Below are 144,179 nucleotides of genomic sequence, written 5' to 3' on the forward strand. Positions count from 1 at the left end.
CAGTTGGGAAACTGACATATCTGTTGAAACTTGTCAGCAATTTCAATCCACCTCTCTGTTGTGGGCTCTGGTAAAAACTCTTCAGCTAAGGAGTCCCACAGTGCACGGCATGTGTACTTCGCTATTCCAGATATGGTGGAAATCCCGAGTCTGTACTGGAAATGCAGTGACGAAAGGGATTCTCCAGTTGCAAGAAATCTGTGGGGAATTAAAAAACAATCAATCAGTTTTAAATCACAGCATTACATACCAAAACTCAGCTATAACACTTGGAGATACAAACTACCACCAACAAGATTGCAGTGAAAGTGTGCTCTGATGCGATCACATCTAATAAATGTGGCTTACCTTAAAGTCACCATCAGACGCTCTGCGGGTGAAACAGAGAAGCGGCAATAGGTGTCCGCTTTTCTTATGAGGTGTGCAATGCGCTCCACCAAGTAATCAAAATTCTCCATTTTCATCCGAACATATCCAAAAAATTTATCCGGGTTTCGTCGAAGGTCCATGCAGAGTGTAGAATAGACCCCACGCGTCATTCTCTTGGCTGTGATGGGGTGGATCCACAAACGTCGTCTACGATGCCTGATGCGCTGCTGTCTCGCTCTCTCCTTCTCCAGAACAATCACCCTCAAACGATTCGCCTCCGCTATAAAATCCGCCAAATTCTTCAAAATATTTCCAATCACAACATCCATCTTCGCCAGTAACTTGCTCTTCTCTCCAACCTGCACTTTCTCCTCGACAACCTGTCAAAGAAGGGCTGTAGGAACACTCTATATATAGTTTTCCAGTAGCCAATCCCGTTCGGAAGGCCACAAGGGTCAATTTAAAAAACCGGATCCGGCGTAATCCGTCGAAAAACGGATAGAAAAACGGATGAACCGGATGAGACAGATCCGGTTTTGTCTGTCAAGAACAAGACGGATCCGGCAGAAAACCTGATCCGGCACATCAGATTTTACAAAACATTTGCCGGATCCGGCGTTCCGGCACGACGCCGGATCGCGCCTGACGCCGAAAACCTGATGTGTGAAAGTAGCCTTAGGGGTGTGTTGGGGTTAGGTTTATGGTTAGGGTTGGGATTAGGGTTAGGGATGTGTTGGGGTTAGGGTGTGGTTAGGGGTGTGTTGGGGTTAGGGTTGGAGTTAGAATTGAGGGGTTTCCACTGTTTAGGCACATCAGGGGGTCTCCAAACGCGACATGGTGCAACCTTTGATTCCAGACAATTTTGCGTTCAAAAAGTCAAACGGTGCTCACTCCCTTCCAAGCCCCGACGTGTGCCCAAACAGTGTATGGGGTATCAGCGTACTCAGGAAAAATTGCACAACAACTTTTGGGGTCTAATTTCTCCTGTTACCCTTGGGAAAATAAAAAAATGGGGGCTAAAAAATTATTTTTGTGGAAAAAAAATGTTTTTTTCATTTTCAAATCTCTGCATTATAAACTTCTACATAAGTTCCTTGGAAGGTCTAGTTTCCAAAATGGGGTAACTTGTGGGGGGTTTCCACTGTTTAGGCACATCAGGGGCTCTGCAAACGTAATGACGACTGCAGACTATTCCATCAAAGTCTGCACTTCAAAACGTCACTACTTCCATTCCGAGCCCTGACGTGTGCCCAAACAATGGTTCCCCCACACATATGGGGTATCAGCGTACTCAGGACAAACTGGACAACAACTTTTGGGGTCCAATTTATCCTGTTACCCTTGTGAAAAAAAAAATTGCGGGCTAAAAATCATTTTTTTGGAGGGAAAAAAATGATTTTTTATTTTCACGGCTCTGTGTTATAAACTTCTGTGAAGCACTTGGGGGTTCAAGGTGCTCACCACACATCTAGATAAGTTCCCTGGGGGTTCTAGTTTCCAAAATGGGGTCATTTGTGGGGGGTTTCTACTGTTTAGGCACACAGGGGCTCAGCAAATGTAACATGACACCCGCAGACCATTCCATCAAAGTCAGCATTTCAAAATGTCACTACTTCCCTGCTGAGGCCCAACGTGTGCCCAAACAGTGGTTTCCCCCCACATATGGGGTACCAGCGTACTCAAGACAAACTGGACAACAACTTTTGGGGTCCAATTTCTCCTGTTACCCTTGTGAAAATAAAAAATTGCGAGCTAAAAATTCATTTTTTGAGGGAAAAAAAAAGATTTTTTATTTTCATGGCTCTGCGTTACAATCTTCTGTGAAGCACTTCGGGGTTCAAGGTGCTCACCACACATCTAGGCAAGTTCCTTATGGGATCTAGTTTCCAAAATGGGGTCACTTGTGGGGGTTTCCACAGTTTAGGAACATCAAGGGCTCTGCAAATGTAGCATGATGCCCGCAGACCATTCCATCAAAGTCAGCATACCAAAACGTCACTACTTCCCTTCCGAGCCCTGACGTGTGCCCATACAGTGGTCATCCCCCACATATGGGGTATCAGCGTACTCAGGACAAACTAGACAACAACTTTTGGGGTCCAATTTCTCCTGTTACCCTTGTGAAAAAAAAAATTGCGGGCTAAAAATCATTTTTTTAGGGAAAAAAATGATTTTTTATTTTCACGGCTCTGCGTTATAAACTTCTGTGAAGCACTTGGGGGTTCAAGGTGCTCACCATACATCTAGATAAGTTCCTTGGGGGGTCTAGTTTCCAAAATGGGGTCACTTGTTGGGGGGTTTCTACTGTTTAGGCACACAGGGGCTCAGCAAATGTAACATGACGCCCGCAGACCATTCCATCAAAGTCACCATTTCAAAATGTCACTACTTCCCTTCCGAGCCCCGACGTGTGCCCAAACAGTGGTCCCCCCCCACATATGGGGTACCAGCGTACTCAGGACAAACTGGAAAACAACTTTTGGGGTCCAATTTATCCTGTTACCCTTGTGAAAATAAAAAATTGCAGACTAAAAAATTTTTTTTTAGGAAAAAAAAAAGGTTTTTTATTTTCACTGCTCTGCATTATAAACTTCTGTGAATCACCTGGGGGTTCGAAGTGCTCACTATGCATCTAGATAAGTTCCCTAGGGGGTCTAGTTTCCAAAATGGGGTCATTTGTGGGGGAGCTCCAAAGTTTAGGCACACAGGGGATCTCCAAACACGACATGGTGTCCGCTAACGATTGGAGCTAATTTTCATTTCAAAAAGTCAAATGGCGCTCATTCCCTTCTGCGCCCTGCTGTGCACCCAAACAGTGCCCCCCCTTACATATGGGATACCAGCGTACTCAGGACAATCTGGACAACAACTTTTGTGGTCCAACTTCTCCTGGTACCCTTGTGAAAATAAAAAATAGCATGCTAAAAAATCATTTTTGAGGAAAAAAAAATGATTTTTTATTTTCACTGCTCTATGTTATAAACTTTTGTGAGGCACTTGGGGGTTCAAAGTGCTCACTACACATCTAGATAAGTTCCTTAAGGGGTCTAGTTTCCAAAATGGTGTCACTTGTGGGGGAGCTCCAATGTTTAGGCACACAGGGGCTCTCCAAACGCGACATTGTGTCCGATAACGATTGGAGCTAATTTTCCATTCAAAAAGTCAAATGGTGCTCCTTGCCTTCCGGGCCCTGCCGTGCGCCCAAACAGTGGTTTATGACCACATATGAGGTATTGGTGTGCTCAGGAGAAATTGCCCAACAAATTTTAGGATCCATTTTATCCTGTTGCCCACGTGAAAATGAAAAAACTGAGGCTAAAAGATAATTTTTGTGAAAAAAAAGTACTTTTTTTTTTTTACGGATCAATTTGAGAAGCACCTGGGGGTTCAAAGTGATCACTATGCATCTAGATAAGTTCCTTGGGGGGTCTAGTTCCAAAATGGGGTCACTTGTGGGGGAGCTCCAGTGTTTAGGCACACAGCGACTCTCCAAACGCGACATGGCAAGCGCTAAATATTCCAGCATATTTTCCATTCAAAAAGTCAAATGGCGCTCCTTCCCTTCTGAGCCCTGCCGTGCGCTCAAACAGTGGTTTATGACCACATATGAGGTATCGGTGTACTCAGGGGAAATTGCCCAACAAATTTTAGTATCCATTTTATCCTGTTGCCCATGTGAAAATGAAAAAATTGATGCTGAAAGCAAATTTGTGTTGGAAAAATTAAAATGTCCATTTTTTCCTTCCACATTGCCTTAGCTGCTGTGAAACACCTGAAGGGTTAATAATCTTCTTAAATGTGGTTTTGAGTAGCTTGAGGGGTGCAGTTTTTAGAATGGTGTCACTTTTGGGTATTTTCTGCCATATAGACCCCTCAAAGTGACTTCAAATGTGAGGTGGTCCCTAAAAAAAATGGTTTTGTAAATTTTGTTGTAAAAATGAGAAATCACTGGTCAACTTTTAACCCTTATAACTTCCTAACAAAAAAATATTTTGCTTCCAAAATTGTGCTGATGTAAAGTAGACATGTGGGAAATGTTATTTAGTAACTATTTTGTGTCACATAACTCTCTAGTTTAACAGAATAAAAATTCAAAATTTGAAAATTGCGAAATTTTCAAAATTTTCACCAAATTTCTGATTTTTTCACAAATAAACGCAGAAATTATCGACCTAAATTTACCACTAACATGAAGCCCAATATGTCATGAAAAAACTATCTCAGAATCGCTAGGATGCGTTGAAGCGTTCCAGAGTTATTACCTCATAAAGGGACACTGGTCAGAATTGCAAAAAATGGCCAGGTCATTAAGGTCAAAATAGGCTGGGTCATGAAGGGGTTAAAGGGAACCTGTCACGTCGTTTTGGCTCTGAAAGCTGCGGCCACTGCCTTTCAGGGCTTATCTACAGCATTCTATAAGCCTGCAGATAAGCCCACGCTCTAACCAGAAACAGAAGAAAAACAAGTTTTATTATACTCACCGTGGGGCAGGGTTGTACACGGTGGGTGTCGTGATCCGGTGCCTCCCATCTTCATGCGATGACGTCATCTTCCTTACTTCTACCTCGGCACAGGCACACTGCTCTGCCCTGTTGAAGGCAGAGTAAAGTACTGCTGTGCGCAGGAGCGGGACATCTCTGACATTTCCTGGCGCCTGCGCAATGCAGTACTTTGCTGTGCCCTCAACAGGGCAAAGAAGTACGCTTGCGCAGGAGCTGCGACACGAAGCAAGGAAGAGGACGTTATCGCATGGAGATGGGAGGCGGTGGACCCGGACCTGCGACGCCCATCAGACCGAACCGCACCCGGGTGAGTATAATAAAACTTGTTTGTCTTCTCCTTCAGGATAGATCTGGGGCTTATCTACAGCATCATAGAATACTGTAGATAAGCCCTGATAGCCGTAGGCCGCAGCTTACAGGGCCAAAACCATGTGACAGGTTCCCTTTAACCCTCACTTAGCCAGAGTAGGTCCCAGTTACACGCTGCGGTCAGGAGGGCAGGAATATTAGGGTCTGGTTGGTTCCTCACCCCCCCATATAGCACCATTAATTCCCCTGCTTTACTGATGTCATTGCTGATACTATCAGGGCACACTATCTACATTCCCTATCGGGATGTCTGTGGAGTGTGAGAGAAAACAGAGAACATACAAACTGCTTGCAGGTGTTGTCCTTGTTGTGATTTGAATCCAGGACCTCAGTTCTGCAATGGTAACCACTGAGCCACTGCATGCTAGCCACTGAGCCACTTTGCTGCCCCAAAATCTACTTGTGTACAAACTGAACAGTCTCATCTAATACTGTACATATGAGGCTAGCGTATTAGGATCAGGAGACCCGCAGCTGGTAAGGACCACGTGGGCTATATAGGATGAAGGTTAGCGGCTTGGAATCCGGCATCAGACGGAGTTTGGAGACTCACGATTGTTGACTTGTATCACACAGCAGAAAAAAGCTTATGTTACATTGTCCCTTATAAGGGTACTGTCACATTTAGCGATGTACCAGCGATCCCGACCAGCGATATGACGCGGTCAGGATCGCTGGTACATCGCTAAGTGGTCGCTAGTGAGCTGCCACACAGCGACATCGCAGGGGTCGGGGGTCGCTACTTACCTGTCACACCAGGTGATCCTGCGTCCTCCCGCCCGGCTCCACGCGTCGCTCGTCGTCACAGCAGGAAGCTGACTACGAGAAACAGTCCAGGACGTTCTCGCGCGATCAGCGATAACCAGTGGGGGAGCGGGTTGTAGGTAAGTATCAGACACAGAGATATCGCTAGCAATATCGCTATAACGTCACTAGTTATAGTGATATTGCTAGCGATATCTCTTAGTGTGACATGCCCTTTACACATACATACATATCTACATGAGGCACAATTGTAAAAGGGGTCGTACAGAATTTGGGAAACATTCTCTTTGGAGCTCATCTGTAATATCTGACACAACCTGTAGACTAAGGAGGCACTGTTTTTAAAGGCAAGCTACCATGATTTTTAATCTTTTCCATCCTGTATACTTCTCACAGTGGCCTCTGTCCGCCTTGTCTCCTTTGGTTTGGATGCCGTATTCCTCCATCGATCACCTTCTGCAAGCGCTGGAAGAGAATAAAAGTCGGCTACACCAAGAGGTAAGAGCCGCAGTCACCGTCACACATGCGTGTGGTATTCGGGGGGCTTGGTATATGCTCCAATTATAGGACTTGTCCCCCATTAGTCGCTGCACATTCTGCCGCCACTTACCGGATGCCACGATAGGCCCCATTCTAAGTCTGTGCTGCCTGGTGCTACTGGGATGATTGACATGTAAGGACGAGAACCGGAAAAGCCAAAGCCTGTCCTCCGCATGCGCCTGGACTCCCTGACCGTTAATAGCGCGCTTTCACATCACATGACCGTGGTGACTAATGGTGATGTCATGCATGGTGACATAATGCCACACTCATAAAACTGTGATGTATTAGAGCCATGGCAGCCGGGCTCGGACTATGTGTGTGCCATTAATGTCTTCCTCCATTTCCTTTACAGCTGCAGGAGAAGCTCAGTGGCAAACTCAACTACTACTTTCAGAACTTGGGAGACTCCACGTCGCATCTGCTCATGCGCCGGAGAAGCTAGCGCCGCTCTGTGCTTCATGGTTTTCCCCTTTATACCTGTGTGTAGTCATTTTTTGTATAATAAAATTTAATATTTTCTATGTTTTTGCAATCCGGAGTCACTGGTTTCTCGGTAATGGGCCGTGTCCTCAGCGTTAGATACCGTATAAACCGAGATTTTCAGCCCATTTTTTTTGTGCTGAAAGTCCCCCTCTCGGCTTATACACGAGTCATATACTTGGGGTTCGGCGGAGGAGGGGGAGCGGGGGTGTCACAGATCATACTCACCCCTCGTGGCACTCTCTGTAGCCCCCTCGCTTTTCCACTGTCTGCCTTCAGAGGTCATGTGGTACCGCTCATTTACCTCATGAATATGCGCATATTCATGAGTGGTAATGAGCGGTATCACGTGACCGCTGAAGGCAGGAAGGGAGACAGTGGAGAAGCGAGGCTGCAGAGACGTTCCAGGACGGGTGAGTATAGCGATATTCACCTGTCCTCGTTCCCACACTGCTCACCGCCATCTGCTGCTTCCTGTGTCAGTGACGTTTAGGCAGCAGGAGGCGTGGTGACGTGCTTAGTGTGTGCCGTGCCCTCTGCTGGCTGAACAGTCACTGACAGAGGACATGCAGATGGTGGTGAGCAGCGATGGACCGGGGGACAGGTGAATATCTCATGTGCTAAGTCCTGAGCAGGAGAGGTGAGTATGGCATTTTTTTTTTTTTTGGCAGCAGCAGCATATGCGGGCATAATATATGGGGCATATTCTATGGAGCAGCATATGGGGGCATATTCTGTGGGGCAGCATATGGGGGCATATTCTATGGGGCAGAATCTATGGAGCATCTTATGGGGCCATAAACTTTATGGAGCATCTTATGGGGCCATAACCTATATGGGGCATATTATTCTATAGAGCATCCTATGGGCCCATTATTAACCTTTGTGCAGCATTATATGGGGTGTATTTTGTATGGAGCATTATATGGGGCTCCTGATTCAATATGGATATTCAAAAAATTGAACCTAATGATGATGTCTCAATTAATTTTACTTTTATTGGTATCTATTTTTATTTTTGTAATTTACCAGTAGCTGCTGCATTTTCCACCCTAGGCTTATACACGAGACAATAAGTTTTCCCAGTTTTTTGTGGCAAAATTAGGGTGGTCAGCTATACAGGAGTATATACGGTAAGTTACATCAAGGTTATGGGTTATAGCAATTAAAACGCTAGCAGACTGCCCTTCCCACTAAGCCCTGCCCACTTTTTAGAAGTGTGTGATAACAGTGGGTCCAGTTGGGGTAGAGTAAGTAATGTATTCTTGTAGCTGTTTGCAAGCAGTAAATCTAAACATATCATTCTTGCATGAACACAACTGCCACGATATAAACACGAGCGGCTCGTGGTACTCGTCTTCAAGCATCTCGTGTCCAGATGTCATTGGTAGGGTCGACGATGAGCTGAGCTGCTGCAGCAGCAGCGTTGGAGGGGCTGCCATGGTGGGCATGAGCTTTCATCCCTTGAGCTGTTCTCTTTTTAAAGGGGTTGCCCAGGACTGTGATATCGACAGACTCTCCTTAGAATAGGTCATCCGTGTGTGTAATCAATGGGGGGTGCGGCACCGCACCGGCACCTGCGGCTATCAGGTGTTGGCTGGAACTTGTCAGTCCCTGCGCTGCACAGCTCCGCCGACAGACGTGCAGTATGCGACCGTGGACACAGCTTCAGTGACGCCGCTGTGCTGTGGGTGTCGGTGACTGAGCAGCTCCAGCCGACACCAGGGAAGACCTAACAGCCAAGATGGCGGGTGTAACCAGTGCTAAACATGGGTTATTAATGTTAACCCCTTATTGACCACGCCAATTTTGAGCTTAATGACCACGCCAATTTTTACATTTCTAACCACTGTCCCTTTTGAGGAGCTCTGGAGCTTCAATGGATCCCGCAGATTCTGAGATTGTTTTTGTGTGACATATTGTACTTAATGATAGTGTTAAAATTTGTTTGATATGCCTTGCGTTTATTTCTGAAACAAACCAGAAATTTGCCAATACATTTAGAAATTTTGCAATTATCCAAATTTGATTTTTTGTGCCCATACATCTGTAAAAAATGACCGGAATCATGTTCCCTGGATAGTTTCTAATGCTGAGGGCGCTACCCACTTATTTGTTAGGGCCTTTAACCCCTTACCTACAATGGACGTAATATTCCGTCCATGTGACCCTGGACCTAATTACCATGGACGGAATATTACGTCCCAGCGATCAGCGGCGCCCACTTGGTGAGCGCCGCTGATCGCGGCCGGGTGTCAGCTGATTATCACAGCTGACTCCCGGCACAATGTGTTCGGGGGCGGTCACGGACCGCCCCCGACACGTTAACCCCTTGTACACCGCGATCAAACGCGATCGCGGTGTACCGGGGGTTAAAGGGAAGCATCGGCAGGGAGGAGGCTCCCTCCGTGCTTCCCTGAGCCCCCCACAGCAGCGCAATGTGCAGCGCTGCTGCGGGGGGGCTCTTTCCCTACAGGCCCCCGGATCCAAGATGGCGACGGGGGCCTGTAGGTAGCTGACTTCCTCACTGCCTGCAAAGCGCAGGCATGAGGAAGTCTGCAGCACTGCCTGTGACAGATTGCTGATCTGTCACAGTGATCTGTGATGTGACAGATCAGCGATCTGTCACAGGACAGTGATGTCCCACCTGGGACAAGGTAATAAAGTAAAAAAAAAAAGTGTTAAAAATAAATTTTAAAAAAATCGCTAAATAAATTGGTAAAAAAAAAAAAAATATTCCCAAATAAATCCATTTTTTCAAAATAAAGAAAAAAAAAACAATAAAAGTACACATATTTGGTATCGCCGCGTCCGTAGCGACCCACCCTATAAAACTGTCCCATTAGTTAACCCCTTTAGTGAACCCCTTAAAAAATAAAAATAAAAAACGAAGCAAAAAATAATGATTTACTATCATACCACCGAACAAAAAGTGCAATAACGCGCGATCAAAAAGACGCATATAAATATCCATGGTACCGCTGAAAACGTCATCTTGTCCTGCAAAAAACGAGCTGCCATACAGCGTCATCCGCAAAAAAATAAAAAAGTTATAGCTCGCAGAATAAAGCGATACAAAAATAATAATTTTTTATATAAAATTGTTTTCATTGCAAAAAAACGACAAAACATAAAAAAACGACCTAAAAGAGGTATCCCTGTAACCATACTGACCCGAAGAATAAAAATGCTTTATCAATTTTACCGCACGCGGAACGGTGTAAACGCACCCCCCCAAAAGAAATTCATGAAACGCTGGTTTTAGTTCATTCTGCGTCCCAAAAATCGGAATAAAAAGCGATCAAAAAATGTCACGTGCCCGAAAATGGTACCAATAAAAACGTCAACTCGTCCCGCAAAAAATAAGACCTCACATGACTCAGTGGCTCAAAATACGGAAAAATTATAGCTCACAATATGTGGCGATGCAAAAACTATTTTTACAATAAAAAGCGTCTTTTAGCGTGTGACAGCTGCCAGACATAAAAACCCGCTATAAATAGTAAATCAAACCCCCCGTTATCACCCCCTTAGTTAGGGAAAATAATAAAACTAAAAGAAAATGTATTTATTTCCATTTACCCATTAGGGTTAGGGCTAGGGCTAGTGTTAGGGCTAGGGTTAGGGCAAGGGGTGTGTTGGGGTTAGGGTTGGAGTTATAATTGTGGGGTTTCCACTGTTTGGGCACATCAGGTCCTCTCCAAATGCAACATGGCGTCTGATCTCAATTCCAGCCAATTCTGCGTTGAAAAAGTAAAATGGTGGTCCTTCCCTTCCAAGCTCTGCCATGCGCCCAAACAGTGTTTTACCCCCACATATGGGGTATCAGCCTACTCAGGACAAATTACGAAACAACTTTTGGGGTCCAATTTCTCCTGTTAACATTAGTAAAATAAAAAATTGGGGGCAAAAATATCATTTTTGCGGAAAAAATGATTTTTTTATTTTCACGCCCAGGCATTATAAACTTCTGTGAAGCACTTGGGGGTTCAAAGTGCTCACCACACATCTAGATAAGTTCTGTGGGGGGTCTAGTTTCCAAATTGGGGTCACTTGTGGGGAGTTTCAATAGTTTAGGTATATCAGGGGCTCTCCAAACGCACATGACACCCGCAGACCAATCCATCAAAGTCTGCATTCCAAAACGTCACTACTTCCCTTCCGAGCCCCAACGTGTGCCCATACAGTAGTTTTCTCCCACATATGAGGTATCAGCGTACTCAGGACAAATTGGAAAACAACTTTTGGGGTCCAATTTCTCCTGTTACCCTTGGGAAAATAAAAAAATGGGGACTAAAAGATGTTTGTTGAAAAAATACGATATTTTAATTTTCACGCCCGGTCGTTATAAACTTCTGTGAAGCACTGGGGGGTTCAAAGTGCTCACCACACATCTAGATAAGTTCATTATGGGGTCTAGTTTCCAAAATGGGGTCACTTGTGGGGGGTTTCCACTGTTTAGGTACATCAGGGGCTCTCCAAAAGCAACATGACACCCGCAGACCATGCCATCAAAGTCTGCATTCCAAAACGTAACTACTTCCCTTCCGAGCCCTGACGTGTGCCCATACAGTAGTTTTCTCCCACATATGAGGTATCAGCGTACTCAAGACAAATTGGACAACAACTTTTGGGGTCCAATTTCTCCTGTTACCCTTGGGAAAATAAAAAAATTGGAGACAAATTGATCATGTTTGTGGAAAAAATATGATTTTTTTATTTTCATGCCTGGGCATTATAAACTTCTGTGAAGCCCTTGGGGGTTCAAAGTGCTCACCACACATCTAGATAAGTTCCTCAGGGGGTCTAGTTCCCAAAATGGGGTCATTTGTGGGGGGTTTCCACTGTTTAGGTACATTAGGGGCTCTCCAAAGGCAACATGACACCCGCAGACCATTCCATCAAAGTCTGCATTCCAAAACGTCACTACTTCCCTTCCGAGCCCCAACGTGTCCCCATACAGTAGTTTTCTCCCACATATGGGGTGGCAGTGTTCTCAGGACAAATTGGACAACTTTTGGGGTCCAATTTCTCCTGTTACCCTTGGGAAAATAAAAAAATGGGGACTAAAAGATGATGTTTGTGAAAAAAATACGATTTTTTTATTTTCATGCCCGGGCGATATAAACTTCTGTGAAGCACTGGGGGGTTCAAAGTGCTCACCACACATCTAGATAAGTTTCTTGGGGGGGTCTAGTTTCCAAAATGGTGTCATTTGTGGGGGGTTTCTACTGTTTTGGTATATCAGGGGCTTTTCAAACGCGACATGGTGTCCGATCTCAATTCCAGCCAAAAACGTCAAATGGTGCTGCTTCCCTTCCGAGCTCTGCCATGCGCCCAAATAGTGGTTTACCCCCACATGTGGGGTATCAGCACACTCAGGATAAATTGCACAATATCTTTTAGTGTCCTGTTACTCTTGAAAAAATAAGAATTGAGGGTGAAAAGATCATTTTTGTGGAAAAAATATGATTTTTTAATTGTACGGCTGTATGTTATAAACTTCTGTGAAGCCCTTGTGGGTTCAAAGTTCTCACTACATATCTAGATAAGTTCCTTGGGGGGTCTAGTTTCCAAAATGGTGTCATTTGTGGGGGGTTTCCACTGATTAGGTACATCAGGGGTTTTCCAATCGCGACATGGTGTCCAATCTCAATTCTAGCCAAAAACGTCAAATGGCGCTGCTTCCCTTCCGAGCTCTGCTATGCGCCCAAATAGTCATTTACACCCACATATGGGGTATCAGCGTACTCAGGACAAATTGCACAATAACTTTTAGGGTCCTGTTACCCTTGGAAAAATAAAAATTGGGGGTGAAAAGATCATTTTTTGTGGAAAAAATATGATTTTTTAATTGTACCGCTGTATGTTATAAACTTCTGTGAAGCCCTTGTGGGTTCAAAGTTCTCACTACATATCTAGATAAGTTCCTTGGGGGGTCTAGTTTCCAAAATGGGGTCACTTGGGGGGGGTTTCCACTGTTTAGGTACATCAGGGGCTCTCCAAACGCGACATGGCGTCCGATCTGAATTCCAGCCAATTTTGCATTGAAAAAGTCAAACGGCGCTCCTTCCCTACTGAGGTCTGCCAAACAGTGATTCCCCCCCACATTTCAGGTATCAGCGTACTCAGGACAAATTGCACATTAACTTTTGCAGTCCAACTTCTCCTGTTACCCTTGGTAAAATAAAGAAAATTGAACCTGAAGTTTTTTTTTTGTGAAAAAAAGTTAAATGTTCATTTTTTTTTAAATATTCAAAAAATTCCTGTGACGCACCTAAAGGGTTAATAAACTTCTTGAATGTGGTTTTAAGCACCATAAGGGGTGCAGTTTTTAGAATGGTGTCACTTTTGGGTATTTTCTATCATATAGACCCCTCAAAGTGGCTTCAAATGTGATGTGGTCCCTAAAAATAAAATGGTGTTGCAAAAATGAGAAATCGCTGGTCAAATTTTAACCCTTATAACTTCCTAACAAAAAAAAAATTTTGGTTCCAAAATTGTGCTGATGTAAAGTAAACATGTGGGAAATGTTATTTATTAAGTTTTTTGTGTGCCGTATCGCTGTGATTTAAGGGCATAAAAATTCAAAGTTGGAAATTTTCAAAATTTTCGCCAAATTTCCATTTTTTTCACAAATAAACGCAAGTTATTTGAATTAAATTTTACCACTAACATGAAGTACAATATGTCACGAGAAAACAATGTCAGAATCACCGGGATCCATGGAAGCGTTTCAGAGTTATGACCTCATAAAGGGACAGTGGTCAGAATTGTTAAAATTGGCCCGGGAGTTAACATGCAAACCACCCTTGGTAGTGAAGGGGTTAAAGTCATGGACAACCGCTTTAACGGGAAATTGAGGAGTCGGGAGTATCATAGTGTCACCCCCACACTGTGCACCCCCATACCGCCCACTGCCGTAACCTTTCTAACTGGCATTTCCAAGGTGTGTGGAGGCTGCGGCAGTCATCTGCCCCCTAATTACTTGTGGAGGCTCCCGGTGACGCTGCTGACTGATGTGTCACACATGAAACAGTGACCTGGCGACATGGATGTTGGCCAAGATAAATGTCTGCACACGGCGGCTCCTGCCTGTGATGGTGTGGAGCCACCATTCTGTAGAGCCCTCTCGCCCGTGCGGTGCTGCGCATGTCAACTTCCGCATTGATTTTGTAGGAAAAATTATCGCAGCATGGGGACGAAATTTCCTGCAATCACATTCATTTTGCTGGCTACTGAATTTGCCATCGCATTTCCATGCTGACAGGCCACACAGAAATCACTTTTCCTGTCCCTCAGCCAACACCACACCTATTTTCCCAAAGTGGCTTTAATAAAAAAATGTATTTTAACTCTTTTATTGTTAAATTTGTAAACATTTCCATATTACATGTGCCAACCGTGACATGCTTTATATACATTAGGCAACAAGCACCCATCAGAAAGATCCTGTGTCTGTGTGACCAATAAGCAATAATGGTGGAATTTTAAAGAGTTAAGGGCATGTCACACTAAGAGATATCGCTAGCAATATCGCTATAACTTGTGACGTTATAGAGATATTGCTAGCGATATCGCTGTGTGTGATACTTACCTACAACCCGCTGCCCCGCTGGTTATCGCTGATCGCGCGAGAACAGGCTGGACTGTTTCTCGTCGTCAGCTTCCTGCGGCACTTCCTGTGGAGAGACGAGCGACGAGCGTGGAGCCGGGCGGGAGGACGTCAGGATCGCCTAGTGTGACAGGTAAGTAGCGACCCCCGTCCCCAGCGATGTCGCTGGTGAGATCGGCCTGTGTGGCAGCTCACTCGCGACCACTTAGCGATGCACCAGCAATCCTGACCGCGTCATATCGCTGGTCGGGATCGCTGGTGCATCGCTAAGTGTGACAGTACCTTAAGGCTAGCTTCAGACTAGCGTTTCCGGACGCAGCGCAGGGCCTCCGTGCAGCTACGCCCCAGGTCGCGCCTCCTCTGGTCAGCTCCTCCTCGGGTCGCACATCGCTGCATGCGATCTGCACACCCTATCTGTAGCATAGGGTGCGCAGACCATGCGCTAGGATGATTGTGAGTGCGCTGCTACCTTTTGACGGTGCGCTGAGCGTGCCAAAATGCAACATGTTGCATTTTGGCTCGCTCGGTGCAATGTCAAAAGGGCGCAGATCGCATGCAGCGATGTGTGACCCTAGAAGAATTGACCGGAGGGGGCATGGGCGGGGGCGGAGCTGCACAGAGGCCCTGCGCTGCGTCCGGAAAACCATTCTGAAGCTAGCCTAAAACATTTTTCCTTCACATTTAGCAAGCTTCGACGTAATGCTCCTGAACACTGGCTAGGACACTGTTAAATCCCTTCTCTGGCTTCCTCCATCAGCAGTAGGGTTCCTCTCAGACTGCAAAAGATGAGCTCTCCTAGTTTTGCTAAGTTCTGTGTCTCTGAGTGGAGACTCTGAGTGGTCACATGGCAGAATTCGCAACGTGTGCACACATCCTAAATGTGCAGCGAGAGGCAGAAATGCGTGCTCCGGAATGCGTGGACACGCAGCACCTGGGAATAATGGCAACAGCTTACTATAGGTAGAATATGGATCATATGGCAGAGTGGCAAACGGTGGACAGGCAGAAATGTGCGGAGATGCTGCACCTGTGAAATGCGCGCCCAGCACCTGTCAAACGCGCCCAGCACATGTGAAATATGCGCCCAGCACCTGTGAAATATGCGCCCAGCACCAGTGAAATGGGCAGACGCTGCACCTGTGAAAAGCGTGCCCAGCACCTGTGAAATGCGCAGACGCTGCACCTGTGAAATGCGCAGACGCTGCACTGGTGAAATGTGCAGACGCTGCACCGGTGAAATGTGCAGACGCTGCACCGGTGAAATGCGCAGACGCTGCAGCGGTGAAATGCGCAGACGCTGCATCTGTGAAAAGCGCAGACGCTGCACCTGTGAAAAGCACAGCCAGCACCTGTGAAATGCGCAGACGCTGTACCTGTGAAATGCGCAGACGCTGCACATGTGAAAAGCGCAGACGCTGCACCTGTGAAAACCGCGCCCAGCACCTGTGAAATGCGCAGACGCTGCACCGGTGAAATGCGCAGACGCTGCACCTGTGAAAAGCGCAAACGCTGCACCGGTGAAATGTGCAGACACTGCACCTGTGAAAAGCGCGCCCAGTACCTGTGAAATGCGCAGACGCTGCACCGGTGAAATGCGCAGATGCTGCACTGGTGAAATGCGCAGACGCTGCACCTGTGAATAGCGCACCCAGCACCTGTGAAATGCGCAGACGCTGCATCGGTGAAATGCGCAGACGCTGCACCAATGAAATGCGCAGACGCTGCACCGGTGAAATGCGCAGACGCTGCACCAGTGAAATGCACAGACGCTGCACCTGTGAAAAGCGCAGATGCTGCACCTGTGAAAAGCGCGCCCAGCACCTGTGAAATGCGCAGACGCTGCATTGGTGAAAAGCGCGCCCAGCACCTGTGAAATGCGCAGACGCTGCACCTGTGAAAAGCGCGCCCAGAACCTGTGAAATGCGCAGACGCTGCATCAGTGAAAAGCGAGCCCAGCACCTGTGAAATGCGCAGACCCTGCACCTGTGAAAAGCGAGCCCAGCACCTGTGAAATGCGCAGACGCTGCACTGGTGAAATGCGCAGACGCTGCACCGGTGAAATGCGCAGACGCTGCTCCGGTGAAAAGCGAGCCCAGCACCTGTGAAATGCGCAGACGCTGCACCTGTGAAAAGCGTGCCCAGCACCTGTGAAATCCGCAAACGCTGCACCTGTGAAATGCACAGACGCGGCACCTGTGAAAAGCGAGCCCAGCACCTGTGAAATGCGCAGACGCTGCACCTGTGAAATGCGCAGACGCTGTACCTGTGAAAAGCGCGCCCAGCACCTGTGAAATGCGTAGACGCTGCACCTGTGAAAAGCGCACCCAGCGCCTGTGAAATGCGCAGACGCTACACCGGTGAAATGCGCAGGCGCTGCACCTGTGAAAAGCGCAGACGCTGCACCTGTGAAATGCGCAGACGCTGCACCTGTGAAAAGCGCGCCCAGCACTTGTGAAATGCGCAGATGCTGCACCTGTGAAAAGCGCGCCCAGCACCTGTGAAATGCGCAGACGCTGCACCTGTGAAATGCGCAGACGCTGCACTGGTGAAATGTACAGACGCTGCACCGGTGAAATGCGCAGACGCTGCAGCGGTGAAATGCGCAGACGCTGCACCGGTGAAAAGCGCGTCCAGTACCTGTGAAATGCGCAGACGCTGCACCGGTGAAATGCGCAGACGCTGCATCTGTGAAAAGCGCAGACGCTGCACCTGTGAAAAGCACAGCCAGCACCTGTGAAATGCGCATACGCTGTACCTGTGAAATGCGCAGACGCTGCACATGTGAAAAGCGCAGACGCTGCACCTGTGAAAAGCGCGCCCAGCACCTGTGAAATGCGCAGACGCTGCACCTGTGAAAAGCGCAAACGCTGCACCGGTGAAATGTGCAGACACTGCACCTGTGAAAAGCGCGCCCAGCACCTGTGAAATGCGCAGACGCTGCACCGGTGAAATGCGCAGACGCTGCACTGGTGAAATGCGCAGACGCTGCACCTGCGAAAAGCGCAGACGCTGCACCTGTGAAATGCGCAGACGCTGCACCTGTGAAAAGCGCGCCCAGCACCTGTGAAATGCGCAGACGCTGCACCTGTGAAAAGTGCGCCCAGCACCTGTGAAATGCGCAGACGCTGCACCTGTGAAATGCGCAGACGCTGCAGCGGTGAAAAGCGCAGACGCTGCACCTGTGAAAAGCGCGCCCAGCACCTGCGAAAAGCGCAGACGCTGCACCTGTGAAATGCGCAGACGCTGCACCTGTGAAAAGCGCGCCCAGCACCTGTGAAATGCACAGACGCTGTACCTGTGAAATGCGCAGACGCTGCACCTGTGAAAAGCGCAGACGCTGCACCTGTGAAAAGCGCGCCCAGCACCTGTGAAATGCACAGACGCTGTACCTGTGAAATGCGCAGAGGCTGCACCTGTGAAAAGCGCGCCCAGCACCTGTGAAATGCGCAGACGCTGCACCTGTGAAATGCGCAGACGCTGCACCTGTGAAAAGCGCGCCCAGCACCTGTGAAATGCACAGACGCTGTACCTGTGAAATGCGCAGACGCTGCACCTGTGAAATGCGCAGACGCTGCACCTGTGAAAAGCGCGCCCAGCACCTGTGAAATGCGCAGACGCTGCACCGGTGAAATGCGCAGACGCTGCACCTGTGAAAAGCGCAAACGCTGCACCGGTGAAATGTGCAGACACTGCACCTGTGAAAAGCGCGCCCAGTACCTGTGAAATGCGCAGACGCTGCACCGGTGAAATGCGCAGATACTGCACTGGTGAAATGCGCAGATGCTGCACCTGTGAATAGCGCACCCAGCACCTGTGAAATGCGCAGACGCTGCATCGGTGAAATGCGCAGACGCTGCACCAATGAAATGCGCAGACGCTGCACCGGTGAAATGCGCAGATGCTGCACCAGTGAAATGCACAGACGCTGCACCTGTGAAAAGCGCAGATGCTGCACCTGTGAAAAGCGCGCCCAGCACCTGTGAAATGCAGACGCTGTACCTGTGAAATGCGCAGACGCTGCACCTGTGAAAAGCGCAGACGCTGCACCTGTGAAAAGCGCGCCCAGCACCTGTGAAATGCACAGACGCTGTACCTGTGAAATGCGCAGACGCTGCACCTGTGAAAAGCGCAGACGCTGCACCTGTGAAAAGCGCGCCCAGCACCTGTGAAATGCACAGACGCTGTACCTGTGAAATGCGCAGAGGCTGCACCTGTGAAAAGCGCGCCCAGCACCTGTGAAATGCACAGACGCTGTACCTGTGAAATGCGCAGACGCTGCACCTGTGAAATGCGCAGACGCTGCACCTGTGAAAAGCGCGCCCAGCACCTGTGAAATGCGCAGACGCTGCACCGGTGAAATGCGCAGACGCTGCACCTGTGAAAAGCGCAAACGCTGCACCGGTGAAATGTGCAGACACTGCACCTGTGAAAAGCGCGCCCAGTACCTGTGAAATGCGCAGACGCTGCACCGGTGAAATGCGCAGATGCTGCACTGGTGAAATGCGCAGACGCTGCACCTGTGAATAGCGCACCCAGCACCTGTGAAATGCGCAGACGCTGCATCGGTGAAATGCGCAGACGCTGCACCAATGAAATGCGCAGACGCTGCACCAGTGAAATGCACAGACGCTGCACCTGTGAAAAGCGCAGATGCTGCACCTGTGAAAAGCGCGCCCAGCACCTGTGAAATGCGCAGACGCTGCATTGGTGAAAAGCCCGCCCAGCACCTGTGAAATGCGCAGACGCTGCACCTGTGAAAAGCGCGCCCAGAACCTGTGAAATGCGCAGACGCTGCATCAGTGAAAAGCGAGCCCAGCACCTGTGAAATGCGCAGACCCTGCACCTGTGAAAAGCGAGCCCAGCACCTGTGAAATGCGCAGACGCTGCACTGGTGAAATGCGCAGACGCTGCACCGGTGAAATGCGCAGACGCTGCACCGGTGAAAAGCGAGCCCAGCACCTGTGAAATGCGCAGACGCTGCACCTGTGAAAAGCGTGCCCAGCACCTGTGAAATCCGCAAACGCTGCACCTGTGAAATGCACAGACGCGGCACCTGTGAAAAGCGAGCCCAGCACCTGTGAAATGCGCAGACGCTGCACCTGTGAAATGCGCAGACGCTGTACCTGTGAAAAGCGCGCCCAGCACCTGTGAAATGCGTAGACGCTGCACCTGTGAAAAGCGCACCCAGCGCCTGTGAAATGCGCAGACGCTACACCGGTGAAATGCGCAGGCGCTGCACCTGTGAAAAGCGCAGACGCTGCACCGGTGAAATGCGCAGACGCTGCACCGGTGAAAAGCGCGCCCAGCACTTGTGAAATGCGCAGATGCTGCACCTGTGAAAAGAGCGCACAGCACCTGTGAAATGCGCAGACGCTGCACCGGTGAAATGCGCAGACGCTGCACTTGTGAAAAGCGCGCCCAGCACCTGTGAAATGCGCAGACGCTGCACCTGTGAAATGCGCAGACGCTGCACTGGTGAAATGTGCAGACGCTGCACCGGTGAAATGCGCAGACGCTGCAGCGGTGAAATGCGCAGACGCTGCACCGGTGAAAAGCGCGTCCAGTACCTGTGAAATGCGCAGACGCTGCACCGGTGAAATGCACAGACGCTGCATCTGTTAAAAGCGCAGACGCTGCACCTGTGAAAAGCACAGCCAGCACCTGTGAAATGCGCAGACGCTGTACCTGTGAAATGCGCAGACGCTGCACATGTGAAAAGCGCAGACGTTGCACCTGTGAAAAGCGCGCCCAGCACCTGTGAAATGCGCAGACGCTGCACCTGTGAAAAGCGCAAACGCTGCACCGGTGAAATGTGCAGACACTGCACCTGTGAAAAGCGCGCCCAGCACCTGTGAAATGCGCAGACGCTGCACCGGTGAAATGCGCAGACGCTGCACTGGTGAAATGCGCAGACGCTGCACCTGCGAAAAGCGCAGACCCTGCACCTGTGAAATGCGCAGACGCTGCACCTGTGAAAAGCGCGCCCAGCACCTGTGAAATGCGCAGACGCTGCACCTGTGAAAAGTGCGCCCAGCACCTGTGAAATGCGCAGACGCTGCACCTGTGAAATACGCAGACGCTGCAGCGGTGAAAAGCGCAGACGCTGCACCTGTGAAAAGCGCGCCCAGCACCTGCGAAAAGCGCAGACGCTGCACCTGTGAAATGCGCAGACGCTGCACCTGTGAAAAGCGCGCCCAGCACCTGTGAAATGCACAGACGCTGTACCTGTGAAATGCGCAGACGCTGCACCTGTGAAAAGCGCAGACGCTGCACCTGTGAAAAGCGCGCCCAGCACCTGTGAAATGCACAGACGCTGTACCTGTGAAATGCGCAGAGGCTGCACCTGTGAAAAGCGCGCCCAGCACCTGTGAAATGCGCAGACGCTGCACCTGTGAAATGCGCAGACACTGCACCTGTGAAAAGCGCGCCCAGCACCTGTGAAATGCACAGACGCTGTACCTGTGAAATGCGCAGACGCTGCACCTGTGAAAAGCGCGCCCAGCACCTGTGAAATGCACAGACGCTGTACCTGTGAAATGCGCAGACGCTGCACCTGTGAAATGCGCAGACGCTGCACCTGTGAAATGCGCAGACGCTGCACCTGTGAAAAGCGCAGACGCTGCAGCGGTGAAAAGCGCAGACGCTGCACCTGTGAAAAGCGCGCCCAGCACCTGTGAAATGCGCAGACGCTGCACCTGTGAAAAGTGCGCCCAGCACCTGTGAAATGCGCAGACGCTGCAGCGGTGAAAAGCGCAGACGCTGCACCTGTGAAAAGCGCGCCCAGCACCTGCGAAAAGCGCAGACGCTGCACCTGTGAAATGCGCAGACGCTGCACCTGTGAAATGCGCAGACGCTGCACCTGTGAAAAGCGCAGACGCTGCACCTGTGAAATGCGCAGACGCTGCACCTGTGAAAAGCGCAGACGCTGCACCTGTGAAAAGCGCGCCCAGCACCTGTGAAATGCACAGACGCTGTACCTGTGAAATGCGCAGACGCTGCACCTGTGAAATGCACAGACGCTGTACCTGTGAAATGCGGAGGCTGCACCTGTGAAAAGCGCGCCCAGCACCTGTGAAATGCGCAGACGCTGCACCTGTGAAATGCGCAGACGCTGCACCTGTGAAAAGCGCGCCCAGCACCTGTGAAATGCAGACGCTGTACCTGTGAAATGCGCAGACGCTGCACCTGTGAAATGCGCAGACGCTGCACCTGTGAAAAGCGCGCCCAGCACCTGTGAAATGCACAGACGCTGTACCTGTGAAATGCGCAGACGCTGCACCTGTGAAATGCGCAGACGCTGCACCTGTGAAAAGCGCGCCCGGCACCTCTGAAATGCACAGACGCTGTACCTGTGAAATGCGCAGACGCTGCACCTGTGAAATGCGCAGAGGCTGCACCTGTGAAAAGCGCGCCCAGCACCTGTGAAATGCACAGACGCTGTACCTGTGAAATGCGCAGACGCTGCACCTGTGAAATGCGCAGACGCTGCACCTGTGAAATGCGCAGACGCTGCACCTGTGAAAAGCGCAGACGCTGCAGCGGTGAAAAGCGCAGACGCTGCACCTGTGAAAAGCGCGCCCAGCACCTGTGAAATGCGCAGACGCTGCACCTGTGAAAAGTGCGCCCAGCACCTGTGAAATGCGCAGACGCTGCAGCGGTGAAAAGCGCAGACGCTGCACCTGTGAAAAGCGCGCCCAGCACCTGCGAAAAGCGCAGACGCTGCACCTGTGAAATGCGCGGACGCTGCACCTGTGAAATGCGCAGACGCTGCACCTGTGAAATGCGCAGACGCTGCACCTGTGAAAAGCGCAGACGCTGCACCTGTGAAAAGCGCGCCCAGCACCTGTGAAATGCACAGACGCTGTACCTGTGAAATGCGCAGACGCTGCACCTGTGAAAAGCGCGCCCAGCACCTGTGAAATGCACAGACGCTGTACCTGTGAAATGCGCAGAGGCTGCACCTGTGAAAAGCGCGCCCAGCACCTGTGAAATGCGCAGACGCTGCACCTGTGAAATGCGCAGACGCTGCACCTGTGAAAAGCGCGCCCAGCACCTGTGAAATGCAGACGCTGTACCTGTGAAATGCGCAGACGCTGCACCTGTGAAATGCGCAGACGCTGCACCTGTGAAAAGCGCGCCCAGCACCTGTGAAATGCACAGACGCTGTACCTGTGAAATGCGCAGACGCTGCACCTGTGAAATGCGCAGACGCTGCACCTGTGAAAAGCGCGCCCAGCACCTCTGAAATGCACAGACGCTGTACCTGTGAAATGCGCAGACGCTGCACCTGTGAAATGCGCAGAGGCTGCACCTGTGAAAAGCGCGCCCAGCACCTGTGAAATGCACAGACGCTGTACCTGTGAAATGCGCAGACGCTGCACCTGTGAAATGCGCAGACGCTGCACCTGTGAAAAGCGCGCCCAGCACCTGTGAAATGCACAGACGCTGTACCTGTGAAATGCGCAGACGCTGCACCTGTGAAAAGCGCAGACGCTGCACCTGTGAAAAGAGCGCCCAGCACCTGTGAAATGCACAGATGCTGTACCTGTGAAATGCTCAGAGGCTGCACCTGTGAAAAGCGCGCCCAGCACCTGTGAAATGCGCAGACGCTGCACCTGTGAAAAGCGCAGACGCTGCACCTGTGAAAAGCGCAGACGCTGCAGCGGTGAAAAGCGCAGACGCTGCACCTGTGAAAAGCGCAGACGCTGCAGCGGTGAAAAGCGCAGACGCTGCACCTGTGAAAAGCGCAGACGCTGCAGCGGTGAAAAGCGCAGACGCTGCACCTGTGAAATGCGCAGACGCTGCACCTGTGAAAAGCACAGACGCTGTAACTGAAATGCGCAGACGCTGCACCTGTGAAAAGCGCAGACGCTGCACCTGTGAAAAGAGCGCCCAGCACCTGTGAAATGCACAGATGCTGTACCTGTGAAATGCTCAGAGGCTGCACCTGTGAAAAGCGCGCCCAGCACCTGTGAAATGCGCAGACGCTGCACCTGTGAAAAGCGCAGACGCTGCACCTGTGAAAAGAGCGCCCAGCACCTGTGAAATGCACAGATGCTGTACCTGTGAAATGCTCAGAGGCTGCACCTGTGAAAAGCGCGCCCAGCACCTGTGAAATGCGCAGACGCTGCACCTGTGAAAAGCGCAGACGCTGCACCTGTGAAAAGCGCAGACGCTGCAGCGGTGAAAAGCGCAGACGCTGCACCTGTGAAAAGCGCAGACGCTGCAGCGGTGAAAAGCGCAGACGCTGCACCTGTGAAAAGCGCAGACGCTGCAGCGGTGAAAAGCGCAGACGCTGCACCTGTGAAATGCGCAGACGCTGCACCTGTGAAAAGCACAGACGCTGTAACTGAAATGCGCAGACGCTGCACCTGTGAAAAGCGCAGACGCTGCAGCGGTGAAAAGCGCAGACGCTGCACCTGTGAAAAGCGCAGACGCTGCAGCGGTGAAAAGCGCAGACGCTGCAGCGGTGAAAAGCGCAGACGCTGCACCTGTGAAAAGCACAGACGCTGTAACGGTGAAATGCGCAGACGCTGCACCTGTGAAAAGCGCAGACCCTGCACCTGTGAAAAGCGCAAACGCTGCACCTGTGAAAAGCGCAGACGCTGCACCTGTGAAAAGCGCAGACGCTGTAACGGTGAAATGCGCAGACGCTGCACCTGTGAAAAGCGCAGACGCTGCACCTGTGAAAAGCGCAAACGCTGCACCTGTGAAATGCGCAGACGCTGCACCTGTGAAAAGCACAGACGCTGTAACGGTGAAATGCGCAGACGCTGCACCTGTGAAATGCGCAGACGCTGCACCTGTGAAAAGCGCGCCCAGCAGCTGTGAAATGCACAGACGCTGTACCTGTGAAATGCGCAGACGCTGCACCTGTGAAAAGCGCAGACGCTGCAGCGGTGAAAAGCGCAGACGCTGCACCTGTGAAAAGCGCAGACGCTGCAACGGTGAAATGCGCAGACGCTGCACCTACGAAAAGCGCCGCGTCCGGTAAAAATGCGCGCTCATGAATGCGCGCCGCCGCCTTCCACCTTCTGCGCGCTCTTGAATGCGCGAGTTACACCTCCCAGCCTGCCCCAGGATCTGGATGTGAGCGCGCTCATAAATGCACCGCCCTCACTGCCGTGGTAAACCAATCAGCGCTGCAGCCATGATGGACCAATCAGCACTGCAGCTCACAAACACTGCCACCTCACTGACACGCCCACTACAGAACTAAACTGCGAAACAAATACTCGCCAGCGGGACTGCACTTCCTGGTTGTGTTTACCTCATCACTATGACAACCAGGAGGTCGGAGAGTAGCGAAGCAGGAGGAAGTGGTGAGTTTCGTGGCGACCGGTCGCCAGTGATTTTCTTTCAAGGAGACCAGCACAGTAAGTCCGGTCCATGTTGCAGTAGGAGCGTGGTCCTGCCGGTGTGTGGTCACATGATCTCCCGGTACAGACTGTGTATACAGGCCATGTATGCCTCACACTGACAACCGCGGTCACCGGGGGAAGGGAAGCTGGGGCCACCGAGAGCATGGACCGGACAATGCCCCCCAGAAAGTGGAGAAAATGTTACTTACACACGTGTGCAATCTTCTATAACGATCTATGTGACGATATATATGTCTGTATGTGGGGTGTGTACAAGAGATATAAAGATATGTCTGTACATTCATACATAAAACGCTACAAGCACGGGTATATCTATATATACATGTTATAGCAAAGTATCTATATGCTATATATAGATATATATGTACGCACACACGGATATATTTTTCTGCCCACTCATATCTACAATATAATACAGAGAGGTTTCTGTCCCTTTTTACTTCTTGGAATGCTTTAGGGTATGTACACACGTTGCAGACTGCCCTGCGGATTCTTCCGCGCGGATTTGGCTAAATCCGCAGAAAAGTGACCTTCGTTTTACCTGCGGATTTAGTGCAGATTCTGTGTGGATTTCCCCTACATTTTGACACCTGCGGATTCCTATAATGCAGCAGGTGTCAAAAGGCTGCGGAAATGAACCCTCAGCGTTTATGCAGCACAGCGTTTTTTGTTTTGGCTTCGCTTTAATGGTTCTGTAAACCGCAGCAAATTCTGCTACGAATCCACAGGACCAAATCCGCTGAGATCCGCAGTAGAATCCGCAACGTGTGCACAGACCCTTAGGCCTTGTGCAGAGTCTTTGCTGAGTTTTTGGAGCACAAAGTCCCAAATTTTTGAGGTGTTTGAGTTCTGGAGGGGAAATTGCTGAGTTATCACTTAGCTTTGGCTCCAGAAAGGACTGTGTACAGTACATGACTTTATAGAAGAATTCTTATCATTTTTTGTGGGTTCTAGTTTTTATTGGCACCATTTGGCGATACTTATATCTATTTTACTTATATTATCTCTTATTTATACTGGTTCCAGAAAAACTCCCAGCAATTCCCCCATTATCATTGCAATTTTTTGTTTCCAGGTCATTGTGTGTGCGGTTTCGATGATTCTTTTGGCAAATGTTCTGATTTCCTCATATTTCTTGTCCTTATTTTACGCCCTTGTGTAGCACCAACAATTCCACAGCGCTTTACAGACATTATTGGCACATATAAATAGTTATGAGGAATCATGATTATTTTAAACAAATAAATAACTGTTTAGTACTTTGTAGTTTAGTAAGTATGTAGTTTACTTCCCCCTGTAAAGCCTTTACCGAACTTCAGAAAACCTCTGTCCCCTCAAATGTGTTTAAAAAAAGCAAACTGGGCCGTACCCAACCATCTCTCCAACCTGTACCGTCTGCATTTTTCGGCATCCGGGGTCGGGTGACGGCTTATTTCTAGTGCCGAGCTGATGTTTTATTGATACCATTATGAAGTAGATATGATGTTTTGATGACTTGTTATTGCATTTTATTGCAAAGTTGCAGCGGCCAAAAAAATACATAATTCTGGCATTTTTATTTTTTTTCTCGTTATGCCGTTTACTAATTGGATTAATTATTTTTATATTTTGAAAGATCGAGCGATTCTGAACACAGCGATGCCAAATATGTGATATTTTTATAGTTTTATTTTGAATGGGGCAAAAAGGGCTTGATTTTAACTTTTATATATTTTTAAAAACTTTTTTTTTTTACTTTTCACTTGCTTCAAAAGTCTCCTTAGGAGACTTGAAGCTGTGATCGTCTGATCATTTGTGCTACACATAGCAGCGTTTCAGCCCTGCTAATGTGTAGCAAAAACGCTTATCTGCTACGAGCACAGAGCAGATCTGCAATGACAACCACAGAGGTCTCCTGTAGACCCCAGATTGTCTTACCAACCCGTCCGCGTCCCGCAGTGATGTGACGAGCACGCCGATGTTAAATGCTGCTATTTAACATGTCAACAGATGCTGGTGGATCGCAATTCCGGGCCCAGGGCCGAAGCCCACATGGAATGCAGGATCACGACATATGACGTATATATACGTCATAAGTTGTGAAGGAATTAAAGCACCACTCCAACATTTTTATTTTATTTTACCGCTGGGGTGATGTCCCTAATTTTAAGTTCCCTGCAGCTTGTGTCACACTTACCATCAACCATTTTCTTCTGTTATTGGCGCTGCTCTGGTCGTCTTCTGCGGGTTGTGACCTGCCAGATCGCTCCAGTGTTTGCTGGGTGAGTCAGAAGTCAAAGCTCAATGTAAATCTATGGGAGCCAAACGAGGCCGGAACATGACGCTCATAGACTTGCATTGAGAGCTTGTGACGATTACCTCTGACTTCTGGTCAGTCAGAAGTTGCAGTTACAAGATGATGGCGGCAGACCTGAGTGGTGCCGGGAACAACTGAAGACAGTGGGTGGTAAGTATAAGACTAGGGTCAAAGTACTTACATTAGTGGCACCACTCCAGGGCTGAAATACAAAACATGCTGGAGTGGTGGTTAAAACTCTGATGCAGCAATTAGAACACTGAAGATGTTTTTTTAATAGGGGCTTTACCCCTACAACGCTGTGTGTGTAACGTGGGGCGGGGCGGTAGCCATGGGGGAGGTATACAACCCGTATGCCTCGGCATGGTACATGACAGTAGGGGTCCTGGCTGGGTGTGTGGACTTGTGCTGTGAGGTTATTACGTCCGTGCAGGCCACATGTAACCAACTTTGCTGGTTTGTGAGGTCCAGGTTTTTTACAGTTCAATGAGGGAAACCGCCATTTGAAAATGAACTTTTTACTGAAAGGAACTTGGATATATATGAGATGTCAGGTACAATGAGCTCAAAAAGCGCTCCAGACATCCAGGAAGTACGCCTCCACGGAGTACAGCAGCGTCATGGCGCCATATTTCCTCAATGTGGAGATGCTTATTGTATTAGTGCAGGAGCGGCCAGAACTCTGGGACCAACGTAATGCCCATTATGCCAACCGGTCAAGAAAGGAGGCGTCATGGAGGCGCATATGCCGCCAGATGTTCCATGATTTTGGTGATCGGCCACGTGAGGAGCAGCAGAAACTGAGTAAGTACAACCCAAAAACTGTTTAAAAATACCTCACATCAAAAGATGCATATAGAATCGGCCACCCCCCCTTCCTGTGCTCGTACTTTTTTCCTCATGAGGCGGGTAGATTTTGATGTGACCCATGGTTTTACACTGCCATCATTTGGCACAGGCCACAAGCTCCTCATCCTCCTAGCCAACCAAGTTATTAAGTGTAGTTACTTGATACATGAACTATTGTGACCCTGTGTATCTGGGCTGGATGGGCCAATTAGATATGCCTCCCTGGGTAGAAAGCACACCCCAGAAGGCCACATGCCTAGGCTACTGGTAGCAAATTTGACATATCAAATATGTGAAATTGATAATATTTCCTGTCACATTGCAGTGGAAGATGTGATGAGACGGTGACCAATACAGGCGGGAACGTCAGCAGCGGTCCAGGAGTGGTGATGCGGACTACATAAAGAGGAAATCCATAAATTATGACCGCCTCTCCTTCCTCGCCCCTATTCTGGATCTGAGACCGTAAGTAGATACCTCACACCACATTACACAGATACTTTACAGGGCTAAAAATATTGATTTATTTTTGGCTCTGTTCTATTTCATAAAAGAACTCAGTCCAACCTTACGGATAGAGGAACGGGCTCAGATACAGAGCCCATTATTGATCCTGTAGGGGATGAGGTGGCTGGCCCATCTTCTCCCCCTACAAGAAGCATTGGTGAAGAATCCTCGCAGGAAAACCCAGTGTCTGTGCCACAAACCCCACCACCAGGACCGTCTGCTGCTGCACCATCAGCCATACTGGAGGAGCAGGGCAACATGAGCAGCAGCCCAACTGCCCAGATCCGGGGCTCCCCACAGCCTGCTGGACCATCCCGGCGAGGACAAAGAAGGCGCCAGATCCCTGCCCAAGATACCCGGACCAATGTGGACACGGGGTCCTCAACTATCTGGCTAGAGTGAATACAGATGATGGCGAGGAGGCATACTCACGTAGCCTGGCCCTTTATCTTCGTGCCCTTTCCCGTGAGGCGAGGCTCCGTATTCGAGGATGTTTTCAGATCCTGCTTGATGCAATACCCCATATGAGTTGTTTGAATATCTGGAGAGGCGGCAGCTTTCACCCAGAAATCTAATGCGCCTTAGACCACCCACACAGATGCTTGCTCAAGCAGGCTCTGAGGATCCTCAAATGCGTGGGCCTACACCTCACCCCATTCCTCCCCCTACCCAACCTTTACAACACCAGCAACATATGTCTGCCTCTAGCCAGCCCCACCAATATGGCCACTTTTTCCCACCCAGTGTTGGAGGCTGGTCCCAACCTGGTTGGGGACGACACTGCTATATTGGTGGGTATGAGACACGGGCCTACCCGAGCCAACAAGATGCCCCTGTTCCGTATCACTCTGGCCAGTACCAAGCCCAATCCCAGGAGGCCACATCATGGGCAACAGTATGTTCCCACACAGGGTGATGTTGGGCAAAGTAGCCAGCAGCAACCACAGGCTGGTCTTCCGCAATCTCCTTCCCCAAATTACCAAAATTTATAATGTAGCCATTTTGGTATTGCATTATGTTGTATTTTTGTTTTTGTATGTGTAAAAAATTGTTTGTGAAAAAATGTTCACATCTGCAAAAAGGCCAATTTGCCACATTGCCACAGTTCTTAAATGGCAATAATATGTTTTGATTTAAAAAAAACAACAACAAAAAAAACGGGTCAAGTAAACATTTGGCTACTACATTTTACGTCTCTGTCTCAATTCTAAAAAACAGTGTCAGCAAACTAACATACGCTTACCAATGCAATTAAACAGTCATAGAATCAGAAGGGGTAGAAATATATATATTTAGACACACATAAACCACAAAATTATAACATAGATACAGCATGCTCTTGCCAAGACGTTTCCCCCTCAGGTGACATAAAGTAATTTGTGAAAATAACATGCACTTTGAGGCCAGAGAGCGGTCTACGTTGAGGGTTGATAGGTGGTCTCGCCCTACACACATTGGCCAACCCACGCACAACACCACCAGAGGAGGAACAATCATGTATCCTGGTGAAGTTATGAAGAACCACACAGGCTTTAACTACTTCATTAACATTTTGTTCACTCAGCTGAATGGCAGACTGGAGTACCCGCCATTTGGCACAAAGGATGCCAAAGGAACACTCTACCAGTCGCCGAGCATGTGATAGGCGCAAGTTAAAAATTCTGCGCCTGTGGTCACGGTTGCGCCGGGGATATGGCTTCATGACATTGCACGTTAACTGAAAAGCCTCATCTGCCACAAGGACATAAGGGACAGATTCTTGAGTGGAGCCTGGTAGCTGGCGTGGTGGTGGTAGATCCAACTGGTTGGTGCGTAGCCGCCGAGCAATAATGGAAGTGTTGAAGACTCGAGAGTCTCCCGTCCTTCCATAGGCCCCAATGTCAACAATTATAAACTTGTATTGAGGGTCGGCCAGAGCGAACAATACAACAGAAAAGTATTGTTTATAATTGAAGAATTGGGAGCCAGAGTTTGGCGGCTTACGCACCCGGATATGTTTGCCATCAAGGGCACCAATACAATTAGGAAACTGGCATTACTCCTCAAAATCCCTTGATATGCTCAACCAGTCTTCCATCCTGGGCTCGGGCATGACGAGTTGATGTAGTCTTGACCATATTTGACTGCATGTCGACCTGACTACGCCAGAAATGGTAGATCTTCCAATCAGAAACTCATGGTGGAGGGCGGCATAAGACAGGCCAGTGGACAGGAAGCTGAAGAACAACAGAAAAGGAACCTTTTAGAATGCACAAATTAAACAAAAAAAAAGTACATACAAAACTTGTTATGAATTCACATCTAATAACACACACATATATTGTTGCACAATGACTAAGTGATATTCAGTACATCTTACACATAACATTCTGGTCTGTAAGTTTCAACATATCTGGAATAAGATGAGGGCATTAAAATTAGTCTATGATGCAAAAAATACATACTTTGGGCAACACATCATCAACATAGAGAATGTGGTTGTGTAGTACATACCGTAATGTGAGTAGAAGTCGCTCCTCTGCAGATATAGCTTTGCGCATCCTTGTGTCCTGAAAGGTTATCCCAGGGCGCACTGTCTCCAAGAGTCGATCAAATGTTGCAAGGCTCATGCGACAGTATTGGTAGAATTTAGCCGGATGCTCCCGCAGAGAAGAATAGAGGCGGTGAAAATGACCTCTTGTGAGTCGTTGCCTCAAAAGTGGATGGACCCACATGCGTCTCTTCCTCCGCGGATCCACTATCACTGGGTATGGTTGACCAAAGCGGCTTGACAAAAGCCAGTTGAAGAGAACCTGCTCAGTTGTGTTGAATGTCAGACTGTCTGCCATGTTGCACATACAACAGCAACACACCTAGTGAAGGCAAGGTCACAAATTTAACAGAATGGAGGCAGCCACCTGTTCCTGAGGCAATAAATAGGGTGCAGGCTAATGATTTAACTAGTTAGCAGGCCTCAAAACCGTTAAATGGCCATTTTGCAAGCCTGCGAGAAAATCTCGCCATACGGATTACATACGGATCACATACGGATGCTGACATGCGCAAAATACGCGACCACACCTTGCTTACGGATGACATTTTGAGGACTATTTAGGGGTCATTGATCCGTATGTAAACTACGGACCGTATTTTGCGTCGGTTAGTGTGACCCCCGGCCTAACTCTCATTATCCCTACTGTCAAACTAAACACACTATTAATATTACGGACACCTTTAATGCACATCACAATTCACATTATGCATCATATTTCACATTGCACCACATAACATTAAACTTGTTTCTTAAAGGGGGAACGTGGGCAACATGCCCATCTCCTTACATGTGCTTAATTTAGTCTGTGACTTTGAACTGACCAACTCCCTTTAAATCATTCCACACCCATATAACATATTACATCTAATAGTGCAATCTGTGGTCCACTGTTAGAGATTTTGCCCTCCATGTTGGAGGTCTTGAGATCAAAACATAGATAACATCTGCTGCAAGAAAATCAGATAAATATTTAAAATCAGCTAATGAGTAGAGATGAGCGAATATTTCAATGTTTGGTTTGGATTACGATCACCGAATTTGCAATATTCGCTGATTAATTCATAGATTATTCACCGAACATAACCGAACGCCATTCATGTCAATGGTAGGCAAAAATAAACGCATGCACAACACCTTATTATGGCCCCAAATGCTGCCAAAACATCAAATGAGGGACAGACACCAGGAAAGTGGCCTCAATTCACTCACAGTACAAATTGTAGCATGGCACTGCAGCAATCAGCCAAGCATAAGGTATTGGGGTCTAGGACAGCATTGACAACTTTCATTTAATGTCGCAGTAAGACGAGGTGGGTGAGGGATTGGTGTAGGCCTCCTTTGCTTGGAGCTCTAATACCACATGCAACACCTCTACCTGCTTTTATGCTAAGCCACACTAAGGTGGCACAAATATCACTTTTGTAGACTACCATTAGCAGAAAAATGTAAGTATAATAACACAGGTAGTTGAGTCCAAGGAAGTGGAGGCCTGTCGATCTCGGGGACCTACTGCTACAGGCAACATGCATGAAGAAGACCCAACCAGTGTTCACATTTTCAAAAGTTAATAGTATTATAGGCACTGACAGGTCTTCCACTACAACCAATTCAGCAGATGGACATCCAACCAGGAGTGTTCACATTTAACAAATGAGGGCCTTACACCACAAAAGTGGCATCAATTTCAAGAGAGTAGAAATAGTATAATAGGGACCAATAGTTCTTCCACTAAACCCAATCCAGCAAATGGACACCCAACCAGGAGTGTTCACATTTCCAAAAATTACTGGCAGACACCACAAAAGTGGCATCAATTTCACCACAGTATAGATAATATAATAGGGACCGAGAGGTCTTCCACTACACCCAGTCCAGCAGATAAACATCCAGCCAGGACTGTTCAGATTTAAACAAATGAGGGCCTTACACCACAGAAGTGGCATCAATTTTACGAGAGTAGAAATAGTATAATAGGGACCCCGACTGGTCTTCCACTACACCCAGTCCAGCAGATGACCACCCAACCTGTACTTTTTACTTTTTAAAAAATGAGGTCCTCACACCAGCGAAGTGGAATAACTGTCACGAGAATAGAAATAGTATAATTGGGACCGAGACGTCTTCCACTACAGCTAACCCAGGAGATGTAGATCAGCCATGACTGTTGACATTTCCGCAAATTTGTATTATCAGCAGCTGCAGCAGGCACAGAAGTCACACTAAAGATATTACAGAGTGCAGTTACGTGACATTAATGCATAACACTAAAAATATGTAATATCACCTAGTCAGTAAAGTCATCAATTTGGGTGCAAAAGTCTTTGGAGATCCATGACTTATTCATCTTGATTAAAGTTAGGTGGTCTACATTTTCAGGGGACAGCCAGCTGCTCTTATCCATTAGGACACCACCAGCAGCGCTGAACACACATTCTGAGAGAATGCTGGCTGCCGGGCACGATAAAACCTCCAAGGCATGTGGGGCGAGCTTAGGCCACTCATCCATTTTGGAAGAACAAAATGTGTAAGGATCCAAACCCTCCCTGAAGGTATTGATGTTTAGTTCTAGATACTCCTGCACCATCCTCTCCATTCGTTCACCACGTGTAAGGCTTGGACTCTGTTGTGCTGGTGCACGAGTTGGTCTAAAAAAAGTGTCAAAGGACTCACAGAAATTGCTTCTTCCACTTCCACCACTACTGCTGCTGCTACTAATGTTTTGACATTGACGTGTGACTCCAGCTTTAGGGCCACCACCAGGTTCGCACCGTTATTGGACACGGCCTTCCCTGGATGCAGGTTCAGTGGAGACAGCCATTGATCAAACTCAGCCTGGAGAGCTGTCCACATCTCTTCAGCTGTATGACTGCGATCTCCAAGGCATATAAATTTTAATACTGCCAGATTGCCATGAGCCCTGGATGTGCAGTACGGAGGTGGTGGGGATTCACTCTGCACTGTTGGAACATGTGTCTTGTTAAGGCAGAGGTTGAGGGTGCAGGTAAAAGTCCTAGTGGAGAAAGAGGACAAGGCAGAAGCAGTGGAGTAAGTGTTAAATGCAGAGTTTTGTCCTGCAAGCCTTGGGGCTTCCAAGACTTGTGGAGCACCACCTGTCCCCACAGCCACCAGAGTCACCCAGTGCCCAGTCAGTGAGATGTAACGCCCTTGGCCATGCTTACTGATCCAACTGTGTGTTGTGAAATTCACCCTGGAAAAGATATAGTGAAGGAAAGGGCAATTTTGTCTGCAACATGCTGGTGTAGCGAAGGCACAGCTTTCTTAGAAAAGTAATGGCGACTGGGCAATTGGTACTGGGGAACTGTGACAGCCATCAGCTTTCGGAAACCATCTGTATCTACCAGGTGGAAAGGCATGATTTCCGTGGCCAACAGATTGGAGATGGTGAAGTTCAACCTCTTAGCTTTGCCATGCGTAGGAGGAAACAATCTTTTACGTGACCACAACTGCGGAATCGTGGGCTGGCTGCAGTGCTGAGAGAGGGTGGAGTACGGTTTCCGGACAAACTGCTGGACCATGAGAGAGGTGCAGATGTTACTTTGGATTAAGAAACTTGTGGTTTGCTTGTTCTCTGAGATTGGTCAAAAACAGCAGGCTTATCCACTTCCGTTACAGCTGATGGCGGGCTCTCAGTCAGCGTGACTGGAGCAGGTAAAGAACCCGAGGTTCTGTGGTCGAAGACATGCATCTCTATAGTTGGCACGGTAACAGAGGAGGAGGAAGAAGCAGCAGATGTGATTGATGGGGCTGCTGATGGTTGTTAAGGTCAGCTGGTCTGCATTTTTGCACAGTGGGATTCCCACAGTAAAGCATGTTGATTGTGCATGTGAAGGTTCGTACATGTAGTAGTCAAATTATTGCACTTTTTACCTCGACTTAGTTTTTTTTTGCAAAGTTGGCAGATTACGTGAGTTGGCTCAAATTTTGCAGTGTCAAAAAAGGTCCAGACTAGGCAACCCTTGCCACCCCTGCAAGCTGCAGACTCATGGACACTGCTGGTCACAGGCACAGTTGTGGCAGAGGATGCATTGCTCGTCGTGGCTGCATCACTACGTGTCTGCAATGTACGACGCAACGTAACCTCCTCATCTTCCTCAGATGACCTACTCAGCTGTGTGCCTCTATGTTCACACCAACTGGGATCTAACACCACATCATCATCATCATCCTCTGTGTTATCACATTCCTCGCACTTAGTCACCATCTTCCTCTTCCTGCCCTGACAGCACAGTACAGTCCACGTGAGCCGCAGATATGAGTCTCATCAGGATCACCTCCCCCCAGAGGTTAACGTTTGCTGACGAGGTTCAGGATGCTGTTCGGACCCTACTTCGTCCTGCCTCAGATCCAAGCTAAAAAATTTGGGGCATTGGTTGCAGATTTCCTCTTGACTTGAAGCTTTTGAGTACACTTCTGATGACCATAGCATAGAATGTGTGAACAGCTCTTCAGACTCCCCGTCGTTCCGTACAGTCATTTGTATGGTTGGAGAGTTGGGTTGAGTGGGGGGAAACCAGGGGAATTTGGGTGCCACCTCTGTGGACTGTACTGTGATGCTGGGGTGGAGGAAGAGAGCCACTTGAAGCTGTGCTTGCCATCCACTCGAGCACCTGCTCTTTCTGGACATCATCGAGAAGGCGTACCACTGTGCGTCTGCCAAAGAAAGTGCAGTAGCCCATCCAGTAACAGAAGTTGTCAGTTGTCTTTGCATAGGACGTGACATTGGGTCACTAGTGTTTTCACAAACATTACCACCTACCCCACGTACACCTTGGAACACAAAGCCTAATTCCCCTTCCACCACAACCTCGCTTTTTCCCAGTCATGTTGCTCAGATAGTGTGGTAGGTGCACAGTAATAGCAACAAAGAAAAATAGATTTTAAACTCTGCACCACCTCTGCAAACAGCTGAATTTCAGCGATAGTAAATTCCGTTGAAATATAGCTTGCTGTATCATGTTAGTCACAGAAAAATTAATTGTTTGAGTGTGGATGAAGCCTGTATGACAAAGAAGATATGCCACAAACAATTTGAAAGGTCTTCTACTGAATGCCAATAGGAACAGAAGAATTTTTTGATGGTCTCTATATCAGGCCTCTACAGCTTAATTTCAACCCAACAAAATGACAAAGTGTGATACGGCGGGTTGTCTAACTTTTTGCAACTGAAATATTATAATTTTTTTTAATGTGCCTTAGGTCTGCAGACAGTTTCATATCACCACAGCACTAAATGACAAGGTGGGATACAGCAGGCTGTTTCACATTTAGCTAGTGAAAAAATATTAGTTAGAATGCTATACTCATGCATGGATGCATGGAGCACAATAGAAGCAGTGCACAACACATTTGTAGGACATGTGCCCTGCTGGCTTTGTCTGTGGACCTCAGTAATGGCGCAAAGAAAGTGCTGGAAGGTAAATTTAACAGCCACACTAGCTAGCTACACTATCTGACATACAACCATCTAGCTAACTAGCTAAACTCTGGGATACAGCAGGCTTTTTCACATTTAGTTAGTGAAAAAATATTTAGAATGCTATACTTGTGCTATACTTGTACCGGGCAGCACGGTGGCTCAGTGGTTAGTGCTGTAGCCTTGCAGCGCTGGAGTCCTGGGTTCGTATCCCACCAAGGACAACATCTGCAAGGAGTTTGTAGGTTCTCCCTGTGTTTGTGTGGGTTTCCTCCGGGCACTCTGGTTTCCTCCCACACTCCAAAGACATACTGATAGGGAATATAGATTGTGAGCCCCATCGGGGACAGTGATGAAGATGTGTGTGAACTGTAAAGCGCTGTGGAATATGTCAGCGCTATATAAAAATATACAACCGCCTAGCTAACTAGCTAAAATCTTGCTGTTAACAGTGGCATTGTCAGTAGCAGCTTCTGACAAAATGGCGCTAAAACAAGATGTAAGCTATTTACATGGAGTGGGACATGTGATTTCAGCAACCAATGACACATCCCGTTGTGTCAGGACATTGTGTTTCCTGCGCCCTGATTGGCTAGCTGCAATGTGCACACATAAAGTTATGGGGAAAAAAATGACTGTTTACAAGAACGCCGCACCTCTGAGCTCTGCAAACCCCCTCACCTCATTAAACAAATGCCAAATGCTCATGATACACCACCATTATCGTTGCTAAAGTGCTGATAATACTTTTGTGGCAACGCAAATATTTTCCCTCATTTTTACCCAATATTAACGATTTTTTTTCCGATTTTATAAAATTTTGCTCGTGTTTCCGATCACGAATCCAAATGTGCCATATTCATGCTGAATTTTTGTTTGGCGATCTTTTTCAGAACAAATTCGCTCATCGCTACTAATGAGCACATTCAGATACCAAGAGGCCCTGCAAGTCTACACGGGGACATGCCAAGAGGGCTCCGATGGTGAACATAGTACCGTCCTGTGTGTTTAGTGAATAAAGTATCTGCAGACTGCAGAATCATCAGAGCCCCTGTAGCCATGATATTACTGGTGTTTTTAGATGTTGCATTTGTTATTTACTTTCCTTTTTGTAAGAGGGGGATTTTACTATGTTAAATACACCAGAATTCTGGCTAAACATGCACCAAAAAACTGTCTTTCATGACTTGCACCACATTTATCATGTGTTTTAGAAGCGTTCTGTGCCCGATACACACAGTGTGGTTTATTGGTAAAGAGCGTGGTTTAGTGAAAGATGGAGCTTGGCCTAAATTGTGACCATGTTCGCCAAAATGTTAATTTTAAAAATCAAACACCGTGGCCACTGTAATATGTCTGAAGCATTTTAACTCCTCTCAAAAGGACTGTGTATTCATGTCCTCAGGTCTGACGATTGCTCAGGATCTGAGCTCCCTACACACTGACAGCTGTCGGCTATATTACATAGCTGACAGCTGTCTCTAACAGCCACGGCTGGTGCCGAGTTCTGGCCACCACTCTTAACCATTTAAATCTGTCAATCTCTGGCAGAGGCATTTAAATGGAACATATTCTGGTTCTCATGTGAAGGGCCTCCCATCGGTCCCCTGTGATATGATCACAGGGAATGATGGGTTACTGTGACACCTGGGGATCTGCCAATAGGAGACTGAGATTTTCTCTATATCCTGCAGTGCCATGGTATTGCAATATATATTATAAGCTATCACAGGTTCAAAATAATGCAAAAAAAATATATATTTTTTTTTAGAAATGTGAAAAAAAAAAATACAAAGTTCAAATCAACCCACTTTCCACTGTTAACAATAAAGGAAAAACCGTATTTGGTATTGCGACATTTGTAAAAGTCCGTCCTGCTAAAATATGCAATTAATTAACCCGATTGATAAGTTATAACGAAAAAAAAAATTAAAAACAGCAAAATTGCGTTTTCTTGGTTACATCATGTCCCTAAAAAGAACCTCACCTAAAAAATGTAATAAGACATCAAAGTATGTGCATGATATTGGTATCTATAAAAATGTTAGCTCACCAATAGTTAGCCAGGGCAGCAGAAAAAATAAAATTGTTACGCGTCTTGTAAAATGGTGACTTAAAGCAAAATAAAAAGTTTTTGCAGTATTCTGAACGTTTTTCATCACTTAAAAAATAAAGAAAAAGTTAACAAGTTTCGTATCACCAAAATTAGACTGCCATGGACAATCCTGTTTCCATGCTTCTTGTACTGCAAAGTGAACGTTGTAAAACAAAACCCAAAAAATAATGTCAGAATTGCATTTTTTTTCACCATTTCATCCCGCCTGGATATTTTTTTCCTGTGTTTTAGTACGTTATATGGTAAAATGAATGGTGCCATTCAAAATTACAACTTGGCAGCAGACGTTAATGTTAAAAAAAAAAAAAAAAATCTTGGATGATGGTGAGGGAAAAGCGAAAGTGCTAAAAAAAAATTCTGTGGTTCTTAAATGATTAAGGCTAAGTTCACATTAGCGTTCGGGGGCTCTGCGGAGGGCTGCGTACTTCCTCCGTTAAGCCCTGCCTACTTCCGCATACTTCTGCATGCATCCTGCGTACCTATTTTAACATTGGGTATGCAGGACAAGCGGACGTATGCGGATGCGTCTTTTTGATGTGCCCGCCGACCGCACGGGAACGCAACAAGTTGCATTTTGTGGGGACGGCGGGCACGTCAAAACGACATATCCAAATACATCCGCTTGTCCTGCGTACCCAATGTTGAAGACAGGTACGCAGGACGCATGCAGAACCCCCGAACGCTAATGTGAACCCGGCCTAAGTTGACACACTCTAAAAATTAAACAATATTGAAAAATATGCCTCATTGCTTGGTATAGAATAATTGATAATCTGAAGCTGCAGGTACTTGGTTTTTTTTCCACAAATCCAAGCTAAATCAGTGTGTTTTTGTTTTCCAGGCCTGGTGGTGCATGTTTTAGCTGAATATCAATTCAGAAAATGTTAAACCCAATGTTAAAAGCAAAGCAAGAGGCCAGAATCCAACCCCTTGATGCACTTTTGGATGGCACAGAACAAGCGAATAAGAAAGATACTTGGGATTATACAGCCGGACATCTTAACCATAATCATCTTTTCAAGCCACTGATTCTAGAAGAGAAGAGTTTCTGGAAAAGTGGTACAGTTCAGCACAATAAAAAGATTAAGAAAATGAAAGATCCCTTTATAAACGCTCCACCCGAGATCAACTTTGTAAATAGGGATCTTGAGGTCAAGTCCAGTTTTGCAGGTTCTCCAGTCGTAAAGCAATCTGGCCCATATACACCAATTAACACGCCATTTGCAAGTTCTGTTTTAGACACTCAGTCCCAAACAGCATGGCTAGAAAATCCAGAACAAAACAATTTTACGGGATCACCACCAAAGAATAAGGAGCTGATACTGCCTGAACTAAAATTACTGACGTTTGAGGGACTACAGACATCCCAGGATAAAAGGAAGCAACATCGATTTCTTCCCGCTTACTTCACTGGTCTTACAAAATCTGACCAGTTCAGTTTGTTCTTACAGTTTGACAGAGAGATTCTTCAAAAGAAAGACATATCAAAAGATTTCTACAAGAACATTACTGTTGAAAGGGATGAGAAGAAGCTAACCAAGGTGTGAGCATAATAAAGAAAATGAGCCTCCTTTAAATGGCCTCTCGTTGCCCCTTCCTAATCAGAATTATTAAAGGGGACCTGTCTGCTATTCACATATGGAGGGATCTGTCAGTCAACTGGAAGCGGAGAGGGAGAAAATGGTTGTGGCCCTCGCTGGACTACAGAGGTCTCTCCCTATGGTTCCTAGCTTTTCATAGTAAAATATACCTGGCTGCAGCTTCCTAGCTAAGCTCTGATTCAAGATGCCAATAGTCCATTCGGAATGAATCTAGTGACAGGTTCCCTTTAACCCCTTTCTGACATCAGACGTACTATCCCGTCCATGGGACCCGGGCCCCTATGCCCATGGACGGGATAGTACGTCTACCGCGATCAGCGGCGCCCACGTGGTGAGCGCCGCTGATCGCGGCCGGGTGTCAGCTGATTATCACAGCTGACACCCGGCACAATGTGTCAGGGGCGGTCACGGACTGCCCCCGACACGTTAACCCCTTGCACACCGCGATCAAACACGATCGCGGTGTACCGGGGCTTAAAGGGAAGCATCGGCAGGGAGGGGGCTTCTCTCCGTGCTTCCCTGAGCCCCCCACGGCAGCGCAATGTGCAGCGCTGCTGCGGGGGGCTCCTTTCCTGCAGGCCCCCGAATCCAAGGTGGCGACGGGGGCCTTCGGGGGCCTGCAGGAAGCTGGCTTCCTCAGTGCCTGCAAAGCGCAGGCAAGAGGAAGTCTTCTTCAATGCCTGTGACAGATTGCTGATCTGTGATGTGACAGATCAGCGATCTGTCACAGGACAGTGATGTCCCACCTGGGACTATTTAATAAAGTTAAAAAAAAAAAAAAAAGTGTTAAAATAATTAAAAAAAAATCGCCAAATAAATTAGAAAAAAAAAAAAAAAAAATATTCCCCCAAATAAATGCATTTTTTGGAAATAAAAAAACAAAACAATAAAAGTACACATATTAGGTATCGCCGCGTCCGTAACGACCCGCCCTATAAAACTGTCCCATTAGTTAACCCCTTTAGCGAACCCCTTAAAAAATAAAAATAAAAAACAAAGCAAAAAATAATGATTTATTATCATACCGCCAAACAAAAAGTGTAATAACGTGCGATCAAAAAGACGCATATAAATATTCATGGTACCGCTGAAAACGTCATCTTGTCCCGCAAAAAACGAGCTGCCACACAGCATCATCAGCGAAAAATAATAAAGTTATAGCTCGCAGAATAAAGCGATGCAAAAATAATTATTTTTTTATATAAAATAGTTTTCATTGCATAAAACCGACAAAACATAAAAAAAGACCTAAATGAGGTATCGCTGTATCCGTACTGACCCGAAGAATAAAACCGCTTTATCAATTTTTATCGCACGCGGAACGGTGTAAACGCACTCCCCCAAAAGAAATTCTTGGAACGCTGGTTTTTGTTCATTCTGCGTCCCAAAAATCGGAATAAAAAGCGATCAAAAAATGTCACGTGCCCGAAAATGGTACCAATAAAAACGTCAACTCGTCCCGCAAAAAATAAGACCTCACATGACTCGGTGGGTTAAAATACGGAAAAATTATAGCTCTCAATATGTGGTGATGCAAAAACTTTTTACAATAAAAAGCGTCTTAGCGTGCGACAGCTGCCAAACATAAAAACGGCCATAAATAGTAAATCAAACCCCCCGTTATCACCCCCTTAGTTAGGGAAAAATAATAAAATAAAAAAAATGTATTTATTTCAATTTTTCCATTAGGGTTAGGGCTAGGGTTAGGGCTGAGATTAGGGTTAGGGGTGTGTTGGGGTTTGGGTTGGAGTTAGAATTGGGGGTTTCCACTGTTTGGGCACATCAGGGGCTCTCCAAATGCAACATTGCGTCTGATCTGAATTCCAGCCAATTCTGAGTTGAAAAAGTCAAATGGTGCTCCTTCCCTTCCAAGCTCTGCCATGCGCCCAAACAGTGTTTTACCCCCACATGTAGGGTATCAGCCTACTCAGGACAAATTGCAAAACAATTTTTGGGGTCCAATTTCTCCTGTTACCCTTAGGAAAATAAAAAATTGGGGGCAAAAATATCATTTTTGTGGAAAAAAATGATTTTTTTATTTTCACGTCCGAGTGTTATAAACTTCTGTGAAGCACTTGGGGGTTCAAAGTGCTCACCACACATCTAGATAAGTTCCTTAGGGGGTCTAGTTTTCAAAATGGGGTCATTTGTGGGGGGTTTCCACTGTTTAGGTACATTAGGGGCTCTCCAAAGGCAACATGACACCCGCAGACCATTCCATCAATGTCTGCATTCCAAAACGTCACTACTTCCCTTCCGAGCCCTGACGTGTGTCCATACAGTAGTTTTCTCCCACATATGGGGTGTCAGCGTACTCAGGACAAATTGGACAACAACTTTTGGGGTTCAATTTCTCCTGTTATCCTTGGGAAAATAAAAAAATTGGGGACTAATTGATCATGTTTGTGGAAAAAATACGATTTTTTTATTTTCATGCCCTGGCATTATAAACTTCTGTGAAGCACTGAGGGGTTCAAAGTGCTCACCACCCATCTAGATAAGTTCCTTAGGGGGGCTAGTTTCCAAAATGGTGTCATTTGTGGGGGGTTTCCACTGTTTTGGTACATCAGGGGTTTTCCAATCGCGACATGGTGTCCGATCTCAATTCCAGCCAAAAACGTCAAATGGCGCTGCTTCCCTTCCGAGCTCTGCCATGCGCCCAAATAGTGGTTTACCCCCACATGTGGGGTATCAGCGTACTCGGGACAAATTGCACAATAACTTTTAGGGTCCTGTTACCCTTGGGAAAATAAAAATTGGGGTGAAAAGATCATTTTTGTGGAAAAAATGATTTTTTAATTGTACGGCTGTACGTTATAAACTTCTGTAAAGCCCTTGTGGGTTCAAAGTTCTCACCACATATCTAGATAAGTTCCTTGGGGGGTCTAGTTTCCAAAATGGGGTCACTTGTAGGGGGTTTCCACTGTTTAGGTACATCAGGGACTCTCCAAACGTGACATGGCGTCCGATCTGAATTCCAGCCAATTTTGCATTGAAAAAGTCAAACGGCGCTCCTTCCATTCTGAGCTCTGCCATGCGCCGAAACAGTCGTTCCCCCCCACATATCAGGTATCAGCATACTCAGGACAAATTGCACAATAACTTTTGCAGTCCAATTTCTACTGTTACCCTTGGTAAAATAAAAAAAATTGAACCTGTAGTATTTTTTTTTGTGTAAAAAAGTTAGATGTTCATTTTTTTTTAAATATTTAAAAAAATTCCTGTGACGCACCTAAAGGGTTAATAAACTTCTTGAATGTGGTTTTGAGCACCTTAAGGGGTGCAGTTTTTAGAATGGTGTCACTTTTGGGTATTTTCTATCATATAGACCCCTCAAAGTGGCTTCAAATGTGATGTGGTCCTAAAAATAAAATGTTGTTGTAAAAATGAGAAATCGCTGGTGAACTTTTAACCCTTATAACTTCCTAAGAAAAAAAAATTTTGGTTCCAAAATTGTGCTGATGTAAAGTAAACATGTGGGAAATGTTAGTTATCATGTTTTTTGGGTGCCGTATCTCTGTTATTTAAGGGCATAAAAATTCAAAGTTGGAAAACTGCGAAATTTTCAAAATTTTTGCCAAATTTCCATTTTTTTCACAAATAAAAGCAAGTTATTTGAATGAAATTTTACCACTAACATGAAGTACAATATGTCACGAGAAAACAGTGTCAGAATCACCGGGATCCATGGAAGCGTTCCAGAGTTATGACCTCATAAAGGTACAGTGGTCAGAATTGTAAAAATTGGCCCGGTCATGAACGTGCAAACCACCCTTGGGGGTGAAGGGGTTAAAGCTCTAAAATATATAATCGTTTATTTTTTGTTGATGTTTCAGGAACTTATGAACATTGCCCACATTAGGCCTCCTCATTTTGCTCGGCTACAAATCTTCAGTGAAACATTCAAAAAAATCTGCAAGGATTCTGCTGTGTTTGGAAGTATTCTAAAAGAAATTAAGGTAAGCCGGGTCCTACTCTAACCTATTAAACATTTTTTTAAAATACCCAATACTCTTTTTAGGAGTATTTTTCTTTATTTTTCTTTAAGGGAATCTGTAACATACAGTGGGGCAAAAAAGTATTTAGTCAGTCAGCAATAGTGCAAGTTCCACCACTTAAAAAGATGAGAGGCGTCTGTAATTTACATCATAGGTAGACCTCAACTATGGGAGACAAACTGAGAAAAAAAAATCCAGAAAATCACATTGTCTGTTTTTTTTTCATTTTATTTGCATATTATGGTGGAAAATAAGTATTTGGTCAGAAACAAGCAATCAAGATTTCTGGCTCTCACAGACCTGTAACTTCTTCTTTAAGAGTCTCCTCTTTCCTCCACTCATTACCTGTAGTAATGGCACCTGTTTAAACTTGTTATCAGTATAAAAAGACACCTGTGCACACCCTCAAACAGTCTGACTCCAAACTCCACTATGGTGAAGACCAAAGAGCTGTCAAAGGACACCAGAAACAAAATTGTAGCCCTGCACCAGGCTGGGAAGACTGAATCTGCAATAGCCAACCAGCTTGGAGTGAAGAAATCAACTGTGGGAGCAATAATTAGAAAATGGAAGACATACAAGACCACTGATAATCTCCCTCGATCTGGTGCAAAATCCCACCCCGTGGGGTCAGAATGATCACAAGAACGGTGAGCAAAAATCCCAGAACCACGCGGGGGGACCTAGTGAATGAACTGCAGAGAGCTGGGACCAATGTAACAAGGCCTACCATAAGTAACACACTACGCCACCATGGACTCAGATCCTGCAGTGCCAGACGTGTCCCACTGCTTAAGCCTGTACATGTCCGGGCCCGTCTGAAGTTTGCTAGAGAGCATTTGGATGATCCAGAGGAGTTTTGGGAGAATGTCCTATGGTCTGATGAAACCAAACTGGAACTGTTTGGTAGAAACACAACTTGTCGTGTTTGGAGGAAAAAATACTGAGTTGCATCCATCAAACACCATACCTACTGTAAAGCATGGTGGTGGAAACATCATGCTTTGGGGCTGTTTCTCTGTAAAGGGGCCAGGACGACTGATCCGGGTACATGAAAGAATGAATGGGGCCATGTATCGTGAGATTTTGAGTGCAAACCTCCTTCCATCAGCAAGGGCATTGAAGATGAAATGTGGCTGGGTCTTTCAACATGACAATGATCCAAAGCACACCGCCAGGGCAACGAAGGAGTGGCTTCGTAAGAAGCATTTCAAGGTCCTGGAGTGGCCTAGCCAGTCTCCAGATCTCAACCATATAGAAAACCTTTGGAGGGAGTTGAAAGTCCGTGTTGCCAAGCGAAAAGCCAAAAACATCACTGCTCTAGAGGAGATCTGCATGGAGGAATGGGCCAACATACCAACAACAGTGTGTGGCAACCTTGTGAAGACCTACAGAAAACGTTTGACCTCTGTCATTGCCAACAAAGGATATATCACAAAGTATTGAGATGAAATTTTGTTTCTGACCAAATACTTATTTTCCACCATAATATGCAAATAAAATGAAAAAAAAACAGACAATGTGATTTTCTGGATTTTTTTTTCTCAGTTTGTCTCCCATAGCTGAGGTCTACCTATGATGTAAATTACAGACGCTTCTCATCTTTTTAAGTGGTGGAACTTGCACTATTGCTGACTGACTAAATACTTTTTTGCCCCACTGTACATGTTTTAAAATAAACAATAAGGCTGAGTTCACACGTGGCGTTTTTTTCGCGTTTCCGCGGCGGTTTTAACCGCGCGATTTTGCCGCGAAAACGCGAAAAATAAGCATCCCATGCATTCCTGTGGGATTCCGCAATGCTGTGCTAATGCTGGGGTTTTTACCGCGGCGGAATCGCTTCGCGGTAGAAACCGCAGCATGCTCATTAATTTGCGGAATCGCGGCGATCCCGCACCCATAGGAATGCATTGTTCCACTTCCCGCATGTGGCTGTGCACACCATGCGGAAAGTAAGCAGAACATTTGCGGATGGTACCCACGGTCCGGAGGAGAGGAGACTGCCCTCCGGGCTTTGGGTACCATATCCCTGTAAAAAATAGAATTTAAAATAAAAAATATTGTTATTCTCACCCTCCGACGTCCCGCGCAGCCTTCCCGCTTCACTTCACGCTCCCGTTCCCAGTAGTCCTTTGCGAAAATGCCCGCGATGGCGTCCGTTCTCGCGGGATCGCGAAGTCTCGCGGTCATTCGCGCGACATCGCGAATTACCGCGAGACATCGCGATCCCGCGAGAACGGACGTCATCGCGGGCATTTTCGTAAAGGACTACTGGGAACGGCTGCGCGGGACGTCGGAGGGTAAGAATAACACCATTTTTTATTTTTTTTTGCATTTTATCTTTTACTATTGATGCCGCATAGGCGGCCTCAGTAGTAAAAAGTTGGTCACACTGGTCAAACACTATGTTTGACGAGTGTGACCAACCTGTCAATCAGTTCTCCAAGTGATGCTACAGATCGCTTGGAGAACGCTAGAATTTAAAATGCGATTTTCCCGCGGAATGGAATTCCGGAATTCTCGCGGTAATTTCCGCGAGAGTTCCGGTACATGTGCACTTAGCCTAATACTATATACAAGGGACAAATACCATCATACTTTGACGAGATCGCATATTATCACCACATAGTGACAGAATACTGCAATACTGTTCATTAATAAAAGAAAAATAATACTAATCTAATATATACTTACCTTGTAATGTCTTCACATCTTGTTCCATCCAGATGTGTCTGGATCACAGAATTCCAAGCGGCGGAAGTTCATCAATCGCCATATTGGTACATTCAAGTGATGGGTGTCTCAATATGAAAACTGCTGGTGGTACCAGCCTCTTGCGTGGTACATCGTCACACTACACACACACACACACACACACTGTGTACGCCGTATGCACCACACACACAAACGCACACTGTATATGCCGTATGCACCACACACACATTGTGTACGCCGTACTTACTACACACACACTCTGTATATGCCGTACACACCACACACACACACACACACACACACACACACACACTGTATACGCCGTACGCAGCCTCTTGCGCGGTACCACCAGCGGAACACCGTTGTGAACACGCCGCTGCCAGGATCAGGCAAATGATTTACTGACTGTCGCCATCTTTGTACAGAAGGAGCGCAGTTTTAATATGACCACCGCTATCTGTCTATTTTAACACAGGGGGAGGGGTGAGTGCACATAGGAAAGGACACACGGGGAGACAGCTCAAATGAGAGAATACATGAGGATAGAAGACAGCACAGTGGTGGAGAGAGAGAGTGCAGACAAGGGGGAGAACACATGGGGTACACAGGTCAAAGAAAAGATGACATGAGAGGAGAAGACAGCAGATGAGGAGAGAGAAAGCGCACCGGGGTGAGAGAGACAGAGCACAGGGGGAGACAGCTCAAACGGGACAGCACGTAACATGAGAACACAGCACAGGAAGGAGAGAGACAGCAGACAAGGGGGATAGCACATGGGGTAGACAGGTCAAAGAGCAGAGCACAGACGGGAGAAGTCAGCACACTGGGAAAGAGAGAGTGGATAGGTGGGTGAGCACATGGGCGGAGAGATTCTCAACGCTGCAAAGCCTGCCCCCATCATGACATTACCGCCCTCACAATGCGATAGCATCGGGCCTCCATCTAGTATTACTATAAGTGCCATTATATACAGGAGCTCTATACATAGTATACAGTGTATATTGTCAGTGTACAGGTAATACAGAGCTCACCAGTGACATTATACACAGGCGCTCTGTATATAGTGTCAGTGTACAGGTAATACAGGGATCACCATTGACCTTTTACACAGGAGTTCTGTATATAGTGTACAGGTTCTCTTCCTATCTTTCTGACTGCTCCTTCAGTGTTTCGTTCTCTGGCTCCACTTATTCTCTTCATCTCACTGTTGGGGTCCCTCAGAGCTCAGTCCTTGGCCCCCTACTCTTTCTCTCTACACGGCCCCATTTGGACAGACCATCAGCAGATTTGACTTTCTGTACCATCTCTATGCTGATGACACACAACTATACACGTCATCCCTTGACCTTACCCCCCCTGTACTACAGAATGCCAGTGACTGTCCGCAGTCTCCAACGTCATGTCTGCTCAACCTTTCCAAAACTGAACTTCTTCTGTTCCCGCAGTCTACTAACCTCTCTAAATCTGACATCTCCCTCTCCATGCGTGGCGCCATAATAATGCCCCTAGGTGCGCTTTCTGGGTGTTATGTTTGACACCAATCTTTCCTTCACCTACCGCTCTTGCTGCTTACACCTAAAGAACATCTCTAGAATCTGCCCCTTTAACACCATGGAAACAACAAAAACTCTCACTGTTGCCTTGATCCACTCCAGCCTGGTCTACTGTAATGCTCTATTAATTGGCCTCCCCCTCACTCGACTTTCCCTTCTCCAGTCCATCCTTAATGCAGCAGTCAGGTTCGTCCATCTGGCTAATGAATGCACTCGGACGCGTCCACTCTTTGCCAGCCATTGCACTGGCTGCCCATTCATTATAGGATCCAATTCAAACTGCTTGTTCTCAACCACAAAGCTCTTCACAGTGCAGCACCCCCCTACATCTCCTCCCTCATTTCTGTTTACTGGCCTACCTGCTCGTTAAGCTCTGCAAGCGGCCTTCGACTAACCTCTGCACTAATCCGTACCTCCCACTCCCGGCTCCAAGACTTGAATACAAACGCATGGGCAATGCACACAGTGAATAAGTCGGAAGGACAGTATTCACACCACCACGAGACTAAAACACAGAGAAACACAGTACAACAAAAGTGAAAAAATACTCTGCTGTAAAAAAAATCTAACAATATACATCAAGTGCTAGTAAAAAGATGATAAAACAGGGTATTTAGTTGATACTTTTTGGCAAAAACTGTATACTAAGCCACTCTAGCAAACGCCAAGGTATACCCATCAGAGTAGTCCTAACCAATGTATTTAAAACCTGACCATGTGAACAGTACCTATATGAGCAGGATTCAGAAAGGTAATATCTGATGTGGACATGCTGTGTAAGACGTCTTTATATGTGCATGGCCCATAAGAGAGGGGTGGAAACCTCCCAAAAACTTGCAAAACCAAGAGACCAATTGAATACAAATGCATGGGCCATGCACACAGTGAATAAGTTGGTAGGACAGTAATCACAGACCAAAAAACACAGAGAAACACAGTACAACAAGCGTGAAAAAATACTCTGCTGTAAAAAAAAATATCCAACAATAAACAGCAAATGCTAGTAAAAAGATGACAACAAAACGGTATTTAATTGATACGTTTTTTGCAAACAATGTATACTAAGCCGCTCTACCAAATGCCAAGGTATACCCATCAGAGCAGTCCTAACCAATGTATTTAAAACCCGACCATTTGAACAGTACCTATATGAGCAGGATTATTATTATTATTATTTATTTATTTATATAGCGCCATTGATTCCATGGTGCTGTACATGAGAAGGGGTTACATACAAATTACAGATATCACTTACAGTAAACAAACTAACAATCACAGACTGATATAGAGGGGAGAGAGGACCCTGCCCTTTCGGGCTTACATTCTACAGGATGGTGGGGAAGGAGACAGTAGGTTGGGGGGTTGCAGCAGCTTCAGTGATGGTGAGGCGGTGGCTCCATTAGTGGTGAGGGGGCAGCGGGGATCATTGCAGACTGTAGGCTTTCCTAAAGAGATGGGTTTTCAGGTTCCGTCTGAAGGATCCGAGTGTGGTTGATAGCCGGACGTGTTAGGGCAAAGAATTCCAGAGGATGGGGGCTATTTGGGAGAAGTCTTGGAGGCGGTTGGGTGAGGAGCAAATAAGTGTGGAGGAGAGAAGGAGGTCTTGGGAGGATCGGAGATTACGTGAGGGAAGATATCTTGAGATTAATTCAGAGATGTATGGAGGAGACAGGTTATAGATTGCCTTGTAGGTCAGTATTAGTAATTTGAATTGGATACGCTGAGGGAGTGGGAGCCAGTAAAGAGATTTGCAGAGGGGAGAAGCGGAGGAGTAGCGAGGAGAGAGATGAATTAGTCGGGCAGCAGAGTTAAGGATGGACTGGAGAGGTGCAAGGATGTTAGCAAGGAGGCCACAGAAAAGGATGTTGTAGTAGTCGAGAGGGGAGATGATGAGGGCATGCACAAGCATTTTAGTAGAGTAAGGGATGATGAAGGGACGGATTCTGGAAATATTTTTGAACTGGAGGCGGTAGGAAGTGGAGAGGGCTTGGATGTGCGGTTTGAAGGACAGGGCAGAGTCAAGGGTTACTTCGAGGCAGCGGACCTCCGGTACAGGGGAAAGCGTGATGTCGTCAATTGTTATAGATAGGTCAGGTAAGGAAGATCTGTGAAATGGGGGAAAGATGATGAGTTCAGATTTGTCCACATTCAGTTTGAGGAAGCGGGAGGAGAAGAAGGAGGATATGGCTGATAGACACTCCGGGATTTTGGACAGCAGAGAGGTGACGTCTGGGCCAGAGATGTAGATCTGAGTATCATTGGCATAAAGGTGGTACTGGAATCCGTGTGACTTTATGAGTTGCCCCAGGCCAAGTGTATAGATTGAGAAGAGTAGGGGTCCTAGAACAGAGCTTTTGTGGACTCCAACAGAGAGAGGGTGGGATGAGGAGGTAGTGTGGGAGACGCTGAATGTGCGGTTGGAAAGGTATGAGGAGATCCAGGATAGGGCAAGGTCTTTGATGCCAAAAAGAAGAGAGGATCTGTAGTAGGAGGCAGTGGTCAACTGTGTTGAAGGCAGAGGACAGGTCTAGAAGGAGGAGTATAGAGTATTGTCCGTTCACTTTGGCTGTAAGTAGGTCGTTAGTAATTTTGGTCAGGGCTGTCTCAGTGGAGTGATGGGGCGGAATCCAGATTGTCAAAGAGCAGGTTGGATTCAGAAAGGTAATGTCTGATGTGGACACGCTGTGTAAGACGGCTTTATATGTGCATGGCCCACAAAGAGAGGGGTGGAAACCTCCCAAAAACTTGCAAAAGCAAGAGACCAATTGAATACAAACACATGGGCCATGCACACAGTGAATAAGTCGGTAGGACAGTATTCACACCACAAAGAGACTAAAACGCAGAGAAACACAGTACAACAAACGTGAAAAAATACTCTGCTGTAAAAAAATACCTAACAATAAACAGCAAGTGCTAGTAAAAAGATGATAACAAAACAGGGTATTTAGTTGATATGTTTTTTGCAAAAAATGTATACTAAGCCGCTCTACCAAATGCCAAGGTATACCCATCAGAGCAGTCCTAACCAGTGTATTTAAAACCTGACCATGTGAACAGTACCTATATGAGCAGTACCTATATAACCTCCCAAAAACTTGCAAAAGCAAGAGACCAATTGAATACAAACGCATGGGCCATGCACACAGTGAATAAGTCTACAGTAGGACAGTATTCACACCACCAAGATACTAAAACACACAAAAACACAGTACAACAAACGTGAAAAAATACTCTGCTGTAAAAAACAAAAAAACCTTTCTGAATCCTGCTGATATAGGTACTGTTCACATGGTCATGTTTTAAATACTTTAGTTAGTACTGCTCTGATAGGTATACCTTGGCATTTGGTAGAGTGGCTTAGTATATATTTTTTCAGAGTATTTTTTCACGTTTGTTGTACTGTGTTTCTCTGTGGTTCGGCTCCAAGACTTGCAGACTCCCACTCCTACTCCAGGCTCCAAGACTTCTCCCGCGTTGCGCCAATCCTTTGGAATGCTCTATCCCAAGAAATTAGAGTCTGAAACGCGTAAGGTAGCCTTGCCTGTTATGGGGGCTTATTAACCCCTTCCTGCCATCCGACGTACTATCCCGTCCATGGGACCTGGGCCCCTATGCCCATGGACGGGATAGTACGTCTCAGCGATCAGCGGCGCCCACGTGGTGCCCCCGTCACGGACTGCCCCCGACACGTTAACCCCTTGCACACCGCGATCAAACACGATCGCGGTGTACCTGGAGTTAAAGGGAAGCATCGGCAGGGAGGGGGCTCCCTCCGTGCTTCCCTGAGCCCCCCCACGGCAGCGCAATGTGCAGCGCTGCTGCGGGTGACTCTTTCCCTACAGGCCCCCGGATCCAAGATGGCGACGGGGGCCTTCGGGGGCCTGTAGGGAGCTGACTTCCTCACTGCCTGCAAAGCGCAGGCATGAGGAAGTCTGCAGAACTGCCTGTGACAGATTGCTGATCTGTCACAGTGATCTGTGATGTGACAGATCAGCGATCTGTCACAGGACAGTGATGTCCCACCTGGGACTATGTAATAAAGTAAAAAAAAAATAAAAAAAAAGTGTAAAAATAATTTTAAAAAAATCGCTAAATAAATTAGTAAAAAAAAAAAAAATATTCCCCAATAAATTCATTTTTTGAAAATAAAAAAAAACCAACAATAAAAGTACACATATTAGGTATCGCCGCATCCGTAACGACCTGCCCTATAAAACTGTCCCATTAGTTAACCCCTTTAGTGAACCCCTTAAAAAATAAAAATAAAAAACGAAGCAAAAAATAATGATTTATTATCATACCGCCAAACAAAAAGTGTAATAACGCGCGATCAAAAAGACGCATATAAATATCCATGGTACCGCTGAAAACGTCATCTTGTCCCGCAAAAAACGAGCCGCCACACAGCATCATAAGCGAAAAAATAAAAAAGTTATAGCTCGCAGAATAAAGCGATGCAAAAATAATTATTTTTTATATAAAATAGTTTTCATTGCATAAAACCGACCAAAACATAAAAAAAGACCTAAATGAGGTATCACTGTAACCGTACTGACCCGAAGAATAAAACCGCTTTATCAATTTTACCGCACGCGGAACGGTGTAAACGCACTCCCCCAAAAGAAATTCTTGGAACGCTGGTTTTTGTTCATTCTGCGTTCCCAAAAATCGGAATAAAAAGCGATCAAAAAATGTCACGTGCCCGAAAATGGTACCAATAAAAACGTCAACTCGTCCCGCAAAAAATAAGACCTCACATGACTCGGTGGGTCAAAATACGGAAAAATTATAGCTCTCAATATGTGGTGATGCAAAAACTATTTTTACAATAAAAAGCGTCTTTTAGCGTGCGACAGCTGCCAAACATAAAAACGGCCATAAATAGTAAATCAAACCCCCCGTTATCACCCCCTTAGTTAGGGAAAAATAATAAAATAAAAAAAAATGTATTTATTTCCATTTTTCGGTTAGGGCCAGGGTTAGGTTAGGGCTAGGGTTAGGGCTAGGGTTAGGGTTAGGGCTGAGATTAGGGTTAGGGGTGTGTTGGGGTTCGGGTTAGAGTTAGAATTGGGGGTTTCCACTGTTTGGGCACATCAGGGGCTCTCCAAATGCAACATTGCGTCTGATCTCAATTCCAGCCAATTCTGAGTTGAAAAAGTCATATGGTGCTCCTTCCCTTCCAAGCTCTGCCATGCGCCCAAACAGTGTTTTACCCCCAACATGTAGGGTATCAGCCTACTCAGGACAAATTGCAAAACAATTTTGGGGTCCAATTTCTCCTGTTACCCTTAGGAAAATAAAAAATTGGGGGCAAAAATATCATTTTTGTGGAAAAAAATGATTTTTTTTATTTTCACGTCCGAGCGTTATAAACTTCTGTGAAGCACTTGGGGGTTCAAAGTGCTCACCACACATCTAGATAAGTTCCGTGGGGGGGTCTAGTGTCCAAAATGGGGTCACTTGTGGGGAGTTTCACTACTTCCCTTCCGAGCCCTGACGTGTGTCCATACAGTAGTTTTCTCCCACATATGGGGTGTCAGCGTACTCAGGACAAATTGGACAACAACTTTTGGGGTTAAATTTCTCCTGTTACCCTTGGGAAAATAAAAAAATTGGGGACTAATTGATCATGTTTGTGGAAAAAATACGATTTTTTTTATTTTCATGCCCTGGCATTATAAACTTCTGTGAAGCCCTTGGGGGTTCAAAGTGCTCACCTCACATCTAGATAAGTTCCTTAGGGGGTCTAGTTTTCAAAATGGGGTCATTTGTGGGGGGTTTCCACTGTTTAGGTACATTAGGGGCTCTCCAAAGGCAACATGACACCCGCAGACCATTCCATCAATGTCTGCATTCCAAAACGTCACTACTTCCCTTCCGAGCCCCGACGTGTGCCCATACAGTAGTTTTCTCCCACATATGGGAGGACAAATTGGAGAACAACTTTTGGGGTCCAATTTCTCCTGTTACCCTTGGGAAAATAAAAAAAAATGGTGACTAAAAGATCATGTTTGTGGAAAAAATACGAATTTTTTATTTTCACGCCCGGGCGTTATAAACTTCTGTGAAGCACTGGGGGGTTCAAAGTTCTCACCACACATCTAGATAAGTTCCTTGGGGGGTCTAGTTTACAAAATGGTGTCATTTGTGGGGGGTTTCCACTGTTTAGGTACATCAGGGGTTTTCCAATCGTGACATGGTGTCCGATCTCAATTCCAGCCAAAAACGTCAAATGGTGCTGCTTCCCTTCCGAGCTCTGCCATGCGCCCAAATAGTGGTTTACCCCCACATGTGGGGTATCAGCGTACTCAGGACAAATTACACAATAACTTTTAGGGTCCTGTTACCCTTGGAAAAATAAAAATTGGGGTGAAAAGATCATTTTTGTGGAAAAAATATGATTTTTTAATTGTACCGCTGTACGTTATAAACTTCTGTAAAGCCCTTGTGGGTTCAAAGTTCTCACCACATATCTAGATAAGTTCCTTGGGGGGGGTCTAGTTTCCAAAATGGGGTCACTTGTAGGGGGTTTCCACTGATTAGGTACATCAGGGACTCTCCAAACGTGACATGGCGTCCAATCTGAATTCCAGCCAATTTTGCATTGAAAAAGTCAAACGGCGCTCCTTCCATTCTGAGCTCTGCCATGCGCCGAAACAGTCGTTCCCCCGCACATATCAGGTATCAGCGTACTCGGGACAAATTGCACAATAACTTTTGCAGTCCAATTTCTCCTGTTACCCTTGGTAAAATAAAAAAAATTGAACCGATGTATTTTTTTTATGAAAAAAAGTTAGATATTCATTTTTTTTAAATATTCAAAAAAATTCCTGTGACGCACCTAAAGGGTTAATAAACTTCTTGAATGTGGTTTTGAGCACCTTAAGGCTAAGTGCACACGTACCGGAACTCTCACGGAAATTACCGCGAGAATTCCGGAATTCCAGTCCGCGGGAAAATCGCATTTTAAATTCCCGCGATTTTCCCGTGGAAAAACTAGCATTTTGCAAGCGTAATTAGCTTGCAGAATGCTAGCGTTCTCCAAGCGATCTGTAGCATCGCTGGGAGAACTGATTGACAGGTTGGTCACACTCATCAAACATAGTGTTTGACGAGTGTGACCAACTTTTTACTACTGAGGCCGCCTATGTAAAAAAAAAAATAAAAAACTGTGTTATTCTCACCCTCCGACGTCCCGCGCATCCGTTCCCAGTAATCCTTTGCGAAAATGCCCGCGATGACGTCCGTTCTCGCGGGATCGCGACGTCTCGCGGTAATTCGCGATGACCGCGAGACTTCGCGATCCCGCGAGAAGGGACGTCATCGCGAGCATTTTCGCAAAGGACTACTGGGAACGAGAGCGTGGAGAGAGGCGGGAAGGCTGCGCGGGACGTCGGAAGGTGAGAATAACAATATTTTTTATTTTAAATTCTATTTTTTACAGGGATATGGTACCCACAGCCCGGAGGACAGTCTCCTCTCCTCCAGACCGTGGGTACCATCCGAAAATGTTCTGCTTACTTTCCGCATGGTGTGCACAGCCACATGCGGAAAGTAAGAGGAACAATGCATTCCTATGGGTGCTGGATCGCCGCGATTCCGCAAATTAATGAGCATGCTGCGATTTTTACCGCGAAGCGATTCTGCCGCGGTAAAAACCGCAGCATTAGCACAGCATTGCGGAATCCCATAGGAATGCATGGGATGCTTATTTTTCGCGTTTTCGCGGCAAAATCGTGCGGTTAAAACCGCCGCGGAAACGCGAAAAAAACGCCACGTGTGAACTCAGCCTAAGGGGTGCAGTTTTTAGAATGGTGTCACTTTTGGGTATTTTCTATCATATAGACCCCTCAAAGTGGCTTCATATGTGATGTGGTCCTAAAAATAAAATGGTGTTGTAAAAATGAGAAATCGCTGGTCAACTTTTAACCCTTATAACTTCCTAACAAAAAAAAAATTTTGGTTCCAAAATTGTGCTGATGTAAAGTAAACATGTGGGAAATGTTAGTTATCAAGTTTTTTGTGTGCCGTATCTCTGTGATTTAAGGGCATAAAAATTCAAAGTTGGAAAATTGCGAAATTTTCAAAATTTTCGCCAAATTTCCGTTTTTCTCACAAATAAACGCAAGTTATTTGAATGAAATTTTACCACTATCATGAAGTACAATATGTCACAAGAAAACAATGTCAGAATCACCGGGATCCATGGAAGTGTTCCAGAGTTATGACCTCATAAAGGTACAGTGGTCAGAATTGTAAAAATTGGCCCGGTCATGAACATGCAAACCACCCTTGGGGTGAAGGGGTTAATATGATTTTAAAACCTTCCCAATAAATGTGATTTTTATCCTTTTCACCAATTTGGTGCTGGAGACCCTCTCCTTTTCCTCTGGATTTGGATTTATATTTGAGCGCCAGTTGAACCGCACTGGACATCTCCTGGCATCAGACCGTGCATGGACTATATGGACACTGAAACACGGTAGGCTGAATACATGCATTTTTCCTTTTGCTATTCCCAAGAAATTACGACTATCCACAGCTTCTCCAGTTTTAGATGCTCCCTCAAAACACATTGGTTCAGAGCTGCCTATCACGTTCCCTAATCAAAGTATCTTTATGTGTAAGTGTGTGTGTAGCCCATTCACTGAGAATAACCTTCCATCAAACTCCACCGCACCCAACAGCACCACAAATACTTACTGGTGACCAGCTCATGCAGCCTTTATCCCCCTCTCCCTCAAGATGGCTGGATCATCGTTGTAAATATGCACCTGTTCTTTGTGCCTCCCTCCACCTCATTGTAGCTTGTAGGCTCTCACGAGCAGGGTCATCTTATTTTGCTTTAATTATTGTATTATCCTTAACGTTGTTACTTATGGCTGTTGTGTATGAACTGTTAAACTGTATAGCGCTGCGGAATATGTTGGCGCTATATAAACAAAAATAATTATTATTACAGGTAATACGGTGATCACCAATGACATTATTCACAGGAGCTCTGTATATAGTGTAAGTGTACAGGTAATACAGGGATCACCTGTGACATAGAAGCTCTGTTTATAGTGTCAGTGTACAGGTAATACAGTGATCCATATGTTCACCCATTCCTGGACCTGTATGTTCTCCCTTGAGGGCCCCATAGGTTCTCCCATTACGGGCCCTATATGTTCTCCCATTCTGCCCCCATGTCGTATCATTCTGCCCCCATGTCGTATCATTCTGCCCCCATGTCGTATCATTCTGCCCCCATGTCGTATCATTCTGCCCCCATGTCGTATCATTCTGCCCCCATGTCGTTTCATTCTGCCCCCATGTCGTTTCATTCTGCTCCATGTCCTCTCTATTCTGCCCCCATATCCTCTCCATTCTGCCCCCACGTCCTCTCCAGTCTGCCCCATATGATTTCCCATCCTACCCCCATATGCAGCTTTACAAAAAAGTAAAAAAAAAAGTGTCTTCTTGCCTGGCCGCAGTCCAGCGGCATACTCTTCCTCATCCGTCTGAGGCGTAGACATGTCGGCACATGGTATTGGTAACATAAGCCGTCGACGTTCGCGCCGGACTCAGTTGGCTGCCTGTAATTGTCTGGCGGCTGCTGACTATTGCCCTGCTTGAAGCCACCGGCAATAGATTTCAACTGAACTTACGTCTGAGGACTCGCATTCCTTTGATGAACCGCCATAAACCTGCCCCTGGCCCCGGTGAGCAGAAGATGAGAGGCCCGGTCTGGCAGTAATGCCCTGATGGCGGTCCTGGTGGTGTGTGCGGGGTTATATAGAGCTCAGAATTCAGAGAACTTCTAGATCTGCAGCAGAAGAAACTTATTTTAGCAAAATGGCTGCAAAAAAGTCCATTAAGTGATAAATCTTTAGAACCAGGTTCTCTGCGCCTACATCATGCTTCTTTCAGATTGGGTACCAAAAACCTGATGACAAATTCCCTTTTATTTGTGTGTTACTGTTCTACTATGACCTTTGTGCCACACTTGGATTTGACTAATTGCTGCTTATAGAATGCATTTTTGTAGCGATCTATCGCCATCTGGTGGCTGGTGGTGATATTCATGTACTACCAATATTTGAATCTCACTCTTTCCATTAGTACTCTATAGTACAGTGATGGTGAACCTTTTAGAGACACAGTGCCCAAACGACAACCCAAAACCCAATTATTTATCATAAATTGCCAACACGGCAATTAAACCTGGGGCTGAAGCAGACATCACAGAGAACTTGCAAAATACAGACACACACACACTGCCCCTGTTCAAAATACACACACATTGCACCTCTGCAAAATACACACACACACACTGCCCCTCTGCAAAATACATACACACACACACACACACTGCCCCTCTGCAAAATACATACACACACCGCTCCTCTGCATAATGTATACACACTTGCACACTGTCCCACTGAATAAAGCAGACCCCCTCCCACACACTGCCTCTGTCAAAACTGTGCCCCCTTTCACAGTGATACATCTAATGGGGCTCTTACCAGTACCCGCACTGTCTCTGCTCCTCTGCGGCCCCGGCGCAGGTAACAGTGTGATGAGGTCAGTAGCATGATGACGTTATTACACTGCTGCACATCACCATGGCTGATCGGCGCTCCTCGGCCCCAGTCCCGGTGCAGCACTGCTCAAATGTATTTGCGTCTTTTAGATGTGAATACATTTGAACAAGAAAAATGAGCGGCGTGTGTGGCGATGGGTCTGACATGAGTGCCCACAGTGAGGGCTCTGCGTGCCTCCTCTGGCATGGATGCCATAGGTTCGCCATCATATACTGCTATAGTATATGAATTGCATGTGCATTAACCTAAAAGCGGTTGCCCATTGAAAGCAAGTTATTACCTATCCTCAGGATCCACATCTTCCTCTGTCAGCTTTTAATTGGATTAATGATGCAGTGTCTTTTTGTATGTTCAGTAGACATGAATATTTTGTGGTACATTGTGTTTTGAATCCTTGCTTTTGATTGAAGAGTCAGGGTGTTTCTTAGGTGAGCGTTTCCATATTGAGTTTGATTATGTTTCGGACGCGTAAAAGATGCAATAATTTGTAATGGGCGAATAATTTGTGTAATTAACGGCCCATGAAATAGGACCTTAACCCCTACCCGACATACTGCCGTACATATAATTTGTGCCAATCGCGCTTGCTCACACTGAGCGCCGCCGCAGTCAAATGCCGGTGTGAGCTCTATATGAGAGCCGATACTCTGCAGCAACGCACAGGATCGGTGCTAGCATCGATCTCAGTCATTTAAAATCGCTGATGCCTGATGCATTGAAGGGCATCGCAGAGGGAGGGAGCTCCCTCTTTACTCCCATTTGCAGAGCGCGTTGTGCCAATGGTGTCCATGGTAACCCCGAGCCGAAAGATGGCCACAGGGTCACCCAGGGACCGTGGCCTGTAAACTCCTGCTCAGAGCACGAGCGGACACACCTCCTGCCTGCCTGAGATGTTGATCAGGGCAGAAAAAGTCGATGTCCCATCCTGGGATAGGGTAAAAAAGTAAAAATAAAGTTTTTAAAATTGTAAAATTATTTTTAAAAAAATCACAAGATGAACAAAAAAATGAAAAAAAAATGTTAATCCAATAAATACATTTGTTTATGTAAAAAACAAAAATAAACAAAAAAGTACACATATTGTGTATCTCATTGTCCATATTGACCCGATCCATAAAACTGTCACACTAGATAACCACTTCAGTGAACACTGTATAAAAGGAAAAAAAAAAAGTGGCAAAAAACTATGGTTTTTCATCATACCATCGAACGAAAAGGGAAATAAAATGCAATAAAAACGTGAACGCAAATAAAAATGGTATCACTGAAAATGTAATTTTGTCCCGCAAAAGATAAGCTACCATACAGCTCCATCAGTCAGAAAATAAAAAAGTTATAGCTCTCAGATTAAACATAGCACAATTGTGGCACGCATTATACGTGAAAGAGTTTTATTTATATCCTATCAGTAGAAGAATGTCACATGCCTCTCACATATATATATCTAGGACCATTCTGGACAAACTGCAAATAAACATGCAAGCACAACAGAAGACAAGCAGTCCTAAAGTCCCATAAAATATCAATTTTATTAAATGCTTCATATAAAATGGTGGCCAAACAGGTACACTGAAAGGAGAGGGGAACAATGCGCACACCTGTTGGACACATAAAACTGGGCTCACAACCCACCCATCCCCACTGCAGCAGATGATATTATATGGCCCATGTAAAAAAAATCATAAAGACTGCAGGGAATAACAGAGCAAGTGCTCACATGAATCAATTATCACATGCGTTGCCAACAATAGATCGCCATGATATACTACCTTATTGCTGCAGGAGCGGAGGGAAGTCGGCCCACCCCGACGTGCGTTTCAGAGCACTGAACTACTTCCTCCGGGGGAGTAAACAGAGGGCGCACTAGGACGTTTTGACAGATTAAGGGTATCAATGCGCTGCTGAGAGTTCGTGGCATTGATACCCTTAATATTAGGGGAGGAAATCTGTCAAAACGTTTGGCCCAGCTTGAAACCAGGTGGATCTGGACTTTACAGACCATCCATCCGAACGGACTAAACGAAAATATATCATTCACTCCGTTTCTGTGATTTCCGTCTGTTGTGCATCAATGTGTCGCCTGGTGCCCGCACTTTTGTCCTTATCTGTTTTTAATTTTAATTTTCCTTTATCTTTTTTCTGTGTATAGCACTATGGACATTGTCTGAATATTGAGATTTCCTGTTTAAAGAGAATCTTCAAGTATGCTAGCTTTGATGGACTTTTATTTATTAAGCAATACTTAGTTATTGTACATTCGTCATGTGGCTTTTGTGTAATGTTAATACATTGCAGGCTTGTTCATATTGATGTTTGGTCAAAACCATTATATTTTTGGGAATGAATTCTATGTATTTTTCATACTGAAATATTCTTCTATATTTATTTCTATATGTTCTCTGATGAGTCTATGGAGGTGTTCCATTTCTATTATTTATTGATTGCATGTAATCGTGCAACACGTTTTGCATACATGGTGCTATTGTGCACCTTCTATTTTTATATGAAATCTTCTCTTTATAATTGTCTTTGCATCGTGGCCATGTGATGTATTTTGCAATGTACAACATAATTTTGATTGCTAATTAGCTTCTCTTCACTGTCCATCTATTTATGTTGTGTGTTATTGTTATGCCAGATTTTTCTTTATGACACCAAATGCACTTATTTCTATTTTATTCATTTTCTGGTTTGCCCTTTTATTTGCCCTTCTTCTCTATGGCCGACAATGTTGCCATCTGTACTGCGCATGCCTGATTCCTGCCTGGGCCGGCACATTCCCCTCTGGTGTCTGATGCTGGACCACGTGGGGTCCCACGTGCTTCCGGTGTCGGCACATGGGGGAGGCGCTGCTCGCAGCAGTGTATACGGGCTGTGCCATCAAGGTGATGTAGCACTTTGGGTTGGCGCGGCATAAATATATGCCTAGTGCGCCCTCTCTTTGCGCCCCCTGAGGAAGGAGCTCAGTGCACCGAAACGTGCGTCGGGGTGGGCCGATTTCCTTCCGCTCCTGCAGTAATAAGGTAGTATATCATGGTGATCTATTTTTGGCAACGCATGTGATAATTGATTCATGTGAGCACTTGCTCTGTTATTCTCTGCAGTCTTTATGATTTTTTTTTAAATGGGCCATATAATATCAAATGCTGCAGTGGCGATGGGTGGGTTGTGAGCCCGGTTTGATGTGAGTCCAACAGGTGTGCGCATTGTTCCCCTCTCCTTTCAGTGTACCTGTTTGTCCACCATTTTTTAATCAGCATTTAATAAAATTGATATTTTTTGGGACTTTAGGACTGCTTGTCTTCAGTTGTGCTTCCCTCTCAGATTAAAGCAATGCAAAAACAGTTATTTTCTTCTATAAAATAGTTTTTATTGTGTAAAAACGCCAAAGCATAAAAAAACTATATAAATGTGATATCGCTGTAATTGTATTGACCAGAAGAATAAAGCTGCCTAATCAATTTTACCACACACAGAAGAGCATAAAAAAATTTAAAAAAATTCTGAATTGCTGGTTTTTGTTTATTCTGCCATCCAAAATTCGGAATAGAAAGCGATCAAAAAACTTTGTCAACTCGTCTTGCAAAAAGCAAGCTGTCACATGACTCTGCAAAAATGTACAAAAATTATAGCTCTCAAAACACAGCAATGCAAAAACATTGTTTTGCAACAAAAAAAGTCATATGTGATAGTAGCAAAGCAAAAAAAGCTGATCTACATCTAGTATCTCTGTAATTGCACTTATCCGAAGAATAAAGTTGTGTAATTACATATAGGAGGAATGGCAGAAAAAATAAATAAAACCAATTTTTCACCTGCTGTTGATTTGTTCATTCTGACTACCAAAGATCGCAGTAAGGCTCGACTCACATTTATCCTGCTCTCTGGCTGAGCGCTTACACCGGGTTTCTATGTAAATCTCTGAAATATGTGATTCAGACAGAACCCCCGGCGGAAGATTCACTATAATGAGGCAGAAGGATACACTGTGAACGCAGTCTGATCTGTGATCCAGCAGTGTCTGTCTTTTTAGGATTGCATAAAAGTGCCGTCGGCCACAGTTTTCTGCACTTCTGAAAAGAATGACACCGCTAAACAGAGGTCAGACGGAGTCCAGAGTACCTCTGCTGCTTCATTATAGTGAATGGATCCCTCGGGGGTTTCATCTGAATCATGTCACTCAGATGCACCTGCAAACCATAGCAGAAACGCCGGGGTCACACTAACCGATGCAAAGTACGGTCCGTATTTTACATGCGTAATATGGATGAATGACCCCAAAAATAGTGCTCCATATGTCATCCGTAAGCAAGGTGTGGTCGCGTATTTTGCGCATGTCAGCATCCGTATGTAATCCGTATGGCATCCGCATGTAATCCATATGGCATCCGCATGCCGAGATTTTCTCGCCGGCTTGCAAAATGGACATATAATGGAGCCCTATGACAGGGTTTCTAACAGAAACGAAAGAATAGATTTGCACACATAGAATGCATATATGGACTTGGTGCTTCTCCAAGTCCATCGGAGCACCTCCAACAGTGCTTGCCGGGCCGAGCTGGGTAGATTCCCTTTACACCTAACGGTTCTAAAGAGGGCACTGTCATTCCGGGCTCACCTACGTAGGAGCAATCCAAGCTCCCATCACCATAAAGCCCTGACACATGTTGGTGAAACAGAAAAACCACGACCCTTGGAACAGCTCACCCAACCTGACCAGAACACCAATCACAACAACCTGACAAAAGCCAGAATCAGGAACATGGTAGACGAAGGCAAGGAGAGATACGTAAGTGACTGGAAGAACGACATCATCAGCTCACAGAAACTGACCATGTACCGGAGTCTACAGAGAGACTACAGACTGGCCCCATACCTGGAGAAACTCCCAGAGACCGCAAGATCCTGAGCTGATTTAGACTCAGTGCCCACAGTCTGGCCATCGAATCCAGCCGACACAGGCAGAGCTACAAGCCCAGGGAGGAAAGACTGTGCCTACACTGTGACCAGGAGGCCCTGGAGGATGAGACCCACTTCCTGCTACACTGCCCCAAATACTCAGCAGTGAGGGACACTCACTTCAGGAGACTCACATCTTTTCCCGGATTTCATCACCATGAAGGAGGAAGAGAAAACCTATATCCTGCTGGGGGAAGAAGAGCAGTGGAGATAGCAGTGCAATATGTGAGCGCATGCCATAGACTGCATCCTGCACCCTGGATCTGCCCCATGCCCCCCATCCCCCATCCACCTTCCCTATGCTATGGACTTCTATAGCCCCATCCTGGATCTGCCCCTATCCACCTTTCCTACAGTACCTATTCCCTTTTGTACACTTGCTTTGGCAAAACTAATGTGTATTTAGTCCTGCCAATAAAGCTTCTTTGAATTTGAATATATGTGTGTGTGTATGTATATATGTATTGGGACAAACCTATATATAGCCATGAGAGGGACCATTGTTTTTGACCCCCGGCTACAAAAATCTGCCCCCAGACACCCCATAAATGGCTCATCTATAAGATGCCTGTAGATGATCTAATTACTGTGGGAAAGTTTCTGACTTTTTTCCCACGGTCATTAGTTCACTCACAGATCAGCCTGGGACTCCCCGCAGCCTCAGTGATGATCTACAGGCAGCCATTGAGGCTGCGCAGAGCTGAATCAATTCATTTTGTAGTAGATTACAGTGAGGCTGGTCGCATTAGCACCGGTCCTCATTGTAAACTATTTAACCCCTTCTGATGGATTGCAGCGTGGGACATGACTGAACGACGGAGAAGTAAGGATATTGGTGATTTTTTATGTTATTTTTTTTGCAGGTCAAGGTTTTGTTGGGATTACCAGACTAATAAAATTTTGTCAAAAACTTGGTGTATTTATTTCATTAAATTACTTTTTAATTAATGTCTGTGTGTGGTTTTTAACCCTTTCTTAGTATAGGGTTAATAATGCATCGGTGTCTTATTGACACCTCTCCATTATTCATCGGCTTAATGTCACCTTACAATCGAATGGTGACATTAACCCTTTATTATATTAACCCATTCGCCACCGCTACAGGGCAATGGGAATAGAGAGGATAAGTGCCAGAATTGGCACATCTTATAGATGCGCCATTTCTGGGGTGTCTGGGGGCAGATTTTTGTAGCCGGGGGGGGGGGGGGGGGGCAAAAACAATGGTCCCTCTCATGGCTATTAAAATCTGCCCTCACTCACCTGCTTAACCTCTCTGGTTGACAAATTACAGCGGAAGCCCACGCTTTTTTTACAACGAATTAACCCCTTAAAATAACACCTACACCTCCCACATTTTGCACACAAACCCTTATCTAATTATTAGTCAGGGACATATAAAAAAAAACGAAATGAAATGGTTTACTGTATGTAAACCATGTGTCATTTCATGTCCGGTTGGGGAATGATTTGACAGAAGCCGGCAATTGAATTAGCGGCTATTCTGCAATGAAGAACTCTGTGAAATATAAATATATATATATATGTGTGTGTGTCTCAATGACGTGTGTGTGTGTGTGTGTATAAACTGTGTTCCAAATTATTACGCAAAAAGAGTTTTGGAGTATTAAGGTTAGAATTTTTTTGTTTGTCATTTAAACTCATTGATGGTGATGTGTGTCAGGGCTCTTTATATCACTGAAAGCAATTGCAGATACCTGTGCAAATTAGTTTGGCAGGTGTGTCCAAATAAAGGCAAGACTACTTAAAGGGAAGGTGCCGCAATTTTATATAATTTGCAAAAAAAGAGTAAGTAACAAAACATGTTGTTTCAGCAAATGTTGTACTAACCAGGATTTTTGGTTTGTTGGTAATAATGTTTTAATGTAGCCACTGGGCGCTGCCATCTTGATTTGCAGATCTGTGGAGGACTCATACAGTCTGCAAATATGGCCGTCCCTGGACATAGGAGACTGCGGTCGGTTCCCGACCCCACATTGCAGCCTCATTAGCAGTGAACTGGGCAGGCCCCTGTGGGCTGCACCATTCACTGCTGTAGGTGTGGCTGGGCGCCATTTTACTGTAGCCCAGTGCTATCTGCTGAGCTCCACTTTCTGCACTGTGCTACCTGCTCCGGCTCCACTGTCCTCCTGCTCTGTCTCCGCCTCCTCACTCACAGCCCCAGTGATCTCCGGGAATCTGACACCTTCCCTTTTTATGACAGCTTTTATGGCTGTCTGAGGAGGACAGTGACATATACAGCCCATAGTCTAGTGTATAATTGGTAGGGGGGGGGCTGGAAGTGTGGGCATATCTGTAATACTGCTCCTCCCCCATATATCGCCCTCTGTGACCCCATAGACCAGCGCACTGCTCTCCTGAAATACTCTGTGCTGCTGTCACCCTGCTCCACCATTTATCTCCCTCTGTGCCCCCCATAGACCAGCACACTGCTCTCCTGAAATACTCTGTGCTGCTGTCACCTTGCTTGCTCCTCCCCCATATATCTCCCTCTGTGCCCCCCATAGACCAGCGCACTGCTCTCCTGAAATACTCTGTGCTGCTGTCACCCTGCTCCTCCCCCATATAGCTCCCTCTGTGCCCCCCATAGACCAGCACACTGCTCTCCTGAAATACTCTGTGCTGCTGTCACCCTGCTCCCAGAATCCTTGCTGCCTGCCATCCTCAGTGACCGAAGACCCCATTCCTCTCCTCAGATCCTGTCCTGGCGATGTGTGAAAGCGAGGCGACAGGGGCCTGATGTATGGTGGAAGGAGCAGGGTGACAGCAGCACAGAGTATTTCAGGAGAGCAGTGTGCTGGTCTATGGGGGGCGCCCTGTTCGGTACCAGGGATTGTACATAGAGTGCTGTGTTTTATACACATGGATGGACCGTCTGCTTGTCTGCTCCACAGAAATCCAGGAAACATTTCTGCTGATTGATGACCTGTTCTGATCCAGACTTTACATGCAAAGACAGTCAGTAACTTTGCAAGCTCCATCAAAATGGCTGATCACTGTGTTCCTAGATGTCATAGGTTTTTGTGCCAGATTTCAGTAGCTGCTCCCTCTAGTGTTAACAAGTGGAAATGCCAAACTTTTTAAAATTATTTTTCATATTTTGTAAAATTAAAAACAAATGATAATATTTTTTAAGAAAATGTAAACATTAATTCTTTACATTTTTTCAATTGTTGAAAAAAATTTTTTTGGATGGCACCTTCCCTTTAAGAAGGCTGTTCCACATTATTAAGCAGCCTACATTTTTTGCCAAAATGGGAAAGAAAAAGGATGTGTCGGCTGCTGAGAAGCAACAAATTGTGGAGTATTTAGGTCAAGGCATGACTACAATCAGCATTGCCAAGACACTTCATCGTGATCATCACACAATCAAGAAGTATGTAGCTGATTCCCAGCAAACACGTGTGTGTGCTGATAAGGAAAAATTGAGGACTCTTTCCAACAGGCAATTGTGTCAGGTTAAAAGAGCAGCTGCAAAAATGCCTTGTCATAGCAGCAGACATGTTTTTGAAGCTGCTGGTGCCTCCAGCGTCCCCCGAACAACAAGATGCAGGGTCCTTCAGAGGTTTGCAGCTGTGTGTAAGCCATCCTGTCGACCACCTCTATCCACTGCGCACAAGCAGAAATGGCTCCAGTGGGCCAAACGATACATGAAGACTGACTTCCAAACTGTTTTGTTCACCGATGAGTGCCGTGCAACGCTCGATGGTCCAGATGGATGGAGTGGAGGATGGCTGGTTGATGGACACCCCATGAAAACACGGCTAAGGCGCCAACAAGGAGGAGGTGGTGTAATGTTTTGGGCTGGAATCATGGGGAGAGAGATTGTCAGCCCCTTTAGGATCCCTGAAGGGGTAAAGATGAACTCCATAATCGATGTGGAGTTTCTAAAACAGCACTTCCTGCCATGGTTCAAGAGGAAGAACCGTGCTTTCCGCAGCAAGATCATTTTCATGCATGATAATGCACCGTCTCATGCTGCAAATAACACATCTGCATCTCTGGCTGCTATGGGCTTAAAAGAGGACAAACTTATGGTGTGGCAACCATCTTCCCCTGACCTCAACCCCATTGAGAACCTCTGGAGCATCATCAAAAGGAGTGTCTATGATGGCGGGAGGCAGTTCACATCTAAGCAACAGCTCTGGGAGGGTTTTCTGTCCACATGCAAAACAATTGAAGCACAAACCAGCCAAAAACTGACAAATTCAATGGACGAGAGAGTTCAGAAGCTTCTTTCGAACAAGGGGTCATATGTGCAAATGTAACATCACCTAGAATAAAGTTTTGACTTAAAAACTGTTTGATTTCATTTTGTAATAAGCTGATAATGCTTATAATGTCACAATTGACCATTTTTTTGTTCAAAATAAAAAGGTTGAAAACTCTGCTGTGCATAATAATTTGGAACATGCACTTTGAGTGTTTCTTATTTTTAAAAATATACTGTTTTCATAGGCAGTTTGTTCAGAAACATTGCAATTATACTAGAATATTAGATGACTGGAAAATAACAATGACTGCAATTCATATAGGTAATTTAGAGAAAATATGAGGAAATGTTTTTTGCATAATAATTTGGAACACAGTGTGTGTATGTGTGTGTGTATGTATGTATATATATATATATATATATATTCTATGTATGTGTATGTATATATCTATTCTTTCGTTTCTTTATTAAACCTGTCAGTGTGAGTTTACTGTATAGCGCACTGAATTGCCGGCTTTTCTAAAAGACACCGAGTGCGTATTTCTCGCAAGTCACATGTGTGGTCCGTGTGTAATCCGTATTTTTAGCGCACCCATAGACTTTCATTGGCGTACTACGGGCGTAGTACGCTGACAATCGCAGCATGCTGCGATTGGCACGGACCGTAGAATACGGCCGAGAAATATACGGCTGTTGGGAGCTGGCCCATAGAGAATCATTTGTCCGTGTGTAATGCGTGCTTTTAACGCCTCTCACTCGTCCGTATTCCTCTCTAGTGTGACCCCGGCCTAAAATCTGGCACTCTTTGCCTTCTGTGCTTTGCACTGTGCCTAAAAAATATTTCCAGATGACATGTAGAGTATTTGCGCACTCAGGAAAAAATGGACCTCAGTTTGTTGTAAATAAAATTTCCTATTAGCCCTTAGAAAAATTAAAAACTTGGGGCTAAAACAACATTTTAGTGGTAAATTCAGTGGTTATTCTTTCTTCACCGCTCAATGGTGTAAAATTCTGTGACACTCCTGTGGTGTCAGTATGATCACTGCACCCCTAGATGAATTCATTGAGGAGTGTAGGTTGTAAAATGAGTACACATATAGAGGGAGGGTTTCTGTTCTGGCATCTCACGGGCTTTGCCAATGTGATATGGCACCCGCAAAACATTCCAGCAAAATCTGCACTGTAATATGGCGCCTCTTCCCTTCTGAGCTTACTGTGCCTCAAAAGTAGTATTCCCCCACATATGGAGTATTAGCGTACTCAGAAGAAATTGCACAACAATCTGTATGGTGCAATTTCTCCTGTTAACCATATGAAAATGCAATATTTGGGGCTAAAATAACATTTTTGTGGGGAAAATGTGTTTTTTTTTTTTTTTGTTTTTTTTTTATTAATTTTCACTGCTCAATGTTATAAACTTCTGTTAAGCACCTGAGGGTTCAATGTGCTCAACACTCATCTATATCAGTTCCCTGAGGAGTCTAGTTTCCAAAATGGTGTCACTTGTGGGGTTTTTCACTGTTTAGGCACATCAGAGGCTCTAGCTCATTCAAAAAGTCAAATTTTGAATTTCCCTTCTGTGCTCTGCTGTGCGCCCAAACAATGGTTTTCTCCCTCATATGGGGTATTGGCATGCTCAGGAGAATTTACCCAACAAATTTTGGCGTCCATTTTTTCAGGTTACCCTTGTCAAAATAATAAATTTGGGATCTGAATTAAATTTTTTTGTGAAAAAAGTTAAATGTTCATTTTTTTTTTTTCACATTCCAAAAATTCCTGTGGCGCACCTGAATGATTAATAAACATCTTGAATGTGGTTTTCAGCATCTTGAAGGCTGTAATTTTAGAATGGTGTCACTTTTGGGTATTTTCTATCATATAGACCCCTCAAAGTGTCTTCAAAAGTGATGTGGTCCCTAAAAGAAATGGTTTTGTAAATTTTGTTGGAAAGATGAAAAATCGCTGGTCAACTTTTAATCCTTATAATTTCCTAAAAAAAATTGGGTTCCAAAATTGTGCTGATGTAAAGCAGACATGTGGGAAATGTTATTTATTAACTATTTTGTGTGACATACCTCTGTGATTTAAGGGCATGAAAATTCAAAGTTTGCAAATTGCGAAATTTGACAAATTTCCATTTTTTTCCACAGAGTCATATTGAAGAAATTTTACCACTATCATGAAGTACAATATGTCACAAAAAAACAGTCTTAGAATCACCGTGATTGGTTGAAGTGTTCCAGAGTTATTACCTCATAAAGAAAGTGACAGTGGTCAGAATTGTAAAAATTGGCCCGGTCATTAACGTGCAAACCACCCTTGGGGGTAAAGGGGTTAACTTGTCACAATAACAGTAATTTTAACGAAGGGTGCCCACATTTTTACATGCTACTCTATAGCTTGATCTTGGATTTTTCTATCTTTTGAAGTTAAGTAACCGTCATGTTAAGTTTTATTTCATAAATCAATAGTAAGCAATTTTGAAAATAGGCAACTTTTTCAAATATGTTATCAGAGAAATTTGATTCTTTCCCCTCTTGGGCTGATTTTCCTCTCTCACTTCATTGGTAACATCTGTATTCATTGAAGACAGACTTTACTATTGGTGAGATAGGAGATGGCAATTTTTGCTTTTAAAATTCTATGAAGAGGCGCTAGAGGAAGACACAGGCATCGTGGTGCAAGTTTTCATGAAATGACAATTACAATCGAACTTTATGAGCACTAACTTCCAACTCATATCTCAGTACTGGGAAAAAAAAATCTGTATTCACTGAAAACAGATTTTACCCTTAAATTGAGGATTTTGAGAATTGAAAATCTGTCCTGGAAGAGAGAAAAGCAGATTTTTCTGATTAGATTTATTCAAAGTTTTTTTTAATTCTCACCTGTACTACTGATATAGAAAAAAAAAACAATTAGAATGATGGTTATCCCTAAATAACTTTTCCAGCTGCAGGGTACAGTGCTAAGAAATATTTTTAATTTTATTTGAAATTGAAGTTATTATTTGTGTTTTATATTAATATTCTATTTCTTCTTTAGGCCGCTTATGATGTTTATGTTAACGACTTGTTGGATGCTCAGTCTTCATCACAACATGAGGTATCGGCCATTGAGCTACAGAAAATCAAGAGGCAAATGCCCCTATTCATCAAAGATTTTATTCCGTAAAATGCTTTCAAAAGTCTTGCAATTTTAGTGCAATGTGACATTTTTGTGATTTGGTCCTTTTCACAATAGTTTGAAGCATTTCTACCAAAGCGGGGAGAGCTTGGGAAGGGTGGGGGTATGCCCACCTGTCAAATTCAGCAACAGTGCCAGCATTCCAATACTAGACCATTCCCCCCTCCCACAGAAGACGCTTGGAATTCATTAGTGGGCGCCTCTTAATGAATTTGGTGCATCGTACGCCATCGTACTTTCATTTAGAAACCTCATAGTCTTATTTCACTATGTATTTTCTAGAAATAAATAAAATCTTGTTATTCTAGATTCTAATGTGTGAAATTGCTGGCATGAAGAAACGACCTGTGAAAACAGAGGACGTAGAAGAGGTCACACAGAACTTAAGGGGACTTGAACGCAAAGCACTTATTGCCTTAGAGCGCAATGATCAGTGAGTAGCATTCCAACATGAATAATAAGACTTTTGTTTTGTAATTTTTCCACGTAAGATTATTTTGCAAAATTAATTCATTGGGACAGATTGATGATTTACAAATCAAAAAAGGCAAGATGAAAGTTGTGCTATTGAAAATATACATGTACCTTATTTTTCGGATTATAAGACGCTCCAGATTATAAGACGTACCCCAAATTTTGAGAAGAAAAATAGGAACAAAACTTTTTTTTAATAAAATGGTGCTTCTTATATAATCCATGCATCTTATTGCTTGCCGGGGGTGATGGCTGCTGTGAAGCGGGGTCCCAGGGTTGCTGCTGGAGGAGGCAAGAGTGTAGTGTTGCTGCAGGCCGCAGGCTGGGATGAGAGGGTGCGCTGTGTCCCCGGTGGCGGTGCGGTGCTGCGCTGTGTCCCCAGTGCTGCGGGGGGCTCTGCCGACATTTTGTGAAACGCCAGAGCCCCCCCAGCAGTTCTTCCATGGTTTCCTGTGCGGTGGACACTGGGGAAAATGGCCGCCGAGAGCCGGCGCTTGCGCACATGGAAACCTTGGCACCGAGATCTCCGGAGATGAGATCTTATTTGTACCATTTTGCTGATGATAGGGAGAATACTGATAGAGCCCGCAGACAGATGACAAACCAGGAGTACATGGAAATGGAAAAAAAAAACCTAATTTATGGTATTTAGGTACTAAGCAACATGTATTTTTTTTAAACTTTTTTACCCAAAGCTGAAAACCCCTTTAATGAGATTGGCTGTATGTCCGGGGTCATTTTCATGCTGCATAATATATTTGGAGCCAATCAGATGCCTCCCGAATGGTATTACATGATGGATAAGTGCCAATATCTTTATGTCTCCGCATTGAGGACACAATTTATCCTGATTTAAACCACAACTCCATTTGCTTAACTGCAGTCCCAATCTTGCAAGGTGCCTCCTTGATGCTTCACTGTTGCCTGCAGACAGACATTATTGTACTACTCTGCAGGGAACAAACAGCCAAATATTTCACATTTTGACTCATTTTGACTCCTCTGTCCAGAGCACCTGCTGCCATTTTTTTGCCCTCCAGTTCCTATGTTGAGTCCCTTGGCCTAGTTTTAATATGGGAGGTGCAGCTTTTTGGCCACAATTCTTCCATGAACAGCACTTATGGACAGATTTTTCTGAACAGTAGATGGGTGAAGCTGGGTCCCACTGAATGCTGCTAGTTCTGAGCTGATGGCACTGCTGGACAACTTCAGATTTTAAGGGAAGTAAGCATGATGAGTCTGCTGCACTAAGGTTCTTTGTCCGACCACTTTGTTTACAGTCATCAATGTTGCCCATTTCTTGGTGCTTCTACAAAAGAGCTTCACAATCTTTGCCTGGGAGTGACCTTCCTGACGCAGTTTTTGTTGCTGTGCTCAGTTTTGTCATGGTGTATGATCTGTAACATGAAATTGGCTTCCATAACCTCTCCTTTGAAGCAGAGTTTGGCTGTATCCAGGGGCGTAACTGAAGACAAACATTAAGCTGAAATCAATGCGGCGCAGACACCTGCCGACTCCCTTCACTTCAGTACACACTGCTTGCCAATCAGAGGCCAGCATCTGATGTTGGCGTGCCCCTCACAAGCGGGACAAACTGAAGTCAGCTACTGGCTCCTGGGCCAACTAGAGAAGATGACACCATGCATTGTTGTAGCTTAGAAAGATGAGAAGAAATGTTTATTTTTGTTTTAATATGTTGTAATGGAATGGTGAACATTATTACTGGAAAGGGCTCAGGATGGGGGATATAATACTAGGAAGGAACTCAGGATGGGAGACATTATTACTGGAAGGGGCCAGCATGAGAGACATTATTATAGGAAAGGGCAAGGATGGGGGACATTATACCAGCAAGGAGCTCAGGATGGGGGGCATTATACTAGGAAGGGGACCAGGATAGATGACATTATTATAAGAAGGGGCCAGAATGGGGGACATACCATGAAGAGGCCGAGCATTGAGGGCATTATACCAGAAAGGGACCCAGTATGGGGGATATTATTACTGGAAAGGGCTGAACATGGGGACATTATACCAATAAGGGGACATACCAGGAAGTGGTCAGGATGGGGTCATTATACCAGGAAGGGGCCCATGAAGGGGGGCATTGTACAAGGAAGAAGCTCAGGATGGAGGATATTATACCACCAAGAGGCCCAGGATGAGGGACATTACTACAGGAACGTGCCAGGATGGGAGACATCATGACTTAAAGTGGCCATAATTGGGGACATTAGTATAGGAAAGGGCCAGAATGCGGGACATTATACCAGGAAGGGGCATAGGATTGAGGACATTATACGAGGAAGGGGATCAGTGTGAGGATATTATACCAGGAAGAGGCCCAAGACATTGTTACAGCTAGGCGCCGGGATTGGGGACATCATTACTGGAAAGTGCCATGATGGGGGATCTCTTTAAATGGGAGGGGGGAAAACACATATGACTTTATAGGATTTAGAACGCTACCAGGGCCAATACATCTGATCAACAATCAGGTGAGGGTGCAGGTCAAAATATTGCTCTGTTTTCTTCTAGAGCGCATCAAAATCTAGTTACATCACTGGCTGTTCATCATTTAGTTTTAAGCATCCTACACAACTGTTTCTGTTTTAATTAATGACTGTTCTCTTATAAATATGAAAATGATGATCATTATCCCCTGTTTAGTATAAATTGTTACTCATACACCCTTCTATAATCCTACAGAATCCTTGACTTTGTGCAGGTGTACCTAAAAGATTTGATGCTTTAATAGTGTTTGGAAAGAAAACAGCAGTCACTCTGATTACTAATTTGATTTAGATTTGTTCATTTACCTTGTATTTTGTTCATTGATAAAAATGAATTATTAACACCAACTCTGCACCACTTTTGATTTCAGGTGGAATGTTGCATGTCTATGGCAGTTAACATGTATGCGATGTGTATGGCCAGCTCCTGTGATCAGTATGAACGCTATAGTATTTCATTACTTTTTGGAATACAGATTAGGTCATGTGCAATAAAAAAAATGTTATCAACATAACAAGTGTAACATAAAAGTTAAAAAGATTTTAAAGATGTTCTTGAATCTGTATGGAGATATTTGCTATCATCTTTTCTTGCTTCCTATCTTTAGACTTAGAAGTGATTTGAAGACTGAACTGAGGACTGGAGAGATTAGTGAAACAGTCTCTGATAAAGGTATCGCAAGTCTTCTATAGAGAAAAAGCAAAATGTTCACTTTTGGCAGTAAAAACATTGCTTTTATGGAATCGCCTCTGTTCCTAACCATGTGTGGTGACAAGCTCGTGCCGGGATGAGATAACTAAATTACTAGATGATAGATATGTAGTAGATAGTGGCTCAGTGGCTAACACTGTAGCCATGCAGCATTGGGGTCCTGAGTTCAAATCCCTACAAGCAAAACTTCTATAAGAAGTTCCTGGATTTCCTCCCATGTGCTGTTCCATCTAAGGTTATGATTGTATGCTTATATAATTGTGTTATGTTACCTTTCTTTGTATTCAGTTTTGCATTTGGTCTGCTGCCACCTGCTGTCCTTTTCTGTATAGCAGACGGCACCTAATTAATTCTAGTACATGCCTCCCACTTCCAAGTCAGGTGACTCCTTCTGTTCCTGACGGTGGCCATTACTAGTTTCTTTTTCACCCGGGAGAGACACGCTTACCAGGCTGTGGAAGGCATCAGTTTTTGACCACACACACAATTTGCTAAATTTGCTGAATCATCTTGCTGCAAACATCTTGCTGTACCACCTGGGTTGTTACACCTGCATTTCTGGAGAAGTGCTGCATTACCAATCATACGCTGTATGTCCAGATTTCCAATAAACAAGTCTGGACTTCACAATATCTGGTGTGTATCATCTCTCCGGACGCATGAACAGCAAAACAGCAACAATGGTCCTGTCTGCTCTGCATTGAGGAAATGGAAGGTAGGAATCTCTCCCAGCCCCACTCAACTACACCTCCATTCGCCTCATGTGGGGACAGAACATCCCACCCTTTAAAGACATACTGATAGGGATACAGATGGGGAATTTAGATTGAGACCCATGAGAGACAATAATGATGGAAAATAAAATGGAATATGATGGTGCTATGTAAGTAAATAACTAAAAAAATGGCAGCACACACTTTAGCAAATTGAATAAGTCTTGAAGAGTAAGTTTCAAAACTGTAAATATTGAGTCCTTAAATAAACATGATGGATTTGTCAGTAAAAGGTTAATAACTTGTGAAATGCTGATAATTGTACTTATGTAGGCATGGATACATCTGGCTACAAGATATAAAAACACTGAAGCAGCAACATTTTTGGGAGCTAATAATAATAATCTTTATTTATATAGCGCCAACATATTCCGCAGCGCTTTAAGACTTGTGTCAGTCTCAAAACCTTTTTACATGACTGTAGTGTAAATCATAGTCTCCTATGAAGCCCAGCCTGTAGATGAATTTTACAGTAGTACCAATACGGTAGCAATGGCAGGCCCCCAGCTGCCTTGGTAACCCATCAGCACCCCAGGAGGAACCAGTGCACGTACCTATTGGTGACCTTTCCATTTAAATGCTGCTATAAAAGATAACAAGAATGGCAACTAACTGGTTTATCAGCAGTGACTAGAGCTACTTCCTTCTGATCACTCCTTTTTAAAGGGAATCTGTCAGGAGATTTTTGCTACCTCATCTGAGAGTAGTATAATGTAGGCAAAGAGAAGCTGAGTCCAACGATATATCACTTAGTTTACTGGGTGCAGCCTTTCTGACACAATCAGTTTTTTTATTTAGCAATGCAGCAGAGCTGAGAAAGCTGCCCCCGCCCACACCAGGCTCTCCGTATACAATGTCCATAGACAGTGAGGTGCTTAGTTGCCCAACTAGTCCAGCAATTTTAATCTCTTAGTGATAAATCCTTCACAGTTAGTAAACAACAGCACACATTTTGACAAGTGACGCATCCCTGAAATCTGTGTTTCAGCCTCTGTATCCTGGTGTCTTCAGATTACATAGCAAACACCTGCTGTCAGATTCCCCTTAAAGAAACATGCCAGTTGAAACACAGCAGCCATAAACTTTGGGTGGAGTGGACTCAGCTCTTGAGCCCCCTTAAAACATGCAGACCCCAGAAAGATCATGCTTTGTTGAAACATTTTTTTCTAGAGACAGTCTTGCGTAGGTCTCCTTGTAGCTCAACATGATCTACTCTTTTTTTTATATACACTGTGTTCCAAATTATTATGCAAATTGGATTTAAGTGTCATAAAGATGTAATTTTTTGTTTTTCAAATAAACTCATAGATGGTATTGTGTATCAGGGCTCTTTGGATCACTGAAATCAATCTCAAATGCCTGTGATAATTAGTTTGCCAGGTGAGCCCAATTAAAGGAAAACTACTTAAGAATGATGTTCCACATTATTAAGCAGGGCACAGGTTTCAAGGAATTTAGGAAAGAAAAAGGATCTCTCTGCTGCTGAAAAGTGCAATGCCTTGGTCAAGAGATGAAAACATTAGATATTTCCCAAAAATTTAAATGTGATCATCGTACTGTTAAGAGATTTGTGGTTGATTCTGAGCACAGACATGTTTGTGCTGATAAAGGCAGAATGAGGAAGGTTTCTGCCAGGCAAGTTCATCGGATTAAGAGAGCGGCTGCTAAAAAGCCATTACAAACCAGCAAACAGATATTTAAAGCTGCTGGTACCTCTGGAGTCCCTCGAACCTCAAGGTGTAGGATCCTTCAAAGGCTTGCTGTGGTGCATAAACCTACTATTCGGCCACCCCTAAACAGTGCTCACAAGCAGAAACGGTTGCAGTGGGCCCAGACATACATGAAGACTAATTTTCATACAGTCTTGTTTACTGATGAGTGTCGAGCAACCCTGGATGGTCCAGATGGTTGATGGATGGCCACTATGTCCCAACAAGGCTGCGACATCAGCAAGGAGGTGGAAGAGTCATGTTTTGGGCCGGAATCATGGGGAAAGAGCTGTTAGGGCTCTTTTAGGTTCCTGAAGGTGTGAAAATGACCTCTGCAAAGTATATAGAGTTTCTGACTGACAGCTGTCTTCCATGGTATAAAAAGCAGAAATGTGCCTTCAGGAGCAAAATCATCTTCCTGCATGACAATGCACCATCTCATGCTGCAAAGAATACCTCTGAGTCATTGGCTGCTATGGGCATAAAAGGAGATAAACTCATGGTGTGGCCACCATCTTCCCCTGACCTCAACCCTATAGAGAACCTTTGGAGTATCATCAAGCAAAAGCTCTATGAGGGTGGGAGGCAGTTCACATCAAAACAGCAGCTCTGGGAGGCTATTCTGACTTCATGCAAAGAAATACAAGCAGAAACTCTCCAAAAACTCACAAGTTCAATGGTTGCAAGAATTGTGAAGGTGATATCAAAGAAGGGTTCCTATGTTAGCATGTAACTTAGCCTGTTAGGATGTTTTGGAGTTAAATAGCTTTTTTGTTCAGTGAATGTGACCTCCTAATGCTGCAAATTCCAGAAATGAGCATTTTCAGTTCTTTAAAACATATCAAATGTTTAGAAATTCTACTGTGCCTAATAATTTGGAACAGTGCAATTTGAGTTTTTATTCATTTTGGAGATTATACTGTTATCACTGGGAGGTTTCTTCAATAAAATTCGATGTATAATCTAACAGGTGATGACTTTTATTAGACTGACTGTCATTTGTACCGACTATTTAGGAAAATCATAGAAAAATATCATTTGCATAATAATTTGGAACACAGTGTACATGTAAAGTGTTTATTGTTCAGTTTTCTTCTTCTTTCTTTAAAACTGTTTTTATTGATTTTAACATAAACATGCAAAATTACAATATGTTTGCAGTGTCAAAGTCTCCATCCAATCCATCCTAAACAGATAATGAACCTTTTTTAATTTTAATGAACTCGAAGGTGCATCTGAATTTAGCCACTGATGCAGTATACTTTTCCTGACCGCGGAGGCCCAGATCACCAGTAGGGCCTTCAATTTTTTTTAAATACTGAAAATACTGAAAAAAAAACAAAGTAAATACTGAAAAAAAAACAGCAGATACTCTCGTACTGGACCCACATAGCTGTATCGCTCTGCTGTCTGTCACCTATTAGGGTATGTGCACATATTGCGGATTCGAATGCAGATTTTTCCGCACACAATCCGCATCTCTTGGCAGAAAACGCAGGTGCATTTTTGATGCGGATTTATATGCGTTTTTGTAAGCTAAATAAAGATATGTTATTTAACAAAAAAGATTTGTTATGTCATTTCTGTCCAACCTCCTCTTTTACATTTGTCCAACCCACACTCCATTACAGACAGATAGATAGATATGAGATAGATATGGGATAGATAGATAGATATTAGATAGATAGATATGGGATAGATATATCTATCCATATATCTATCTATAGCTATCCATAGATATATCCATAAAAAAATCAAAAAAGATGGCAGCACACCATATGAAATTTTAGAAAAATTGAGAAAGGTCTACACTTGAGACCAAAACGTCTCCACATGGGCTATTAAAAAATACTTTTTTTTCTAAAATTTCATATGGTGTGCTGCCTCCATCTTTTTTGATTTTTTTTTTTTTATTCATAAGGACCGGTATGTGCCTGGGAGGTTTTGCACCGTACTTTTTCCTGTGCTGTGGTTTATTTTTTAGATATATCCATAGATATTTCCATAGATATTTCCATATCCATGTTTATTAATGAACAATATGTTTCATTAAAGAAAAAAAAAATGAAAAAAATGGTGTGGGCTCCTGTGCAATTTTCTGTGCCAGTGGGGGAAAGCCGACGGCCGGGGGCCAATATTTGTAGCCTGGGTAGGGGGTAATACCCATGGCCCTTTCCCAGGCTATGAATATCAGTCCGCAGCTGTCCCCCTATATTTTATAGGCAGAAAGGCTACACAGACAGCTGCGGGCTGATATTCATAGCCTAGGAAGGGGCCATGGCCCCCCTGGCTACAAATACCAGCCTGCAACCTCCCCAGAAATGGCGCATGTCTAAGATGCGCCAATTCTGGTACTTAGCCCCTCTCTTCCCACTCCCGTGTAGCGGTGGGATATGGGGTAATAAGGGGTTAATGTCACCTTGCTATGGTAAGGTGACATTAAATAAAAAGAAAACCCACTCACCAGAGAAGGCATCTTGACATCGGAGCACGGAGACACCGTGTCATGGCGTTTTAAATATTGAATGTAGAAAAGGTTATCCAGCTCCACGATGTAGTGAAAATAAATTATTTTATTCACTTCAATAAGTTACAAAATAGAGGTTAAAATGCCAGCATATATAGTGCAGATAGTTGCGTTATCTACGCGTTTCAGGTGTCGCAGAACCCTTAGTCATGAACTAGGGGTGCTGCGACACCTGAAACGCGTTATTTTCACTACATCGTGGAGCTGGATAACCTTTTCTGCATTCAAAGGTGACATTAAGCCCTGTTAATAATGGAGAGGCGTCAATAAGACACCTATCCATTATTAATCTTTTGAAAGGGTTAAAAAACACACACACAAGACTAAAGTATTTTAATGAAATAAAACACAACGTGGTTTTCATATTTTTATTGCATGCCCAGATCCAAGCGACGCCCTCGGTCTCCTTTAATAAAAAGTTAAAAAATAAACCAACCGTATACTCCATGTCCGACACAGTCCAATTAATAACGAGTGTCCCACGACGATTTCCCCTATAGAACAGTGACATCAGGTGATGTCACTGCTCTATAGGGCCTCCCAGTGATGAACTGACAGGAGACAATGGCTTCCTGCAGTGCATCACTGAGGTTACCTGAGTTCAGGCTCTCACTTTACAGCAATGCTGCGTGAGAATTAGGGTTACGGGACTTCTTTCGCGGCGGTGGAGGGATACACAGCGGAGGATTACCTCAGCCTATCATTTCATTGCTGGAGCCCCTGTAAAGCACTGACATCACCCGATGTCAGTGTTCTACACTGGAGATCGTCGTGGGACCCTCGTTATTAACTGGACTACGGCAGAAAGATAAGTATAGGTTGTTTTTATTATTTTATTTTTATTAAAGGAGAAATTAGCCGGATGATGGGACTACTACTGTCCCATCATTGGCTAATGTGGCACTCACTGTCAGTGTAGTCCCATCGGTCGATGCCTGCATACAGACACAGCCCCTGCATACCAACCCCCGCACAGCCCCGGCAACCCCTGCAGACCAACCGCACGGCCCCGGCAACCCCTGCAGACCCCCCCCGCACAGCCCTGGCAACCGCCGCACAGCCCCGGCAACCCCCGCAGACTCCCTGGCAACACCCGCACAGCTCCCCACACACACATAGGCCCACACACCATACACGCACACAGTCACCACCAACACACTATACACGCACACAGTCACCGCCCACACTTTGCCCACACTCTTCCCTCCTCCCGATCTGCAGCGTTTCATCCGCAGCAAAACTGCAGATCTTTTTTAGACCTGCGGTTTTGCTGCAGATGTGCCCGACTCAATGCAAGTCAATGGGTGCAGAAACGCTGCAGATCTGCACAAAGAATTGACATGCTGCGGATTTGAACCCACTGCGTTTCCACGTGGATTTTTCTGCTGCATGTGCACAGCGTTTTTTTATTTTACATTGAATATAATGGTACTGTACAATGCAGCAGAATCTGCTGCGGATCCGCAGGGCCAAATCCATGGCGGATCCGCAGTAGAATCCACAACGTGTGCACATCCCCTCAGTCTTTTTATTTCTTTTTCCTACAGCGGACATCACTTTACATCCACTGATCAGCTGCAGCCATGAGGTTCCATCTGAGACAGATAAAACGGTCTATTTTCTGGCTCAGACAGAACATTAAGGCTGCAGCTGATCAATGACAGTCAATTGACTGTCATGAGTAACACTTTTATTTTATATTTGTTTTGTTATATGTAGCACATTAAGGATTCAAGAGATCCAGCTCAAGATGGAGTAAAAAATGGCAGACTTTATTGAATGCGCAAGTAGCGCCTACACATTCCTGGTGCTAAATGCTATGCGCACCAGAAACACATAAGTGCTACTTGCGGATCAGTGCAGTTTTTCTGATGTTATCACTATTTTAACGCCAGTCTGCAATTTTTACTCCATCTTGATCAGGATCCCCTCTATATCCTTAACCGTTTGATGTCCACGGCATTAGCTATGATTCGGTCTGCTGCATTGGTGATCTGGCTTTTTCTCTTTTTTTGTTGTATGCAGTACCTTGGTTACATTCAAGAGAGTCAGATCCAACCAGTGAACAATGTCTTACAAGTGAGACAGAGGTATTTGTGGCAAAGAGAAGGGAAGTCCTAAAAACATTGATGGAAGTGAACGCCTTGGAGGAAGATATTAAAAAGAACCTAACCCATGCTTTAAATGCTGAGGCTACAGAGCAGTACATTAAAGACATACAGGTAATTTAGCTCTTTCAGGGCAGAGGAGTGCCACATTTCCAAGGGGTTGTCCACTACTTTGATATAGAGAGGTCAGCAATGTCCTATCAATGGTAATCCAACAGCCCTACCTATCAGCTGTATCGGCAAGGGCAGTAGCTGTATATGAATAACGTGCAGAGTGGACTCGCACAACTGTTTAGTGTTCTTTGGCAAGAATGGCAACTGAGCTCCTAAATAGGTTTATATCCGGTCGCTGTCTGAGAAAATAACAGCTGGGGAGGTCAGACCTCCAAAATCCGGTATTGGTGACTATCAATATCAAAGCTGAGGAAACCCCTTCACTTCCCCCTTTTCTTTAGACATAAAAATATTTTATTTGTTTTTTGTTCCACATATGGGGCTTTATTGCGGTACCAAAATATAAACAATATGTATTAATTATTTGTTTTTCAATAGGGTGAAAAATGGGGAAAAAAGGAAAATTCACTTTCTTTTCCTTATATAATTCAATGCTATTTAATTTCAGTACTGTTAATTTTATAATCGATGTAATTTAACCATACAAATTTGTGAGAAATACTCTCCTGTATATAAAGAAACTAATGTGTGTATTTTGCCCTATTAAACATCCGCTATTCATATCCAAGTGCTTGACAAAATGTCAGTGTAATGTGTTTAAGTTTTTGATGCTGGTTATTTAAAAAAAAAGAAAACAAAGCAAAAACAAACTATGACACTATATAAATGGGATTGGCATCCATCAGACTTTTATGGCATTTTCTATTAATATGTATCTATTGTTTTATAACAACCATTTTTTAAGATAGACATCATTTTATAATTTTTATTTCAGACTGAGACTGTAAAACTAAAGTCATCAAATGATTTTCTTCAACGAGCAAATAAGGTATAATTACATTTTCTATAAATCATGATTAAAAATAGTAAATTGACTATAATGTACCTTACTTTGATGCCAAAATTTACCTAACCAGTCCGCTTAATGAAAGCTAATTAGGTCCGAAGTTCTTTCAGAACAGGACCCCTTTTGCTCTCAAAGTAATGAATATTACCATTTTCCATATGATGAGCAAAAAATCTTGACTGCTGGAGTGTATGCGTAAAGAAGATATGCAAGAAAGGGTCAAGATTAGAGTTGAGCGACTTTTGGTTTTTTAGGGTCGAGTTTCGTTTCGTGAAACCCGACTTTTCCAAAAGTCGGGTCGAGCAAGATCGGCCGATTATAGGGAAAAGTCGGGGTCGTCCCGAAACACGAAACCCAATGTAAGTCAATGGGGAATAAAAGTCGGCAGTGAGAGGAGGACAGGAAACACACCTACAGTGCCCATTTGAATGCCAAAAGCATCAATTCTTATTACTTAAGCTTGCCAACCTTAATTTACTTCATAATACTAGTTACGCACTGAAAAATGGGGGTTATTTGGCTAAAGTTGTGGGGGGGTAGGCCCTTTAACACATACCACAACTCATGATGCTCCGATACGGCAGAGAAATAGCGGTATAGTACAATGAAAAATACTTCACTTTTTACATCTCACGACGAGGCCCATCTATTTCTCCATACAGAATCATTGGTCCCATATAATGTTTGAAACAGTATATGATGCGCTCCACATAATGCTACAGTATATGTTGGTCCCCATGGATGAAGCTCCACTGTCTTATGGGCCCAAATAATGCTCCAAACATAATGGGCCCCATTTCTAATGCTCTAGTGTATAATGGGCCCTGTAAATGCTGCTCCAGTGTCTGATGTCCACCTTTGGAATGTTCCAGTGTATGGGGGGCCCCATCTATCATTCTCCAGAGTATAGTGCTCCCCAAAAATTGCTGTCCCAACATTGAAAACAATGAAATAAGTCTCCTCGCTAGGGAATCCCTGTATTAGTCTGGACTCCTCGTTGTCCCCATCTTCCATCTCACTGCACAGTATTTCAACCTTGCAAGTGCTGTGATCCTGAGCAAGCAGGGGGGGCCCACTCGTTGGCGACGGCACTGGCACAGGGCCCCTGATAGTACGGTGGTGTGTCTGATGGCGGGTGGGCCGAACCTGCACTTTCATCTGCAGCTTCCTCTTTGTCACCGTGTAAGATGGAACTGTATATGGGAAGGGTAACCTGAGTTTCATCAGGGTCAGATTCAGGCCGGGTAGCGTGCGAGGGGAATGTAGTGGTCTGGGTCAATGTACCAGCAGATTCATCGAGCAGTGGCTGGGCATAAGTGCACTTGTGTCGCCCCCAGGAGTACGGTCGCCACAGTGGCATTACCTTCCTCCTAGGGAGTGTGATGTCATGCTTGGGAGCAACGAAGGATCTCTCTAGCAGGTTAACTGATTGGGCGGCGTTATTCCCACGAGTCATGACCCTCCAAACAGCGATCATGAAGGCAAAGTGTTTGTTTTACGTGGGCAGTATGGTTGCAAAGCTGAACCTTAAAGGAATGTCCAGAAGGGCACCACCAGGAGTGGAGCCTACGGCGTAATTTGACTCAACACGGGCAACCTCAACCATGCCAGCTACAGAACAGATGCACACATTGCAAGCTTAATTCCGTTAACGAACGAGACTCCGTCATGCCCCGCGGTCCGAGTCCGGCTTACTAGAGGGACACGTGAGGCTCTGGCACTTGAGATTGGCCAATAACTGGTGTGTCATGCCCTTACATGTCCGTGGCTGCATGTGCGCTACACTGAAAAGGCCAGCGTTTGTCGCTTACAGGTGCAGATAACCTGCTGAACAACGTTAGTGATGGGGATCTGTGATTACAATTATTACCCGCAAACGATGATTTCCCAGTAAGTGCAGGTCAACCGCAGTTCCGGAATTAGGCCTAACCGTCATTCCTGAAAAAATGAAAAACTTACGTGTGCAAACCACAGGTGCTGTAGCTTGCTTAACAGCTCGCCAGCCGTTCTCACGCCCAGTATGGATTACACGTGATTGCACAAAGGTGAGAAAGGGTACCGTATCCCCGGATAACATGTATGGATAGCGTACACATTCAAAATATATGTCTATACATCAGGAGGCAGGCACAGACGGTGCTAGGCCTAGTATGGATTGCACGTGATTGCACAAAGTTTAGAAAGGGTACCGTATCCCCGGATAACATGTATGGATAGCGTACACATTCAAAATATATGTCTATACATCAGGAGGCAGGCACAGACGGTGCTAGGCCCAGTATGGATTGCAAGTGATTGCACAAAGGTTAGAAAGGGTACCGTATCCCCGGATAACATGTATGGATAGCGTACACATTCAAAATATATGTCTATACATCAGGAGGCAGGCACAGACGGTGCTAGGCCCAGTATGGATTACACGTGATTGCACAAAGGTTAGAAGAGGTACCGTATCCCCGGATAACATGTATGGATAGCGTACACATTCAAAATATATGTCTATACATCAGGAGGCAGGCACAGACGGTGCTAGGCCCAGTATGGATTGCACGTGATTGCACAAAGGTTAGAAAGGGTACCGTATCCCCGGATAACATGTATGGATAGCGTACACATTCAAAATATATGTCTATACATCAGTAGGCAGGCTCTGACGGTGTCAGGCACAGTATGGATTTGACGGCCCAGACTACACAGCGGAGGAGCAGGGAGAGGTAAAGATTGCAAATGCTGGAGCCCTGCCCAAGCAAGGGGGGCCCACTCGTGGGCGTCGGTACTGGCACTGGGCCCCTCATAGTACGGCGGTGTGTCTGACGGCGGGTGTGCACCACCACCGTCAGAGACACTTGATTGCATTATGAGGGACCCTGTGCCAGTGCCCGCGCCCAAGAGTCGGCCTACCCACCTGTCCAGGGCAACGGCACTCGCACGGTGTCGTGCGCTAGGTGGTGACCCCGGCCATGGGGGGGGGGCAGCACAGTTAGGGAGTTGTAAAAAGTGGCATATGTTGATGTTGGACATTCAGCTGATGCAAAAGGTGAAATAGGTCAAGTCCCAGGAAGAGGTGGACCAAAGCAAGCCATTTGTCTGTCACCCTATGTGTCATCAGGGGAAGGTGGGACAAAATCCTTGGAAACCCATGCGTGGTTCATTTTAATGAAGGTTAGATCATCCACATTTTGGGTTGACAGACGGGTCCTTTTTTCTGTCAGGATTGATCCAGCTGCACTGAAGACTCTTTCCGATAGCACACTTGCAGCTGGGCAAGCGAGCTCCTGTAAGGCATATTGTGCCAATTCAAGCCAGGTGTCCAGTTTAGCGGCCCAATAGTCAAAGGGGAATGACCTGTGTGGTAGAACATCGATATGGGAGGAAAAGTAGTTTGTAACCATAGTTGACAACTGCTGTCTCCTGTCACTTTCCATCGATGCAGTATTACCAGTTGTGTGAGCGGTACTTGAAAAATCAGTCCACAACATTGTCATGAAACCCCTGTCTCCAATGCCACTTCTGCTGTGTGCACCACGAACACCTCTGCCAAGCTGCCCCCGGCCCGTACGGCTCGTGTGAGAACCATCACCGCTGCTGTGTGCTGGGAATGCCTCAAGCAACCGATTTACCAGAGTTGCTTGTTTATTAGCCAATATTAGGTCAAGGTTCTCGTGTGGCATGATGTTTTGTAATTTGCCTTTATAGCGTGGATCCAGGATGCTGGCCAACCAGTAGTCGTCATCGTTCATCATTTTTGCAATGCGGGGGTCCCTTTTTAGGATCTGCAAGGCATAATCTGACATGTGGGCCAATGTTCCCGGTGTCAATGATGCACTGCGAGTGCTGGGTGGAGGAGCACTTTCTGGAAAATCCACATCCCTCCAGTCACGCACAAACCCTGTACCAGACCTTGGCACGCCAACATTTTCACTTGCCCCACGAGATGCATCCTCCTCCCCTAAGTAATCATCCCCATCATCCTCCTCCTCCTCCTCCTCTTCTTCCTCCACCTCGTCCAGGAGAGGTCCCTGAGCAGACAATGGCTGAATGTCATCAAGGATTCCCTCCTCCTCTTCCTCCTCATCAACATTGGCTGCAGAAGCCTGCTCCTTAAGGTGCGTCAAAGTTTGCATGAGCAGACGCATAAGTGGGATGCTCATGCTTAGGATGGCGTCGTCTGCGCTTACCAGCCGTGTGCATTCCTCAAAACACTGAAGGACTTTACAGAGGTCTTTCAGCTTCGACCACTGCACACCTGTCAACTCCATGTCTGCTCTCAAAGTGCCTGGCCGTGTATCCTCCCACAAATGCATTATGGCCTGCCTCTGCTCGCACAGCCGCTCCACCATGTGCAGGGTGGAGTTCCACCTTGTTGCAATGTCGATAATGAGGCGGTGGTTGGGAAGGTGGAGCAATCGCTGCAGCTTCTGCATACGAACGGAGTGTACAGGCGACCGGCGGATGTGCGCGCACAGTCTTCGCACTTTCTGGAGCAGGGCTGTTAACTCCGGATAATTGTTGAAGAAGCACTGCACCACCAGGTTCAAGGTGTGAGCCAAGCAAGGTATGTGGCTGAGTTTTGAAAGGGCTATGGCTGCCACAAAATTACGGCCGTTATCACTAACTACCTTGCCTGCCTCAAGATGTACACTGCCCAGCCATGACTCAGTTTGTCGCTTCAAGTACTCGGCCAGCACCTCGGCGGTGTGTCTGTCGCCCAAACACATCATCTGCAACACAGCCTGCTGACGCTTTCCACTAGCTGCTCGATAGGGGGACACCTCGTGTGCAACAGTGGCAGCTGCAGATGGAGTGCTCGTACAACTGTGCTCTGTGGACGAGCTTTCGCTTCTGGAGGAGGAGGAGGAGGAGGGTCGAACGCCTACAGCCAACTGTTTCCTATACCGTGGGCTAGGCAGCACTGTCCCACCACCGCTGTCCCCTGTGGACCCTGCATCCACCACATTAACCCAGTGCGCAGTGATGGACACGTAACGGCCCTGGCCATGCCGACTGGACCATGCATCAGTTGTGAGGTGCACCTTTCCGCTCACTGACTGCTTGAGTGCATGGACAATGCGGTCTTTCACATGATGGTGGAGGGCTGGGATGGCTTTGCGAGAGAAGAAGTGGCGACTGGGTAGGTCATAGCGTGGTACTGCATAGGCCATGAGTTCGCGGAAAGCTGCGCTTTCCACCAACCGAAAGGGCATCATCTCAAACGAGATTAGTTTGGCAATGTGGGCGTTCAAACCCAGTGTACGCGGATGAGAGACTGAGTACTTTCTTGACCTACTCATAGTGTCTGGGAGGGTGAGCTGGACTTGAGAGCTGCATATGGTGGAAGTAGCGGTGGACAGGGCAGACTGAGAGAGGGTTGATGATGGTGATGGAGTTGGTGTTCTTTCTGATGGCCTAGAATCAGTCTTTCGTTGATATAACAGTGGGATTCCCTGACTGCTGTGGCCTTGCAACGACACCTCAACATTTGCTGCTGTGCTAACCGGTGGGCTTACAGTGGGGGAAACAATGTAGCGTTGCTGACTACCTTCGTTGTGATCAGTTGCACATGAGGTTTGGTGTTGTGTCCACGCTTGCAAGTGCATGGTGGTTAAATGTCTAAGCATGCAACTGGTATTCAAATTTTTCAGATTTTTCCCTCGGCTAAAGGTCTTTGCGCACTTCTTACAGATAACCTTGGCCTGATCATGAGGATTTTGTTCAAAAAAGTGCCACACTGCACTCTTCCTACTTTGCCAGACATTTTGCGGCCTAGCACGCTGTGATCTTTTGACACTCTGGACAAGCTGTCCAGCAACTCTTTTGATTTTTGGAACCTGTCTTTGGAGTGCTCCAGGCCTGCCAGATAACAGCTGATGCGATGTAGATGTCTGCTGTGGATGCTCCTCATCTGAGCTATTGTAAGCAGCACCCTCTTCCCCCAATGGATGCCAATCTGGGTCAACAACTGGGTCATCCATCACCGCCTCTTCAATGTCATGTGCACCTTCCTCTGTGTCACCGTGTATGGTGGTATAGTGTGCGGGAAGGGGCACCTGAGTCTCATCAGGGTCAGAATCTGGCTCTGTACACTGCGAGGACAATGTAGTGCTCTGAGTGAATGTACCAGCAGAATCATCCATCAGCGGCTGTGCATCAGTGCACTCCATGTCAGATTCATCTTGGCCTGGGTAATTCACCATTTCACTTGATAATCCAGGCATGGTATGTGAAAACAGCTCCATGGAGTAATCAGTAGTATGGCCTGCGTCATCCTTCAATCTTGGTTGGGGTGAAGGACACAAGGAAAGGTGTGGTTCATGAACATGAGCCTCCAATAACGACTCAGTGCTTTTACTTTTTACAACTGAAGAAGAGGAGGCGATAGAGCTGGAGGCTGAGTCAGCAATGTAAGACAAAACTTTTTCCTGATGCTCTGGCTTTAAAAGCGGTTTGCCAACTCCTAGAAAACTAAGCCTTTGAAGCCTTATGGAGCCAGACGATGACGCAGGCTCAACACCTCCTGCATTCTTTCCTATTTTGCTCTTGCCACTACCATCAGATCCACCACCAACACCATCATTACCAGCTGCCAACCCCTGCCCAATTCCACGGCCTCTTCCACCAGACTTCCTCATTTTTTGTAGAAATGTAGACAAAATCCAACAAACTATATAGTAATGTAAAACAACGTACAAGGTGTCTATAGGACAGGGGAGATTTTGAATTTCTGCAGACACTTGTGGACACTGGACACTTTTGGATTGTGTGAGGCCCACTGATATCTGAGCGCTATGTCACAGGCTCGATGGCACAGCTGTGACAAAAGTGACTAGAGGATAAGTGAGATTTTGAATTTCTGCAGACACTTGTGGACACTGGACACTTTTGGATGGTGTGAGGCCCACTGATATCTGAGCGCTATGTCACAGGCTCGATGGCACAGCTGTGACAAAAGTGACTAGAGGATAAGGGAGATTTTGAATTTCTGCAGACACTTGTGGACACTGGACACTTTTGGATTGTGTGAGGCCCACTGATATCTGAGCGCTATGTCACAGGCTCGATGGCACAGCTGTGACAAAAGTGACTAGAGGATAAGTGAGATTTTGAATTTCTGCAGACACTTGTGGACACTGGACACTTTTGGATTGTGTGAGGCCCACTGATATCTGAGCGCTATGTCACAGGCTCGATGGCACAGCTGTGACAAAAGTGACGAGAGGATAAGGGAGATTGGATTGCTTTTAAAAAAGCAGTTTGCAGAGCAGTGGGTAAACAGCAATGCAGCGGTCAGGAAGCCTTAGAAGGCAGCCCAACAACCAACACCACTGATACACCACAATATAGCCTCCCCTTGCACTGCACACACAGTGACTGGTGTGTTGTACAGGCACAATCGCTAGCAGCAGAAGCAGTTTTTTTGTCTTCTTCCCTGCCTAACGCTCTCCCTACAGAATCAGCAGCAGCAACCTCTCCCTATGCTAAGATCGGCAGAAGTAAGATGGCGGTCGGCGTGCACGCCCTTTTATACCCCCTGTGACGCCCACCAAAGCAAGCCAATCACTTGCATGCCCTTCTGAAAGATGCTGGTGACCCGTGCCTATGTCATCACGTTGCCCACAGTGTCCGTGGATCCTGATTGGCTGAAAAAGAGCGCAAAACAAACTTTTGAAACGTGACTTTGGCGCGTAAGTCGCCGACCTCGTGGCCGACCTCATCCTAGGGTCGGGTTTCGTTTCATGAAACCCGACTTTGCCAAAAGTCGGTGACTTTTGAAATTTTTCGACCCGTTTCGCTCAACTCTAGTCAAGATCTGTCACGCCCGCAGGTGACGCACATGGTTCGTGGACCCATTGTGCCTAGAAAGGAGCGTAGTTAAGCGTCTACCTGATGTTCGCTGGAGCTCCTGATAGTAAACACAGACTGGGCTGCAGATAGCTGTCAGGTATCACTTCTGTGTGGAAAAGATGGTCCAGCTCAAAAGGTCCAGCTAAAGTCATGAAATGATTTTCTTCAACGAGCAAATAAGGTATAATTACATTTTCTATAAATCATGATTAAAAATAGTAAATTGACTATAATGTACCTTACTTTGATGCCAAACTTTACTCATACTGAGTTTAAGAACTTTTTGTTTGAAACGCGTACAGTGTCTCCTCAACCTTCCCTCCGGTTTTCCGGACAGGTATATGCATTTTTTGTATTTTGTATACCTATTTTATGGATATCTAAATAAAATATTTTGGATTTTACCCTTTTGAGCTGGACCGTCTTTTCCATATTTTGTCTACTGCCTGACAGAGCTGTGGCCCGTGCTTGAAAGCAACATGGAAGTACAAAGGGTGAGCTGAACACTTTTTTTTTTTTTCGTGGAGGTATCACTTCTAGGCAGGTGCCGATACTGCAGCTGCCTATCCCAACAGTCTTCTTCACTGACATGGGGAGACGTGACCAAGGTCACTAACTATCAGAAGACGGACTGTACAGACTGTATTAATGTTGAAGATAGGTTCTTGTTCACACTCGTAGATATCAGGAAATAATTCTGGAACTGACCGCACCAGGACCTGGAGGCTGGGTATAGGTACCGCAGACGCGTTTTCAGGATTAGGATACCGCTAAAGCGGTCAGAGAAACGTGGACAAACAGTGCTAAGCTAACGGGAACATAGGATACGGGAATAGCTTTAACAGACTAAGGAAAGGAAAACTGGCAACACACAGTTGCACACACCAACACCACTAAAAATTACTATAGGATTGCTCAGGTACTTCCCGTTGAGGAAGGTGCCTTTTATACAAGAGGCATGCGTGCAGTAAGTGCGCCACCGTGGGACAGCGCAGCATGCACAGAGGAGGAGGAGGTAGCTCTGGAGGATGCTGCTGCTGCTTGGGCAGTGAGTAATCCTCAGTCCCTGCATGGAGGGAGGAGGGGAACCATGCAGAAGTGCCTGCAGACGTTACAAGATCGAGCATATCATTGAGTTTTAGTTAGTTTAGGTGCAACACGTTTCAGAATATTGAGGTTTTTTAGTCAGTAGCAAAAAAATAAAAACGAATGCATGGGCCATGCACATACAGTGAACAAGTCAGTAAGACAGTGTTCACACCACCAAGAGACTGGAACACAGAGAAACACAGTACAACAAATGTGAAAAAATACTCTGCTGTAAAAAAAACTCCAACAAGGAACAGCAAGTGCTAGTAAAAAGATTATAATAAAACAGGGTATTTAGCTGATACATTTTTTGCAAAAAATGTACGCTAAGCCGCTCCACCAACGCCAAGGTATACCCCTCAGAGCAGTCCTATCCATTGTATTTAAAACCTGACCATGTGAACAGTACCTATATGAGCAGGGTTCAGAGAGGCAATGTTTGATGTGGGCATGCTCTGTGAGACGGCTTTATATGTGCATGGCTCACATGGGAGGGGTGGATACCTCCCAAAGACTTGCAAATGCAAGAAACCAATGGAAAAAAACGAACGCATGGGCCATGCACATACAGTGAACAAGTCGGTAAGACAGTGTTTTGTGCTGAAAACGCCCTCCTCGGCTTACACTCGAGTGAAGGTCCCAGAAGATGGAAGGGGAGCGGCGGATCACCGGAGGCAGGAGCTGGTGGCTGCTACTAACTCCTGTGCCTGCTGCTAAAGACAAATGAATATTCACTGCGCTGGCAGTGAATATTCATTTCTCTATAATAGCCAGCACAGTGTCAGCTGCAGCTGCCGACTTCCAGTAGCGGCCGAGCGATCACGTGTCCCCGCTACTTAAGAGAAATAAACATTCACTTCTCTCCACTCTCAAGGACATGGAGGGAAGTGAACATTCATTTCCTTAAGTAGCGGTCACATGTGATCGCCCGGCCGCTGCAGCTGCTGGCACTAGAACAAGACGCTGCGAGGGAGCACAGGGACGGTAAGTAGAATGGTTTAAAAAATTTTTTATGCTTTTCTGATGGGGACCATGCATTACCAGGATATAGATCAGGGGACCATGCATACCAGGATGGGGATGAGGAACCATGCATACAAGGATGGGGATGAGGAACCATGCATACAGGGATAAGGATGAGGAACCATGCTTATCAGGATACGATGAGATGTCCATGCATAAAAGGATGGGAATGAGGGGGCAATGCATTCAAGGATGGGAATGAGGGAACCATGCATACAAGGATGGGAATGAGATGGCCGTGCATAAAATAATAGGGATGAGGAACCATGTGCACACCAGGATACGGATGAGATGGCCATACATACAAGGTTGCGGATGAGGGCACCATTCATACAATGATGGTAATGAGGATGCCATGCATACCAGGATGGGGATAAGGAGCCATGCAAACCAGGATGGGGATGAGGGTACCATGCATACAAGGATGGGGATGAGGGGGCTATGTATACCAGGATGGGGATGAGGGGGCCATGTATACAAGGATGGTAATGAGGATGCCATGCATACCAGGATGGGGATAAGGAGCCATGCAAACCAGGATGGGGATGAGGGGACCATGCATACAAGGATGGGAATGAGGAGGCCATGAATACAAGGATGGGGATGAGGGGGCTATGTATACCAGGATGGGGATGAGGGGACCATGCATACAAGGAAGGGGATGAGGAGGCCATGCATACCAGGATGGGGAAGAGGGGGCCAGGTATACCAGGATAGAGATCAGGAGGCTATGCATACAAGGATGGGGATGAGGGGGCCATATATACCAAGATAGGGATGAGTGAGCCATGCATACCAGGATAGGGATGAGGGGGCTATGGATACAACGATGGGGATGAGGAGGCCATGCATTCCAGGATAGGGATGGGGAAGCTATGCATGCAAGGATAGGGATGAGGGGGCTATGCGTACAAGAGTGGGAATGAGGAGGCCATGCATACCATGGTAAGGATGAGGAGGCCATGTATACCAGGATAGGGATGAGAATGCCGTGCATACTCGGTTTATGCTAGAGTCAATAAGTTTTCCCAGTTTTTCGTGGTAAAATTAAGTGCCTCGACTTATACTCGGGTCGACTTATACTCAAGTATATGTGGTATTTGCTGAGATTTCTCCTTCGCCTCATAGGGGGACACAGGTACTGTGGGTGTATTCTACTGCCGCCAGGAGGCTGACACTAAGTGAATGAAAAAAAAAAGGTTAGCTCCTCATTCGCAGTATACACCCTCACCTCTATTGCAGGTGGAATCAGTTCATGCTTAGTGTCCTAGGAGCGGTCCCACTGCTCCACCAATTCTAGACTGTGGTGCTGCAAGGCAGCGGACGGTCCCTCTCCTCATCCCGGGTAAGGAACGATGGAGCCAGGATGCCTGCACCGTCCTGTACACAGCCCCCCTCTCCCCCCACACACACCTGACATGCTGGCAGCTGAAGCGGTCCATGCGATCAGGACAGGGGGCACGGATCGAGGGTGGGCTGGGAGGGCTCCTGTGGATGGCCTGCCGCTTTCCTGGTGCGGGGCTTTTATTATTGCATTGTTTGCGCCAGCAGCGGTTCCCTGGCGCCTGCAGCGCGGCGCCGCTTCTTCATCGCGGCCAACGCCAGAACCTTTCTCCCCGGCTCCTAGTTTGCCCTAGGCCACTGAAGCATCCATATCCGGCAGCCGGGCCGGCGGTGTAAATTTAGTCCCCGGCTTTGGCCTGTGCTAGGCCATAGTCGGACGTCATGCCCCCAGTCACGCCTACTTCCGGCGGGCCCACCCAGTCGCGAGGCGCAATTTTTTAAGTTAGGAGCGGCCCAGACCCTCCTGCTGCACTTCAGGACGCTCAGAGGCGCAGGACTGTGGGTAAGTTCTACCCCTACCTCCAGCCGAGCACCAATACTAATGGCGTCACTGCCGCAGGCTATGTCAGCCAGCAGGCCCAGCATGTCGCCACCGGCCACTCTAGGATGAGTATGACTGCTCTTGTCAGGTGGCGGCCGAAAAAAGGTCACTGGCCATGAAACTGAGGTTCAAGCTCATACAATACTATTGACGTACACACCGCCCGTTGGTCCGTGCTTTTCCGCAGGCACAGAGCTATCAGTATGCGAGGCCGTGATCCCTAATGCGCCCAGGAGCCCTCCCCTGCGACCAGCCCCGGAATGGGCTCTATCTTTGTCGCAGTTTATGGCACAATCAAGTCCCTTCAGGCCCCAGATAGGGGCAGGGACAGTGGCTCACCTGTCTTGGAGATATCCTCGACCTTACAGGAGCCTCCAGCCTGCAGGGGCCGCCCTCACTCTAGGCAGACGTGACGGGGGAAATGAACCCACACAATGTAGCCCAGCCCGGCTGGTGCCTCAGCATCCATGAGCTCTGCTTTTCCCTCCCCTGTTCCAGGGGGTGACAGCGAGCAAAACTCGAATTACGATTCCGAGGGGCCCCTCAGTTTGTATGCACCTAGTTACCAGGAATCAGTTGTCAGGCTAAGTGAGGCCATCAACCAAGCCCTGAGTATTGGCGAGGAGTCCACCTTGACCTTAGGTCATATGGTGTCAGGCAAATGGGCCAGTCGGTAGACTCTCCCAGAGTTTGAGGACAGAGGCAATGACAGAGGGCACTGCATGCAAGATAACCGTCTGCCTCTGAACTCTGTGAAGGGTGGGCAGAGCCCCCATCAGTAGACCCACCCGTATTGCGGTTGGTTTCAAGAACCCGATTATCCCTACCTAACGGGTCTTCTGATAAGGATCTCATTGACCATCTCAATAGAGAGCCGGGCTCGCTTGGTGTTTGAGGCCTCAGGATCAGCCCTCTCTCCCACTTGCACGGTAACTTAGGTAGCTAAGGCCATGATTCCTGGTCAGAGTCATCAAATGCAGCTTTGCAGAGCCTGTGCCTACTGTCGGAGGTTGCTGAAATCGCGAATAAGATAAGCCCTGGGAGGCTAGTTAAGTAACGCATCCTTGGATGCAGCTAACATGCAGCACTGGCTGCTGCAATGCGATTTGCATTAGGGGAGCCCTATGGCTGAGAACATGGCGAGCCTACCTGACTCCCAACAAATCCCTAACTTTTTTGTCCTATCAAGGCAGCAGAGAGTTCAGTGAGAAGCTAGATCAGCTTATCTCCAACACCACAGGGGGAAAAGCAACTTTCTCCCACAACAGAGGGCTAAGCAGCCATTTCGTCACCAGTTTCAAACATGATTTCGACCGCCAGTTCAGGTCAGCCCAATCAGGGCAGAGATCATCAGATCTCATATAGGACCAACCCACTGGGGAGGATGCGCTCTATCCAGCCAAGATCAGGGGGATCAAAGCCCCACAGGTTCATGGCTGTATGACTGGAGAAACTTCCAGTCTACAACTGCAGGGTAGGCTGGGGCCTGCTCTGGTTGCGTGACATCTGGCTCACCGTCGTATACGACACGTGGGTAGGAGAGCTGGTGCCTTCAGGGTACAAGATAGTATTTATCAGCCACCCCCAAAAAGAGAGATTTCAGGATTTCTACTCCAACCTGCTTGTGGTCCCCAAAGAGAGGAAAGATTATAAAAAAAAAAAAAATTAATGGAGGAAAGGAACGGAACCGTGAGACTCATTTTGGACCTGAAGACACTTCCGGAGGGAATCCGGTCATATCTGCCGTGAAAAAGGGAATATTCGGCAGCTATCGACGCCCAGGGCGCCTACCGGTGCATCAAGGGCTCTTACAGTTGCCATCAGCAAACCGCGTCACAGCCTTACCCTTCGGGCTAGCCATCATCCTCAGAGTATTCACAGGGGTCATGTCAGCCATCATGTCCATCCTGCATGCCCAGGGCATAATCATTTGGCATTATCTGGATGACCTCCTGGTCAAGAGCCCATCTTTTCAGTCCTACGAGGAGAGCATCAACTTCACGCTGGATACACGTCTCCACCTAGAGTGGCTGGTGAATTTGAAGTTCTGAGGTTTGTCCCCTATTCCAGCTCGCACAATTTCCCTTCTAGGGATGATCTTTGACACGTCCCGAGGGTCGGAAAGATCTCCCTCAGGATAAGGCCCTAGCACTCCGGTAGTTAGCCTGGACACTTCTCCAGCTGGTCTCCTGTACCATCCGGGTTTGCTTGAAGGTCTTAAGGAAAAAGGTGGCAGAAATAGAGGCTGTTCCATTTGCCCAACCCCACCTTTGTCCCTTGCAGCACGCCCTCTTGGCATCCTGGGACAATAATCCCGTTTTTTCTACGACCACCAGTGCCGATTGTCTGCACCGCTCAGACAGGCTCCTAGATGGTGGACGATGAGTCCCTCCCTGCTGCAGGGAAAGTCTTCTTCTGCAAACCATTGGTTGATGGTCACGACTGACGCCAGTCTCCTCGGATGGGGAGCAGTAATTCGTCACCACACAGCCTAAGGATGTTATCTCAGGAATCGCGCCTCTCGATCAACCTTTTTAGAGATTCAGGCGTTTCGGCTAGCACTTTTCATCATTTCCTGGAGGACACCCTGTCCGAATTCAATCAGACAATGCCACGGCAGGGGCTTACATAGACCATCAAGGGAGGCAGCCCCAGCAGGACGACCATGCTCGAGGCAAAGCATATCATTTGCGGAGCCGAGAAAGGTTACTCTGTGATCGGCAGTTCACAGTCTGGGCGTGGAGAACTGGGCGGCGATCTTTTCTCAGCCAGCAGGGTCTCGCGTCCAGGGTATGACCACTCCATCCCGAATTGTTCCCAACAGTTTTTCCAACATTGAGGAACCCCAGAGGTAGACCTGATGACTTCCAAGCTAAAGGCCAAGGTGCCTAGGATTGTCGCTCGGTCCCGGGACCCACAGACAATTGCTGTGGACGCGTTGGTCCTTACGCAGAACCAGTTTTCATCTCTCGTACCTGTGTCCTCCGCTTCCGCTGCGTCCGAGGGTTTCAGGAAGTTCAAGGCATAGCGGGGTCCAGTAATACTGATGGCCCCAGATTGGCTTCGTCAGACAGGTTACGCAGATTTAGTGTAACTATTCGTTGACATCCCCTGGTGGCTGCCAGAGCCCCAGTCCTACCTTCCCAGGGCCAGATCTAACGGAACCCAGTGGCCTTGTGTTTGGCGGCTTAGCCGTTGAATCTTGGATTCTGGCCCAGGCCGGGCTAGGCTGGAGTGGGGTGGCTGCGATGGTTAGGGCCCGGGAGCCCTTTTCAGCACATGTTTACCACCACGACTGGGAAGCTTTCTTCTCACGGTGTAGGACCCCGGTCATCCTCCACTGGAATTCTCCATTCTTAACATTTGTAGCTCTTCTCCAGTCTAGACTAGACTCAGGTTTAGCTCCAAGATCCCTCAGGAGACAGGATTTTTTTTTTCCTTATCCACCCCTTTTTTCCAGCGGAGGATTTGCAACCAATCTGCACGTAAAGACCCTCAGCCAGGGGGTCTCCCGCCTGATACCCCCCTATAGGGTCCCTCTGGACGCTTGGAGGCCTTAACCAGGTCCTAATCGGTCTGCAGGGGGCTCTGTTCGAACCACTACAGGGTGTGTTTGTCGTACCTTTCCTGGATGGTGGGTTCCTTGTGGCTATAATGTCATTTAGGCGGGTCTTGGAACTGGCAGCTCTATCCTGTCGAAGCTCTGTACCTGTTTTTCTCCACAAGGATAGAGTGGTTCTCAGGCCGACTCCTCCTTTTTTTCTACCAAGGGTTGTTTACTTCATCTTTCTTTATTGAGGATGTTATCTTGCCCTCTCTGACCAGCACCGGTACACTGGGTGGAAGAGGCTCTTCATACGTTGGATCTGGTAAGAGCTGTCAGGAGGTACGTGTCACGGACGGCACCCTTTCGTTGGACAGGCACGCCATTCGTACTCCCCGAGGATCGCAGGGATGGACTCGCGGCCTCAGGATCGACCGTAACCAGGTGGACCCGTGTGGCTGTGCAGGAGTCTTATCGCATCAGAAGCGCACCTGTTCCAGCGGGATCGGGGCACACTCCACTCGGGCGGTGGTTGCCTCTTGGTCTCTTCGGCACCAGGCTTTGGTCAAGCAAGTCAGAAAAGCGGCGGCTGCTCCAGTCTGCACACATTCTGGAAGCATGACAATATCCATACTCAGACTTCAGCATACGTGAGCCTGGGTAGAAGGATTCTCCAAGCAGCAGTGGTGCACCTTTAGACAGGAGGTGCGTATAGCTTGGACCGGTGAGTCGATTTCCCACCCAGGGACTGCTTTAGGACGTCCCACAGTACCTGTGTCCCCCGATGGCAAAGGAGAAACATGGATTTTTGTGATAAACTCACTGTAAAATCCTTTTCTCCAAGACGCTCATTGGGGGACACAGCACCCACCCTGCTAGCCAATTGGCTCCTTTTTGTTTAATAACAGGTATTTATGATACCAGGTGGGTTTTTTTCTAGACATATTGTTACCTGCATTGAGGCTGATTTTGTCTTGTAGATCCCCTACTGCTTTTGCACTGAACTGATTCCGCCTGCAATCGAGGCGAGGGTGTATACTGCGGAGGAGGTGCTAACCTTTTTTTTCATTCACTTAGTGTCAGCCTCCTGGCGGCAGTAGCATACACCCACAGTACTTGTGTCCCCCAATGAACGTCTCGGAGAAAAGGATTTTACGGTGAGTTTAACACAAAAATCCATGTTTTATTAACATGAGACAGACACTGTAGAGGACATACCAGACTTTCTCAGCCTCTTCAGTTCCTTCACGTTCCTGCAGGATCATATGGCCTTTGGTGACAAAAATCTGCATAACAAGGCATATGCTAAATAGTTGCAAGTCAAATTTATGTAAGATAGCCAAGATGATTGTCTATAAAATGATGATAGTCTCATGTTCAAAGCAGTAGTGGTTGGTGACATTTAAAGCCTGAAAGTCAAAGGTTCAAAACATTGTTTCCCTTTTGCTCGTCAGTGTACGATTTAACCATGTCTGAAGATGTTCCTCTGGGTAGTGATAAACAATGCTTCTTTATATTTTATTCTTAATTTCAGAAAAATATATTTTAGAGCATTTTACTCACATAAATTATATTTCTTAACATAAGCATCATGTATGCTTCAAAATGACCAGGAGAGCTAACAGGTATAATAGCTTCTGTCCAGCTCGCCCCATGATGTTACTGCTAGACCTCATTTTTTGTTTTAATCAACCATATCCTCTTCTAACTCTATGGTACAGTCAAATTGCTTTTTAAAAAGAAGTGCTGCCCATTTTATTTTGAGGAATCATAGAAATCTTTACTCAGAGAATTTTGAACCTTCCTTTAATGATTCTGTGTTTCCACTGGTGCTGTCATGTGAGCAGTCTGGTTCTAGGGTCTTAAGAAAACACCAGAAAATACATTAATAATAAAGTTAAAGAGAATCTTTCAACAGCAAAAACTATTAACCTTCAGCCATGCAGCAAAAGCTGACAATGAGTGTTTAGCTAGGACTCAGTTTATATAGGAGATGAGAGTGGCTAACAGTGCACAGCTGAAAGCCTTAGCTCCAGGAGCTCTCAACTGAGCAGAGTTACCCCTGCACTGCCCAAAGAAATTTACACCATTTAAAACGAAGGGAGAAGTGGAGAGTAGGAGAAATGAGATGCTGCGGTCTTCTGGCTCCTCACTGTTGTGGTAAACCCGTGACATGTAGATGTTAAGATGTGGTAAAGTGAAAAAACATAAACCTTCCAGTTCTGCTTGTCTGAACTCAGAATTATCAGTGAAATATTAGAATAATGTACAGATGCTGCAATAACAGTTTTTAATTATTTCCAGGATCTTGATTCTGAAATAAAACGAGTGCTAATGAAACAGAAACTAACTATAGAGAAACAAGAGTAAGTAATGAAATCAGTATATTTAACCCATTAAAGGGGTTATCCAAGACTGTGATTTTTTTCTGTGGGGCTAAAAACTTTTAACTGCCTGCCTGTTTTGCCTGCTACTGATTTATACCAGCTGGTGATTCTGCAGCATCCACTGATGTCACATCTACAGAACAGCTTCTATGTTAACAGGGCATGATTGCCGACATCATGCTGTTTGACTGCCAGCTCCCTATCCCTTAACCCTTAACCCTTTAATGCTATATAAGTTATCTCAATGTTTTTACAAAAACTGTTTCCACATATAATCAATCTAAGTAAAATCCTGAGTAACTTTGTAGATACATAGTGAGAATTTGAAGCTTTGGAGTCTGCAAAATAGGAAATATAGCGCTGTTCTATACTACAGCCTGTAACTCCGTATCAGCACAAGATAAGTAATGCAATTTATGTACAAAGTTACTCAACTTCTGTTGTGGAATAATTTCAATGATTTTAGTTGTACAATAATAATGTATAAAACCTATAGAATGCTGCTCTAAGGTAGACAAAACTGAAAATGCTGAAACTGCAATTGTTACTCTCTCTGTGAAGGTGTTTCGCAGTATACTCGATGAGTATTGAAAACTAACCAATATCACTGCATTTATAACCACTCCATAAATTCTGTATCTACTGTTTATACAGTATATTATTGCGAAATTAATAAAATTCGATGAATATTTGAGAGACTCGGAATTATATGGTTTGCCCCCTCTACTGACTGACATAATTCTGCAGATTAATTTTGACAACATTACAACTTATGTTTATCCTTACTAATTTAACCTACGGTATATGTAGCAGCTTGGATGTTCATGTCTAAAGACTGAAGGCCGCATGCACATTCGAGAAAATGATATCCAACCTGCGAATATCATAAGGGCTTTCCAACCATACAATGAGAATGGAGGTTTCAATTCTTTACTGATAGAAGGGTTGGGTAACTTAACCCCTTAACGACCATCGATACGCATTAAAATGGCGGTTGTCAAGGGGCCTTATTGTCATTTTACAACGACAATCGGGAACAAGGGTATAGCACTCCCAACGTTGGAAATTCTTTGGGTTTTCAGCTATGGGGGAAGCTGAGACCCTGGAGAACATGTTCTGGGCTGCTTTTTCTGGTCCCCGATCACATGATCGCCATTATTCAATGAATAGCGGTGATCACGTAAACAAAAAGTGTGCCTGCTATTAGAAACATTTCTCTCTCTTCTGACAAGATATGTGTCAGAGGAGAAAGAAGTGAGGTCCCCAAGCCCCCCTGTTACCTCCTCCACTCCCCGTCCCTCCAGCTCCATTTCCGGCCCTCTGCTAACACTTACTGGAAAAAAAAATGGTAGGCGCATGCGCAGTGTACCCGCTGAGATTTGCCGGCAGGCACCTGTCAACAGCGGACATTTTTCTTATTGGTTCATTTTTATCACAGTGATCAAAAGCCAATATTTACTATGTCAATCCCCCGTGTCATCCTCTTAGTCAAATATCATACAATTTTTTTACTTATTTTTATTTTTTTGCTATTAGGGTTGGAATTAGTTTAGGCTAGATTTGGGGTTGGGATTAGCATTGGGGTTAGGGTTATTTCTAAAGGTAAAAAAAAAGTGATGAGCATATGATGACTATTGTTGAGTGCAAGTGTTTGCTACTCAAGTTTGCATCGGGGTCGCGTGAGCACCCGCAATACTTGGTGCATACCCATGCACCCTGATGCAAACTTGAGTAGCCCGTGCTTTCAGTACTAATGACAACATATTCAATATGACAACCTAATGTTATCAAATTCTGTGTAGTACCTTTGGCTTAAAAATCTTCATTATACCCCTGGATAAAATCGTTGAGGGGTGGAGTTTCCTAAATAGGGCCATTTGTCTGCGGTTCCATTCAGGGCTGTGGAGTCGGTAAGCCACAGTTGCGACTCCGACTCCTGGATTTTATCAGGCTCCGACTCTGACTCCGGCTCCGACTCCGACTCCTTCATAAATGGCCAATTCATAACAACAAATTTACTGTTGTAAAATATTAAACATCGTGCTTATTCAGTTTCTCACCATCATATAAGTAATCAGACCACTTAGCGCAAAAACTACATTTATTAGAATACAATTAGAATATAGCAAATAACTTTTAGAAACTTTTCTAAACTGTAAGTAAATATGCAATAAACACTTTTATGCAGTTAATAAGAAGAAATCTATAAATTTGTCCTCAGAAAAAGTATTGCCTCTGTCAGATCCTCCTTCATGGATGCCCTCAAATCTGATCTAATTATTTTGAGAGCAGAGAACAACCTCTCTACACTAACTTGTGTTGGTGGCAAAGCAGTAACCACTCGGGCAACATCTCTGACAATGTCAGGATACAGAGGAATCGCTTGTTGCACTGTTATTTTTGATGAACGGTCAAATTTCTCAATTTCTTTTAGTGCACATGAAAAATTCTGCTGAAATGTACTGGCTGTGTTCCTTGATGGGGATGACTCTTCTTCTCTGCGGGAACGCTTTGCACGGTCCTTGTGATCCAAATATTTTTCTAAATTAAATTCTTCATCAGTTGATGATGAGGGTGAAGATGTGGCAGGACGACCAAATTCTTCTTGTTCCTCCTGACTGTTCTGCAACCCTTTCATCCTTACTGCTATTTCAAACAGAGCTTCTTTTCCTTTACTTAGCTGTTGATCATCTAGAAGAATCCAATGCATTGGGTCTACATAAACAGCTGCCAAAAGAATGTTATTTTGTAATAGTAGCTCCTCTCTCCATTTCATTGATGTAGCAATGCCACTTGCAATTAACACTCCTCTTTGGGACAGGCGAAACATCAGGTTCTTCCACTCCTTTAAGAAAATACCTGGAGTTAAGTCCTCTGCTTGTAATTTTTTAGTCACTGTAAATGGGTGCTCCAGCAATTTTTCCAGCTCAGTCACCTGATTCCACTGACTTTCATTTAGCGTCAGTTGAGGGTTAGCCATGTCTACAAGAAAGGTTTTCAGTTCAACCAAGCGCTGAATGATTAAGTAAGTACTGCCCCATCGTGTGGCTTGATCAATAATTGCCCCTTTTCCAGCACGTCTCTTCAAAATTGAGTCAACTTTAGGGGTTCTGGCAACAGTAGCCAATTTTCTTACCTTGCCAATCAGTGCAGCAGCATGTCCTTCTTGCAGACTGTCTCTTATAGCCAGCTGTAGCGTATGCACAACACAGCGCATGTGATGAATGAAAGAACATATTGACACAGTTTCAACAAGATCATCTAAACTATCATGTTGCTGTTCATCTGAAGCAACTTCAGTTTGCTCCTCAGTTACAATACTGTGTTCCTCTATTTCAAACATTTCTGTGTCTGTGGACCCAGAATGTTCTTCTTGCTGCTGGTCACCATCATTACTCTCATTCATTAGCTTAATAGTACTTATCATATTTGAAGCATTGTCAGTTACGACAGAAAGAACTTGCTCTTTTTTAAGTTCATAGTCTTGCAGAACCTTTTCCACCAAGACCTGGAGAAACTCACTGATGAGCTTTGGTGTCTTTTACTGCCAATGTCTTGGTAACTATTTCATTTTTGTCACAAACAAATCGGACATTGATGGCAAAATAGTTCACTCTGTGACGTGTGCAGGCATCCATTTTAAGAAACAGAAAGCGTCCCTTGAGAGTTTTTTTAAGTTCTTCCTTTTGTTTAAAAGCTTCTTCGATTACTAATTTTCTAATACTCTCTCTCTCCAGAGAAACACCAAGCTTGCGGGCCATTTCCCCATTCAGACACATAAAAGCTGGTCGTGAAAATAATGAAATAGGCACACTATCCTTTACAACAAGCTCTATGATCTGTTTTTTAAATGTATCTACTTTCATTGTCACAGTAACTTTGTCACTGACAAAATATCTTGCAACTGATGGCTGCAAAGTTCTCTGCTCCTTTGTTTGGCTGGAAGAGCTGGGCACTGGTTCATTGGTTTGGATGCAGTCTTTCTCATCCACTGCTTTCAGTACTTCTGGATGAAAGTGCTGTAAATGTCTCTTTAGATTAGAAGCTCTGGTAGGAGCATTTTTATCTTTGCCTGAGTATGCACTCATCTTGGCTTCACAGCATTTGTTTTCGTCTGGATCATTTGTCATACACTGACAGACATAATGTTTTCTATCTTAAGTGATGGTGAAATGTTCAAATACAGCTGATTTAATGTGATGCTTCTTTGACATTCTCAGGTTTTTAATTCTGCATTCACAATCCAAATGACAATTGTTTTTCCTAAAAACAATTGTACAAAATTATTGCCAGGTTGTACAACTGATATAGTCGTCAGTAATACTGTTATTATTCCTCATGTACTCACAGTTAACTGATGCAAAGTTTGTTGAAAGGATAATACTTCTTACAGTCTTCCTCTTCTGAGTAGCAGGCAGCTGTGAGATGCTTGGAAGACGCACACCTAGTATGATCTAGTCTAGAGGAGGAGCTTTACTACTAAGAATTTGCAACACATTTTCACTTTCAGTTTCATACATTGTAAGTAGGGGGGTTGGGGCAGCATGAGGTTAACCAAGTATAAGATTAGATAAGGGCAGTGGAGAACAGTGACACACAAGAAGTAAGAAATGTCTCTATCTCCAGCAGAACTGCTTATCACTGTTGTTCATAGTTTGATAGAACATATATATTTGAGTAACATTTATAAAATTCATATGAAAGTTCAATTATGAAATATTAATACATTTTTTTTAAAGTCGGAGTCGGTACATTTCTACCGACTCCGACTCCAACCAAAACTAACTCCGACTCCACGACTCCGACTCCACAGCCCTGGTTCCATTGTTTGGGCACATTAGGGGCTCTCCAAACGCAACATGGCGTCCGCACTCGATTCCAGCCTTCTTTGCTTTCAAAAAGTAAAATAGTGCAACTTCCCTTCCAAGCCCTGCCGTGTGCCCAAATAGTAGTTTTCCACCACATATCGAAGGGGTATCAACGTACTGAAGAAAAATTGCTCAACAAATTTTGAGATCCATTTTTCTCCTGTTACCCTTGTTAAAATAAAAAATTGAGGGCTAAAGCAAAATTTTTGTGAAAAAAAGGAAAATGTTCATTTTTTCCTTTCACATTCCATTAATTCCTCTGATCCTGAAGGGTTAATAAACTTATTGAATGTGTTTTTGAGGACTTTGAGGTGTGCAGTTTTTAGAATGGTGCTATTTTGGGAATTGGAAAATTGAAATAATCGCTGGTCAACTTTTAACCCTTCTAACTTCCTAACCAAAAAAAAAGATGTTTAAAAAATTCTGCTGATGTGAAGTAGACATGTGGGAAATGTTACTTATTAATTATTTTGTGTGGTATAACTATCTGATTTAAGGGCATAAAAATTAAAAATGTTGTCAAATTTTTGATATTTTCATAAATTATACACAAATAATATCGACCAAAATTTACCACTAGCATGAAGTACAATCAATATGTCATGAAAAAACATTCTCAAAATCAGTGGGATATGTTGAAGCGTTCCGACGTTATTTCATTATAAATTAAAACTGGTCAGATTTAAAAATATGGCCTGGTCATTAAGGTCAAAATTAGCGCCGTCACTTTTTGCCACCTGTGGATTAGAGATGGGCGGACCCCTGGATGTTCAGGTCCAGCTGGTTCGGCCGAAGAGTTAAAAGAAAAAAGTTTAGCTACCAGGACACTACCTGGATCCGAACCCAGACCCTATTCACTTGAGTGGGGGGGGCCCGAACACCCAGTGTTTGCCACACTGACATGTGCATGACAATGCGGCAAACAGTGCTTCTGATCAGCCGTAAAATCATTACTTAAATGACAGCATGAGCCCGCAGCTGTGATCGATGGTAAAACGTTTACTTCCGGTCACTGACGTCAGCTGATGGGACTACTTCTCCCATCAGCCTATGCCTGCTGCCGCTAATAAGGCCTCTTTCACAAGTCAGTGTCTCCAGTACGTGTGGTGACAGTTTTCACACGTACCAGAGACACGCACGCACGTAGACACATTCAACTGAATGTATCTATGCAGATGTCAGTGTGTTTTCACGGACCGTGTGTCTGTGTGCAAAACACACAGATATGTCCGTTTTAACACGGACACATGGCCTGCAACACGTGCAAACAGAGAACAATGTACACTGTCCTCCGTGAGCATGGACGGCCACCGCGGAAGTAGCGGCTGCTGTAAGAAGCTGTTCCCCTGCATGTGGTGCTGAACTCTGCTGTCATTCTTCCCTGCTCTGCCGGCAACAGCTTGAACAGGGAAGAATGAATGAAAACAAACCGATGTGGGGTCCCCTGTTGTGAATTCGCTTTCTGGCCTACCTCTGGTTACTAGTGAAGGTAGTGGAGCTGGTTATATTGACAGAGGGGTCGCGAGTTCTCTTTCTGGGCTCCCTCTGGTGGTTACTGGAGATAATGGAGCTGATTTGATTAACAGAGGCTTGCCACCTGATGAGGAGGACGATTGGATATTTGGAGTTTCTGACAGGATTTAAGACAGCCGACTCCCTCTCTCTCTGCTGGTGATTTTCCTGCCTCCTGAGGTCTTAGCTTCCAGCTCAGTCCCTGCAAGCTCAGCTAAGTGTTCTTTTGCTATTGTTCACATTTGATCTGGTTTTGTCTATTTCAGTTTTGTCTATTTCAGTTTTGTGTGTTCAGCCAGCTCCGGCTGGGGCTGTGCTGAATTTCCATCCATATGTTACTGCTTGTGCCAGTTTGTTTTTGTCCCTTATTAGATTGGCCTCTTTTTGCTCTGCTTTCAGAAAATACCAGAGTACTGATATAGTGGGCGAAGTCGTGCGACTTCAGTATTTTTCTATCAGACGTGTTGGACATTTTTTGCAGGGTTTTTTGCGTGATTGCAGACCGTGCCTTTCCTTTCCTGTCCTGTCTAGTTAGTGTGGGCCCCATCGTTTGCTCAGTCTATTTTCCTACCTGCGTTTGTGTTTTCATCTTGTCTTACCGACAATATATGTTTGGGGGCTATCTGTTCCTTTGGGGTCTGCTCTGGGGCAGTTTAGGTTTTCTCTTTCTTGCTTTAGGCTTATTTAGCTCTCCGGCTGTGTCGAGGCGTCTAGAATCATCGTAGGTACGCTCCACGGCTACTGCTAGTTGTGTGGATAGGATCAGGGGTCTGCAATCCGCTTAGTTACCAACCTCTGGTTTTCTGTGGCTTAGATTGGTCTTCCTCTCCTCCTCGGTGACCCAATCATAACAGTCCCCCTTATTTTTGTAACCAACCCGGCAAAACTATACAGGTGCGGGCTACTATTCTCAGGCTGGTAAGGGACCATTATTATGGCCCTCCCCCAGCCTAAAAACAGCAGCCCGCAGCTGCCTAGGAAAGGCTCATCTATTAAATGCACTTACAGAGTTTACAGATGGAGCGGTGCTAATGCGACCGCTCAGGCTGTAACTACTGGGGAATGAATGGGAAGCAGCGCGCACAGGCTCAGTGAGGTCCCCCCCGGATGTGATCTTGATTTAATGCAGTTCCCAATCGGGGTGTTCGAGCTGTCTTGCGGCTCTCCACTACTCCAGAGATCCGAATAGCAATAATCCTTTTACACTCTGTCCATGATCTTTACCTAGTATTTATATTTTGCATGATTGATATATTTTTTTAATATGATATCCTTAATTAATTCTTATAATTAATTACTTATGGACACAACTCATTCCATATTTTAAATATTTATTAATAATAAAAATGATTTTCTGCATGCATTATATGTGGTAGTTCAACAAAATAAGCAAAGAAACTGTCTTCCCTGTGTTTCATAGGAAATTTATTAATTCACATGGTGATATGTTCATAATGTGACCGCCTTTGGGCTTGAATGCCCTTGCTCTGCAGGTTCTCGTACATTTCTCTCCTTTTTGAAGAAAGTCGGGACCTTTCATTTTTTTTTCTTTTTTTTCTTTAATAATATCTTCAGTTTTGGTTTGTCAACCTTTGAATTGAAATGAATTCATGATCATGATTATGAAAGGAACTCTTAGTGTATAACTTTAATGTATAATTGACTTAGATATGTTAACCCTGTGGTAACCATGAACTCTGACGCCATGTGTCATCTGATCATCTGGCGCTGTTTTTTTTAATTATATCTCAATTTCTGCCACAAATTTGTTCAGAATAAACAAAGGCAAATAGGCAAATAAATTGATCCATAAAACCAATCATTTATTAATAAATTTCATAAAAAGTTTTTTACAAGGAAATTTCGCAAAAAACCAAGTACATGTGTTGTAATAGGTGCTCACAGAAATCAGGCTTATGCAAAATAATCTATAAAGTATCCTGAATAGAATATTCACTGCTTATTAATCGACTCATTTTACTCTATATATCTTACTTCAATCTAAATAATAAAGGAAAAAACCTAATGGTTCAAGCAGCAAAAGGATCAAATCCTTAGTTTAACAATATAAAGTGCACAATGCTATAAGTAGGTAACAATTCAACCAAGTTCCCTGCATTGAATGTCTGCCATGCTACTCAGAGACGGAGTGAGCTAAACCTGAGTACAGTCATTATGATACAACAGTGCTCAAATAGTAGCGACTTTTACTCTCAATGTTTCTTTTATAAATTGCAAATGCCTACAAATAAAGGTGCATACAATTCTTAATGCGTAAGCTAACTCAGTTATGTAGATGTTACTCCAATGTTGTAGATTAAAGGCCCTTTTACATTTAGCGATGCACCAGTGATCCCACCCGGTCAGGATCGCTGGTGCATCGCTAAATGATCGCTAGTGAGCTTTCATACAGAAAGATCTCACAGCGATTCAGCAGCGACGCAGTGCACGATACTCACCTTTCACAGCGATGAAGACGTTCTCCCGCCCGCCTCCACGCGTCGCTCGTCGTCACAGCAGGAAGTCTCAGCAGGAAGTGCCCGACGAGAAATGGAGCCGGACATTCTCGCGCGATCGGCGATGGACAGCGGGGAAGCGGTCGTTGGTAAGTATCACACATAGTGATATCGCTAGCAATATCGCTATAACGTCACAAAACCAGTGACGTTTTAGCGATATTGCTAGCGATATCGCTTAGTGTAAAACCCCCTTAAAGCAACAGCCTAATTTTATTGGCCGCAGGGAAAACTGCTCTGAGATTCAACCATGTGGGTGCTTAATGCATATTACTACCAGTAAATCAACTCTTCCTTATTCACCCTGCTCCATGTGCCTGCCATACTAGTCCAGAGTAAGAGGAGCTAATCATGCATAGTATAACAATGCAACAGTGCTTAAAATTAGTAACAACTTACATGAATGAAATTCCTGTGGCTCTCTCCTACATGTACCCGGCAACCCCGACAGCGCCGTTTTGCCGTACTGGCTTCCTCAATAGGGGGCATATCTTCAGTTTTGGTTTGTCAACCTTTGAATTGAAATGAATTCATGATCATGATTATGAAAGGAACTCTTAGTGTATAACTTTAATGTATAATTGACTTAGATGTGTTAACCCCGTGGTAACCATGAACTCTGACACCATGTGTCATCTAATCATTTGGTGCTGTTTTTTTTAATGTAGCATGTATTTAAACCCTGTAAGTTTATGATCTCCTCATATTGTATGTGGTATTTTCTGACGAAGGGGTCACTGGAACCCCGAAATGGGTTGAATAGACCTCTTTGAACTCTTCAACAATTTCTGGAATTAATTGCGGTAGTGCGGAGATTCATCCACATCTCCTACTAAGCAAAGAGGCCTAACAGTGAGAGCAGGCAGCGGCTGATGGGAGTATTCATCAGCCGGTGCCTGAGCTCTACATAATTTAAAAAAACGGCATGGGTTCCCCTGTACTTTTGATAACCAGGCAGGAAAATCTGACAGCTGGGGGCTGTAACCCTTAGTTGTCAACAAAAGCAAGGCTAATTATCAAGAATAGAGGGGTCCTCACTCTGTTTTTTTCATTCTTTAAATAAATAATTTAAAAAACAGCATGTGGTCCTCCCATTTTTGACAATCAGCCTTCCTAAAGCAGACAGCTGGGGGCTGGTGTTCTCAGGCTGTTAAGAGGCCATGGCTATCGCTCCCTCCCAGCGTAAATATAGAAGCCCGCAGCCATATAGTTTTGATACGTGTTGGCTGAACGAAACTTGCTAGATTTTGTTGACAGGTGTTGTATTTCTCCTAGATCCACTTCTCTGGTGATGGCTTTTATCCAATGAACTGCAGTGACCTCCCTCCAGTGAGGTCACAGCATAGTGTGAAAGTCTCACGGTGCAGAGGTGAGTTCACCTCAATGAAATTCTCCCAATGAACTGCGGTGAACTAACCTCTGCATCGTAAGACTTTTTTCTCATAGTGCTAGTGGTGATCTCCATGGAGGAAGGTTGCTACAGTTCATTGGATAAAAGCCATCACTAGAGAAGTGGAGCTAGGAGAAATACAATACCTGTCAACAAAATCTAGCAAGTTTTTTTATTCAGTCAACACGTATCAAAACTATATAGAATATTAATGGTGGCAATGTTTGATTCAACAAGATGGTTGAAAATTTCTACACTATATTATTATTATTATTTATTGTTATAGCGCCATTTATTCCATGGCGCTTTACATGTGAGGAGGGGTATACATAATACATACAAGTACAGTAATCTTAAACAATACAAGTCATGACTGGTACAGGATGAGAGAGGACCCTGCCCGCGAGGGCTCACAATCTGTATCATAACCACTTTAAAGAGGCAAATTTCTATTTTGTCTATGTGCAGTGGGAAAAATAAGTATTTGATGCACTGCCGATTTTGCAAGTTTTCCCAACTTCAAAAAATGGAGAGGTCTGTAATTTGTATTTTAGGTACACTCCACCTTTGAGACAGAATCTAAAAAAATCCAGAAAATCACTTTGAATGATTTTTAAAGAATTAATTTGTATTTTGTTGCATGAAATAAGTATTTGATACAATGGGAAAAGAGAACTTAATATTTGGTACAGAAACCTTTGTTTGCCATTACAGAGGTCAGATATTTCCTGTTGATCTTGACTATGTTTGCACACACTGCAGCAGAGATTTTTGCCTACTCCTCCATACAGATCTTCTCCAGATCTTTCAGCTTTCAGGGCTGTCGCTGGGCAACATTGCGCTTCAGCTCCCTCCAAAGATTTTCTTTTGGATTTAGGTCTAGAGGTGGGCTATGCCACTCTAGGACCTTGAAATGCTTCTTATGGAGCCACTCCTTAGTTGCCCTTGCTGTGTGTTTTGGGTCATTGTCATGCTGGAACACCCAGCCACGACCCATCTTCAATGTTCTTAGTTAGGGAAAGAGGTTGTTGGCCAAAACCTCCCGATTCATGACCCCATCCATCCTCACTTTTAAACAGTGCAGTCCTCCTGTTCCCTTTAAAGTAAAGCACCCCAAAAGTATGATGTTTCCCCTACCATGCTTCATGGTTTATACAGTGTTCTTAGGGTTGTACTCATCCTTCTTATTCCTCCAAACATGGCTTGTGGATTTAATATCAAAAAGTTATATTTTGGTCTCATCTGACCCCATGACCTTCTCCCATTCCTCCTCTGGATCATCTAGATAGTCATTGGCAAAATTCAAATGGGCCTGGTCATGTGCTTGCGTGAGCAGGGGGACCTTGCTTGTCCTGCAGGATTTTAATCCGTGACAGTGTAGTGTTTTACTAACGGTAATGTTTGAGACTATGATCACAGCACTGTTCAGGTCATTGAGCAGGTCCATGTAGTTCTGGACTGATTCTTGACTTTTCTCATAATCATGTTTACCCATGAGGCAATTTTGCATGGAGCTCCAGACCGAGGAATATTGACAGTCATCTTGTGTTTCTTCCCTTTTCTAATACTTGTGCCAACAGTTGTTGACTTCTCACCAAGCTGCTTGCTTGTCTATTTCCTGCAATCCATCCTAGCCTTGTACTTGTCTACTATTTTATCCCTGATGTCCTTAGACAGCTCTTTGGTCTTGGCCATAGTAGAGAGGTTGGAGTGTGATTGATTGTGTGTAAACCGGTGTCTTTGATACGGGTAATGAGTTCAAACAAGTAATATTAATACAGGTAATGATTTCAGAGTAGGAGGGCTTCTTAAAGAAAAACTAACAGGTTTGTGAGAGCCAGAATTCTTGTTGGATGGTAGGTGATCAAATACTCATTTAATTCAATAAAATGCACTTTAATTATTTAAAAATCATACAATGTGATTTTCTGGTTTTTATTTTTATATTCTGTCTCTCACAGTTGAAGACAAAAATTACAGACCTCTTGTAGATGGGAAAACCTGAAAAATTGGCAGTGTATGAAATACTTATTTTCCCTACTGTATAGTAGTTGATATAAACTTGTTTTTTTTTTTTACTTAACTCTAAAAGAAGGTAATTTTATTATGTTTTCTTTTCTTGCAGACAGATTAAAATCATGATGGAGTCCTTCTTCAAACCACTAGATTTATGAAGTGTCCTGCCATATAAATTCTTATTCATGAACAATGTTGATTTCTGTATTATGTGATATATGTACAGTATATATTATATTTTTTTCAGTTCTTTTAAAGTTTGTGCAAAACTGAGGTTATGTTATTTTAGAAATTGCAGTGGTTTAGTTTGTATTTAGTGACTTTTCTGATTCGTAAATTCCAGTATTTGACTACCTTTGCCCTCTTTTGTATGTAACTTATTCATAGTAGTGTATTTTTGGAAATCGCTGGAATAAAGCTCTTTTTCAACAATACTTTGACATTTTGGTGTTGTCACTTGTTGTCTATGTAACTTACACTTCAAAACAGTTGTACTGTGTAATGTGGAAAAATGTCAATTTTCATTTTCACAGCCAAAAGACTGTGGATCACATATGGGTTCAAAATGCCCACTACACAAGTAGGTTAGTCACTGCTGTTTTGGCAGCTCAAAGGCCCTCCTAACGTGATATGGCATCTGCAATCTATTCCAACAAAAATTGCTCTCCAAATGTCAAATAAGACAAATAGTGTTCTTTCTTTCTGAACTCTGCCATGTGCTCAAACACTAGGTTTTGAGCACATACAGTGGCATGTAAAAGTTTGGGCACTCCTGGTCATAATTACTGTTATTGCGAACAGTTTAGCAAGTTGAAGAAGTTGAAAATATATCTAAAAGGCCTAAAGTTAAAGCTGACACATTTTATATTTTAGGCAAATATATATATATATATATATATATATATATATATATATATATATATATATAATATACAGTATATATTGTGAGACAGTGACCAGCAGTGTTGTAAATGGCCGGTATGTGTCGCAGAGGAGGGGGGTCCACTGCGCTGTAAGCCAGTAATGTTGCTCTGGGACCTGTAGTTCTACGAGCTTTGTTTTGTTTATAAGGGAGGCTTACAGGGTTAGCCGGAGAGCTGGGCGGGACTGGCTTACCACACACACCTCACACCTATGGGGGTGTTTACAGCTACATAATGTGACCGTGGTTTGGGTCACAGGGTCTAGGATGTAAGGTCCTGCGAGAGGACAGGCCTGTGTGTTGGAGGGTCCTACAAGTGGATGGACTTCCTGAATAGCACATGTAGAGTCCGTGTACCTGGAAGGCCTGTGTGTTGGAAGGTCTCGCGAGTGGACTGACTTCCTGAATAGCACATGGAGAGGCCATGTGCCTGTGTGGTCTCTGTGTTGGGAGGTCCTGTGCATGGACTGGATTCCTGAATAGCACAGGATGAGACCATGTATCTGCAGAGTCTGTGACGGCACTGCGTTGGGAAATGTCCTTCTGAGGGCCTGGACTGTCGGGAGTACCCTTGTCGCAAGGCATCTTTTGAGACGGTGATCCAGTAAGGCAGCTTCACTGGAAGACAAGACTGACAAGGAATAGGAACTAATAAAGGACGATCACTAAAATTTACAAGGTGCCACCAAATGCATGGAAAAAACCTGGAGAACATATGCAAAAAAAGAGACCATGACATATAACCAGTGCACACTTGAATATCCATAAGTGTATAATTTTATTAACATCACAAAAAACACTCAAGGGTTAAAAACAATTAAAACCAACAATCTGTGCCCATGTTCACTTGGGGACAGCCGTAAACTTAACTCTATGTGCAAACTATACATTTATACACATACATAATCTAATAAACACCTCTCAATTGAAAACTACCATATTGCTATGCATGAACACACACAGATCGCTGTCGAGGGCGTCCCCAGAGACAGCAACACACCAATTAAAGAGGAAGTAATGTTTGTAAGAGCACTAAATGGTCCCTTACCCTAATTCTCACTAGCAGACAGAAAACAGCTAAAGTAGCCGGAAAATATGCTGAAGGTATAGATTGTAACTGTATGCAGGAGAATCCCCCCCAAAAAATGTCCCAAGTGGCACAAAAGGATTGCAGCACAATATAATTAACCCCACGCAGCCAAAGCCACAAATAATGGAGGAAAAACTCCCATATAAGTAAAGGATCCAGAATGGGATTACCAAAGTGAAGTTATCGCTTGAGAGTACCGCCCAGTGGGGGGACGGGAAGTGGAGGAACAGGGCACAGGAGAGCCCCACGCTTATCGCCGCACTGCAGCTTCGTCAGGGGAAGTAAAAATGCGTGCATATTGTGATCTATAAATAGTAGTTCAGTCTGACCAGATGTGACTCACCGGCATGTGGGCCCTGCTATGGAGGGCGGCCTCTTTCCTGATAGCATTACACTGCTGGGGCATGCTGAGTGGTTTAATCAGTGCAGCACCTGCCCACTATCAGAATGCAGAGTTTGTTCCCCACTGCGCAGGCGCAGGAAGGACCAATTGATTGCCGATGTCAGCGCTGGTACGATGCCTGCAGCTATCTGTCTGCCCACTGTGCACGCGCAGAGCGGTCAGGAAGAGTCAGTGAGTGGTGCTTGCTCAATAACGATCATCTGCGCTTAAAGCAATAAGCATCAGTATCAATGATGTAGATCATCTAGCATGTGCCCATATTCGCTAGTTAATATCTCCCTGTTAAAGATGGTCAAAACACATACAGAGCGGAATCAGCCATCTATGCAGAAATTTGCAGCATACTTAGTTTTGTGTTTGTTGTTTTTTTATATTATTATTAACGGGTTGACAAGACAGGTTGTGCCCAGATAGACACACGAGTAAAGGCGCATGCGCGATGTGCGGTCGCACAGAGAAGGAAAAGAAATAGCCCATTTATAAGGGTAACAGTAGATTTAAAGAACACAAAGATGCTGGTGTACTCGGGGGAAGGGGGCAAACCAGCTGACGTGACCCAGGACCAATTATAATAGGGGGTATAAATCTGAATAGATGAAAGTATGAAGAGAAAGGGGAGAGCATGACAAACACTGGCCTCCAAACATATATGATAAGACAGGTGTGACCAATCAAGCTGGTAAGCTGGTTCACACAAAGCAGGTTGTATACACATGTGACCTATGCATAATTAAGAAAAAATGGGGGAATATATGTACAGATATGAGTAAAGAAGCAAATAAACCACAGGAGAAGGGGAAATATATTTTTTAGGAATTAATATATGGGTAAAAATGAAAAAAATTAGGAAAAAAATCTAAAATGAAGAAAAAGATGAAAAAAATAAGAATATATATAAAAAAGAATAGAAAAAAATGAGAAAATAATAGTAAAAAGTGAATGAAGAAAGCAAATTCATAAGGAAAAACATGCAAAAAATCAAAGGAGAAAAATGAAAAAAATATAATAGAAAAAATGAAATAAAATACAAAAAATAAAAAATGAATGAAAAAGTTTGCAATCAAATAATAAAAGGAATGAAAAAAATGAAAAAATATGATATATACCTATCAAAATAAAAATGAGGTAAATGGAAATAAATGTAGAAAAAATATATAAAATAATTATATAAAAAGAAAAATATGAAAAAAGGGGGTAGAAATAAATGAAAATGAAAAATGAATAAAGGTGAAAATGAAGAATGTAAGAAAAATATATAAATTTAAAGAGAATAAAAAATAAAAAGATAAAAATGAAAATGAATAATGATAAATATCAAAAACCAAATAAATAACAGAGGTAATAGAAAAAAGAAAATAATGGATGAGAAAATTCCAATATCCTGCTGCTTCAAAAAGTTTATTTCATAACCAAGAAAATTGTGCAAAGTCGCATAACGCTGATCCCAACCAAGTCGCTTGTTGGACCCCCTTAAACACATATAAACTATGTCCACTCTGAAGGCCTGAGGGCCCCAATTAAATGATGCCAGCTTAATTTCCACTGTATCAGGGTCCCATGGTGACTACAGGTCCATCCATCAGGTCAGTTGCAGCTTGATAAGTCTTAATATTAGCGGAGGAAGCCAGTGAACAGGAGCTCTTTATTAAACCCGGACGGTGTGACGGAATTTAGTTGAAAGATCCATCTTGATTCTTTCTGTAGCAGAATCTTGCGGCAATCACCACCCCTTTCATTACCCATTATCTTCTGTAAACCAAAAAATCTCAGATTATCTGGTCTTCCTCTGTGTACATCAAGGAAATGGGATGCGATGGGTGTTAATGCCTTACCCTTCTGAAGGTCAGAACGTGCCAGATTAATAGTTGTTGTGTTTCTGTACCCGTTTCCTTAGCTCTCGCTATGTCTGTCCAACCTACACCTTGGGACAGGGACAAACAAGAGCATAAATGACATGCGTGGTTTTACAATTGACGTAATGGTTAAGCCGATAACTGCATCCATCAAGTGGATTATTAAAAAGATTCCTGGTCGGGTACATGAATGGACAGATATTGCAGTTACCGCATGGGAAGGAGCCCCTGAGGCGAATGCCCCGCTGAAGTCTAACCACCGGGTGGGAAAAATGACTTGTGATGAGAATATCCCATAGATTGGGTGCCCTTCTTGCAGTCATGAGAGGCCTGGAACTAATGCTGGCTGAGGTCTGCATGTCTGATGTCAAAATATCCCAATGGTTCTCAAGAATTCTCCTTACCTGATTCCAGCCCGTGTTGTAATGAATCTGAGGATACAATCCTGCCGGCGCGGTCTTGTCAGGAGGAGAGCATCCTGGTTCACGGTCCTGGCACGTTGGTATGCTCTTGAGATTGTCTTTCTAGGATAGCCTCTCTGATGAAATCGAGAGGTCAGCGATCTGGCTTGCTGCCTGAAATCTGAATCAGAGGTACATTTACGACGGACACGCAGAAACTGTTCTACCGATATACCCATACGTGTGTGTAACGGGCAGGATTCTCCTGCATACAGTTACATTCTATACCTTCTGCATATTTTCCAGCTACTTTAGCCGTTTTCTGTCTGCTAGTGAGAATTAGGGTAGGGGACCATTTCGTGCTCTTACAGACATTACTCCATCTTTAATTGGTGTGTTGCTGTCTCTGGGGACCCCCTTGACAGTCATCTGTGTGTGTTCATGCATAGCAATATGGTGGTTTTCAATTGAGAGGTGTTTATTAGATTATGTATGTGTATACATGTATAGTTTGCAGAGAGTTAAGTTTACGGCTGTCCCCAAGTGGACATGGGAATGGATTGTTGGTTTTAATTGTTTTTAACCTTTGAGTGTTTTTTGTGATGTTAATAAAATTATACGCTTATGGATGTTCAAGTGTGCACTGATTATATGTCATGGTCTCTTCTTTTGCATATGTTCTCCAAGACTGACAAGGAGTCAGTGTGTGGAGGAACTCCTGTAAGGTAACTCCAGACAAGAGGGTTATAGTAAGGGCTGACAAGTATCTGCCATTGGAACTGACTGTTGGTGCTTGTTGTGTTCCGTGGACATTAATGAACTGTTCGGTGTGCGGTCGCCCACGATAACTGGACAAAGAAGTCCGGTGTGTTTAGGGACTGCGAGTTAAGCCATGTACTATGAAGTGCTATGGACTGTGTGTGATGTGTGACATGGCGGTTTATGCTGAGCTTAAATAAACCGCATGGACTTGTTTAAGTGAAGAAACCGTTCCTGTGTGCCTTAATCCTGTTGCCAAGCAAGTGTCCCCCAACACATTCAGTAAGCGCTGCCTTACATATGATGCTAGACTGCGGGCAATGATCCAGGAAGCACAAGTGGAGTTAATTTCTGTGGAATGGCGGGTCAACAAAAATATTTTCAAGACAGCTTGCTGTGAATCGTCGGGTCCACTAAGATTACAAGCTTCTGGCGGTAGCTCGGCAGGGTTACGAAGTTTCCTGTGGTGTCTGGAGGTCTGCAGAACCATCTGGAGGTCCGCAGGGCTGCCTAAAACCATGCAGAGCTTGGCAGAGTGGTGCGGAGAGGTGCAGAGCATTACGGAGCCAGACAGAACCTGGCAGAGCGGGGCGGAGCCTTGCAGAGCAGCTGCAGGAGCGTGTGATCGGCAGCCGTAGGTGCCGGGAGAGCCAGTGGCTGAAGCAGGAGCTCTGGCAGTGCAAGCAGGAGCTGGTAAGGTGTCATAAGGACATTAAGAGTTTGTATGACCTGGGCCAGTGCAAGCCCAGAGAGATAATGATGTACTGTGTTAACTGGGGCCTGAGAGGCCGTGGGGGAGTCCACAGGGTGTAACCCAGAGTAGGGTGGTTTCAGTAAAAGAGGTGGAGTCCCAAAAGGGGGTGGTGACCCAAACAGGGATGATTGTGATGGGACTGATAGACCCGGGGAGTGTTTTTACTAAGAACCCCACCTGAATGTTCTATGTTGCCTGGGACAAAGTCGAAAAGAACTGACACATGTGAGGACTAGAGGTGAGCGACTTTTGCTTTTTTAGGGTCGAGTTTCGTTTCATGAAACCCGACTTTTCCAAAGGTCGGGTCGAGCAAAATCGGCCGACTATAGGGAAAAGTCGGGGTTTCGGCCGAAACACGAAACCCAATGTAAGTCAATGGGGAATTAAAGTCGGCAGTGAGAGGAGGACAGGAAACACACCTACAGTGCCCATTTGAATGCCAAAAGCATCAATTCTTCTTACTTAAGCTTGTCAACCTTAACTTCATAATACTAGTTACGCACTGAAAAATGGGGGTTATTTGGCTAAAGTTGTGGGGGGGGGGTAGGGCTGGTTCCAGGTTTTCATGTGCCCTGGGCAAAAGAGCGCCCCTTTAACACATACCACAACTCATGATGCTCCGATACGGCAGAGAAATAGCGGTATAGTACAATGAAAAATACTTCACTTTTTACATCTCATGACGAGACCCATCTATTTCTCCATACAGAATCATTGGTCCCATATAATGTTTGAAACAGTATATAATGAGCTCCACATAATGCTACAGTATATGTTGGTCGTCGTCCCCATCTTCCATCTCACTGCACAGTATTTCAACCTTGCAAGTGCTGTGATCCTGAGCAAGCAGGGGGGGCCCACTCATTGGCGACGGCACTGGCACAGGGCCCCTGATAGTACGGTGGTGTGTCTGACGGCGGGTGTGCCGAACCTGCACTTTCATCTGCAGCTTCCTCTTTGTCACCGTGTAAGATGGAACTGTATATGGGAAGGGTAACCTGAGTTTCATCAGGGTCAGATTCAGGCCGTGTAGCATGCGAGGGGAATGTAGTGGTCTGGGTCAATGTACCAGCAGATTCACCGAGCAGTGGCTGGGCATCAGTGCACTTGTGTCGCCCCCAGGAGTACGGTCGCCACAGTGGCATTACCTTCCTCCTAGGGAGTGTGATGTCATGCTTGGGAGCAACGAAGGATCTCTCTAGCAGGTTAACTTATTGGGCGGGGTTATTCCCACGAGTCACGACCCTCCAAACAGCGTTCATGAAGGCAAAGTGTTTGTTTTACGTGGGCAGTATGGTTGCAAAGCTGAACCTTAAAGGAATGCCCAGAAGGGCACCACCAGGAGTGGAGCCTACGGCGTAATTTGACTCAACATGGGCAACCTCAACCATCCAGCCACAAATAAGATGCACACATTACAAGCTTAATTCCGTTAACGAACGAGACTCCGTCATGCCCCACGGTCTGAGTCCGGCTTGCTAGAGGGACACGCGAGGCTCTGGCACGTGAGATTGGCCAATAACTGGTGTGTCATGCCCTTACATGTCCGTGGCTGCATGTGCGCTACACTGAAAAGGCCAGCGTTTGTCGCTTACAGGCGCAGATAACCCGCTGAACAACGTTAGTGATGGGGATCTGGGATTACAATTATTACCCATGAACGATAATTTCCCAGTAAGTGCAGGTCAACCGCATTTCCGGAATTAGGCCTAATCGTCATTCCTGAAAAAATGAAAAACTTACGTGTGCAAACCACAGGTGCTGTAGCTTGCTTAACAGCTAGCCAGCCGTTCTCAGGCCCAGGATGGATTACACGTGATTGCACAAAGGTGAGAAAGGGTACCGTATCCCCGGATAACATGCATGGATAGCATAGTGTACACATTCAAAATATATGTCTATAGATCAGGAGGCAGGCTCAGACGGTGTCAGGCCCAGTATGGATTACACGTGATTGCACAAAGGTGAGAAAGGGTACCGTATCCCCGGATAACATGTATGGATAGCATAGTGTACACATTCAAAATATATGTCTATAGATCAGGAGGCAGGCTCAGACGGTGTCAGGCCCAGTATAGATTTGACGACCCAGACTACACAGCGGAGGAGCAGGGAGAGGTAAAGATTGCAAATGCTGGGGCCCTGCCCAAGCAAGGGGGGCCCACTCGTGGGCGTCGGTACTGGCACTGGGCCCCTCATAGTACGGCGGTGTGTCTGACGGCGGGTGTGCACCACCACCGTCAGAGACACTTGATTGCACTGAGGGACCCTGTGCCAGTGCCCGCGCCCAAGAGTCGGCCTACCCACCTGTCCAGGGCAACGGCACTCACACGGTTTCGTGTGCTAGGTGACCCCGGCCATGGGGGGGGAGGCAGCACAGTTAGGGAGTTTTAGAAAGTGGCATATGTTGATGTTGGACATTCAGCTGATGCAAAAGGCGAAATTGTTCAAGTCCCAGGAAGAGGAAGACCAAAGCAAGCCATTTTTCTGTCACCCTATGTGTCATCAGGGGAAAGTGGGACAAAATCCTTGGAAACCCATGCGTGGTTCATTTTAATGAAGGTTAGATCATCCACATTTTGGGTTGACAGACGGGTCCTTTTTTCTGTCAGGATTGATCCAGCTGCACTGAAGACTCTTTCCGATAGCACACTTACTCCTGTAAGGCATATTGTGCCAATTCAGGCCAGGTGTCCAGTTTAGCGGCCCAATAGTCAAAGGGGAATGACCTGTGCGGGAGAACATCGATATGGGAGGAAAAGTAGTTTGTAACCATAGTTGACAACTGCTGTCTCCTGTCACTTTCCATCGATGCAGTATTACCAGTTGTGTGAGCGGTACTTGAAAAATCAGTCCACAACATTGTCATGAAACCCCTGTCTCCAACGCCACTTCTGCTGTGTGCACCACGAACACCTCTGCCAAGCTGCCCCCGGCCCGTACGGCTCGTGTGAGAACCATCACCGCTGCTGTGTGCTGGGAATGCCTCAACCAACCGGTTTACCAGAGTTGCTTGTTTATTAGCCAATATTAGGTCAAGGTTCTCGTGTGGCATGATGTTTTGTAATTTGCCTTTATAGCGTGGATCCAGGATGCTGGCCAACCAGTAGTCGTCATCGTTCATCATTTTGGCAATGCGGGGGTCCCTTTTTAGGATCTGCAAGGCATAATCTGACATGTGGGCCAATGTTCCCGGTGTTAATGATGCACTGCGAGTGCTGGTTGGAGGAGCACTTTCTGGCAAATCCACATCCCTCCAGTCACGCACAAACCCTGTACCAGACCTTGCCACGCCAACATTTTCACTTGCCCCACGAGATGCATCCTCCTCCCCTAAGTAATCATCCCCATCATCATCCTCCTCCTCCTCTTCTTCCTCCACCTCATCCAGGAGAGGTCCCTGAGCAGACAATGGCTGAATGTCATCAAGGATTCCCTCCTCCTCTTCCTCCTCATCAACATTGGCTGCAGACGCCTGCTCCTTAAGGTGCGTCAAAGTTTGCATGAGCAGACGCATAAGTGGGATGCTCATGCTTAAGATGGCGTCGTCTGCGCTTACCAGCCGTGTGCATTCTTCAAAACACTGAAGGACTTTACAGAGGTCTTTCAGCTTCGACCACTGCACACCTGTCAACTCCATGTCTGCTCTCAAAGTGCCTGGCCGTGTATCCTCCCACAAATGCATTATGGCCTGCCTTTGTTCGCACAGCCGCTCAACCATGTGCAGGGTGGAGTTCCACCTTGTTGCAATGTCGATAATGAGGCGGTGGTTGGGAAGGTGGAGCAATCGCTGCAGCTTCTGCATACGAATGGAGTGTACAGGCGACCGGCGGATGTGCGCGCACAGTCTTCGCACCTTCTAGAGCAGGGCTGTTAACTCCGGATAATTGTTGAGGAAGCACTGCACCACCAGGTTCAAGGTGTGAGCCAAGCAAGGTATGTGGCTGAGTTTTGAAAGGGCTATGGCTGCCACAAAATTACGGCCGTTATCAATAACTACCTTGCCTGCCTCAAGATGTATACTGCCCAGCCATGACTCAGTTTGTCGCTGAAAGTACTCGGCCAGCACCTCCGCGGTGTGTCTGTCGCCCAAACACATCATCTGCAACACAGCCTGCTGACGCTTTCCACTAGCTGCGCGATAGGGAGACACCTCGTGTGCAACAGTGGCAGCTGCAGATGGAGTGCTCGTATGACTGCGCTCTGTGGACGAGCTTTCGCTTCTGGAGGAGGAGGAGGAGGGTCGAACGCCTACAGCCAACTGTTTCCTATACCGTGGGCTAGGCAGCACTGCCCCACCACCGCTGTCCCCTGTGGACTCTGCATCCACCACATTAACCCAGTGGGCAGTGATGGACACGTAACGGCCCTGGCCATGCCGACTGGACCATGCATCTGTTGTGAGGTGCACCTTTCCACTCACTGACTGCTTGAGTGCATGGACAATGCGGTCTTTCACATGATGGTGGAGGGCTGGGATGGTTTTGCGAGAGAAGAAGTGACGACTGGGTAGGTCATAGAATGGTACTGCATAGGCCATGAGTTCGCAGAAAGCTGCGCTTTCCACCAACCGATAGGGCATCATCTCTAACGAGATTAGTTTGGCAATGTGGGCGATCAAACCCAGTCTACGCGGATGAGAGACTGAGTACTTTCTTGACCTACTCATAGTCTCTGGGAGGGTGAGCTGGACTTGAGAGCTGCATATGGTGGAACTAGCGGTGGACAGGGCAGACTGAGAGAGGGTTGATGATGGTGATGGAGTTGGTGTTCTTTCTGATGGCCTAGATTCAGTCTTTCGTTGATATAACAGTGGGATTCCCTGACTGCTTTGGCCTTGCAACGACACCTCAACATTTGCTGCTGTGCTAACCGGTGGGCTTACAGTGGGGGAAACAATGTAGCGTTGCTGACTACCTTCTTTGTGATCAGTTGCACATGTGGTACTTGAGGTTTGGTGTTGTGTCCACGCTTGCAAGTGCATGCTGGTTAAATGTCTAAGCATGCAACTGGTATTCAAATTTTTCAGATTTTTCCCTCGGCTAAAGATCTTTGCGCACTTCTTACAGATAACCTTGGCCTGATCATGAGGATTTTGTTCAAAAAAGTGCCACACTGCACTCTTCCTACTTTGGAAGACATTTTGCGGCCTAGCACACTGTGCTATTTTGACCGTCTGGACAAGCTGTCCAGCAACTCTTTTGATTTTTGGAACCTGTCTTTGGAGTGCTCCGGGCCTGCCAGATAACAGCTGTTGCGATGTTGATGTCTGCTGTGGATGCTCCTCCTCCTCATCTGAGCTATTGGAAGCAGCACCCTCTTCCCCCAATGGATGCCAATCTGGGTCAACAACTGGGTCATCCATCACCTCCTCTTCAATGTCATGTGCACCTTCCTCTGTGTCACCGTGTATGGTGGTATAGTATGCGGGAAGGGGCACCTGAGTCTCATCAGGGTCAGAATCTGGCTCATTACACTGCGAGGACAATGTAGTGCTCTGACTGAATGTACCAGCAGAATCATCTATCAGTGGCTGTGCATCAGTGCACTCCATGTCAGATTCATCTTGGCCTGGGTAGTTCACCATTTAACTTGATAACCCAGGCATGGTATGTGAAAACAGCTCCATGGAGTAATCAGTTGTATGGCCTGCGTCATCCTTCAATCTTGGTTGGGGTGAAGGACTCAAGAAAAGGTGTGGTTCATGAACATGACCCTCCAATGGCGACTCAGTGCTTTTATTTTTTACAACTTCAGAAGAGGAGGCGATAGAGCTGGAGGCTGAGTCAGCAATGTAAGCCAAAACTTTTTCCCGATGCTCTGGCTTTAACAGCGGTTTGCCAACTCCTAGAAAACTAAGCCTTCGAGGCCTTGTGGAGCCAGACGATGACGCAGGCTCAACACCTCCTGCATTCGGTCCTATTTTGCTTTTGCCACTACCATCAGATCCACCACCAACACCATCATTACCAGCTGGCAACCCCCGCCCAATTCCACGGCCTCTTCCACCAGCCTTCCTCATTTTTGGTAAAAATGTACAGAAAATCCCACAAACTATATAGTAATGTAAAACAAGGTACAAGGTGTATATAGGACAGGGGAGACGTCGAATTTCTGAACACACTTGTGGACACTGTTGGATTGTGTGAGGCCCAGTTAATATCACACCGCTATGTCACAGGCTCAATGTCGCAGGTGTGAAAAATGTCACTATAGGACAGGGGAGATGTAGAATTTCTGAACACACTTGTGGACACTGTTGTGTGAGGCCCAGTTAATATCACACCGCTATGTCACAGGCTCAATGTCGTATAGGACAGGGGAGATGTAGAATTTCTGAACACACTTGTGGACACTGTTGTGTGAGGCCCAGTTAATATCACACCGCTATGTCACAGGCTCAATGTCGCAGGTGTGAAAAATGTCACTATAGAACAGAGGAGATGTAGAATTTCTCAACACACTTGTGGACACTGTTGTGTGAGGCCCAGTTAATATCACACCGCTGTGTCACAGGCTCAATGTTGCAGGTGTGAAAAATGTCACTATAGGACAGGGGAGATGTAGAATTTCTGAACACACTTGTGGACACTGTTGTGTGAGGCCCAGTTAATATCACACCGCTATGTCACAGGCTCAATGTCGCAGGTGTGAAAAATGTCACTATAGGACGGGGAGATGTAGAATTTCTTTACACACTTGTGGACACTGTTGGATTGTGTGAGGCCCAGTGAATATCACACTGCTATGTCACAGGCTCAATGTCGCAGGTGTGAAAAACGTCACTATAGGACAGGGGAGATGTATAATTTCTGAACACACTTGTGGACACTGTTGGATTGTGTGAGGCCCAGTGAATATCACACCGCTATGTCACAGGCAGAAATTGGCTAGTGTATGACAAACTACAAGGTGTATATAGAATTGGGCAGAATAGGAATCTCCCTAGAGTGTAGGTCTGTAAGAACGGAACATGTCCTCGACTTATTCTTACAGAGTGACACACAGATAGCTTCGCTGTGGCCGTGATAACAGCCGTTACAGGAGCGGGCACGTACACCGCTGTCCGGTGTCCGTAAAATTGTCAAGCTCTGTGTTTTTTAAGTATACGGACTGACACACGCTGTCTCTCTATAGTTTTGAATGTGATCAAACAGCAAATATACGAGGGGCGATCCAAAAGTAATGATAATTGGTTATTTCTATTGCACACAGAAATTAAAATAAAGTGTTTTCTTCTCTCTTAGGTACCCACTAGTCTAGGAAAAAAAAATCACTTAAATAGGCCATGATTCCTGGGAGCTACATTCATTTGAATATGAACTGCCAAGGAGTGAACATCAAAATGGAAAAAAACGAGCTCAGAGCTGTCATCAAATACCTCTGCTTGAAAAAAATGTCTACCAAAGACATACACAGCGACTTGGTGGAAACATTGGGGGACTCTTCTCCTCCATATTCCACAGTTGCACGCTGGGCCAAGGAATTTAAACTGGGAAGAACATCGACGGAAGATGAACATCGCGAAGGACGCCCATCCACGTCCCTCAATGAAGAAAACGTGAAAAAAGTTGAAGAAGTTGTGTTGGCAGATCGAAGAGTGACTATCAGGCATGTAGCTGAGGTCACAGGGAACTCATATGGCAGTATTCAAAGAATCCTTGCAAAAGAATTGCATATGAGAAAGGTCTCCACGCGTTGGGTGCCAAAAATGTTAACCGACGAGCAAAAGAAGAAACAAGTTGACATTTCAATAGCAAATCTCGAAAAGTTCCAAGCAGACAAGGAGAATTTTTTGTCACGTTTTTTGACCTTGGATGAGACCTGGATCCACCACTTTGATCCCGAAACTAAACAACAATCGATGACATGGAAACGAGCCGACGAACCGACGCCGAAGAAATGCAAAGTGTCAAGCTCAGCAGGGAAGGTTATGGCGTCCGTTTTTTGGGACGCTGAAGGAATTATTATGGTGGACTATTTGGAGAAGGGAGCCACTATTACGGGCTCCTACTACGCAGAACAAATAAGAAGATTGCGTGAGGCTATCAAAGTGAAAAGGCGCGGCAAACTGCGGGCTGGAGTGCTGTTTCACCAAAATAACGCACCGGCTCACAAAGCTGCAGTTGCCATGGCTACCATTCAAGAAGCGGGCTTTGAACTGGTGGAACACCCCCCCTATTTGCCAGATCTAGCCCCCAGTGACTTCTTTCTCTTTCCTCGGCTCAAGGAACACCTCCGGGGCAAGAAATTTGACGACAATAGCGACGTGATAACTGCTGTTGGGGAGTTTTTTGAGGGTCAAGATCAAGAATTTTTTTCGAAGGGAATTCTAAGTTTAGAAAAGAGATGGACTAAATGTATAGACTTGTTAAAAGACGATGTAGAAAAATAAATTTTTTTTTTTACTATATTCATTGTGTTTATTATTGATCATCATTACTTTTGGATCGCCCCTCATACTTAACTGTTTGAAAAGCAGACAAAACTAGAAGGTGTAGGTCTGTAAGAACGGAACATGTCCTCGACTTATTCTTACAGAGTGACACACAGATAGCTTCACTGTGGCCGTGATAACAGCCGTTACACGGTACTGTGTGAGGAGCGTACACTGCTGTATGGTGTGAAAAAATGCACGCTCAGTACCTCACCAGGACAAAAAAAAATTTGGATTGCTTTTAAAAAAGCAGTTTGCAGAGCAGTGGGAAAACAGCAATGCAGCTATCAGGAAGCCTTATAAGGCAGCCTCACAACCAACACAGCTGATACAGCACAATATAGCCTTCACTTGCACTGCACACAGTGACTGTTGTGTTGTACAGGCAAAATCGCTAGCAGCAGAAGCAGTTTTTGGTGTCTTCTTCCCTGCCTAACGCTCTCCCTACAGAATCAGCAGCAGCTCTCCCTATTCTGAGATCAGCATGAGTAACATGGCAGTCGGCGTGCACGCCCTTTTATACCCCCTGTGACGCCCCCCAAAGCAAGCCAATCACTTGCATGCCCTTCTCAAAGATGGTGGTGACCCCTGCCTATGTCATCACGCTGCCCACAGTGTCCGTGGATCCTGATTGGCTGAAAAAGGGCGGAAAACAAACTTTTGAAATGCGACTTTGGCGCTAAAGTCGCCGAGCTCGTGGCCGACCTCACCCTAGGGTCGGGTTTCGTTTCATGAAACCCGACTTTACCAAAAGTCGGCGACTTTTGAAATTTTTCGACCCGTTTCGCGCAACTCTAATGGTGACGCAAGGGGAAAAGAGTGCAGTAAAGTTGACTCAGGTACAAATTGCAAGTCTTCCTCCTGTCGCCGAGACGTAAAGGGTGCAAAGAGGCTGAACAACTTGCACCCTTTGAGGATATAAATAAAGGAAAAGCAGTGACTTGTGCCTTTGTTCAAAATGTGGATTCTTTTCCAGACTGTACAAGGAAGGCGGATGCATTCATGTTTCCCCAAGCAACCTCTAGGTTGAAGTCGGAAGATCCGCCAGTAGAGGGTGTGGTAGGAGAAGGAATCCTGGAGAACACTGTTGGCTCGAGAATCCACGAAGTTCACAGAGAGCAGACCTGTAGTAGACCTATATCTGCGGTGACAGAAAAGGGTGAGATGGCTGAGTATGGTGAAGGCTCCAAAGAACCTGATGCTGAAGAGCTGGAGAGTGTGGAGTTCCCTGAAGTTCCAGAGAGTAGAGAAGTACCTAAGTATGACCGGGCAGAGCCTCAAGAGAGGTTGAAGGTGTTGAGTATGGAAGTCACCAGCTCCGCGTGGCTGGATCAGGTGCATCACCTTGGGTCCGAGCTCTCGGCAGTCAATGCTCACCTTGGAGAGAAAGAAGCGCAAGAGCAGAAATCTGAGGAAAATGCTGCTCTGGAGTCTGGGAGCGAGAACAGTGTTTCTTCAGAGAGCCCAGCATAGACCCTAGAGGCAGTTGAAGGTAATGGATGGAAGACCCACGAGAAAGCTGAACCCTGTTGATGAATAAGTAGGTAGAACCCTGAAGCGGCAGTGTGGATGGGCAAGCTGGCCCATCTGAAAATATTTTTAAAGAAGTTATGGTGTGACAAGTGCTAGCCAAAAGAGAACAGGATCACGAAATTGAGATGATTAAAGAGACAGTGAAAGAGCATGTCCAACGAGAAAGGGTCCTGAAACAAGCGGCTGAGCACAGAGTGGATGAGCTGGAGAAGGAAGTCTCTGAGCTCAGAGGTTACCTGTAAACGTGGGAATCTGTGAACAAGACCTTAAGAGAAGATGTGAAAGTGCTCATAGAAGCACGAAGAGGTCTTCTACAAGAGAAAGAGGTGGTGGTCGCAGACTTACCACAGCTGTGCCAGAGTGGTAACGAGGTGGAGCTGCCAATGCCAATCTTGGTGAGGGGTCTGGATGGGTGTAAAGCTGAGGCAGAGTTTACACTAAGAGTGGAACAAGACAATCACCTGGTCGTGGCAAATGTTTTGGTGGGAAAGTTCCATGGCAAAATGGGAGCTGTCCATCAATGAAGAAGGTGAGACTTTGCTCTTCAAGTGCGTGATAAAGGTACCCGAAGATGTAAGAGAAGCATGTACCAGTGAGGATGTACATGAGACCTTTAGAAAAGCGGTTGAAATGTGTAGTGTGTACTGGGCGCCAGAGACTCAGCAGTTGGTCATACTGTCGACTAGGGAAGCGGGTGGCTATCCTGAGGGACATGCACCTACAATACCTCTGCACAAAACAGATCAGATGATCCTGGTGAGGAATAAGGAAGCCGCTCGACGTTAGGAGAATGCGAGGAAAGTTTAAAGTCAGCTGAGCTATGTGGATGACATAGTTCAAGAACCCAGAAATCTGGTGAGGAGAATCATTGAGAGACGTGGAAAAGTGATGTAGGAAATCGTGAATAAATCTGGTGTGGTGAGAGTGAGGGTTCCAGCTGAGGACGAAGCCAAGGTAGCTGGTGAAGATGGGCTGGTACCATTTGTCATTGTCGGCTCAATGGAAAGCCTTGCGTATATCCGAATGCTCCTTGAATATCGGGTTACATACCTGAGGGAGATAGAGCATCTAAGACTGGACCGACTGCAGATTAATAAACAGCTGCAAGACCTAAGATGGCAGCTGCCTTCAACCCAAGGTAAAGGGAACTGAAGGGACCCTCCAAATAATGGAATTGCTGTTAGTCAAAGACAGCCAGCAAGAAGACGCCTTGGTAATTCAGCAAGACGAGGATGCAGAGAGTCTGCAGATGGCAGTTCTACTCTCAGTACCAGGCTGAGGGACCTGGACACTAGCCCCTGTGATGTACTAGATGGGTGAGACTCAGACCAGACTGTAGGCTCACCTGTAAGTGGGTGTCAGGACTGCACTAACCATTGGAGATGACCATGGAGAGAAAGTTTAGGTGAAGGGGTGTACTTGAGAAATGTGGAGACTAAAAAGGGTCTGGTGACACAGACTGACTTTGACTCAAGGGCCAAAGCTCAAGGCCTACATATTGACCACTGTGGGTGGGGGAGGCCTAACATGAGTACAACACTGAATGATGTCCAAAACCGACTGAGACGTTTCTCTCGTGACATGTCTGGAGACCCCTGGTGTATGACAAGTGTTCAACCCCACAAGTTTGAACAGAGGGGGAGTATGTGAGACAGCGACGGGAATTGCTGTAAATGGCCGGTATGTGTCATAGAGGAGTCAGGTCCTCTGCGCTGTAAGCCAGTAATGTTGCTCTGGGAAATGTAGTTCTATGAGCCTTGTTTTGTTTATAAGGGAGGCTTACAGGGTTAGCCAGAGAGCTGGGCGGGACTGGCTAACCACACACACCTCACACCTATGGGGGTGGTTACAGCTACATAATGTGACTGTGGTTTGGGTCACATGGTCTATTTTATAAGGTTCTGAGAGAGGACAGGCCTGTGTGTTGGAAGGTCCTACGAGTGGGTGGACTACCTGAATAGTGTCTGGAGAGGCCGCGTGCCTGGATGGTCTCTGTATTAGAAGGTCCTGGGCATGGACTAGATTCCTGAATAGCACAGGGTGAGACCATGCATCTGCAGAATCTGTCATGACAATGCATTGGGGACGCTCCCATCCTTCTGAGGGTCTGGACTGTTGGGAGTACTTTTGTCGCAAGGTATCTTATGAGACGGTGATCCCAGTAAGGCAGCTTCCCTGGAAGACAAGACTGACAATGAGTCAGTGTGTGGAGCAGGAGCTCCTGTAATGTAACTCCAGACAAGGGGGTTATAGTAAGGGCAAACAAGTATCTGACATTGGAACAGACTGTTGGTGCTTGTTGTGTTCCGTGGACATTAATGAATTGTTCGGCATGTGGTCGCCCAAAGTAACTGGACAAAGAAGTCCAGCGTGTTTAGGGACTGCGAGTTAAGCTGTGTACTATGAAGTGCTATGGACTATGAGTGTGATGTGTTACATGGCGGTTTATGCCGAGCTTAAATAAGCCACATGGACTTGTTTAAGTGAAGAAACCATTCCTGTGTGCCTTAATCCCGTTGCCAAGTGAGTGTCCCCCAACACATTCAGTAATCGCTGCCTTACAATATACAAATATATTGTAATTTTTTACATGTTAAAAATGATAAAAAGGAAAATGGGCCTATGCAAAAGTTTGGGCACCCTTGGAGATTTAAACTAAAACAGTAATCAAAGGGCACAATTTATGTATTAGGGCTGAGAGCATATTAGGGTCAAGCTATCCCAACATGTAACCGAAATATAATCACAAAAGTGGAGTCCTCCAAATAATGTACCAAAACTAGAAACTAAACAGAGTAACAAGAGACCACCGAAAAATACACAAATAATATTTATTAGAAAATCACATATAAAGTCAAACTAGACACCATACATATAAACATGATAAGAGAACCAATGAAGGAGACGTGAAGGTAGGCAAGTGATAGGCTAAGGATCAAAATAGAACCTGAGGAAGCAGGGTAAAGAAGAATCACAACAATGGTACATACAGGTGACACCAAATAGGAAACACTGTGGATAATAGTAGGATCCATAGCATGAGATGCCACAAAACAAAGCACCTGTTCACCCATGGAAGACCACTACAGCTTTCCTTGCAGCCCTTGACGTGCGTTCCGCGTGCTTACTTTATTAAAGGGGAGTGGATAAAGTGTCCTGTCTCATGCAAGCAATATATAAAGAATATAAAAGCATTGATAATTGCAGCACATGCTCCTCGGACTCCAGACACATAGAACGTAATTTCCTCCAATTCCGTTACCACGCTGTGAGCATGCGAGTGGTGTGGCCCCCAATTACATCATTAGACATGCGCACTGCACTGGCTCGATAGCTGCTGAGGAAGTGAAGTGCTGGAAGAATCACAGTGCGCATGTGCACTATCGGCAACTATTTTCTTGAAGAACCGAGATTGTGGCCATCACACCAAGTACCAGAGAAGGTCTATGTCTAATGCAGCCGTTATAATATCAGAGTGATAATACCCATGCAAAGGTCACGGGCTCACATGTGGTAAGACAATGTAAGAGGGGGAATCGCAACTCATGATAGAGGAAATATGTATAAGGCACCGTGTGCCACCAAGAAACCTAGGTTTTCGTCCTGTTCAAATGCCTGTTTCTCATACATACAATTTGGCCAGATGACTACATTCATCTGCTGATTTGAACACCACATTGGTCAAGCTTTTTAAACTATCAATAGCATCCCTCTCTGCCTTGCTGCAGCTGGACTCACCAAAGCCACTTGTTGCGTGTTCTTCGATGTCACGGGGAAACAATTTTCTGAATAAATCAACAGCAGGGCAGATGCTAAGGGATGGAAACTTTTTTGATTTAGTAATGATGGAAAGTTGGAAAGTTACAGCTTACCGATGCGGTGTTGCTTTTTTCAGCTAAAGCCTTCCTGGTTTGCAAGCGCCTCTTTGTCTTCAATGGTTGGAAAGAGGCCATCATTCTCTTTGTGATGGTGTTTTTTTTAATAATTTTGCTGGAAAGAAGATGCAGATCCTTGATGGCTATGAATTAATCTAAATGTTGAGAGGGGGAGAAGGCTAAGACTTCTTCCAAGACTTTCAGTTGAATGTCAGATAATACATGCGTTAATCGGTTAATTACCTTAAGGTGATCTCCTTTTCTCCTTTAGGGGTTTTTTGTGAAGATATCTGCTTATTTTCTGATGCCAACATTGCGTGTCCTATAATTTGTAGGGTGTTTGTATTCCGGCTCACTAGTACATGTATTGTTCTCAGAGGTAGATGGCATAGAACTGAAAGACAAATCCCTTTGTCTGAAGTTTTTGTGCTATTTTTCCTTAGTTGCCACCTGAAGACTCTATTCTCCTCGTAATCGGTCACATCCGTTTGATATTTTTTTATTTTTCTCTGACAAATCTCCTTTTCCCACTTCTCCATCTCGTTATTAAAGTCAACCGACCAAGTTTCAAGATGTTCTTTTTTAATGTCTTTTTTCATTGTTTGTGCAAGTTTTTCTAATTCATTCATAATAGCAACCAAAGACTGTGAATTACTTTCAGCGATAATTTTTAGAAACTCAATAAAGCATGCTGTGGCTGTCGTTGTAACGTTTTTAGGTAAAAACTACGTCAGAGAGTGGACCCTCTGGATCGTGGATGCGGAGCCCCTGGGCCGAGCACGCCAGGTGAAGACCGACCCCTATACAGGGATCGTTTGGGGCAGGACCACAGAGGACGGAGGCGCGACAGCCTGAACCAAGAGGGACGGCTCCACGGACATAAGGGGGCTCGGAAGACGGTGGGCTTAGATACGGCCAGGGACCGGAGGCACAGAGGAAACACAATACGGGGGTACGGCAAGAGGACTGGCCTGGGCTGACTGGAGACAGAGGGAGAGGAACACAGAGGATAGCAGGGGAACAGCGCCTGGACAGGCTGGAGAGAGGGGGAAACGAGACTGAGGACGGCAGGGAGGGAGAGCCTGGAGGGGCTGGAGGAGATCAAGGCAGAGAACGGGAGGACTACAGGTGTACTGTAGCGGCCAGAGGGTGCAGTAAGCTACACAATCATCAGGCGTCCTCCTAACAGCGAGGACGCCTGAAGTATACTAACCCCCGGAAATGCGTCCACCTGTCCTGCCCCTCAGCGCCGCCCACCGCTGGAGGGAGAGAGCGGGAGGGGGCGTGCGCGCGGCAGGGAGCGGGTGCCAGGAGCCGCTGTGAGGGAGAACGTAGGACGGGGGCGCGCAGGTAAGAGGACGCTGCGGCGTGCGCTGCCGCTGGAGGGGCATCGGCGGGCATAGCCGCCGATGTCACAGTACCCCTCTCCTTACGTCCTCCCCCACTGAGATTGGCCAAAAACTTTTCAGAATCCAGGGAGCGTTGATATTTTCTCGAGGCTCCCAGGACCTTTCCTCGGGACCAAAACCCTTCCAATCAATAAGAAAAAGGGTCTTTCCCCTGACTCTTTTCATAGCCAAGATGTCCTTGACCTCAAAGACGTTGTCCGAGACAACAGGTGAAGGAGGGGCGATGGAAACTGGTTGGAACCGATTCAGGACTACGGGTTTCAAGAGCGAGACATGGAAAGCGTTGGGAACCCGGAGCGAAGCAGGCAACCTCAGCTTATAAGCCACTTCATTAATGCGTCCAATCACTTCAAACGGCCCAATGTACCGAGGACTCAACTTGTAAGAGGGAACTCTCAGACGGATATGTCGAGTAGAAAACCAGACTTTGTCACCTGGATGGTACGGAGGCACGTCCTTTCGTCTTTTGTCTGCATGTTTCTTGATTCGGTTGTTGGCACTCTTGAGCGCTTCCCTGGTCTCTCTCCAAATCTGCGAGAATTCCATTGCGAGAGAATCAGCTGCGGGCACTCCCGTAGACGTGGAAAAAGGTAACGGAATACCTGGATTTTGACCGGTTACCACAAAGAATGGTGACTTGGCGGTAGATTCACTGGGATGGTTATTGTGCGAGAATTCAGCCCAAGGTAGGAGCGCGACCCAATTGTCCTGATGGGCGTTGGAGAAGTGACTTAGGAAGGTGGTTAACACCTGATTAATTCGCTCCACTTGCCCGTTGGTCTGAGGATGGTATGCAGAGGAGAAGTCGAGAGATGTACCCATAAGCCGGCAGAGAGCCCTCCAGAAGCGAGAGGTGAACTGGACCCCCCGATCCGACACAATCCGCTGAGGAAGACCATGTAGCCTGAAGATCTGGTGGATGAAGATCTCGGCCAACTTCGGGGCGGACGGCAGTCCCGGTAAGGGAACAAAGTGGGCCATCTTGGAAAAACGATCTGCTACGACTAAGATGGTGGTACATCCAGCTGAGCGGGGTAAATCAGTCACAAAATCCATGGCGATTTGCTGCCAGGGAGCCTCAGGAACTGGTAATGGGTGAAGAAGACCGGCGGGCAAAGCCCTAGCCACCTTGTTCTGGGCACAGGTTGTGCACGAAGCTACATAGTCCATCACATCCTGGCGAAGCGTGGGCCACCAGTAATACCGGGAAAGCAGCAAGAGAGTCTTCTTAGTCCCAACGTGTCCAGCAACTTTGGAGGAATGCCCCCAGCGCAACACCTCTGAACGTCTGCCTTGAGGGACGAAAGTTTTACCAGGCGGAGGAGTAGAAAAATTCACAGGAGCCACGGTGATCATCTTAGTAGGCTCGATAATATAGGATGGGTCTTCATCCCTCTCCGGTGACTGTAACGACCTGGAAAGGGCATCGGCCTTGATGTTCCTATTACCAGGTCAAAAGTGAAGTTGAAAGTCAAAGCGGGAGAAATACAGGGCCCACCTGGCTTGCCGGGCATTGAGTCTTTGGGCAGACTGCAGATAAGCCAGATTCTTGTGGTCCGTGAGGATGGTGAAGGGATGTACAGCCCCCTCGAGTAAATACCGCCATTCAGCCAAGGCCATCTTAATGGCAAGTATTTCCCGGTCTCCAATGGAGTAGTTGCACTCCGCAGGCGAAAAGGCTTTAGAAAAGAAGCCGCAAGGGGCCAGCCGTCCGGATGAAGCCTGCTGGGACAGGACCGCCCCCGCTCCAGTGGAGGAGGCATCCACCTCTAGGACGAAGGGCCTGCTGGTCACTGGCCGATGCAAGATGGGTGACGATGCAAAAGAACGTTTCAGAGCCAGGAAGGCGTTTTCAGCTTCGGGGGACCAGCTGTTGGGCTTCGTTCCATTACGGGTCAAGGCCGTGATGGGTTTAGTAACCGTAGAAAAATGAGGCACGAATTGACGGTAATAGTTTGCGAACCCAAGGAACCGCTGGATGGCCTTTATCCCCACTGGACGGGGCCACTTGAGTACCGCACTGAGTTTTTCGGGATCCATCTTCAGACCGGAATCGGTGACAATATATCCCAAGAAGGGCAATGACGTCTGCTCAAAAAGGCATTTCTCAATCTTGGCGTAGAGTTGATTCTCTCGAAGGCGATGCAAGACCAAGCGTACGCTCTTGTGATGGCAGGGCAGATCGGGCGAGAAAACGAGAATGTTGTCTAGATACACGACCACACAGGAATAGAGCAGATCCCGGAACACCTCGTTGATAAATTCTTGAAACACAGCTGGGGCATTGCAAAGGCCGAATGGCATGACTAAGTATTCATAATGCCTGTCACGGGTATTGAAGGCCGTTTTCCACTCATCCCCTGGATCCGGACCAAATTGTAGGCTCCCCGCAGATCTAACTTCGTGAAGATCCGAGCTCCTCTCAGCCGGTCAAAGAGCTCCGGAATCAACGGAAGGGGATATCGATTTTTAACGGTGATATTGTTTAAGCCCCGGTAATCTATACAAGGCCTCAGAGATCCATCTTTCTTCCGGACGAAGAAAAAACCTGCGCCCGCAGGAGAAGAGGACTTCCGGATAAACCCCTTGGACAGGTTTTCATGAATATATTCCGTCATGGCAGAGGTCTCGGCTGGAGAAAGAGGGTACATTCTTCCTCTGGGAGGGACAGCTCCGGGAATCAGGTCGATAGGGCAGTCATAGGACCGATGTGGAGGCAGGGAATCCGCTTCCTTCTTGCAGAAAACATCAGCGTAGCCGTGGTATGGAACAGGAAGGCCCGGGAGATCCGTTGGCCTAGGCAGAGAATGGGAACGAACAAGGGTACGCAAACAGCTTGCATGGCAGGCGTGCCCCCAGCGCAAGATCTCCCCGGAGCGCCAGTCGACAACTGGCTCATGCCGCCTAAGCCAAGGTAACCCTAAGAGAATGGCGTGGGATAGTTGAGGCAGGACATAAAAGGCAATCTTCTCGGAGTGAAGTGCGCCAATTTGTAGCTTAACTTCAGTGGTAACCGTGGTGATGAGTCCAGGCAGAGGTTTGCCATCGACGGAGGTGATTGCTCGCGGATTACTTAAGACGACCACGGGAATCTGGAGTTTGTCAACCTCTTCCTGGCGGATGAAGTTGCCTGCTGCGCCCGAGTCCACATACACCTCCACGGAGCCACGCCCCCGACCTGTAATAAGCAGAGCTGAAAGAGTAAGTGGAAGAGAGGGGGTCTGATCACCTAGGGGGCCCTCTCTTACCTGGCCTAGGTGGATGCATTTCCAGGTCTCTCAGGACAAGTGCGTACGAAGTGATTGGCCCCTCCACAATATAAACAGAGTCCATTAGTCATCCTCTCCTTGCGCCGTTGTTCGGACAGCTTGACGCGATCCACCTGCATAGGCTCAGGAGCAGAGTTACTAGAGGGAGCAACAGCGCGCGGAATGGGGGCTTGGTATAATCTAAAGGGCCTCTTCTCCCTGGCTGACTCTCTAGCGCGTTCCTGAAAACGCAGATCAATACGAGTAGCTAGTGAGATGAGATCTTCCAGGGTGGTTGGGGAGTCACGCCCGGCCAGCTCATCCTTGATTTTACTAGAAAGGCCTCTCCAAAAGGCACCTACAAGGGCTTCATTATTCCACCCCAGCTCCGAGGACAAGGTCCGAAAACGGATGGCGTATTGCCCTACCGTAAGGGACCCCTGGCGGAGGTTAAAAAGGGCCTCCGTAGAGGAAGCAAGGCGCCCGGGTTCATCAAACACCTTACGAAATGTTTCCAAAAAACTCAGGATATTAGTAACCACCGGGTCATCCCTCTCCCACAACGGATTCACCCAAGCCAACGCCTCTCCCTCTAGATGGGACACTATAAAGGCCACCTTAGCACGGTCCGTGGGGTATTGTTGGGGCAGAAGCTCAAAGTGTAGTCTGCACTGGTTTAAAAAACCCCTACACAACTTTGGGTCCCCACAGTACCTGGGCGGCTTTCCAAGACGGGGAGGTGGGGATGAGACAGCGTCCCGGGCTTGGGTAGAAGCGGCCGCGGAGGACTGCAGAGCAAGCAGCCGATCATCCACGGACACCATATACCCCAAAATGTGAGATTGCGCATCACGCTGCTGCGCGAGCTCCTGCTGGAGGCTGGCTAAGAGAGGAGCATGCGCTGGGTCAGCGGTTTGCAGGGTGGAGAGCCGGGTGTCCATGGACTTCATGAATGACATAATTCGGGTCTGATTCTCCCTTAAGAAAAGCAGTTCTTTCTGAGTGGCAGCCGCGGCACCAGCGGGGTCCATGGCCTGATGATACTGTAACGTTTTTAGGTAAAAACTACGTCAGAGAGTGGACCCTCTGGATCGTGGATCCGGAGCCCCTGGGCCGAGCACGCCAGGTGAAGACCGACCCCTATACAGGGATCGTTTGGGGCAGGACCACAGAGGACGGAGGCGCGACAGCCTGAACCAAGAGGGACGGCTCCACGGACATAAGGGGGCTCGGAAGACGGTGGGCTTAGATACGGCCAGGGACCGGAGGCACAGAGGAAACACAATACGGGGGTACGGCAAGAGGACTGGCCTGGGCTGACTGGAGACAGAGGGAGAGGAACACAGAGGATAGCAGGGGAACAGCGCCTGGACAGGCTGGAGAGAGGGGGAAACGAGACCGAGGATGGCAGGGAGGGAGAGCCTGGAGGGGCTGGAGGAGATCAAGGCAGAGAACGGGAGGACTACAGGTGTACTGTAGCGGCCAGAGGGTGCAGTAAGCTACACAATCATCAGGCGTCCTCCTAACAGCGAGGACGCCTGAAGTATACTAACCCCCGGAAATGCGTCCACCTGTCCTGCCCCTCAGCGCCGCCCACCGCTGGAGGGAGAGAGCGGGAGGGGGCGTGCGCGCGGCAGGGAGCGGGTGCCAGGAGCCGCTGTGAGGGAGAACGTAGGACGAGTGCGCGCCTGGACGGGGGCGAGCAGGTAAGAGGACGCTGCGGCGTGCGCTGCCGCTGGAGGGGCATCGGCGGGCATAGCCGCCGATGTCACAGTCGTTTACCATCTTTTTATGAGTGTCTGCTTATGAGTGATCCTGCCTCTGGTTATAGATGGTGACTATATATGCTAATAGTCCCGATTTAAAGCACTTTTTATTCATTTGCTCTATATTAAGGTCTCCTGTCTCCTTCCATAGGATTATCTTACTCTGTATATTTTTTTGGATCCTGACCATACTGTTACAAGAAATGATTCCCTATGTTTGAATTTCACTGCTTCCGCTGCACCTCTTGTTGACATGAGGATCCTTTTTAACTTCTTTATTTGTTGGTATGAATTTTGAATAAAATATTGTCTATTTTCCATTAAATTCAGTCACTCCTTTATTCCGGATCCTGTTGATCTGGACTAGGTGTTGCATATGTAGGTACTGAGTGTGACCTTGTGGTACATAGGTCTATGGACTAATATGTATGCTTATTTTAAGACTAGAGTACCACAACATGGAAAAGGATGACATCTTGTGGTCATCACATGGTAATACATTACATCAAAAGTGCAAAACTTAAAATTATCGACCTTGATTCTGTAGATTTTGATTTTATTGTTGTAGCACAATTGAAGTATATATTTTTTTAACATAATAATCATAATACATTTTGTCCTAACAGTCCTATTTACTGTTGTTGGTTGTATGTTAACTTTTATGTGCCTGAGGAAAGACTCAGGCTATGTGCGCACGTAGCGATTTTTAAGCGTTTTTGCCTCGATTTTTGGCGCAAAAACGCTGTGAAAACGCTTAAAAATCATGTACAAAACGCCCCCCATGCATTCCTATGGCATTCCGCACATGCTGTGCTAATGCTGCGCTTTTTCCGCGGCGGAATCGCATCGCGGAAAAAATCACAGCATGCTCATTCTTTTGTGCGGAATTGCAAAGAATTGCCGCGATTCCGCACCCATAGGAATGCATGAGAATCGCTTACTTCCCGCATGTGGCTATGCCCACCATGCGGGAAGTTAAGCGTCTCATGTGCGGTTGGTACCCACGGTGTGGAGGAGAGGAGACTGTCCTACAGGCCCTGGGTACCATACCCCTGTAAAAAAAAGAATAAAAAATAAAAAATCGGGGTATATTTACCTTCCGGCGTCCCGCGCTGCATTCCCGGCCTAAGCGTTCCCAGTAATGCCTTGCGGCAAGGCCCTGTAATGACGTGGTCTCGCGAGATCGCTATAGCAACGCGAGACTACGTCATCACAGGTCTCGCAAGGCATTACTGGGAACGCTGAGGCCCGAGAATACAGCGCGGGACGCCGGAAGGTAAATATACCCCGATTTTTTATTTTTTTTTAGCATTTTAACATCCGCATAGGCGGCCTCAATAGTAAAAACCTGGTCACACTCGTCAAACACTATGTTTAACGAGTGTGACCAACCTGTCAATCACTTTCCAAGCGATGCTTCAAATCGCTTGGAAAGTGCTTGAATATCGCACGCGAAAATCGCGGCAAAATCGCGATCATAATCGCGGTGAAATCGCGCGGAAAAAAACGCGCGATTTCTGGGAAGGAGTCCGTTTTTTAGTGAGCGTTTTAAAACGCTACGTGGGCACATAGCCTCAAAATTACTCAGAAATGCATTACTCTCTATCAATAAAATTCTACTTTTATGAACATTTCACATGAATATCTAATATTTCAACAGCTGAGTGATACACCATATCTACCTCTTGCTTCTACCAGTGTTGTGCCTGCTATTTACACAATTGAACTTTGTGGGCACAATTCCAAATGTCCCCTACATGGGATTATATTGTGTGTTTGATGTACATTCACCGTGGTGTACTTTTCTTCTAATTTCATGAAAAATATTGGTGACACTGATGGTAAAAATAGACACACGGACCCGTACACTGATGACACACACTAATGGTAAAAATGGACACACGGACCGTACACTGATGAAATACGGATGATAAAAACAGACACACGGACCCGTACACTGATGAAATACGGATGATAAAAACAGACACACGGACCGTACACTGATGGTAAAAATGGACACACAGACCTATCTCGATGACACACTAATGGGATAAACGTGCACATATATGATGCACTGATGACACACTCATCCAAAACATTGATGACACCGGTACCAAGTAAGTGTTTAAACATGGACGTGTGAATAAGGCCTAAAGCGGACTTGGTTGAAGGTAATGTTTTTCTACAGATCTTTCTGTGTATAAATGGAGCTCATTCTCTGTGGATTTAGATGATACTATCGAGTGATTTATGAATAAAAAATATTTTACTATATCAAGAGGCTGTTCATACAGAAATCCTCCACCTTATTCTTCTTTGTCAGTGAACCTTTCTCAGGACACAATTTCACCTTCGCATCCTGTTTTATTAAATCATATAAGTCTCAAATATAACAAGATTACAATGTTTTCCAACCCTTTACCATCACCCATATTGGAAGCGAAATGATGATGAAAACAAAAAAGAAAAGAAAACCTAGAGATACAAGAGAATGGAGAAATAGAGAACAGGGTGGAAATCATGAGACAGAACAACCTCAAAAATAATAAATGAAGGCATACAAATATTTATCTTAACATGAAATGTGCTGATTAGGTATGGGGCTTTCTTTTTGTCCACCTAGCAAGCTTGATTCATTAGAATTACTCCTCGACCTAAATAATTTTGTTAGAAAACTCACCTTAATGCGACATTACGTGCTAAAAGAGAGAAGAGCGTTTTTTCCTCAGGCTGGACCTGCTTCAGACCCTCTTGTATTAGATGACCATATTTCACTTGCTGATTCTGATATATTAGTGCAACATGATGATATCAGACCAAAATATACACGTTTTATCACTTATAGCACAAAAGGTAGTTTGACTGAAATCTTTCAGTCACGTATCCTTAACCCCTTTACCCCCAAAGGTGGTTTGTACGTTAATGACCGGGCCAATTTTTACACTTCTGACCACTGTCCCTTTATGAGGTCATAACTCTGGAACACTTCCATGGATCCTGGTGATTCTGACATTGTTTTCTCGTGACATATTGTACTTCATGATAGTGGGAAAATTTCTTTGATATGACTTGCGTTTATTTGTGAAAAAAATGGAATATTGGCGAAACTTTTACAATTTTCCAACTTTGAATTTTCATGTCCTTAAATCAGAGATATGTCACACAAAATACTTAATAAGTAAAATTTCCCACAGCACAATTTTGGAACCAAAAATTTTTTTGTTAGGAAGTTATAAGGGTTAAAAGTTGACCAGCGATTTCTCATTTTTACAACACCATTTTTTTAGGGACCACATCACATTTGAAGTCACTTTGAGGGGTCTATATGATAGAAAATACCCAAAAGTGACACCATTCTAAAAACTGCACCCCTCAAGGTGCTCAAAACCACATTCAAGAAGTTTATTAACCCTTCAGGTGCTTCACAGGAATTTTTGGAATGTTTAAAAAAAAATGAACATTTAACTTTCCCAAGGTTAACAGGAGAAACTGGAACCCAAAAGTTATTGTGCAATTTGTCCCGAGTACGCTGATACCCCATATTTGGGGGTAAACCACTGTTTGGGCACATGGCAGAGCTCGGAAGGGAAGGAGCGCCGTTTGACTTTTTGAATGCAAAATTGGCTGGAATTGAGATCGAACGCCATGTCACGTTTGGAGTGTCTCTGATGTGCCTGAACAGTGTAAATCCCCCATAAATGACCCCATTTTGGAAACTTGACCCCCCAAGGAACTTGTCTTAGATGTGTGGTGAGAACTTTGAAAACCCCAAGTGTTTCACTAAAGTTTATAACGCCCGAGCGTGAAAATAAAAAATCATATTTTTTCCACAAACATGATATTTTACTCACAAATTTTTTATTTTCCCAAGGGTAACAGGAGAAATTGGACCCCAAAAGTTGTTGTCCAATTTGTCCTGAGTACACTGATACCCTATATGTGGGAGAAAACTACTGTATGGGCACACATCGGCGCTCGGAAGGGAAGTAGTGATGTTTTGGATTGCAGACTTTAATGGAATGGTCTATGGGCGTCATGTCACGTTTGCAGAGCCCCTGATGTGCCTAAACAGTGGAAACTCCCAGAAGTGACCCCATTTTGGAAACTAGACCCCCCAAGGAACTTATCTAGATTTGTGATGAGAAATTTGAACCCCCAAGTGCTTCACAGAAGTTTATAACATAGAGCCATAAAAATAAATAATCATATTTTTTTTTAAACAAAAATT

The 144,179-nt window shown here is 45.5% G+C and overlaps 2 protein-coding genes across 3 annotated transcripts; both read left to right on the forward strand.

Moving 5' to 3' along the window:
• Window positions 1-4,898: 4,898 nt before the first annotated feature.
• LOC141072956 (nuclear pore complex protein Nup160-like) lies at window positions 4,899-7,080 on the forward strand. Its single transcript, XM_073560238.1, has 3 exons — window positions 4,899-5,178; window positions 6,402-6,503; window positions 6,901-7,080. The coding sequence occupies exons 1-3, from the start codon at window positions 5,119-5,121 to the stop codon at window positions 6,988-6,990; spliced, it is 252 nt and encodes an 83-aa protein (XP_073416339.1). The 5' UTR covers window positions 4,899-5,118; the 3' UTR covers window positions 6,991-7,080.
• A 17,708-nt stretch (window positions 7,081-24,788) lies between these two features.
• Window positions 24,789-113,935, forward strand: CUNH6orf118 (chromosome unknown C6orf118 homolog). 2 transcript variants are annotated; one of them, XM_073560153.1, is made up of 10 exons: window positions 24,789-25,019; window positions 39,602-40,301; window positions 44,198-44,320; window positions 71,452-71,511; window positions 71,901-72,025; window positions 75,188-75,252; window positions 82,326-82,522; window positions 83,358-83,411; window positions 101,117-101,178; window positions 113,611-113,935. In XM_073560153.1, the coding sequence occupies exons 2-10, from the start codon at window positions 39,642-39,644 to the stop codon at window positions 113,657-113,659; spliced, it is 1,395 nt and encodes a 464-aa protein (XP_073416254.1). In that variant the 5' UTR covers window positions 24,789-25,019; window positions 39,602-39,641; the 3' UTR covers window positions 113,660-113,935. The 2 variants fall into 2 exon arrangements, with proteins under 2 accessions (XP_073416254.1, XP_073416253.1); XM_073560152.1 differs by having other exon boundaries at window positions 24,789-24,965.
• The last annotated feature ends 30,244 nt before the right edge of the window (window positions 113,936-144,179 follow it).

This window comes from Dendrobates tinctorius, unplaced genomic scaffold, assembly GCF_039654945.1.
Source record: "Dendrobates tinctorius isolate UK_male_01 unplaced genomic scaffold, ASM3965494v1 ptg000293l, whole genome shotgun sequence".
Classification (NCBI taxonomy): Eukaryota; Metazoa; Chordata; class Amphibia; order Anura; family Dendrobatidae; genus Dendrobates; species Dendrobates tinctorius.

Coding starts and splice junctions, on each gene's coding strand:
- LOC141072956 (XM_073560238.1), top strand. CDS start 5,119: ATGGAGATGGGAGGCGGTGGACCCGGACCTGCGACGCCCATCAGACCG. Junction 5,179..6,401: donor TCAGACCGAACCGCACCCGG/GTGAGTATAATA, acceptor TACTTCTCACAG/TGGCCTCTGTCCGCCTTGTC. Junction 6,504..6,900: donor AAAGTCGGCTACACCAAGAG/GTAAGAGCCGCA, acceptor TTTCCTTTACAG/CTGCAGGAGAAGCTCAGTGG.
- CUNH6orf118 (XM_073560153.1), top strand. CDS start 39,642: ATGTTAAACCCAATGTTAAAAGCAAAGCAAGAGGCCAGAATCCAACCC. Junction 40,302..44,197: donor ATGAGAAGAAGCTAACCAAG/GTGTGAGCATAA, acceptor TTGATGTTTCAG/GAACTTATGAACATTGCCCA. Junction 44,321..71,451: donor GTATTCTAAAAGAAATTAAG/GTAAGCCGGGTC, acceptor TTTCTTCTTTAG/GCCGCTTATGATGTTTATGT.